The 121,896-nt window shown below is 35.3% G+C and overlaps 14 protein-coding genes and 1 long non-coding RNA gene across 26 annotated transcripts in view; 5 read left to right on the top strand and 10 right to left on the bottom strand.

Moving 5' to 3' along the window:
• Positions 1-7,607: 7,607 nt before the first annotated feature.
• LOC132161778 (calcium-binding protein CBP) lies at positions 7,608-12,304 on the top strand. The gene is made up of 5 exons (XM_059571961.2): positions 7,608-8,212; positions 10,743-10,789; positions 10,891-11,066; positions 11,210-11,228; positions 11,913-12,304. The coding sequence occupies exons 1-5, from the start codon at positions 7,693-7,695 to the stop codon at positions 12,015-12,017; spliced, it is 867 nt and encodes a 288-aa protein (XP_059427944.2). The 5' UTR covers positions 7,608-7,692; the 3' UTR covers positions 12,018-12,304.
• A 329-nt stretch (positions 12,305-12,633) lies between these two features.
• LOC132191753 (alpha carbonic anhydrase 4-like) lies at positions 12,634-16,299 on the bottom strand. The gene is made up of 7 exons (XM_059606843.2): positions 16,194-16,299; positions 14,773-14,990; positions 14,278-14,384; positions 14,006-14,108; positions 13,419-13,577; positions 12,868-12,921; positions 12,634-12,774 (listed from the first exon to the last, which is right to left on the bottom strand). Exons 1-7 carry the CDS (start codon positions 16,297-16,299, stop codon positions 12,685-12,687), a joined length of 837 nt encoding a protein of 278 aa, XP_059462826.1. The 3' UTR covers positions 12,634-12,684.
• A 2,094-nt stretch (positions 16,300-18,393) lies between these two features.
• Positions 18,394-20,280, bottom strand: LOC132191749 (alpha carbonic anhydrase 4-like). Its single transcript, XM_059606839.2, has 7 exons — positions 20,178-20,280; positions 19,820-20,034; positions 19,298-19,404; positions 19,022-19,124; positions 18,685-18,846; positions 18,548-18,601; positions 18,394-18,465 (listed from the first exon to the last, which is right to left on the bottom strand). The coding sequence occupies exons 1-7, from the start codon at positions 20,278-20,280 to the stop codon at positions 18,394-18,396; spliced, it is 816 nt and encodes a 271-aa protein (XP_059462822.2).
• Positions 20,281-22,743: 2,463 nt separating this feature from the next.
• LOC132161794 (alpha carbonic anhydrase 4-like) lies at positions 22,744-26,617 on the bottom strand. 4 transcript variants are annotated; one of them, XM_088510880.1, is made up of 7 exons: positions 26,430-26,617; positions 25,409-25,656; positions 24,685-24,791; positions 24,424-24,526; positions 23,832-23,993; positions 23,294-23,347; positions 22,744-22,848 (listed from the first exon to the last, which is right to left on the bottom strand). In XM_088510880.1, exons 1-7 carry the CDS (start codon positions 26,530-26,532, stop codon positions 22,759-22,761), a joined length of 867 nt encoding a protein of 288 aa, XP_088367006.1. In that variant the 5' UTR covers positions 26,533-26,617; the 3' UTR covers positions 22,744-22,758. The 4 variants fall into 4 exon arrangements, with proteins under 4 accessions (XP_088367006.1, XP_059427969.1, XP_088367007.1 ...); XM_059571986.2 differs by having other exon boundaries at positions 25,409-25,626; XM_088510881.1 differs by having other exon boundaries at positions 25,409-25,599.
• A 5,377-nt stretch (positions 26,618-31,994) lies between these two features.
• On the bottom strand, positions 31,995-33,495 carry LOC132191748 (alpha carbonic anhydrase 4-like). The gene is made up of 7 exons (XM_059606838.2): positions 33,393-33,495; positions 33,009-33,223; positions 32,793-32,899; positions 32,589-32,691; positions 32,294-32,455; positions 32,149-32,202; positions 31,995-32,066 (listed from the first exon to the last, which is right to left on the bottom strand). The coding sequence occupies exons 1-7, from the start codon at positions 33,493-33,495 to the stop codon at positions 31,995-31,997; spliced, it is 816 nt and encodes a 271-aa protein (XP_059462821.2).
• An 8,367-nt stretch (positions 33,496-41,862) lies between these two features.
• Positions 41,863-45,266, bottom strand: LOC132161627 (alpha carbonic anhydrase 4-like). 2 transcript variants are annotated; one of them, XM_059571786.2, is made up of 7 exons: positions 45,085-45,266; positions 44,080-44,297; positions 43,793-43,899; positions 43,585-43,687; positions 42,999-43,160; positions 42,445-42,498; positions 41,863-42,024 (listed from the first exon to the last, which is right to left on the bottom strand). In XM_059571786.2, exons 1-7 carry the CDS (start codon positions 45,185-45,187, stop codon positions 41,935-41,937), a joined length of 837 nt encoding a protein of 278 aa, XP_059427769.2. In that variant the 5' UTR covers positions 45,188-45,266; the 3' UTR covers positions 41,863-41,934. The 2 variants fall into 2 exon arrangements, with proteins under 2 accessions (XP_059427769.2, XP_059427770.1); XM_059571787.2 differs by lacking the exon at positions 42,999-43,160.
• A 2,238-nt stretch (positions 45,267-47,504) lies between these two features.
• Positions 47,505-51,003, bottom strand: LOC132192205 (alpha carbonic anhydrase 4). 4 transcript variants are annotated; one of them, XM_059607472.2, is made up of 8 exons: positions 50,853-51,003; positions 49,354-49,501; positions 48,982-49,205; positions 48,694-48,800; positions 48,469-48,571; positions 48,159-48,320; positions 48,014-48,067; positions 47,505-47,929 (listed from the first exon to the last, which is right to left on the bottom strand). In XM_059607472.2, exons 2-8 carry the CDS (start codon positions 49,454-49,456, stop codon positions 47,855-47,857), a joined length of 828 nt encoding a protein of 275 aa, XP_059463455.2. In that variant the 5' UTR covers positions 49,457-49,501; positions 50,853-51,003; the 3' UTR covers positions 47,505-47,854. The 4 variants fall into 4 exon arrangements, with proteins under 4 accessions (XP_059463455.2, XP_059463457.2, XP_059463456.2 ...); XM_059607474.2 differs by having other exon boundaries at positions 49,354-49,482; XM_059607473.2 differs by having other exon boundaries at positions 49,354-49,477.
• A 3,943-nt stretch (positions 51,004-54,946) lies between these two features.
• Positions 54,947-56,764, top strand: LOC132161907 (uncharacterized). Its single transcript, XR_009438183.2, has 2 exons — positions 54,947-55,097; positions 56,347-56,764. It is a non-coding gene; the product is annotated as an uncharacterized LOC132161907 (long non-coding RNA).
• Positions 56,765-58,965: 2,201 nt separating this feature from the next.
• Positions 58,966-59,619, top strand: LOC148583254 (uncharacterized). Its single transcript, XM_088511045.1, has one exon. It carries the CDS (start codon positions 58,966-58,968, stop codon positions 59,617-59,619), a length of 654 nt encoding a protein of 217 aa, XP_088367171.1.
• Positions 59,620-62,681: 3,062 nt separating this feature from the next.
• LOC132161793 (alpha carbonic anhydrase 4-like) lies at positions 62,682-64,382 on the bottom strand. The gene is made up of 7 exons (XM_059571985.2): positions 64,254-64,382; positions 63,869-64,080; positions 63,581-63,687; positions 63,356-63,458; positions 63,032-63,193; positions 62,887-62,940; positions 62,682-62,802 (listed from the first exon to the last, which is right to left on the bottom strand). Exons 1-7 carry the CDS (start codon positions 64,354-64,356, stop codon positions 62,713-62,715), a joined length of 831 nt encoding a protein of 276 aa, XP_059427968.2. The 5' UTR covers positions 64,357-64,382; the 3' UTR covers positions 62,682-62,712.
• Positions 64,383-69,509: 5,127 nt separating this feature from the next.
• Positions 69,510-75,253, top strand: EIF3E (eukaryotic translation initiation factor 3E). 2 transcript variants are annotated; one of them, XM_059607614.2, is made up of 9 exons: positions 69,510-69,670; positions 70,852-71,072; positions 71,182-71,336; positions 71,727-71,954; positions 72,062-72,183; positions 73,009-73,228; positions 73,731-73,873; positions 74,579-74,716; positions 74,848-75,253. In XM_059607614.2, the coding sequence occupies exons 2-9, from the start codon at positions 70,865-70,867 to the stop codon at positions 74,948-74,950; spliced, it is 1,317 nt and encodes a 438-aa protein (XP_059463597.1). In that variant the 5' UTR covers positions 69,510-69,670; positions 70,852-70,864; the 3' UTR covers positions 74,951-75,253. The 2 variants fall into 2 exon arrangements, with proteins under 2 accessions (XP_059463597.1, XP_059463596.1); XM_059607613.2 differs by having other exon boundaries at positions 70,848-71,072.
• A 1,645-nt stretch (positions 75,254-76,898) lies between these two features.
• On the bottom strand, positions 76,899-88,209 carry LOC132191470 (uncharacterized). Its single transcript, XM_059606496.2, has 12 exons — positions 85,017-88,209; positions 84,603-84,842; positions 84,052-84,181; positions 83,170-83,322; positions 82,771-83,003; positions 82,591-82,660; positions 79,910-80,116; positions 78,761-78,987; positions 78,561-78,639; positions 78,306-78,446; positions 77,292-77,574; positions 76,899-77,206 (listed from the first exon to the last, which is right to left on the bottom strand). The coding sequence occupies exons 1-11, from the start codon at positions 88,028-88,030 to the stop codon at positions 77,401-77,403; spliced, it is 4,668 nt and encodes a 1,555-aa protein (XP_059462479.2). The 5' UTR covers positions 88,031-88,209; the 3' UTR covers positions 76,899-77,206; positions 77,292-77,400.
• Positions 88,210-89,580: 1,371 nt separating this feature from the next.
• On the top strand, positions 89,581-96,487 carry LOC132161643 (uncharacterized). Of its 4 annotated transcripts, none has more exons than XM_059571804.2 (3): positions 89,581-89,676; positions 93,835-93,956; positions 95,802-96,487. In XM_059571804.2, the coding sequence occupies exons 2-3, from the start codon at positions 93,926-93,928 to the stop codon at positions 96,218-96,220; spliced, it is 450 nt and encodes a 149-aa protein (XP_059427787.1). In that variant the 5' UTR covers positions 89,581-89,676; positions 93,835-93,925; the 3' UTR covers positions 96,221-96,487. The 4 variants fall into 4 exon arrangements, with proteins under 4 accessions (XP_059427787.1, XP_059427788.1, XP_059427790.1 ...); XM_059571805.2 differs by having other exon boundaries at positions 95,755-96,487; XM_059571807.2 differs by having other exon boundaries at positions 89,582-89,676; positions 95,873-96,487.
• On the bottom strand, positions 96,389-98,904 carry LOC132161642 (cytokinin dehydrogenase 1-like). The gene is made up of 5 exons (XM_059571803.2): positions 98,240-98,904; positions 97,849-97,976; positions 97,511-97,771; positions 97,160-97,422; positions 96,389-97,066 (listed from the first exon to the last, which is right to left on the bottom strand). Exons 1-5 carry the CDS (start codon positions 98,901-98,903, stop codon positions 96,745-96,747), a joined length of 1,638 nt encoding a protein of 545 aa, XP_059427786.1. The 5' UTR covers position 98,904; the 3' UTR covers positions 96,389-96,744.
• Positions 98,905-117,859: 18,955 nt separating this feature from the next.
• Positions 117,860-121,896, bottom strand: part of LOC132192150 (Transmembrane proteins 14C) — a 5,115-nt gene continuing 1,078 nt past the window's right edge. Inside the window, exons 3-6 of the mRNA XM_059607397.2 lie at positions 118,654-118,821; positions 118,471-118,517; positions 118,346-118,386; positions 117,860-118,221 (exon numbers count right to left, since the gene is read on the bottom strand). Of these exons, the coding sequence (XP_059463380.1) occupies positions 118,125-118,221; positions 118,346-118,386; positions 118,471-118,517; positions 118,654-118,821 (353 nt within the window). The 3' untranslated portion in view covers positions 117,860-118,124. The remainder of the gene's footprint in view (positions 118,222-118,345; positions 118,387-118,470; positions 118,518-118,653; positions 118,822-121,896) is intronic.

The following is a 121,896-nucleotide window of genomic DNA, read 5'->3' as shown; positions in this document are numbered from 1 at the left end:
AGAAAGGAAAGTCACCTAGAGGTATCAAGTGTCACGAATGTGGAGGACATGGGCACATTCGTGTTGACTGTGCTAACTTGAGAAAGTCAAATGGCAAGGCATTTAATGTGACTCAAAGTGATGAGTCAGACAAGGACGATGCTGAACAAGGAGTTAATTACTTAGCATTTGGAGTTAGTTATGAGAGTGAGCATGAGAATAGTGAGTGTAATTCTCAAGACAAACAAGGTGTGTCCGATAATGATTCGGAAGAAGAAGATGATTTGCAAAATGCTTATAATAATCTCTTTGTGGAATACACTAAACTGAAAAAGTTGAATAAGCAGCAATTGAAGAAACTCAATGAGGTTAATCTTGAAAATGATCAACTTTCTGTCACCTTAACTGATTCTCTTGCTACTCATAATACTTTGATGTCTGAAAATCAAATGCTAATTGCCAAAGTGAAATCCTTAGAGAATGAACTGAATGAATCAAAGAATCATTTAACAAAATTCTCTAGTGAAAAGCTAAATCAAATGCTACATAATCAGAAACATTCGTTTGATAGAACTGGATTGGGTTTTGATAAATCTGCTATTTTATCTACTAATGTTGCTTCTTCTTCAAAGATGATTTTTGTGAAACCAGTGAACAAAGAAGATAGCTTGGCTGAAAAGAAGGTAATTTCTCCTCAAATTTCCAAAGGTGGAAAAGGTAAGGGAACTCTAACTGATTCCTATATGTCTAGTTCTAAGTCGAGAAGTATGCACATGTTAAGGAACCAACCTTCTCAAAGGTTTATTCCTACGTGTCATAACTGTGGTAAGTTTGGACATATTCGTCCTAAGTGTTTTCAGCTTAACAGTCATGGGCCTAAAAGAGAATATTTCCATTCTAGAAATAGTTATGAGAAATTATTCAACATGATGAGAGACGTAGTAACACGGTTAAATGTCTTGGATAAGAGTCACACAGTTGTCCCTGATGTGAAGAAAGTTTAGGTCAAGAAGATTAATACCATTCACCCATTGAGGGGGAGTGGTAATGGACTCACCTAGATTAGGTGGGCTGTAGCACCCCAGATTTTTAAAGTCTTATTTTAGAGATATTAAATTGATGCTATGATTATATTAATATTCATATTAGGTAATGGCATTTACTTTGAGGTTGAGATATTTATTGATGATATTAGGTAATAATATTTATTCTTGAGGAACTTATTAGATCTTATGAATATTGATTTGAGGTTATTATATCATGATGATGATTTTATATTGATTATTTTATTGGGAGATTTAAGAGATATGATAATTGATGATTGATTGGTATAATTTGGAGTATGATTGTAATAATTGGTGATATAATAGGATAGTAAATGGTAGGTATAAGGATGGTAGAATAAGAAGGTAAGTATAGGGTTGGTGAAATAGTATAGGGTTGGTAGAATAGTATAGGGTTGGTGGAATAGTATAGGGTTGGTGAAATAGTAAAATGAGGGTATAATTGTAAATTGACGGTAGAATAGTGTTTGATTTTCTCCTATAAATAGAGCTCTTCTCCTTCACAATTTTCACCACTCATCTCCTCTCCCATCTCTTGCATATATTCTTCCTTCTTCCGCTTTTTACTCGGTTTTTCTTCTTTCTAAGAGTGTTTACTCAGAACAGAGAGAGAAAGGGCGAGACCAAGCGCTACAAGAAAGAAAGAACACAAGAGAAACCGAGAGTGAGATGAGAAATTTAAGACAGAGAGCTGAAGAGGAAGAAAGAGAGTTTAGGCGAGAGAGAGAGAGAGAGAGAGAGAGAGAAAGTCAGTGAAGGGATTGTTATGGGTATGGACCAACTGCAGCAGAACGGGTTTCAAGTAATTACCTTTGATGATCCATTCATGTAATCCACTGTAAGTATTCTTACTTACTGAGTATGATATTGATATCCAATAATACGGATTTTTGTGGTTTTATAACTTGTCTAGCATTTTGCTATATATATGATTCAACAATGATTTATATTGTCGGAAATCAATTGACTCACTACTTCACAGTTTTTGTAGTGTTTGCAGGAATGGAAAATCAAGGTAATTATGCAGTTGTGATTAGAGATTCATATTGAGATGTACAGAGATTCCAAGTTGGTTAAGTTTGGTCTAGAGTTTAGACTGTCAGATAGATTTGTATAAATGCCTTGTACGACATAGCTTTGGGTATTTTTGTATAAAGAAAAGTATTTTAACAGTATTTTTTTTGTATTGATAATTACAGTTTTTCCGCTATATGAGATATGAGATCGTTACAAATAATGGTATCAGAGCCACCTAGTAACGCCAGGTCATGTGGTATTAAAGCACTGCATGATGAGAAGAAGCCCACATTGAGTGGGTAGTTTATAGAGATAGTCATGGGTGCTAAGTCCCACATTGCCTAGTTACTAGGTGAAACTGGGCTTTATAATGAATTCTAGGGAAGCTCCAAATTGACTAGTCCTTTTGGGGTAATAGCGCAGATGTGGCTAGCGCTTTTCCCTGAGCTGTTACAAAATTAGATTGTTACAAAAAATGGTATCAAAGCATTACCAGCCTGAGATGGTGGGAGTGTGCACAAGCCTATGAGGGTCGCTAGTGGACACACGTTGGTGATGCCAAAAGTGGGTTATATTATAATGGTGTCAGTTAAGACACAATGAAATGTATAAGGGCCAAAAGTTAAGGGCCGAGAATGAAGAAATTCCCTGAGGATTGCCAACGGTGACACTGGTGCCCAAGAAGAGTGCTTGTAGAATCTCACATCGCCTGGGTATGGAATATGTTATGATATTTATTTATGAACAGATTGAATTTAAAATTTTTATAGTAACTTGAGTAAGTTATGGTTCAAGTATGATTTGTTTTTAATTTGGGTTGCTCAATTTAAAGATAGGTGGTAATTTATGGGCTTTAATTTCGAGGACGAAATTCTAATAAGGATGGAAGATTGTAGCACCCCAGATTTTTAAAGTCTTATTTTAGAGATATTAAATTGATGCTATGATTATATTAATATTCATATTAGGTAATGGCATTTACTTTGAGGTTGAGATATTTATTGATGATATTAGGTAATAATATTTATTCTTGAGGAACTTATTAGATCTTATGAATATTAATGGAATGAATATTGATTTGAGGTTATTATATCATGATGATGATTTTATATTGATTATTTTATTGGGAGATTTAAGAGATATGATAATTGATGATTGATTGGTATAATTTGGAGTATGATTGTAATAATTGGTGATATAATAGGATAGTAAATGGTAGGTATAAGGATGGTAGAATAAGAAGGTAAGTATAGGGTTGGTGAAATAGTATAGGGTTGGTAGAATAGTATAGGGTTGGTGGAATAGTATAGGGTTGGTGAAATAGTAAAATGAGGGTATAATTGTAAATTGACGGTAGAATAGTGTTTGATTTTCTCCTATAAATAGAGCTCTTCTCCTTCACAATTTTCACCACTCATCTCCTCTCCCATCTCTTGCATATATTCTTCCTTCTTCCGCTTTTTACTCGGTCTTTCTTCTTTCTAAGAGTGTTTACTCAGAACAGAGAGAGAAAGGGCGAGACCAAGCGCTACAAGAAAGAAAGAACACAAGAGAAACCGAGAGTGAGATGAGAAATTTAAGACAGAGAGCTGAAGAGGAAGAAAGAGAGTTTAGGCGAGAGAGAGAGAGAGAGAGAGAGAGAGAGAAAGTCAGTGAAGGGATTGTTATGGGTATGGACCAACTGCAGCAGAACGGGTTTCAAGTAATTACCTTTGATGATCCATTCATGTAATCCACTGTAAGTATTCTTACTTACTGAGTATGATATTGATATCCAATAATACGGATTTTTGTGGTTTTATAACTTGTCTAGCATTTTGCTATATATATGATTCAACAATGATTTATATTGTCGGAAATCAATTGACTCACTACTTCACAGTTTTTGTAGTGTTTGCAGGAATGGAAAATCAAGGTAATTATGCAGTTGTGATTAGAGATTCATATTGAGATGTACAGAGATTCCAAGTTGGTTAAGTTTGGTCTAGAGTTTAGACTGTCAGATAGATTTGTATAAATGCCTTGTACGACATAGCTTTGGGTATTTTTGTATAAAGAAAAGTATTTTAACAGTATTTTTTTTGTATTGATAATTACAGTTTTTCCGCTATATATGAGATCAGATTGTTACATGGGCACATAGACCATGCCTAGAAATTGAGCATATTGATATTTGTCTATAGCTGTTCTAGGGCATTTTTGTTTCTTTTTGAATTTTTGTTTGCTTTGTTTTTATTTTCTTTGATTATTTTTTTATTCTTTTAGATTGTTTTAATTGTTGGATACTCAGTTTCTCATGTCTTGTGCTCAAATGAATATTTTACATATGAGTGGGGTCAATATTTCTGCAATTTACATCTATTGCTTCATATGTTTCTGATATACCTTGTTTTTCTGAAGACTGTTAAAGGAGTAAGAGTCAGTTTTTCTCATGTTCGAAATTGTGCACTTTTTGCCCCCATTAGGTTTAGATTTTTGTTATGTGTTTGGGAATTTGGAGCAAACATTTTGCTTGGAAGATAGGTAGTGTCAGTTCTATCCACTTGACCAACTCGTTAGTTGAACCTAGCTCCTAAAAATTTCAACATTTTCCAAAAAAAAAAAAAAAAAAAAAAGAAGCTCAAATGACTTAGTTTTGCTTCTGTCTGTCCCTAAAGAAAGAATCAGTGATCAAATCATTGCGGAAATAGATGATTACTAAAGGACATGGTAAAAGCGAATGATTAGTCTCAGGGGGAGTGTATCGGATGAGGGAATCTAGGTCCTAACATTATAAGGTTTTACTGTGGCTTGAATCAGACTGTTTGTCTTTCATTTACAAAATGTCTGCCTAGATTTCCTTTCCACTGATGCAATCTTATTTAATGGGAGTTTTCACACACTACACATTCACATGAGATTTCTGATTATTGCCTACTTGACTGCATTCACAGAACAAGGTTGTGTCATGCATATGGTACATTTAAGGTGTAAGTGTAGTTTGTTGATCATTCTGGATTGTTAAGATATTCATAAGGGCATGCATGATTTATTGGATATCTATACAAGTTGTATTTCCTTTAAAAAAAAAAAAAAAAAAAAAAAAAAAAAGGTTTATTGTTTATTTTGTTTTTATATTAAGGGGGAGGATCAATTTTTTTTGTGTGTTATTTTTTTTTCTTTTTCTTTCTCTGTGATTCCATCTTTTCAACTTAAAGGATCAAGACTCACTCACCCAAGGTATGTTTTCTTCCCTTCTTCGTTTCAGTTTTGGTTTCGAATCCAATTCTAGGATGTGAACGTTTTGGGTTTCAAAGTGCCATTTCAAATTGCTTGATTGCTTGATAATTTTTCTTCTATCACAGAAGTGTAGCACAATCCATACGACTTCGGAGAAAGATGTGAAGTATATCAAGGATAGTTGCTGGCAAGAATAATCTTTGTTTAAGTAAATAAGTAGAATTGTCTGGTTCTACTTATTTAAGATTTCATGGGTTGTTGGTTTGGTTGTTTAAAAATCTAGAATTTCATTTTTGTGTATTTCCTTTTGTCCTTCCGAGACAAAAAGGGGGAGTTGATTTGATGCGTCATTTTCATGTACAAATTAATTTTTGTCCCCGAATGGCCAAAAGGGGGAGTTTGTTGGGTTATGTTTTGGCTCATTCGGTTTGCGTGTAAAGTTGGTGAAAATGAAGCATCTTAACATGTCCAGAAAACAAATTCTAGAAGGCAGGTCCGGACCCTCAGAAGCCAGGTCCGGACCCAATTTTCAGAGAATATCTATTGAAGGGCATGTCCGGACCGCCAGAAGCCGGGTTCGGACCCAAAAACCAGCAAGTCTATTTTGAAGGGCAGGTCCGGACCGCCAGAAGCTAGGTCCGGACCTGATTTCCAGAAACTGCATTTTGATGAAGAGGTCCGGACCCTCAGAAGCCAGGTCCGGACCCAATTTCCAGAAAGCCTCGATCTTTATGAGATGTCCGGACACAAGTGTTGGAGGTCCGGACATCGCTAGGTTACGCATATGTAACCCTAGCCATGTCCGGACCCCAGATTAGCCCTGTCCGGACATGGCTGCTTTATTTTGTTTTATTTTCTATTTAAACACGATTTTGCTACATTTATAATTACGTATTTTGGAGAGCAAAATCAGAGAGCTTAGAGAGAGATATTGTTATAGCTTATTTGAGAAGGGATTAAATACGTGAAGCCAATCGGAGTTCCGGTGAAAGGAAATCGTATAGAAGAATTGTGCCAGATGTTCTGGAAAGGGCTACTGCGGTAGAAGTCAAGTGGGTCGCTTGTCGTGTACAAGGAAGAGTAAATTGCAAAGGTTTTGTAATTCTTCTTGTATTCCTTATTCTTCTTATAGTGGATTGATTTCCTGGGTTTGGCTGCCCCGGAGAGGTTTTACATTTAGAGAGTTCTCTAAATGGTTTCCTCTTCGTAACCAAATATCTGTGTTCTTGATTTTCATTACATATCTGTATTTGGTTGATTATTGATTGTTAGGTCAGATCTTATTCCGCTTAATATTTGTGAATCACCTAGACATTTGAATAGGTGTCGTTTGGAGTCGTTTTAGAATTTTCAGTTATGTCATTTAATATTTATTAAATACAACAAAATAATGTGCCAGAAACCATCCTATGTATTTATAAAGTTAATTAGGATGTAGCAATAGATAAAACTTGTGAATGTATTGGGATAGGTATTTTAGTACAGGATCATCTAAGAGTCATATTGACCGCATGTAGTACCACAAAGAGCTTCTTAGTTGATCTTGCGGATGTTGAGGCTTTGCAAGCCATATATGCAGTTGATCTATACAAAGAGATTGACTTTTTTGACATAATTTTGGAGGGATATGCTTTAGAGATTGTCAATGTGATCAAGCGGCGGGTAAAAATTGGTGCAAATTTGGTCATATAGTTGATGGAATAAAACATAAGTTGAGCCATATGCATTCATGGAGGATTGTTCATGTGAAGAGGGATGCAAACTCAGCCGCTCTGAATCTCGATAGTAAGGTTGCTGTAGGTTTCATAGATAGAGTTTGGGTTAAAAAAAATTTCAAGTTATATTTATGGTATTGTAAATAGGGAGTAGTTTATTCATATTAGATGAACGGTTGAGATTTATGAATTTAAAAATTTAAAAAAATTTAAAAGGATTTTAATCCTTTGCTTAATGAATTATTAATAAAAATTGAAATTTGTTAAAAATAAAAAATAAAAAAAATAGAAACATCAACTTCAAATTATAACCATAAAATGGAAGACAGATCATATTCCTAAATTAATGCCCATGCACGTTTCACAAGCACTTTCCAATTAAATTGCTCCGACAGCTTTCAAGAATCACCGAAGAAATACCAAGTCCATAGCATTAAAAAAATAAAAAGGCGAATCTGGTAAATCCCAAAATTTCAAGTTGAAGGGTAGCAGGAGCAAATTTCGATCAAAAAGGACAAGGGAAAAGAAGCCAAGAAAAGAAAAAATTGATGGCAGTTTGGTCATTCTACCCCGCTCTGAGCCCAAACTTATTAACTTGCAACCCCTAGTCTATTTTTTGTTTGTTTGTTTGTTTTGTAACATCTAGTCTCTAAAATCTGATCACAATTTGATTATCACCTCACTCTCTCTACGCAAAAATGTCAGGTTACCCACACCATCCTCCCGGCTACGGCTACGGCGCGCCTCCGCCGCCTTCGCAGCAGCATGGAAGCCAGCCGCCCTACGGCTCGGCCCCATACGGTGCACCTCCACAACAGGGCTACGCCACACCGTACGGCGCGCCACCGCCACCACAGCCTCACGGGCAGTCCCCCCCCTACGCCCCCACGGCCCAACCCTACGGCGCCGCGCCCTCCGCTCCGCCCTACGACTACAAGCCCCCCAAGGACCAGCACTCCTCCGCCTCCGCTCCAGCAACCGCCTACCCCCCATCGGCGCAGGGCTACTCCCCGTTCGCTTCGCTGGTGCCCTCGGCCTTCCCGCCCGGCACCGATCCCAACGTCGTTGCTTGCTTCCGGATGGCCGACCAGGACGGCAGTGGCCTCATCGACGATAAGGAGATGCAGAGGGCTCTCTCTTCTTACAATCAGAGCTTCAGCTTGAGGACCGTCCATCTTCTCATGTACCTCTTCACCAATTCCAACGTCAGGAAAATCGGTTAGATTCTCTCTCTCTCTCTCTCTCTCTCTCTCTCTAGATGGTTTTGTTTGCTTGGTGTTGTGTTGTGTTGTGAATTGTGATCTCAATTTCGCTTGGCCGAGCAAAATCCCGGCGTACCGTGCTAAATTGCGCCGGATTTGGAGGTTCTCCGATTGGGGAAGCGAGTCCGGCCAAGCTGGCAGATGAGCGTGCTCAGTGTTTGACTCGTGGCACGACCATAGGGATTCCTGATTAGCACGAAGAATGCGGTGAAATGTCCGCAATGCCCTCTCTTTTTTACCGATTTGACCTAAATACTAAATCGCCGCGTAAATTTGTTTAAATATCTATTTCCTCGTATGCGCGTGTGATGCGCGTTAACAACGTCCGGATCAAAGTCACGTGATTCCCACATGCCGCGTTCGGGTGGATGTAGTTCGTGGGCCCAATGGACGATTATGTGTTTTTTCTTCTTCTTATCATAAGAATGGACTATGGTGTTTTTTTGCCTACACTTTTACTTATAAAAAAAAAATGGACTATGGTGTTTTGGTCATCCACCCCTTTTACTACACTTGGTAGTTGGTAAACCTTACCGCGTCACTTTTATGTTTCAAGGAATGAGCTGCTTATTAATGTTCTTGACGGACGGAATTATGAATTTTTATGGACAGGGCAATGAGAGATATATTACAAGAGGGGGCCAAATAATGGATGAGAAATATATTAAAATTAAAAACGAAATCAACATATTAAATTGAAGATTAAATCAATATATAAATAATAAAATTAGTATGCATTCAATGTTAAGAAAATATAAGCAAAAAAAAAAAAAAAAAAAAAAAAACACAAAGTAATTGCTTCTTAAAATATTTCAAATTTCAACTCAATCACCTATTAAAACGGAACTCGATGTTCTCTTATATCGTGAAAATGATTGAATTTGTACTAAACTTTGCAGCAATTTCTCTTTTGTATAAACTCATCTTCAATTTTATTGTGAAGCCTAATTTTGATAATATTCATAACTGAAAAGTGTTCTCTATAACAAAAATTTAGCTTAAATAATAAAATTTTAAAGTACATTTTTTAAAAATTTATCAAAACCGGGGGTGGCCGTGGCCATGGCCTACCCCGGTCTGTGTTTGGGTCGGTCCTTGTTTCTTGATGTAGTTTTCAAGCCAGTTATTGTGAAAGTTTTAATGAAATTCGGTAGTGGGAAAAACGTTTCATTGTAATGTAATGGCCGGGTTATATTTGAGATTGGAAAATTTGGAATGGCGTGCAATAAGTAGTCATTTTACCATGTGCAAGCCACATGAATGGTTGTTGGATGGCGGAACCACCTCCTATCACTACATGAATGGTTCAGCTCAGGCTATTGGCTAATTGGTGGTTCGGCCACTGAATCATCTCCTCTGACTGCAGAGGTGGTTTGGCCACCACAATAACCACTCTAGTAGCTTGTGCAAGCCACCCCTTCCCTCTCGTCGTAATTTGAGGCTCATATTAGACCTATTCAACCCGTGCAATATCTGGGATATCCTTTTACATGACGTGTTCTTAGGCAGGGAAATACTAGGGTGACTTGGCTACTTACTGATGGGTAAGGACGATTTTGGATCTAGTTTTTGCTTTGCTTACTTATTTATGATGCCTTTTTTATTGACCAAGTTGTGGACCAAGTCACCTTAGAAGGACTCTCTTTGGGGCCATTTGGTCACTCTACTTGAGAAAAAAAAGAAAGAAGAAAAAGTGGCTTGACAAACGGAACATCAAAGATGTTATATGCCAAAGCCAAATTCATGAGTAATGCTAAATCAAAGATGTTAAATCTGCCTGCTTATTTATGAGTAATGCTATGCTTCACACCACAATCACATTATTCTGATGTGACATGGGTTGATTCAAGGACTACTAGTCCATGCCACGTTATCATAGTGTGCTTGTGGTGTAAAGAGTAGCATTTCTCTATATTTATTATCTATTAGTAGACTTGTGGGTATTTTTCTGTGCTGCTGTTGGTCTCAGTGGCACAGGGATGTCAAAAGCTTGTGTGTGGGTGTCGGTCTTGGTGGGGGCATTATTGGAGGTTGGAGTAGGTGGGTGTGGGGGTGGTGATGGTGTATCATTGGCGATGTATGGAGGCTTGGGTTTTGTGGGTGTGGGTGTATGGTTTGGTGGAGGAGGGAGTGAAGGAGAGAGGAAACATTTCATAAATGCTTTTTTGGAAGTCATGCAAGGAGGGAGGGAGGGAACATTTCATAAATTCTTTTTTGAAGTGATAAGCTAATAATGACATAAAAGTAGTGATTCCAAATGGGGTTAGGCATTCTTTGAGCCTGAGTCCATTTGATTCTCGCTTTCTCTACTAAACAAAAAAATGAAAGAAAACAAAAACAATTCATTGCTGGTATTTTATCATTTTGCTTTAGAATTGCCAAAGTATTCAAGTTTAGGGTTTGCTTCCTTTGAATCCAGTCATTTTCATCCTGCCAAGGTTTATTGATTTTTTTTTTTTAATTTTTTATTTGTAATTTTAATGCAGGACCTAAGGAATTCACTGCATTATTTTACAGTCTTCAGAGTTGGAGGGTGAGTATGAGTTTCAATTATCATTGACAAACAATACAATTCCTCTTTTTAAATCTAAGTATGTTTCCTAATTGTCTGCTGCTCTATTGCAATTGCTTCAGGACATTTTCGAGAGATTTGATAGGGACAGGAGTGGCAAAATTGATTCGTCTGAGTTGCGAGAGGCACTATTGAGTCTGGGATTTTCTGTCTCTCCGACAGTTTTGGATCTGCTTGTGTCTAAGTTTGATAAAACTGGAGGCAAAGGCCATGGCATTGAATATGATAATTTCATCGAGTATGTTCTATTTACTGTTTCACTTTTGGTCGGTTGTTTGGAAACTTTGGTGCTCTTTTATTGTATATAGTTGCAAATTGAAATTGAAATTTTTATGTTTTGGCTGACTTTTTTCTTTTTTCTTTTACCAATTTGTAATGCAGGTGCTGTCTCACGGTTAAGGTAATCTCCTTCCTTTTAATTTACATTATTGTCTCTACTCTGGCGTGCCTAATGCACTAATTAGGTTGGCTCTAGGAAGGCATTTTTGCTATTTCACTTGGTTATAGTTGAAGAGGGGATTTCTTCTCTTTTGACTTCTATTTAAGTTTCTATAATTGGTTTTTATCACTTAACATTATGTCAATTTTAGTAATTGAATGTATTCAACACCACTGATGGTTCTCTAAGTTATGCATGAATGTATAAAATATTCAGAACAACACCCAATTGCAGAGGAGAAATGCTACCCACACTCTCACTCCATGCTCTTCGATGTGACTTTTAAAATCACCAAATTCAATAGTGAATCATCGTAAATTCAATGGTGATTTTAAAAGCCATGCCAGGGAGTGTGTGTAGCATTACTTACTGCGGAATACAAGCAACTTTTCTTTCCAATACGATTTCACTACCACAAGAAGACAAGAATTTATTTTCCTTCTTTTGGTGTTGTTGCATAACTTTCATATGTGAATTATATATGTTTGTAATAAATCTCGAGAGTTTTTGAGTGCCTGAAGAAATTGAACTGTTCTCATAATTTTTCAAATGTGAAACTGCTGATGGTGGGTTGGGGCAGGTTGACCAAGAGATTTCACATATTCAATATTTGGTTTCTGAGGTTGTTAATTATTCCTCTTGCAGGGACTAACTGAGAAATTCAAGGAGAAGGATAAATCGTACTCTGGTTCAGCAACTTTCTCTTATGAGACCTTCATGCTCACTGTTCTGCCGTTCCTTGTTGCATAGGATGTTAATGCTCTTTGGATTCTGGTTTGGAGTTTGGCTTTTTGGTGTGTTTTTCCGCAACTGATATTGCACTTATATTCCTGCTTTAGTGAGAGTTCTGTATTTTCTTGTTCAATTGTAAAACTCTAGTATAAGTGTGTCTATGCTCTTATATTCCAGCTTTAGTGATAACTCTATATGTTCTTGTTCTTGTAAAACTCTTGTATAAGTATTTCTATGGCTATGTAATTTGCTGGCAACATTTGGATTAACCCTACTTAAAATCTACAAGTTGATTGTCATTGTCACATCAGCATGGTGCAGTGGGATAGTGAAGGGATAATCTAGCATTACTCATTTTCTTTTGTCATTTATAGTTTGGTTGGCATTTGCAGTCTTTTTTGTTTTTTACCTCCTCTTCGTGCTTTTATGTTGCAGGTTATTATTTGTGTGAGCATTTTTGGGCTAAAACATATAAATCCAATAGCTCAAGCCTCAAAGAAGTTTAAAACCAACTATAAATTATTGCTCGATGTCATACGTGGCATAGTACATGTATAAATTATTGCACCACATTGTATATATGTTACTAGTAATTACTCAGGCTCATGTGCTATAAGATGCATTATATATATAAAACAGGAGATAATGCATTTTTTTTTTTATGGTTCATAAATGTTAATTCTGCCTAAATAGAACGTCCATTCCGCCTTGGAGAATACAACTCAACTGCTATTCCATCTGATTGTTGAGTTGGCCTTGCATTTGCTTCAAATCCCTGCAAAAAGATCAAACTAGCAGTCAAGTTTCAACATCATGGAAGATTCATGACAACATATTTTGCTAGTTTTTGCTCAAAGTGAACACTTACATCATCAACGGCTTCCCTTAAGGCATGCACTTGCTCCCTTGAAACTGTTCTCACCTATAAAAGAGAAGTTCATGTCAATAGCAGTGCATCTATGGAGTAGAGTAAAGAGAAAAATACAAAATTAGTTCATGTGGTTTACCTAATTTACGATTAGTTTCTTATAGTATCAACATGAACTCAAAGGTTTTAGAGGTAAGCAAAAATAATAATAATAATAATAATAATAATAATTCTTACAGTGAAATTTCGCCCACTGACTTAACATATTTCATTAGTGTGATACGAACTTAAATAGGATATGTGTCAATAAATTATTTTCTTTGATGTTTTTCACTATCAAAATCTGTTAAGTCAGTGAACGAAATTTGACTGTAAGGACTAAATTGTTCTTTTGACATATCTTATAAATCTTTAAGTTCATTTTGATACCACATAAAGCTATTTGCAAATTAGGTAAACTATAAGGACTGATTTTGCATTTTTTCCTAAAAAAAAAAAAAAAAAAAAGAAGCTAAAAAACCAATATTAAAATTGTGCTTTTAGCAAAAGACCTTCTTGACTATTGTCCAAATGATGCCCTCCGTGCATGGAGGAATTGTAAGAGAACCAATGTATCTGTAATATTTTCTGCTGCCAAACTTAATATTTCCTGGGTTAACAATCCCCAATTCTCTCTCTTCTCTCCCAACTGATTTTATGTGGTGGAACAACTGGAGGGGGGAAGAGGAATAAAAAAAATCAATAAACAAGTAGACAAGCTGGGGGAATAAAGTTACAAGTTCTCAAACTAGTACTGCATATTACTCTTCTGATCTGATGCATAAATGTCAAAATTTGTATCATGCATGCACACACAAAAGTATGTGCATAGTTCTATACATCATACATGCATATAACATAGAAATGCATGCATATTTATGGATGTCCATAACCAAAACAAGAGAAAAATCATCTAAAGTACCCTTGGAAGGAAGGGACCGGGTTGGCTATACTTGGGAATAGCTTCAATAGCATTCATCTCTTAATTAACTACAGCTTAAATAAACCATGTGATGCATTTATGTCAATAGCAGGGAGATGCAGACACATCTATGGATGCATGGAAGCAAATTAAAGTGATCGAAAGCCATTTAGATACCTTGGAAAGGAAGGGATCAGGGTGACCATATTTGTAAACAATTCCAATAACAGCTATCTTTCCATTGGAGCTTTCATGAACTGCGTGAAGCTCCAAGTCATACCTGAAAACAGAATTTGCAGAAAATATATGTGAAAATCCATTAAGTCTTTATTTTTATTTTTATTCTTTTGGTACGGAAAGACAATGTGTTGAGTGGATGGGTGTATGCATATTAGTTAGCATGGAAGATGTTGTCAATGAAAACTGACAAGGCAAACAAATTAAAGGACCTTGATCCATTGAATGTGTGCTCAGAGGGTGAATGCCAATGACATTGCTGCAGCTTGTACTTGGTCCCATTTATGTTAATTTTCCCTGCATCCTGTTTCCACTTCACCTGGTGAAACATTCAATTTTAATTGTAAATTTGAATCAATATCAATTGACTGATGAAAGATCACATAATAGGATCTAGTGATGCACGTTTCTATAGCCTGATTTAGATTGATCATCAAATAATTGACTTGTTTTCACTAAATGATCAAGGTTAGTGGTAGGAGGGAGCGACTAATTGTGGCTACTTTATTTGGATGTTACCATGGTAGCACCTACTCATTGAGAATTGCTCAGAAGAGGCTTAGACAGGAAGAAACCGTAGACACTCTCTCAATATCAATTAACCTAACCCCACTAAGACATTAATACATTCATGGGATTGTCGACATATAAATAAAAATACGAGTACAAAAAAGGATAACAAAATATAAACTGAAGCAACAGCTTACTACAATATCATGTCCCCTGTTCATCAGTACAGCAGGAGCTGGTTTGTAACCCCTTTTTAATTTTCCTAGAGTCGGAAAAACCTGCACCCTTTTGTTCAAAAGATCAATAGGAGACTGCATTTTTCCATTACCACAAGCTTTCCAATGTGGATCGATTTGGCCCCATTTCCTTGGCCCTTTACCAGTTCCTTCGGTGTAAGTAAATGGAGTTTCATCATCTGTCGCCCCCAAGCAAAAAATAAAATAAAATAAAGGAAAAGAAGTTCAAATTATATACATGTTAAAAATGTAATGCAAGAGATAAAGTGATGGTGCTTTTGTATATGATGAACTTAAACCACTGCACTAGGGCTTGGACAGATTAGAAGTGTGTGTAGTTTTTCCATGGTTATGCATATGATTACTCTCCATATATCATTTAACTGTAGAATCCATGCCTTAGAAAGAATTCATCACAACAAATGAGAGACAAATGTGAAGCAATGTCATTTTTTTTTTTTCAAATCCTAAGCACAAGCAGCAAGTATAGTTAAGTCATTCAGTTTCTTTGCTGAAAGTTTCACATTGCCTGGATATGAAGGAGATTGGCCATTTATAAGGTGAAGGGAAACCTCAACTCATAAGTTAGCTTTTGAGTTGAGTTAGGTCTAAGACCAATTTCTATCAAAAGATAAGCATTATCAAGAAAAAGAAAATTCTTGCATAGAAAACGAAGTAAGAATTTTCAAAAAAAGAGAGAGAGAGAGAGCATCTCCTTTTTTCTCAAACATAAAGAAAAGATGACCTGGCAATCCTATGAAAGGACAAGTGAAAGAACATTGAAACAGATGAAAAGTTTGACTCTTTCCCAAAGTTAAGTGCTGAAATTAACCTACTAATAAATCTTCAAACTGAGATCTTAGCAGTACTGATTTAAATAAACACAAATAATTCATAAAGACAACGACTTTTTTACACTTTGTCTGGAAAACTGGACCTCAGCCAAGAATATTTTTGAATTAAAAGCAGAGAAAAAAAAAATCTAAATCACAGCGACATCAAAGAACAGAGAGGGAGAGAGAGAGTAATGTAATCTGGCATGCAATTGTTCTAATGTGTTTCTCATTGTCCCATCATTGTGTACAAAATAACATTTCTCCAAATGTGATCTGATCAAACAAATAACTTAAAAAAAAAAAAAAAAGTGGGTGTTTTTGTCTGTATTATATATATATATATATATATATATATATATATATATATATATTAAAGGAAACCATTCTTTCATTTCTCACAAAAAAACTAAGAAAACCCAACAAAGTCCTCTTTAGTGATCTTCAAGATAGACTATAACAACAATGGTGTGTTTCCAGTTTCCTCATCACCAAAGACAAAAACAAAACAGAACAAAAGGCAGCAAGAGAAAGAAAGAGAGAACACACCCACTTCAGAGTCGAGAGCCGTAGAGAAGTACTGGTGGGATGAGAGAATGAGAGAAGTGAGAAAGACGAAGATGGTGGTGGGATTGGTCTGGAAGAAGATCATCATGCTTCTTGCTGCTCTTTTGGTTGTCTTAAGGAGGTGGTGATGCTTGTGTTTGAAAAATTGCAATTGCCTATGTTTTCTTGTCTCTCCATATAGCTACGTACATGTGCTCAGGGCAATCAAAAAATAAATAGAAATGCTACAGAAAGGGCCTATGGATTAACCAAAAAATAAAAAATTAGCAGTGCAGAATTTTGGGATGTTCATTGATTAGAGAAGTGCTTCGACCAAATTTAGAGCAGTCACAACAACTTCCATTTAATTTTTTTCAAATTTAGAGTGTCACACTATTTTTTTGTTCCTTATTTAAATAAACTTTAGAATAACTTCTCTTATCTTTCTCTATTTTAAGAAAATCTTCAACAAGATGTAGTGTAAAACTCCTCCCTGCAATAGAAAATCGACATGTAGCTAGTAATACCAAATAAAGTAGATATGAAAACACTGAATCTTAAATATTATTTCTTTACAAAATATAAGCTTCTTACTTACCCTCACATTTTTTACAAAATTTCAACGCATTCCCTAATAAAAGGCAAAAGAGATGAGAATTAAGAGATGAGACAATAATTTGTATTAAAATAATTAATACGGAAGCTTTCTTATACATTGGGTATCACTCTAACTAAGAGCATCTTCAACACAATAGTCAAATCTTTCATAATAGTCAAATTTAACTATTATTAGCATTTTTTTCTATCTAGCAAAATAGGCAAATTACAGTCGTTCATACTAGAAGTAGGGCTGTTAGTTTTTGATACAACCCGTGAATCCGATTCAAACCCAATACGAAATTAAAGGTTTAGGGTTAAAGAGTTTACTCGTTTAATTAAATGAGTTGGGTTTGAGTTGACCTATATAGTCTTATATTTATGCTTTGACACGACCCAAACTCGACACGTGACATAATGACAGACAATTTTTGACATGACCCGCGAACCTGACACAAACCCAATACAAAATTAGAGGGTTAGGGTTGAGAGGTTTTACCCGTTTAATTAAATGGGTCAGGTTATGATTGACCAGTATAGTATCATACATATGCCTCGACATACGAACACGAATTATCACACGTAATTAGAAGCAATTGTTTATTCTTTTATCCATTTCACACTAAAGTGCTGATTAAATGATTAAATTTATCTTTTCTTATCAGCTTAAACTTTTGGGATAAGTGGTAATTTAACGTGGTATCAGAGCCTTTTGATGAGATTGAATCATCCTAAACTAAGGCATTTGATTAAGATTATATTTCACGTGTAAGCTTTATAAATAGAGCATTTTGTATTGTAAACTTATCAAGTGAATAAGAGCAATGTAGCCTTAGGGCTTTATCATGCATGTGGATGTAGGTTATTGAGCGAATCATGTAAAATCTCCTTTTTATTTTCTTTTATTCTGCTTTCATCATCAATTTTTGGCCCAATCTTATTTGGTCTATTGTTGGTCTCTTGTTGACTCAAACCGATTTTTGGCCTAATGTCTTCGGCCTTTGTGGCATTGTTTAAAATTCATGCCCATTTTAGTCCACAATTGGCTTTCATATTTGGACCATAGTTGGCCCATTTTTGTACAGCGTTTGTTGTATTGTTTAAAACTCAGGCCCATAAATGACCTCATTTTAGCCCTTTGTTGACTTTCTTCTTAGCCCATAGTTAACCTTGTCTTGTGAGAAGCATTTAGAGTAAGTTCCTCAACAATAAATAACACCTTTTAAGTTTAGAATATAATTTCACATGCCAAGTCCAAGAGATCAGATTGGCAAAGGTGTTATTTATCATTCCTCTCGATAGGCATGGAAAAGTTTGAACCATCAAAAGCATCGGAAGTACTAGGGAGCCAAATAAATGAACCAAGAAAATTTTTCAAACTGACTTAACTCAAATTAAGAAGTTTAAAACCAACTAGAAATTATTGCTTCATTTCATACATGGCATAGTACATGTATAAATTATTGCTCAATATCATACGTGGCATATATATTACATGTATAAATTATTGCGCCACCTTGATATGAGATTTGAGATTTATAAATATATATACAAAATAGGAAATAATGCATTTTATATGGTTCATATATAAATGCTAATTCCCTTTTCAAATAGGAGAATACAACTGATCTAGTCTTCCATTTGCTTGTTGAGTTGGCCTTGCATTTGATTGAAATCCCTGCAAAAAGAACAAACCAGCAGTCAAGTTTCAACATCAGACAACATATATATAATTAATTTATTCATAAGCACTTAATTACCTCGTCAACGACTGCCTTTAAGGCATCCACTTGCTCCTTTGAAGCCGTCTTCACCTATAAAACAAAGTCATGTGTCAATATATAGAAAGTAAAGAAGCAATAATATTAAAAATTGTGCTATAATTAGCAAAACACACCTCCTTGAATATTGTCCAAATGACGCCCTCAGTGCATGGAGGAGTTGTAAGAGAACCATCGTATCTGTAATACTCTTTGCTGTTAAAGTTAATATCTTCTGGGTTAATAGTCTCCAAATCTTTCTCTTCTCCTTTCCCAATTGATTTTACCTGGTCGTACAGCTGGAGTGGGGGAAGAGGAAGAAAGAAAATCAATAAACAAGTATATATAAGCTCTTGAGCATCTTTCCTTAGCAAGCTGGTTTTCAATTGTGAGTTCTACTCAAAATTTGTATCATGCATGTAAACACATTTATAGACGTGTGAAAGCAAATTAAAGAGAAAGCCATTTAAATACCTTCGCAAAGAAGGGATCAGGGGAGCCATATTTGTAAAGAATTCCAACAACAGCAAACTTTCCACTAGAGCTTTGATGAACTACGTGAATCTCCAAGTCATACCTGAAAACAGAATTTGCAGAAAATAGATGTGAAACTCCTTTAGTTTTAGTTTATTTATTTATTTTTTTATTTTTATTGTATGGAAAGACAATGGTGTTGAGTTGGGTGTAGTGTATATTAGTTAGCATGGAAGATGTTTCAATGAAAACTGAAAAGGCATGCAAACAAAGGACCTTGATCCATTGATTGTGTGCTCAGAGGGTGAATGCCAATGACATTGCTGCAGCTTGTAATCAGCCCCATTTATGATAATTTTTCCTACATCCTGTTTCCACTGCACCTGATGAAACATTCAATTTATTGTAAAATTGAATCAATATCAACTGATTAATCATAGCTTAATTAGAATTAAGGATCACATAATAGGATCCGGTTTCTTTAGCTTGGTTTGTTAAAGCAATATGATTAAGTGATTAAATTTACCTCTTCCTATAAGCTTAAGCTTTTGGGATAACCGGTAATTTAATATGGTATCAGAGCCAAAGGTCATATGATCGAACCTAGACTCCGTCAATTCTCACCCTCCATTTAAATTAAATATTCACGTGTTGGGCCTCATCTATTAAAAGGAAGTTTGAGCTCACACTTAAGGGGGAGTGTTAAAGTAATATGATTAAGTGATTAAATTTACCTCTGCCTATCACATTACGATTACAGAAAATTATAACAAAATATAGACTAAAGCAGCAGCTTACTGCAATGGCGTGTCCGCTGTTCACCAATACAGAAGGAGCTGGATTGTATTGCCTTTCTAATTCTCCTAGATTTGGAGAAACCTGCACCTGCTCAATATCAATAGGAGACTGCCTTGCTCCATTACCACAAGCTTTCCATTGTGGATCGAGTTGGCCCCATTCCTTTGGCCCTGTACCACTTCCTTCAATGTAACTAAATGGAGTTTCATGAGCATCTGTTCCCCCTCACCCACCACCAAAAAACCAAAGGAAAAGAAGTGAGACACAATGTGAAATTCCTTTTTTTTTTTTTTTTTATGTCAAAATTCATCAATTTTCTAAAAAGTCAAACAGAGAAAGAAAGAAAGAGAGAACATACCTGCTTCAGAGTTCAGAGCCGTAGAGAAGTGGTGGGATGAGAGGATGAGAGAAATGAGAAATACAAAGATGGTGGTGGGATTGGTTTGGAAGAAGATCATCATGGTGCTTTGCTTGCTGCTCCGTTTGCCTATTGTGTCTCAAGGATGTTGGAAATTTGCAATAGCCTATGTTTTCTTGTCTCTCCAATAACAAATGTGTCAGCTACATGTTCTCATGGCAATATATATACATATGTGTGTGTGTGTGTGTTTATGCAGAACATGCATTAAATGAAACCATTCTTTCATATCTCACAAAAAACTAAGAAAACCCAACAAAGTCCTCATTAGTGATTTTCAAGATAGACTATAACAACAATGGTGTGTTTCCAAAGACAAAAACAAAACAGAACAAAAGGCAGCAAGAGAAAGAAAGAGAGAGAACACACCCACTTCAGACTTCAGAGTCGAGAGCTGTAGAGAGAAGTACTACTGGCCGGTGGGATGAGAGAATGAGAGAAGTTAGAAAGAAGATCATGCTTCTTGCTGCTCTTTTGGCCTACTGTGTCTTAATAAGGAGGTGTTTGAAAAATTGTAATTTTAGTTTTCTTCCCTCGATATAGCTACGTACATGTGGAATATTCACTAAAAAAATTACAAATTAATCGTTATTACTATCTTTATTATGCAAAATTTTGGGGTGTTCATTGATTAGAGGGAGTGCTTCGACCAAACTTAGAGCATCAAACTATTTTTTGCTTTCCTATTTAAATACATTTTACAATAATTTCTCTAATCTTTCTCTATATATACTAAATAAATATTGAGAAAATCTTCAACAAGATGTAGTGCATGTAAAACTCCTCCCTGCAATAGAAAATCGACACTAGCTAATAACACTAAATAAAGTAGATAAAAAAAATACCGAATCTTAAATATTTTTTTTTTTACAAAATATAAGTTCTCTACTTACCCTCACATTTTTTACAAAATTTCAACATATTCCCATGAAAGGCAAAAGAGATGAGAAATAAGAGAGGAGATATAAATATTTTATATTAAAATAATAGATAGGGAAGCTTTCATATACATTGGGGAGCACTCTAAGAGCATCTTCAACATAATAATCAAATCACTCATAATGGTCAAATTTGACTATTATTAGTCTTTTTTCATATCTAGCAGAATAGGCAAAATACAGTTGTTCATATATACTAGAAGTTGGGCTATCAATTTTTGACTTGACCTGTGAACCTGACACAAATCCAATACGAAATTTAAGGGTTAGTGTTGAATAGTATGGCTCGTTTAATTAAATGAGTTGTGTTTGACTTGACCTATATAATTTTATATTCATAGATACGATCCAAACCCGACACAAGACATAATGGTATGCAATTTTTGACATAACCCGTAAACCCAACATGAACCCAATACAAAATTAGAGAGTTATGATTGATGAGTTTTACCGTTTAATTAAATGGGTCAAGTTAAGGTTGGCCTATATAGTCTTATACATAAGCCTCGAGACAACTTGAACCCGACATGCAAACACGAATTGTCACCCCTAACTAGAAGCAATTGTTTATTCTTTTATTCTCTCCTATTAAACTGTTGATTAACTGATTAAATTTATATTTTCCTATCAGCTTAAGTTTTTGGGATAAGTAATAATTTAACATGGTGTCAGGATTTTTTTATAAGATTGAATCACCCTAAATTAAATGATTTGATAAGATTATATTTCATGTGTAAGCTATATAAATAGAGCATTTTGTATTGTAAACTTATTTAGTTAATAGGAGCATAATATAGCCTTAAGGCTTTTTCTTGTGGATGTAGGTCGTAGATTGAATCATGAAAAATTTCGTCTTTATTTTCTTTTATTCCGCTTTCATATTCAATTTTTGGCTGTTTGTTGGCTCAATCATTATTTTGGTCTATTGTTGGTCCCTTATTGACCTAGACTGATTTTTGGCCCTTTGTTGGCCCAATGTCTTTAACCTTTGTGGTATTGTTTAAAACCCAAGCCCATTTTAATCCACAATTAGCTTTCATATTTTGATCATAATTGGCCCATTTTTGTATGGCCTTTGTTGTATTGTTTAAAACTCATGCCCATTTAAGACCCATAGTTGACCTTATTCAACCTTTTGTTGGCTTTCATCTTGGCCCATAATTAGCCTTGTATCGAAGAAGAAAACATGTCGGTGTGTGAAGCATTTAAAGGAAGTGCTTTTACAATAAATACCACCTTTAAGTTTAGTATATAATTTCACATGCCAAGTCCAAGAGATGAGATCGGCAAAGGTGTTATTTATCATTGCTCTCAATAGGCATGGAAACGTTTGAACCATCAAAAGCATTGCCAATTTTTTGTTTGCGTTAATAGAGGCTAAACCCATCCAAACAAAAAAAAGCATTGGTTATTTGTAAATTTTTTGTATCATGACATATAGCATAAATCTCCTTTCAGTGAAAATTCACAAATAACATATATATACTCAAGCTCATGTGATATGAGATGTATTAAATATATAATAGGAGATGATGCATTTATATGGTTCATAAATGTTAATTCCCTTTTCAAATTATGGAAGCCTAAGTAGAACCTCCATTCTCCCTTGGAGTATAAAACTCAACTCCTATTCCACCTGACTGTTGAGTTGGCCTTGCATTTTCTTCAAATCCCTGCAAAAGGAACAAACCAGCAGTCAAGTTTCAACATCAGGGAAGATGTATCATGGCGACATATTTCTACATGGAAATTAGCTTCAAATTCAATCCCTTGGTTATACAAAACAAACACAAGCAAGATAGTTTTTGCACCAGAGCCTACATCTTTTGCTAGTTTTTATCCACTTTATCCAGTGGCTTTTATACATCTATTATCATTATTATACATTCTAAAGTGACACAAACACTCACAGCATATATTGGCTTCCCATTTCTGTTTTAATTTTTAGCTTTAACCCAAATTAGTTATCAATTTTGAAAAAATTTATTACAACATCAGCAGTAAGGATTTTCAGTACACTCAGCCAAAAGTGAAAATATAATAATCTCACTCTTCCTTGAGTTTGTTTACTTCAGCACACCCTTGATTTGTTCAAAGTACTTATTCATAAACACTTACATCATGAACGGCTTCCCTTAAGGCATGCACTTGCTCCCTTGAAACCGTCCTCACCTATAAAAGAGAAGTTAGTGTCAATAGCAGTGCGTCTATGGAGTAGAGTAAAGAGAAAAATGCAAAATTAATCCTCGTGGTTTACCTATTTTACTATTAGTTTCCTATAGTATCAAAATGAACTCAAAGGTTTTTGAGATAAATAAAAAAAAAAAAAAAAAACAATTTATTGCTTATAATCGAATTTCATCCACTGGCTTAACAGATTTTATTAGTGTGACACTAAGCTTAAATAGGATACGTGTCATAATTTTATTGGTTTTGACGTTTTACACTATCAGAATTTATTAAGTTAGTGGACGAAATTTGACTGTAAGATGTAAATTGTTCTTTTGGCATACCTGAGAGACATTGGAATTCATTTTGATATCACATTGAGCTATTTGCAAATTAGGTAAAGTATAAGGACTGATTTTGCATTTTTTTCTTAATAAAAAAGGTAAAAGAACCAATATTAAAATTGTGCTTTAATTTAGCAAAAGACCTTCTTGACTATTGTCCAAATGACGCCCTCAGTGCATGGAGGAACTGTAAGAGAACCAATATATCTGTAATACTTTCTGCTACCGAACTTAATAACTCCTGGGTTAATAATCCCCAATTCTCTCTCTTCTTCTCTCCCAACTGATTTTATGTGGTGGAACAGCTGGAGGGGGGAAGAAGAATAAAAAAAATCAATAAACAAGTAGAGAAGCTGGGGGAACAAAATTACAAGTTCTCAAGCTAGACTTGATTCATTCATAGTGCATATTACTCTTCCGATGCATAAATGTCAAAATTTGTATCATGCATGATGCATGATGCATGCACACACAAAAGTATGTGCATACATAGTTCTATACATGCATATAACATAGAAATGCATGCATATTTATGAATGTCCATAACCAAAATAAGAGAAAATCATCTAAAGTACTTGTGAATAGCTTCAATAGCATTCATCTCTTAACTACAGCTTAAATAAACCTTGTGATGCTGTTACTACTGATGCATTCATGTCAATTGTCAATAGCACGTAGATGCAGACACATTTATGGATGTGTGGAAGCAAATTAAAGGGAAAACCATTTAAATACCTTGGAAAGGAAGGGATCAGGGTGACCATATTTGTAAACAATTCCAACAACAGCAAACTTTCCACTGGAGCTTTTATGAACTACGTGAAGCTCCAAGTCATACCTGTAAACAGAATTTGCAGAAAATAGATGTGAAAATCCATTAAGTTTTTTTTTTTTTTTTTTTTTTGGTATGGAAAGACAATGTGTTGAGTTGGGTGTAGTGTATATTAGTTAGCATGGAAGATGTTTCAATGAAAACTGAAAAGGCAAACAAAGAACCTTGATCCATTGAATGTGTGCTCAGAGGGTGAATGCCAATGACACTGCTGCAGCTTGTAATTAGTCCCATTTATGTTAATTTTTCCTGCATCTTGTTTCCATTTCACCTGGTGAAACGTTCAAATTAATTATAAAATTGAATCAATATCAACTGATTGATCATATCTTATAGTGACCATGCCATTCATGCATTCATGGGATTGAAGTTGCAAACATTAACTGAATTGACATAATAAAAGGGAAAAATTACAGTTTACCCCTCCAAAGTTGACAGCGTTTTTCAATTCGAACACCAAAGTTTTAATTTTTGCAATCCACCCCCCCAAAGTACCAAATTTTTGCAATTTGACCAATTATATCCAAAACTTTCCATATTGCCCATAATTTTTATTTTTTTATTTTTTATAAAAAATTTAAAAAATAAATTCAGGGTGGCCATAGCTACCCCTTTGCCCATCTGGCCATTTTTGCACGCTCAATTTTTTTTTTCATAAAAAAATAAAATAAAATAAAATAAAAAATCAGGGGCAATATGGGAATTTTGGGATAATATTGGTCGAATTGAAAAAAATTGAAACTTTGTGGGGGTGGATTACAAAAATTGAAACTTTGATATTCGAATTAAAAAACGCTATCAACTTTAGGAGGGTAAACTGTAATTTTCCCTAATAAAAATAGTACTACAGAAAATGATAACAAAATATAGACAGAAGCAGCAGCTTACTGCAATGTCGTGTCCCCTGTTCATCACTACAGCAGGAGCTGGTTTGTAATCCCTTTTTAATTTTCCTAGAGTCGGAAAAACCTGCACCCTTTTGTCCAAAATATCAATAGGAGACTGCATTTTTCCATTACCACAAACTTTCCAATGGGGGTCGATTTGGCCCCATTTCTTTGGCCCTTTACCACTTCCTTCTGTGTAAGTATATGGAATTTCATCATCTGTTTCCCCCCAAAAACAAAAAAATAATACTAAATAAAGGAAAAGAAATGAGACACAAAAAAATAATCGAGAAAAAGAAAATTCTTGCATTGAAAACGAAGTAAAAATTCACACGGAGAGATCTAGAGAGAGAGAGAATCTTCTTTTTTCTCAAACATAAAGAAAAGATGATCTGGCAATCCTGTAAAAGGACAAGTGAAAGAACAAAGAAACACATGAAAAGTTTGACTCTTTCCGAAAGTTAAGTGCTGAAAATTAACCTATCAAATCTTCAAACTGAGATCTTGGCACTTAATAAATAAACACAAACACAAATAATTCATAAAGAGAACGAATTTATTTGGTAACGTATATTGTTTATTACACTTTGTCTGGCAAATGGGAACTCAGCAAAGAATATTTTTGCATTGAAAGAGAAAATAAATCTAAATCACGGCGACATCAAAGAACTCACACACAGGGAAAGAAGGTGAGAGTATAATGCAATCTGGCATGCAATTGTTCCATCATTGTTAACAAAATAACATTTCTCCAAATGTGATCTGATCAAAGAAAGAACTTCAAACAAAAACAAAAAAGTGGGTGTTTTTGTCTGTACATGTATGTGTTTATGCAGAACATTAAAGAGAAGCATTATTTCATATCTCACAAAAACTAAGAAAACCCAACAAACCAAATCCTCATTAGTGATCTTGAAGATAGACTATAGCAACAATGGTGTGTTTCCTCATCACCAAAAAACCAAAAAACGACAGAAAAACAGAACAAAATGCACCAAGAGATAGAGAGAAAGAGAACATACCCACTTCAGACTCGAGAGCTGTAGAGAAGTGGTGGGATGAGAGGATGAGAGAAAGAAGAAGTACAAAGATGGTGGTGGGATTGGTCTGGAAGAAGATCATCATGGCAGCTTGCTGCTTGCTGCTCTTTTTGCCTGCTGTGTCTCAAGGATGTTGGTGACTTGGTGTTTGAAATTTGCAATAGCCTATGTTTTCCTGTCTCTCCAATGGATCCAATAACAAATGTGTCAGTTACATGTTCATGACCAAGATAAAATAAAATTAATGCTACATGGCTTTCCCCACGCGCTATACGGAGCGTGTTCACTCCCTTTTGTAGCCGTTACGGTCCAATTATAATGTTACATCAATGAAAATGATTCAATTTCTTTTATTTCCTCTAAAAAAATCGAGTTGTTTGTTTACTGGCGCTCTATTTCTTTCGACGTAAAATGATTTTTGTCAAAAAATATTTTCAGGAAAGTCATTTAATTTTCCCAAAAAATGTTTTCAACACCCAAAAAATGTTTTCTGTTGAAAACATTTTACGGCGTTTACTACGCGCACGGAAAATCAAATGTTTATATATATATATTAAATTCTAAATTACGAAAATGTCCCAACCAAGTCTTAGAGGTGTCCGAACCGAGTTCCGCAAGGACCCCACTGGGACTCACCTGAGACCCGCCCAGACCCTGCCTAGACCCTATCAGGACCTCGTCGAGATCAGCCCGAGACCTTGGCAGGACCTACCCAAGACTCGACAGGGAAATTTTTGTAATATAGTATTTAATATGATTTTGCGTACATACCAAATACCGAAATTTTTTTCTGTTGAAAACATTTTCCGATGTCAGGGACCCGCCTAATTTTCCGTACAAACCAAATACCGGAAAGTGTTTTATAAGAAATCACTTTCAAGGAAAATGTTTTCCGCCGAAAATATTTTTTTTGACGAAAATGTTTTCCAATGAGTCACGGTCGGGTCCTGGGCGAGTCCCGATCAAGTCCCGATCAAGTTCTGGTAGGTCCGGATGGGTCCCGGTCAAGTCCTTAGCGGGTCCCGGTTTAGTCTAGGGCGGGGTCTCGGTCAAGTCCTAATGGGGTCCAGAACAGGTTCGGTCGGGTCCTAGTCAGGTCCCAAGTGGGTCTGGTTGGGTCTCAGTCAAGTCTTGGGCGAGTCCCGGTCAATTCCTAGGTGGGTCTTAATCAAGTCTCGAGCAGGTCCAATCGAGTCCCGTTCACGTTTGGTTGGGTCCCGGGTAGGTCCTAGTGGGGTCCCGAGCGGGTCGTGGGCGAGTCTAGGTCAAGCCCTAGGCAAATCTCGATGGGGTCCCTAGCAGGTACTGGGCGGGTCCCGGTCAAGTCTCGACAGATCCGAGGCAGGCCCGAGCAGATCTCGTTCAGGTCCAGTCGGGTCCCGGCGGGGTCCTGGGCGAGTCCTTGTTAAGTCCTGGGCAGGTCTTGGCGGGCCGGCGGGGTTCCGAGCAGGTCTCGGTTAAGTCCTGGTGGGGTCCTTGGCGGGTCTTGGCAGGGTCTGTCAATTTGAGAATGAAATGTTCAAAGTCGAAAAATAGTTTACGGAAAACCGTAAACCATTTTCCGAAAATTAAAGAAGATTTTTCGGTCAAAAGGAAAATATTTTCCATTGACCACTATTTTACGTCGCAGTAAATACCGTAAAATACAGAAATCGTTTTCTGGAAACCATTTTACGTCGAAAGAAACGGAGCCTAGAATTCATTTAGTATAAATTCAAGGGGAAAATATATTTTACCCACTCTGAATTATCCACTCATTTGCACTTTGACCTCCAATGTTTAAAAAGTGACATTTGACCCCCCCCAAACTTCTAAATTATTGCAATTCGACCATTCTGAGGACTTCCCCTCCCCCCCCCCCCCCAAAATGCTCTCGTCCCAAGTTAAAAAAAGAAGGAAAAAATTACAGTTTACCCCCCCAAAGTTGACAACGTTTTTCAATTCGAACATCAAAGTTTCAATTTTTGCAATCCACCCCCACATAGTTTCAATTTTTTTCAATTCGACCAATATTATCCCAAAATTCCCATATTGCCCTTGATTTTTATTTATATTTATTTTTTTATGAAAAAAAATAAATTTTGAGTTGCAAAAAATGGCCAGATGGCCAAAGGGGTGGCTACGGTCACCCCAAATTTTATTTTTAATTTTTTTATAAAAAATAAAAAAATAAAAATTAGGGGCAATATGGGAAGTTTTGGATACAATTGGTCAAATTTCAAAAAATTGAAACTTTGTTTTGGGGGGGGGGGGGTGGATTGCAAAAATTGAAGCTTTGGTGTTCAAATTAAAAAACGCTATCAACTTTGGGGGGGTAAACTGTAATTTTTCCAAAAAAAAAAAAATAATTAAGTGGTGGCTGGCCACCCCAGTTGGGCCTAGAAGCCACCCCAGATCGGACACCCCTTAATTTATTTTTATTTTTTTATTTTTTATTTTTAACTTGGGATGGGGGCATTTTGGGAAAAAAAAAGTTATAATGGTCAAATTGCAACAATTTGGAAGTTTGGGAGGGTCAAGTATCACTTTTTAAACATTGGAGGTCAAAGTGCAAATGAGTGGATAGTTCAGGGGGGTAAAATGTATTTTTCCCTAAATTCAATTAGAGCTCAGTTCTTTTAATAAATAAGTCGAGCTTAAAAAATAATTTTGGCTCATATATTAAACTAGCCAAAGTGACATACTTTTTTTTTTTTTTTTTAATCAAATAAGGGAAAAAGGGTTACATGTGATCGAACAACAACAAAAGGGTGGGCACCCTAACAACAAAGCCCAAGCAGTTAAAGCAGCAGGGATACATGGAAAAGTCCAAAAGGACCAAATACAGGGAATGATCCGAAAGAATCAAACATTAGGCAATGGTTTCATCTATGACCTCAGAGAAACCATAAACAAGCCGGGCCTGTTCCTGGGCTGCACAAGGCGGTTCTAAAGTGCATAAAATCTCGGTGAAGAGACTTATGCGGTAAAGGCAACAATCACTGTGAAATGAAAGTTGCAGGGATGGCGCTGCATAAAACTGAAAAGGAGCCGCTGAAGGACAACCACCGGCATCAAAAAACTCCCTCACAAGGTCAAACCAGATCAGATCAGGAAGATAGTAACCCACAGAAAATAAGAAAAACAGCACAACCAAACAGAAAAAATACAGGGAAATAACAGCAAGATTACAACAAATAAACAAAAATATTACAACACAACAATAAAAACACAAATCAGCAGCACACAACACCAGCAGGGACAGAGGTAGGCGGGCGGAGGGTAGATCGGAGGAGCCACACGAGGAGGAGAAGATGGACGGATCTGTGGTGGAGATGGGACAACGATGGCGGATCTGTGGAAAGCTCGACCGATCTGTGGCGGAGGAGGGACGACGAAGGCAGATCAATAAAATGGGCCGGTGATGGCGGCGCTGAATGGAGAAGGCAGAGGAACAGTGGAAAAGAAAGAGAGAAAAGTAAAAAACAAGAGAAAACCAGGAGAAGAGGAAGGAGAAACAAGGAGGAAACGGAAAAAGGGAGGAGAGAAAGGAAAAGGCAAAACCTTTCCCTCCTCCCCGGAAAGACCGCACGAGGTGGCAGAAAAAACCCCACTAAGGAGGCGGCTGGGAAGAAAAAAACCTAGGGTTCTTTCAGAGCTTCTCTCTCTAAAACAAGAGAGAGAAAGTGACATACTTACTTTAGCCATTTTAGCCTTTTATGGGCTTATGTGTGTTTAGTCGGTTTGTTTTTAGTAAATTGGTACATTTTCAAGCAAAATAAGAGTAAAATAGTCTACCTTTGATTTGTGCAATTTCAAGGCAAATACAATTTGTCAAAAACATATTTTAATGTGACTAAAATATTACTTATAAAACACCATCATCATCGATCGTGATTCTTAACCAAGTTTAACTTTAATTCATACAGTGTAGGCATAGGTGAATAAGCAAAGTACTCAAATGTTTTAAGCATATTTTTAATATAATATTATAATGTGAGTAAGATAAAGTAATGCAATTATTATCTTTAAGAACCTTGATGTCCAAAATGACATTAGCTTCACCCATGTATTTCATATCAAAATTAGGAGTAATGATATAAGGAAGACTAAAGTTCTTCTAGAGTCATTACAAATATGATATAACATTTAAAATCACAAATAGATTAAAATTCAATAATAATCATCTCAAATTAAATGGTAATTTTAAATGCCACATCACATTTGGGATAACTATAAAAGGACTCTAATCCTCCTTATATCATTACTCCAAAATTAGTCAATGAAAAACGTTTCATTGCACCTTACGCTTGTAATGATATTTCGATTAATTATATAAAAAAATAATAATATTTGAAATACATGTAAGAATCACTTACGGTCATTCTTGATTGATTGTTCTTTAAGCATGTAAGAATCATTTATGGTCATTAATGATTGGTTGTTGATAAACAGTTATCTATGATGGATTCATATGTGTTTTCATATAAAATAAAGGGGTTAATTATTACATTTACCTCTCTAACTACCATCTTTTATGTAATGTATCATTTAATATTTTAATTTTTGCAATGTCCCCCAATGTAGTATTACGGTTACGGTGTCCCCATTCCGCAATTCAAAATGAAAAAAGAAAAAAAAAAATTATCTTATGTATGATACTTTTTGTCTTTTTTGGGTTCTGGAAATGGGGCATTGCAACTTCAATAATTTTTTTTTTTTTTTTTTGCGTTGGGGGAGTGAGAGGAAACATTGCAAAAATTAAAATATTTGGGGTGCATTGCAAAAAAGATGATAATTAGAGGGTGTAAATCTAGTTTTCTCCAAATAAAAAGTACATTTTTTTGCGCTTGGAGCTTTAAGAAAAAGTGAGTAGTTTTTTTTTGTTTTTTGTTCGGAAAAAGAACATGTTCTTGATCAGATATGCGTTGTTTTAAGATTAAGGAAAAATAAATAAATAAAAGAAACGTTTTTTTTTTATTTTTTTATTTTTTATTTATTTATTTTTTTTAATTTTTTTTTTATTGACCAAGTCACAATAGAAGGAGTACTCTCTTTGGCTTTGGTACAAGTATTAAAAAAAATGTTTTTCTTTACAAATTATTTTTTAATTTCTTAACTAATTGATGTAGCTGTTTAAATATACAATATTTTTACCAATCATAACTCGAGATATAGCCCCATGTAACACAAAATACCACTTTATTTCTAAGATGTAACTATTTTTTATTAGGGCAACCAATGTCCCATATTCAATTTGTGTGAGCATTTTTGGGCTAATTAAACATATAACACAATAGCTCAAAGAAGTTTAAAACCAACTAGAAATTATTGCTCCATTTCATACATGATACATGGCATAGTACATGTATAAATTATTGCTAGATATCATACGTGGCATATATATTACATGTTGTGCCACATTGTATCTTTAATATTACTAGTAATTACTCAAGCTCATGTGAGATGAGATTTATTTATATATATATATAATAGTAGATAATGCATTTATATGGTTCATATATAAATGCTAATTCCCTTTTCAAATAGGAGAATACAACGACTGATCTAGTCGTCCATATACTGATCTGGTACTCTTCCATTTGCTTGTTGAGTTGGCCTTGCATTTGATTGAAATCCCTGCAAAAAGAACAAACCAGCAGTCAAGTTTCAACATCAGACAACATATAATTAATTTATTCATGATTAAGCACTTAATTACCTTGTCAACGGCTGCCTTTAAGGCATCCACTTGCTCCTTTGAAACCGTCTTCACCTATAAAACACAAGAAGTCATGTGTCAATAGAAAGTAAAGAAGCAATAATATTAAAAATTGAACGTGCTATAATTAGCAAAACACATGCACCTCCTTGAATATTGTCCAAGTGACGCCCTCAGTGCATGGAGGAGTTGTAAGAGAACCTTCGTATCTGTAATACTCTTCGCTGTCAAAGTCAATATCTTCTGGGTCAATATTCCCCAGATCTATTATTTTTTGTTCCCCAATCAATTTTATCTGGTCGTGCAGCTGAAGTGGGGGAAGAGGAAGAAAGAAAATCAATAAACAAGTAGAGTCTTAGTCTTAGTCATGTATATATAATTAAGTTCGATCTTGAGCATCATCTTCCCTTAGCAAATTAAGGAGAAAGCCATTTAAAAACCTCTTCAAGGAAGGGATCAGAGGAGCCATTTTTGTAAAGAATTCCAACAACAGAATAATTTCCACTGGAGCTTTGATGAACTACATGAATCTCCAAGTCATACCTGAAAACAGAATTTGCAGAAAAATAGATGTGAAAGACAATGTTTTGAGTTGGGTGTTCAATGAAAACTGAAAAAGGCATGCATGCATGCAAACAAAGGACCTTGTTCCATTGAATGTGTGCTCAGAGGGTGAATGCCAATGCACCTTGAGCAGCTGGTAATCAGTCCCATTTATGGTAATTTTTCCTGCATCCTGTGTCCACTCCACCTGATGAAACATTCAATTTTAATTGTAAAGCCTGATTTGGATTGATCACCAAATAAAAATACGACTACAGAAAAAGGATAACAAAATATAGACTGAAGCAGCAGCTTACTGCAATGTCGTGTCCCTTGTTCACCAATTTAGCAGGAGCTGGTTTGTAGTCCGTTTCTAATTCTCCTAGAGCTGAACCCTGCACCTGCTGAATATCAATAGGAGACTGCATTGTTCCATTACCACAAGCTATCCAAAGTGGAATATTGAGTTGGCCCCAATCCTCTGGCCCTGTACCACTTCCTTCAATGTAACTAAATGGAGTGTCATGAGCATCTGTTCCCCCTCACCCACCACCAAAAATACAAAGGAAAAGAAGTGAGACACAATGTTATGTGACATTCCTTTTTTTTTTTTTTCTTTTTTTTTTCTTTTTTTTTTTAATTTCAAAATTCATCCATTTTCTAAAAAGTCACACAGAGAAAGAAAGAAAGAAAGAACATACCTGCTTCAGAGTCGCTAGCTGTAGAGAGGTGGTGGGATGAGAGGATGAGAGAAATGAGAAATACAAAGATGGCGGTGGGATTGGTCTGGAAGAAGATCATCATGGTGCTTTCTGCTTGCTGCTCTTTTTGCCTGCTGTGTCTCAAGGATGTTGGTGACTTGGTGTTTAAATAAAATAAAATTACATCAATGAAAATTATTCAATTTCGAATCGAGTTGTTTGTTTACTAAAATTCATCACTAATGCTTGGTTACATTGACCACTCATCACTAATGCTTGGTTACATTGACCACTCATCACTAATGCTTGGTTACATTGCCCACTCATCTCTAATGCTTGGTTACGGAAATGAAAGTTGATGGGATTGTCTTCATAATCTACTAAAGGATCTTGGTTGTAAACCATAAGGACGACAAAGGGGATAACGTAGACAGCCAAAGACTCTTAAGTTTCTTGTAATCTGGTTCACGGTTATAGAGCTTGAAGTAGGGAGATGTATTTTGCAGAACAGGAGTAGGTAGCCTATTAATGATATAAACTACAGTAAGAAAAGCATCCACCCAGTACCTATTTGAGAGATGTGAGTGAGCTAGAAGGGTGAAGCCTGTTTCAAGGATGTCTCTCAGTTTTCTTTCTACCAGTCCATTCTGTTGGGAAGCGTATGGGCAGGATTTCCTATAAACTATGCCATATTTAGTTAAAAAGGTCTGGAATTGAACAGATTTATATTCACCTCCTCCATCTGATTGGAGTTGTTTAATTTGGGAGGTGAATTGATTTTCCACTAAGAGTTTAAATTTCACAAAGTTTTCAAAAACTTCAGATTTGTGATGCATGGGATGTATCCAAGTGAACCTTGAGAAATCGTCAATAAATATGACATGATATTTGTAACCACTAATAGACTGAATAGGTGAAGTCCAAACATCCGAGTGTATTAGTTCTAAAGGTTGTTGAGATACACAATTTGAAGCATGAAAGGGTTGTTTTCTACCCTTGCCTAGTTGACAGGAAATACAACTGGGAGTTTTATTGAAATTGAAACTAGTAACAAAAAGAGAATTATCCTTAACAACATGACTAATAATTTCTAAGGCAGGATGCCCTAATCTAAAATGCCACATTAATGAAATGGTCCTTATTCCAATCAAAGCAGTAAAAGTCTTAGTCCCTTTGTGAGAGTTCCTTCCAAGCTGCAGTGGATACAAACCATTTTCACTCCTCCTCTCCAAGAGTGTTGCATGGTCAGAAGGTCCTTAATATAGTAATGAGATGATGTTAGAATGAAGTAGCATAAATTGTCAGTACAAAATTTGTGTATGGACAATGTAAAACATCTTTAAGTTGAAAGCAGAATAAGAGGAATGAAAGAGAGTTGAACCAGTGTTCACTATTGTAAGACTAGTGTCATTGCCCATAGCAACTTCTTCTGCTTGCTGAAAAGGCTGCTGAATCTGCAAGTTCTCCAGTTGGTTGGTAATATGAGCATTTGTTCCACTGTCGGCCAGCCACTGTTCCACTGTTGCTCTTCATAAGCATAATTTGTATGTGCTGTGTAGGAGGATTGCATCCCTGAAAAGCATAATTCATGTGATGATAATAATCAACATCCAACTGATTTGTTTGGGAAAAGTTGTATCTGGCATGGTGATCAAGTACCATGGGAAAAGTTGCTTCCCTAACTTGGTTGTAGAGAACTTTGGGTAAACTGTTTGTTTGGAAAATTGTTTCCCTGATTCTGTGAGGGAGGCCCTCAATGATATTGATGACTGGAAAAAGAAGAACTCCTTGAGAAGGACTTATGTTGTACTAAAGAGGGCCACTGTTGAATTGCTGGTAGTAAGGTCTAGGTACTGAAAAACCAAGTCCTTGTCTTGGTGAATAATGCCTTGGTGGAAACTTAGGCTCCGTTTGTTTCACCATAAAATGATTTACAGAAAAAGTTTTACGTATTTTCGAGTGTTTGGCGCGACATAAAATAATAGTCCAACAAAAAATATTTTTCCTTTGACCGAAAATTCTTCTTTAATTTTAGAAAAATGGTTTACGGATTTCAAAACCGTAAACCATTTTCTGACTTCGAACATCTCATTCTAAAATCGACGGACCATGCCAAGACCCACCAAGGACCCTACAGGGACTTGGCCGGAACTCGCTAGGGACTTGACTGAAAACCACCCGACACATTACCGGGAACAGCCCGAGACTCGCCCGAGACTTGACCGAGACTTGCCCAGGACCTGCTCAAGACCCTGTTGGAACGTGCCTGGGACCTGACCAAATGTGACCGAACGTGCCTGAAAACTCGCCGAGACTCGATCGGACCTGCCTGGGACTTGACGGGGATCTGACAGGACCCGCCTGAGACTTGACCGGGACCTGCCCGAGACCCCGTCAGGACCTGATCGGAACCAGCTCGGGACCCGCCTGGGACTTGACTGGGACCTGCCCGGGACCCACCCGTGACTTGACTGGGACCCGCTCAGGACCTGCACGGGACCAGACCGAACCTGCACTGGACCGCTGAGACCTGCCCTGGACCTGACCGGACGTGCCTAGAAACCCGCCAGGACTCGACCGGACTTGCACAAGACTCACTTGAGACCTGACCGGGACCTGCTATGGACCCTGCCTGGACCTGACCGGGATCCGCCCGAGACACAACCAGACCTGCCCGAGACCCGTCCAGGACTTGCCCTGGACCTGATAGGGACCTGCTCGAGACTTGCTCGGGACCCGCCTGGGGCCCGATTGGACCTGCCTGGGACCCGCTCGGGACTTGACTGGGACCTACCCGGTACCTAATTGGGACCCGCTGGGGACCTGCCCAGAACTTGACCAAAACCCGACTGAACTTGCACGGGACCTGCCCAAGGCCCAAACTGGACCTACATGGGACCTGCCCAAGGCCCCGCCGGAACTTGCCCGGGACATGCTCAGTCGGGTCCCCGTCAGGTCCCGATCATGTCTCGGTGGGGTCCCGGGCTGGTCCGGGCGGGTCTAGGGTGGGTCCCAGTCAAGTCCGGGGAGGTCTCGGCGAGGTCCCGGGTGAGTCCCAGTCAAGTCCTGGGCAGCTCCCGGCGAGGTCCCGAGCAGGTTTCGATCAAGTCCCCTGGTCAAGTCTCGAGCGGGTATTTTTATATATTTTTTTAAAAAAAATTATTATGTCTTAGTATTTTTATGTTGTGAATATAAAAAAATATTTGTGGTTTTCCGTGCGCGCGCCAAATGCCGAACAATGTTTTCATCGTAAAATATTTTCATGTAAAATGACTTCCCTGAAAATATTTTACGTCGAAACAAATAGATCCTTAAACTGCATGTGAGCTTTGCCTTTGGACAGTTGTGAATTGATAGGTCTGTGTGCAATTAATGCAAAGGTGGAATGATCTGTGTTCTGGAGGTGGTGCTGATTCAACAACATCTCATGGCTGAGAAGTTCATCTTGGAAATATTCAAAGTTGATTTCGTTTGCTCGAGTGTGGAAGGAGTAGGTTGTGATGAAATGAGTAAATGAGGAATTCAATCCATTAAGGGTAGAGGAGATTAATTTGTCATCTGTTATATATGGGGTTACCACAGCACCAAGTTGATCTACAAGGAGCTTGGCAGATTGCATATAGTCTGAGCAGGACCATCTCCCAAATTTCTGGCTCTTAAGTCCAAGTTGATGGTAGTTCCTCCCCATCAACTTGAGGGGTGTTAAAGTAACTCATCATGCTCCACTCGTCACTATTGCCCACTCATCACTAATGCTTGGTTATGGAAATGAAGTTTATGGGATTGTCTTCATATTTTTTTTTTTGATTGTCTTCATAATCTACTAAAGGATTTGCACTTCAAAAGATATGATGAGATTCTTTAGTATTATATTCAAGATAATGATGTATATTCTTTAGATTCAGTTAACTTTATATATATATATGGGTGCAAGCACCTCGTGTAACATTAAGCAATTTATCACATTTACATTTTCAATACAAAACTTTTTTCTTTTTTTTGAATAAATACAAGACTTTTTAGTATTTCACTTAGTAGTCTTGCGTAAAGTTTTTTTTTTTTTTTGGCATAACTTTTCATCCAAAATAATGGTTAAATTTGACAAAAATGAAAACTTAGAATATTTTGATAATTTAGGTCAGAGTTGTAGCGAGTCATAATTTGAAGGTGTCTTATGCAATTGGAATGATAGTTATAGAGGGTAAAATATAATTTATTCTTATTTCTAAGCTTAATGGTCTCTACCAATCTTTTCAATTGTTACTTCCCTCGACTACTTATATTATGAAAGAATTTTATAGTTTAATAATGCTTCTAATATTTATTATAAAAATAGAGTTATAAGGTTAAAAATATTTGTATGATATGATTTTGTGGGATTAAATGATCGATTATATATTTTAATCAGAAAAAAAATAATTAATTAGTTTTATAATTATCTTTTTGTAGTATTATAATTAATTAATTATCATTATTCTAAAATATTTTCTCTTGACGTGGCAAAAAAAAAAAAAAAAAAAAAACTAGGAAAAATTACACATACCCACTCAAACTTCCACAGTACCACTTCATTGTCAATTTTTCTTCCAAACTATCGATTGTGTTAAAACTTAAATGTTGTTTATTACCTCATATTCTATTTATCAATGTAACCCACCTGGTTAATCTCAGTCATCCAAGGATCCAGCAAAAAGCATCCTAGCCATTTATTCCAAACACATTTATATGCCTCAAAACTGATTATGTAGCTTATATATACCATGCCAATCGTGTTATTACACAAATCACACACAATAAACAAATTATCAATAAGATAAGTAAAATACAAGACATGAAAGTATAGTATAGAAATATCTTACAATACTATAGAATCGCACAAAGATTGATTCCTGCCTCCCAAAATATTTAACTCGGTACGATCGTATCTTTTGACAAGTAATCTCTTAGAATTAGCACTTCCAAGAACAATGACTAATAAAATAACTTGTATTTTTATTTTATTTTTTTATTATAGAATGCTAATCTCACATTTTAAAAAAAACAATAGAAATAACAAACAGTGTACATAAAGTAGTAAATTTCAAGTGCTCTCTAATGAGCTTTATATACATAAAGTGTGAGCTTACTTTGTAATTAAGCTAGGATTTAATAATAATAACAATAATATTTATACTTATAACATGATCATTAAATTACAATTTTTTTGAGATAATTAAATCACAATTTAAGTATTAATATATTATCACTATAATTTATATGATTATATCACATGATGAATTGATCATTAAATCATATGATTATATAATAACAAATAATACATATATAATATGACATAAGTCATAAGTTTACAAGTTAATCATATGATTCATATTATTCATGTACAATGATAATCACATTTCATATAATATCAAATTAATTATTAATTGGCATTGAATTAAACAATGTCTTACTTATAACCACAATTGAAGTATTGATGTATTATCATTATAATTTAAGGTTAAATACCTAATACCCCCCTAGGGTTTCACTTTTTTATTTTTTCCCCCTAGGGTTTGATTTTTATCACAGGAGGCTCTTGTGGTTTTGATAAATAACCAAATTAGTCTTTCCGTCAATTGACCGTTAGTTGACTTAACGGAAGTCCATGTGAACCAATTCAAAATTGACACTTGGCATAAGTGATCACGTCATCAGTGATGACTTGGCACCTAATTAATTTTTTTTTTTTTTAAAAAAAAATTAAAATTAAAAAATTAAAAAATATATACTTTTTTCAAAAAAAAAAAAAAATTGCTGGTGGCTTGTCTGGCCGGATGGGGGTGGCCAAAACCACCCCCAATGGTGGTTTGGCCACCCCCAGGGCCGAGCCACCGCCATCCGGCTAGATGGGGGTGGCCTAGCCACCCCCATGGCCAAAGGGGGTGGCTCGGCCACCCCAAATGGCCAAAGATTTTTTTTTTTTTGAAAAAATATATATTTTTTTAAAAATTAATTAGGTGGCCATGTCATCACTGATGATGTGGCCACTTATGCCAAATGTCAACTTTTAATTGGTCTACATTAAAGTCAACTAATGGTCAACGAACGGAATAACTAATTTGGTCATTTATCAAAACCATAGGGACCTCTTGTAATAAAAATCAAACCCTAGAGAGAAAAAAATAAAAAAAGTGAAACCCTAGGGGGGTATTAGGTATTTAACCCTATAATTTATTGACATAATCAACTAATGATTAAATCATATGATTATATAATAACAATATATATATATATATATATATATATATATATATATATATATAATGACATCATAAGTCATAAGCATACAAATTCATACTAATACAACAATTAAGTACCTAGAGATTTAGTTCCAATGTATGTTATAAAATATAAACTTATAATGTTTTCCCATATATAATGACATCATAAGTCATAAGCATACAAATTCATACTAATACAACAATTAAGTACCTAGAGATTTAGTTCCAATGTATGTTATAAAATATAAACTTATAATGTTTTCCCATTCCTGCACACTGGTGGGGACTAGCATGAATTTTCTTGGCTTGAATCCACTTAGAGTGGAAATGAGACAAAATGGTGATGGAAGTAAAAGTGAATATGTTTATGTTTGTGTTGGGTTTCTTTAGTTGATTGAATTTTTAATTATATCCTGAATGTGAGTTTATGGATTTATATATTGAATGTGTGCTTATGGATTATGGCTATTATCTTCGATTGTGAACTTTTTTATGTGCTTTATTTGAATGTTGTGTACAAGTGAAATGATGATTTACAAGAATTGTTGTAATTTTATTTGTATTATATGTTGTGTAGAAGGTGACCTACAAGGATTTTGGAAATTTGATTTGTATGTTGTGTTTAATTCCTTATTTAAAACATTGATAAATGTTGATTCTTAACAAGTTATGAAATGCATTTAAGGACTTTTTTTTAGTACAAGTAAATGTAAATTAATGTAAATTTGTGGTCAAATATTTTAGATTTTTCAATATGGGCTCCTTTTATACTAATTTGGCTCAAGTTGAGGTATATAGCAAATTTTGATGCTAAAACGGCCCTAAAAGGACAAAAAAAAGTGGAAAAAAAAAAACGATTAAAGTGAGCTCCAAAAAAAGCCAAACTCTCAAAATTGGGCCAAAAGGCCCAACTTGTAAAAAGCGGTTAACGGATGTGGTTGTTTATTTGATAACCACTAACTGGTGGTTAACTGCCTAGCGGATTGCGGTTTGTAAGTTTTACTAACCGTCTAAGCAGTTACGGTTATCAGTTTTAGCCACTTACCGCTAACCGTAACCACCTTTTCACCACTACCTATATAGTCTTGTATTCATATTTTAACACGACCCAAACCTGACATAAGACATAATGGTAGGCAATTTTTGACATAACCTGTGACCCCAACACGAACCCAATATAAAATTAGAAGGTTATGATTGATGGGTTTTACCATTTAATTAAATGGGTTGGGTTATGGTTGACCTATATAGTTTTATACACATGCACGACACAACTCAAACCTGACATGCAAACACGAAATGTCACCCATAACTAGAAGCAATTATTTATTCTGTTATTCTCTCATATTAAAATGTTGATTAAATTTATATTTTTCTATCAGCTTAAGCTTTTAGGATAAGTGGTAATTTAACATAGTACCAAAGCCTTTTGACAAGATTGAATCACCTTAAATTAAAGGATTTGATAAGATTATATTGAATGTATAAGCTCTATAAATAGAGCATTTTGTATTGTCTAGGCTGTCTAGCGAATAAGAGCATAATGTAGCTTTAAGGCTTTATTATGTGAATGTAGGTTATAGATTGAATCACGTAAAATCTCGTCTTTATTTTCTTTTATTCCGCTTTCATCATCAATTTTGGCCGTTTGATGGTCCAATCATTATTTGGTCTATTGTTGGTCCCTTATTGACCCAAACCCATTTTTGGTCCTTTGTTGGCCCAATGTCTTGGCCTTGTGGTATTATTTAAAACCCAAGCCAATTTTTGCCCACAATTGGTTTTAACATCTGGACCATAGTTAGCCAATTTTTGTATGACATTTGTTGTATTGTTTAAAATCCAAGCCCATAATTAGCCTAATTCAACCTCTTGTTGGCTTCTTGGCCCATAGTTAGCCTTGTTTTGAAGAAGAAAACATGTCTTTGTGTCTGAAGCATTTAAAGGAAGTGCCTGTACAATAAATTACACCTTTTAAGTTTAGTATATAATTTCACATGCCAAGTCCAAGAGGTCAGATCGTCATGCGTGTTATTTATCATTCATCTCAATAGGAATGGAAAGTTTGAACCATCAAAAGCATTGCCAATTTTTTGTTTGGGTTAATAGAGGCTAAACCCATCCAAAAAAAAGAAGAAGTATAAATCTCCTTTAATTTCATTGAAAATTAACGAATAACATATACTAAAGCTCATGTGATATGAGATGTATTAAATATATAATAGGAGATGATGCATTTATATGTTTCATAAATGTTAATTCCCTTTTCAAATTATGGAAGCCTAAGTAGAACCTCCATTCTCCCTTGGAGAATAAAACTCGACTGCCATTCCATCTGATTGTTGAGTTGGCCTTGCATTTGCTTCAAATCCCTGCAAAAAGAACAAACCAGCAGTGAAGTTTCAACATCAGGGAAGATGTATCATGACAACATATTTCTACATGGAATTTAGCTTAAAATTCAATCCCTTGGTTATACAAAACAAACACAAGATAGTTTTTGCATCAGAGCCTACATCTTTTGCTAGTTTTTATCCACTTATCCAGTGGCTTTTATACATTCTAAAGTGACACAAACACTCACAGCATAGATTGGCTTCCCATTTCTCTTTTAGTTTTTAGCTTTAACCCAAATTAGTTATCAATTTTGAAAAAAATTATTACAAAATCAGCAGTAAGGATTTTCAGTACACTGAGCCAAAAGTGAAAATATAATAATCTCACTCTTCCTTGAGTTTGTTTACTTCAGCACACCCTTGATTTGTTCAAAGTATTTATTCATAAACACTTACATCATGAACGGCTTCCCTTAAGGCATGCACTTGCTCCCTTGAAACCGTCCTCACCTATAAATTAAAGAGAAGTTAGTGTCGATAGCAACGCATCTATGGAGTAGAGTAAAGAGAAAAATACAAAATTAGTTCATATGGTTTACCTAATTTACAATCAGTTTCTTGTAGTATCAAAATGAACTCAATGGTTTCTGAGGTAAAAAAAAAAAAAAAAAAAAAAAAACAAACAAACAAACAATTTACTCCCTATAGTCAAATTTCATCCACTGGCTTAACAAATTTCATTAGTGTGACACTAACTTAAATAGGATACGTGTCACAATTTTATTGGGTTTGACGTTTTACACTATTAGAATCTGTTAAGTTTGTGGACGAAATTTGAGTGTGAGATGTAAATTGTTCTTTTGGCATACCTCATGGACATTTGAGTTCATTTTGATACTACATTGAGTTATTTGCAAATTAGGTAAACTATAAAGATTGATTTTGCATTTTTTTTCTTAATAAAAAAAGGTAAAAGAACCAATATTAAAATTGTGCTTTTAGCAAAAGACCTTCTTGACTATTGTCCAAATGACGCCCTCAGTGCATGGAGGAACCGTAAGAGAACCAATGTATCTATAATACTTTCTGCTACCAAACTTAATAACTCCTGGATTAATAATCCCCAATTCTCTCTTTTCTTCTCTCCCAACTGATTTTATGTGGTGGAACAACTGGAGGGGGGAAGAGGAATAAAAAAAATGAATAAACAAGTAGACAAGTTGGGAAAAATAATTACAAGTTCTCAAACTAGACTTGATTCATTCATACTGCATATTACTCTTCTGATCTGATGCATAAATGTCAAAATTTGTATCATGCATGGACACACGAAAGTATGTGCATAGTTCTATACATGCATATAACATAGAAATGCATGTATTTGTCCGAATATTACTGATGTGCATGCGTATATTTATGAATGTCCATAACCAAATTAAATAAGAGAAAATCATCTAAAGTACTTGTGATCAATAGCATTAATCTCTTTAACTACAGCTTAAATAAACCATGTGATGCATTTATGTCAATAGCATGGAGATGCAGACACAGCTATGGATGCATGGAAGCAAATTAAAGAGAAAACCATTTAAATACCTTGGAAAGAAAGGGATCAGGGTGACCATATTTGTAAACAATTCCAACAACAGCAAAATTTCCACTGGAGCTTTTATGAACTACGTGAAGCTCCAAGTCATACCTGAAAACAGAATTTGCGGAAAATAGATGTGGGTTTATATATACTAGTTACCATGGAAGATGTTTCAATCAAAATTGAAGGAAACAAAAAAAAAAAAGGAGTCACCTTGATCCATTGAATGTGTGCTCAGAGGGTGAATGCCAATGACACTGCTGCAGCTTATAATTAGTCCCACTTATGTTAATTTTTCCTGCATTCTGTTTCCATTTCACCTGGTGAAATGTTCAAATTAATTGTAAAATTGAATCAACATCAACTGACTGATCTATCTTATAGTGACCATGCCATTCATGCATTCATGGGATTGAAGTTGCAAACATTAACTGAATTGACATAATAAAAATATTACTACAGAAAATGATAACAAAATATAGAATTAAGCAGCAGCTTACTGCAATGTCGTGTCCCCTGTTCATCACTACAGCAGGAGCTGGTTTGTAATCCCTTTTTAATTTTCCTAGAGTCGGCAAAACCTGAACCCTTTTGTCCAAAATATCAATAGGAGACTGCATTTTTCCATTACCACAAACTTTCCAATGTGGATCGATTTGGCCCCATTCCTTTGGCCCTTTACCACTTCCTTCGGTGTAAGTATATGGAATTTCATCATCTGTTTCCCCCCACCCCCCCAAAAAAATAATAATAATACTAAATAAAGGAAAATAAATGAGACACAAAAAAATAATCAAGAAAAAGAAAATTCTTGCATTGAAAACGAAGTAAAAATTCACAGACGGAGAGAGAGAGAGAGCATCTTCTTTTTCCTCAAACATAAAGAAAAGATGACCTGGCAATCCTATGAAAGGACAAGTGAAAGAACATAGAAACACATGAAAAGTTTGACTCTTTCCGAAAGTTAAATGCTGAAAATTAACCTATCAAATCTTCAAACTGAGATCTTGGCACCTAATAAATAAACATAAATAATTCTTAAAGAGAACGAATTTATTTGGTAACGTATATTGTTTATTACACTTTGTCTGGCAAACGGGAGAACTGAAAGAGAAAATAAATCTAAATCACAGCGACATCAAAGAACACACACAGAGAAAGAGAGTGAGACTGTGAGAGTATAATGTAATCTGGCATGCAATTGTTCCATCATTGTTTACAAAATAACATTTCTCCAAATGTGATCTGATCAATGAAAGAACTTCAAACAAAAACAAAAAAGTGGGTGTTTTTGTCTGTATATATATGTGTTTATGTAGAACATTAAAGGAAACCATTCTTCATATCTCACAAAAACTAAGAAAACCCAACAAACAAAATCCTCATTAGTGATCTTGAAGATAGACTATAACAACAATGGTGTGTTTTATCATCACCCAAAAAAAAAAAAAACAACAAAAAAACAGAACAAAATGCACCAAGAGAAAGAAAGAGAGAGAACATACCCACTTCAGACTCGAGAGCTGTAGAGAAGTGGTGGGATGAGAGAATGAGAGAAATGAGAAAGACGAAGATGGCGGTGGGATTGGTCTGGAAGAAGTTCATCATGGTGCTTTGCTTGCTGCTCTTTTTGCCTGCTGTGTCTCTAATAAGGATGTTGGTGACTTGGTGTTTGAAATTTGCTATAGCCTATGTCTTCTTGTCTCTCCAATAACAAATGTGTCAGTTACATGTAAAAAAATAAAAAAATAATGTTACATGGCTTACCCCACGCGCTATATGGAGCGTGTTCACTCCCTTTTGTAGCCGTTATGGTCCAATTGTAACGTTACATCAATGAAAATGATTCAATTTCGTTTATTTCCACGTGGTAGGATTGTAAACAAATCGAGTTGTTTGTTTACTAAAATTCAATTTCTTTTATAAATTCAATTCGGTGTCGGTTCTTTTAATAAATAAGTTGAGTTTAAACAATAATTTTGACTCGCATATCAAATGAGTCAAACTCACATACTTACTTTAGCACATTTTAACATTTTTCTATCTTCTCTATATAATTCATTTCTCTTTTTTTCTAAATAACATCAAAAAGAATTTTAAAATGAAGGAAGACCTAGATCTTCCTTCCTCTCTTTTCACAGTAGCAGTATTCGGTGTCTTCCCAGTAGACTCCACCAGTCTCCGTTCTTGGCGGGTTGCTTTAGATCTAGTTTGTAGATCTAGATCTAGTCTCTTCCACCTTAGATCTTATCGTCTTCTTCGGCCAAGGTGTGTCTTCCGAAATGATGTTTACGATGTTGTGCTTCCTCTGTTGCTACTTGTGAGGTTTTTTTTTGTTTTTGTTTTTTATTTTGTTTGTCCTGGCCTTCGGGTTGAGGATGGAGTAGATCGGTGCAGGAGCTTAACTCTCACGGCCAGAATTTTAGTTTCTAATTGTTTTTTATTTTTATTTTGTATTTAGGCTACCCATGTCCTAAATCTAATATGCATAAAGCAGATCTTTTTCTTAAATGTAATTGTACATGGGTTCACGGAAGTTTGAAGTCATTTTTATAACTTTGTAACCTTTATAACTTTTGGCTATGATTCTTCAAAGTTGTATGCTCTATGATGTAAAAGCTTTATGCTCATAAAATTCACCAATGGAAGTTCCATATTTCTCAAAAAGAAGAAGAAGCACATTTTAACATTTTATGGGCTTATGTGTTTAGTCAATTTGTTTTTATTAAATTGGTACATTTTCAAGCAAAATAAGAGTAAAATAGTATACCTTTGATTTGTGCAATTTCAAGGCATGTACAATTTGTCAAAAACATGCAGGTAGCCATAACCAAGTGTAACTTCTTTTTTTTTTTTTTTTTTTTTTGAGTAACTTAACCAAGTGTAACTTTAATTCATACAGTGTAGGCATAGGTGAATAAGCAAAGTACTCAAATATTTTAAGCATATTTTCAATATAATATTATAATGTGAGTAAGATAAAGTAATGCAATTATTATCTTTAAAAACTTTAATGTCCAAAATGACATTAGCTTCACCTATGTATTTTTTTCATATCAAAATTAGTCGGTGGAAAAACTTTTCATTGCACCTTATGCTTGTAATAATATTTTGATTAATTATATAAAAAAATAATCATATTTGAAACACATGTAAGAATCACTTTTGGTTGTTCTTTAAGCAAGTAAGAATCATTTATGGTCACTCTTGATTGGTTGTTGATAAATAGTTATCTATGATTGATTCATATCTATTTTCATATAAAATAAAGGCGATAATTACATTTACCTCTCTACCTACTATCTTTTATGTAATGTGCCCTCTAATATTTTAATTTTTTCAATGTCCTACAATGTAGTATTATGGTTGCGGTGTCCACATTTCGCAACTCAAAATGACAAAAAAAAAAAAAAAATTATCTTACGGATGATATTTTTGTCATTTTGAGTTCTGGAAATGAGACATTGCAACTTCAATGGAGGGAGGTAAGACATTGCAAAAATTGAAACATTTCGGGTGAATTGCAAAAAAGATGATAGTTAAAGGCAGTAAATCTAGTTTTGCCAAAATAGAAGAAGTGAGTGAATATATATATATATGTGTGTGTGTGTGTGTGTGTGTGTTTTGGAAAAAGAATATGATTTAGCTGTTCTTTATCAGATATGCTTTGTTTTAAGATTAAGCAAAAATAAATAAATAAAAGAGACGCTTTTTTTTATTGACCAAGTCACGTTAGAAGGACTCTCTTTGGGCCATTTGGGAACTCTACTTGAAAGAAAGAAAAAATGGCTTGACAAACGGTTGAAGTTGGCTTTGGTATAAGTATTAAAAAAGTGTTTTTTCTTTTCAAATTATTTTTAATTTCTTAACAAATTGATGTGGCTGTTTAAATATACAATATTTTTACCAATCATAAGTCGAGATATAACACCAAATACCACTTTATTTCTAAGATTTAACTCTTTTTTATCACTTATTAGGGCAACAAATGTCCCATGCATACTCAATTTGTGTGAGCATTTTTGGGCTAAAATATGTAACACAATAGCTCAAATTAAGAAGTTTTAAACCAGCTATAAACTATTGCTCCATTTCATACATGGCATAGTACATGTATAAATTATTGCTCGATATCATAAGTGGCATATATATTACATGTATAACATAATATTGTATCTTTATTACTAGTAATTACTCAAGCTCATGTGCTATGAGATTTATTTTTATATATATAATAGTAGATAATGCATTTATATTGTTCATAAATGCTAATTCTTAGTTCCTTGGACAATACAACCGAACTGGTCTTCTATTTGATTGTTGAGTTGGCCTTGCATTTGATTCAAATCCCTGCAAAAAGAACAAACCAGCAGCCAAGTTTCAACATCAGGGAAGATGTATATCATGACAACATATTTTTTCATAAGCACTTACCTCGTCAACGGCTTCCCTTAAGGCATTCACTTGGATCCTTGAAACCGTCTTTACCTATAAAAGAGAAGTTTATGTGTCAATAGAAACTGCATCTATGGAGTAAAGAGCCAATAATACTAAAAATTGTGGTTTTAGCAAAAGACACCTTCTTGAATATTGTCCAAGTGACATTCTCAGTGCATGGAGGAGTTGTAAGAGAACCATTGTATCTGTAATACTCTTTGCTGTCAAAGATAATCTCTTCTGGGTCAACAATCCCCAGATTTCTCTTTTCTCCACTCCCAATTGATGTTATATTGGGGTACAGCTGGAGGGGGCAGAGAGGAAGAAAGAAATCAATATATAAGTTCTTGAGCATCTTCTTAGTAAGTCGGTTTTTAAGGATGAGTTCCATCCAGCAAACACATTTATGGATGCGTGGAAGCAAATAATTAAAGAGAAAGCCATTTAAATACCCTCTCAAGGAAGGGATCAGGGAGGCCATAGTTGTAAAGAATTCCAACAACAGCAATCTTTCCAGTGGAGCTATTATGAACTACATGAATCTCCAAGTCATACCTGAAAACAGAATTTGCAGAAAAATAGATGTGAAAGACAATGTGTTGAGTTGGGTGTAGTGTATATTAGTTAGCATGGAAGATTTTTCAATGAAAACTGAAGAAGGCATGCAAACAAATGACCTTGTTCCATTGAATGTGTGCTCAGAGGGTGAATGCCAATGACACCCCTTCAGCTTGTAATCAGTCCCATTTATGGTAATTTTTCCTGCATCCTGTGTCCACTCCACCTGATAAAACATTCAATGAATTGTAAAATTGAATCAATATCAACTGACTGATCATAGCTTAGAAAGATAACATAATAGGATCCAGTGAGGCAGGCTTCTATAGTCTGATATGGATTGATCATTAAATAAAAATACAACTACAGAAAAGGACAACAAAATATAGACAGAAGCAGCAGCTTACTGCAATGTCGTGTCCACTGTTCACCAATACAGCAGGAGCTGGTTTGTAATGCCTTTTTAATTCTCCTAGAGTTGGAGAAACCTGCACCTGCTGAATATCAATAGGAGACTGCATTGTTCCATTACCACAAGCTATCCAAAGTGGATTGAGTTGGCCCCAATTCTCTGGCCCTGTACGACTTCCTTCAATGTAACTAAATCGAGTTTCAGCATCTGTTCCCCCCCCTCCCCCCCACCAAAAAACCAAAGGAAAAGAAGTGAGACACAATGTGACATTCCTTTTTTTATTTATTTATTTTTTATTTATTTTTTTTTATGTCAAAATTCATCCATTTTCTAAAAACTCACCAAGAGAAAGAAAGAGAAAACATACCCACTTCAGAGTCGAGAGCTGTGGAGAAGTGGTGGGATGAGAGGATGAGAGAAATGAGAAATACAAAGATGGTGGTGGGATTGGTCTGGAAGAAGATCATCATGGTGCTTGCTGCTCTTTTTGCCTACTCTGTCACAAGGGATGGTGACTTGGTGTTTTTTTTAAAAAAAAACAAAAATTACATCAATGAAAATTATTCAATTTCTTTTATTTCCTAGTGCATAGGATTGTAAACGAATTGAGTTCTTTGTTTGTATAAGTTCAACTCGAGCTCGGTTCTTTTAATAAATAAGTCGAGCTTAAACAATAATTTTGACTCAAATATTAAATAAGCCAAACTCGCATTTTATCTCACTTCGACTCATTCTAGGCTTATGTGTTTAATTAGTCAATTTGTTTTTCTTAAATTGGTACATTTCCAAGCAAAATAAGAGTAAAATAGTCTTTCCAAAATATCTTATATGCACTTAGTAGTCTTGCGTAACGTTTTTCATCCAAAATAATAGTTAAATTTGATAAAAATGGAAACTTAAAATATTTTGATAATTTAAGTCGGAGTTGTAGCGAGTCATAATTTGAAGGTGTCTATGCAATTGGAATGATAGTAATAGATGGTAAAATATAATTTATTCTTATTTCTAAGCTTAATGTCTCTACCAATCTTTTCAATTAATGTTACTTCCTTCGACTGTTTTTATTATGAAAGAATTTTATAGTTTAATAATGCTTCTAATATTTATTATAAAAATAGAGGAATAAGGTTAAAAATATTTGTATGATATGATTTTATGGGATAAATGATTCTATATTTTAATTAGAAAAATAATGAATTAGTTTTATAATTATCTTTTCGTAGTATTATAATTATCATTATTCTAAAATATTTTTCTCTTGACATGGCAAAAAAAAAAAAAAAAGTACACATACCCTCCTAAAACTACCACAACACCACTTCATTATCAATTTCTCTCACAAACTATCAATTGTATTTAAAGATGTTATATATTACCTCATATTCTATTTATCAATATAATTCACCCGGTTAATCTCAGTCATCCAAGTATCCAACAAAAAGCATCCTGGCTAGCCATTTATTCCAAACACATTTATATGCCTAAAAATTGATTATGTAGCTTATATATACTATACCAATCATATTATTACACATATCACACACAATAAACAAATTTAATAATAAAAATAAAAAAAATAAAAAAAATAAAAACTTTAGGAGGTGGTCGAGCCACCTCCTTCAGCCAAATGGAAGGTGGGCGAATCACCCCTAAATGTCATGAGGTAGTTTCGGCCACACCCAAAATTACATCGGGGTAGTTTCAACTATTGAAAAATTATTTGGATGGTGCAAAAATTATTGTAAATAACAAATAATATTAATCCAAAAATTATCAATAAGATAAGTAAATTAAATACAAGACATGAAAAGTATAATATAGAAATATTTCACAGTGCTATAGAATCACACAAATGTTGATTCTTACCTCAACTCCCAGAGTATTTGACTTGGTACGATTGTATCTTTTAATACGCAATCTCGAAAGATTATATTATAATGTCTACCTTCGTTAAGAAAGCATTTCCAAGAACAAAGATTAATAGAATAACTTGTATTTTTTTTTTTTTTTAGAAAGATAATCTCACATTTTTTTTAAAACAATAGAAATAACAAAGAGTGTGCATAAAGTAGTGTATTTCAAGTGCTCTCTAATGAGCTTTTTATACAGAAAGTGTGAGCTTACTTTGTAAGGAAGCATTTAGGGGTCATAAAGGAGCCATGGACAAATAGTTATTTAGGTGTAGAAAAAAAAAGTGTAGAATTGAATAGTAATTAAAGACCAACGTTTATTTACGCCAACGACAAAGTCAATGGCTTCAAACAGACCCTTTATTAAGAAATTGAATGCTAGTGCCAGCAAGAAATTCATTAATGCAGTGGCTTGAAGTCAAGGAAGGAGAAAATAGCTCAAAATGAGATTAGATCCTCTCCCGGATAGAAGAATATCCAGCTAATGATCAAAATTCTTTTAAAGAAATTTCAACGCCATAAATAAGACATATATCTTATTAATAAAATATTATATATTTTTTCATAAATAGGACATATATCTCATTAATAAAAAAAAATTTAAAAATATTATATATTTTTTTAAAAAAAATTATAAAACAAATTTATTAAAAGTTATAAAAAATTAAGGGGTAGCCAGAAGCGGACCACCCCCAAGGGCCAAAAGATTTTTTTTTTTTTTTTAGTTTGGGTTTAGGGGGTGGTCTAACCACCCCAAATGGCCATGTGGTGGTTTGGCCACTCCTGGCCCAAGCCACTCCCATCTAAAATGGGGTGGTCCGGCCACCCCCTATGGCCAAGATGGGGTGGCCAGCCACCCCTTTTATTTTTATTATTAATTTATTTTTTATTTTTTTTAATATGAAATATTATTTTTATTATTATTTTTTTGTAGTGGGATAGGTGTCCTATTTGTGGCACTAGGATTTCTAAAAAGAAACCACAGTTATGAACTGAATATTCTCTAGTCCATTATAGATTGGAGAGGATCCTATTCCCTCAAAATGTGTTTGTAAAACAAGTAAACTACAACAATCTTCCCCATCTTATAAACATTGGAATAGAAGAAGATTCAAAGCATGCATTGACGTCGCACCCGAAGGTTTTAACCACACCTAAAATAAATAAGTGAGAACTTAATGAATCGTAGTAGAGTTAGGGGGTGGTCTGACCACCCCAAATGACCATGTGGTGGTCCGGCCACTCCTGGCCCAAGCCACTCCCATCTAAAATGGGGTGGGCCGGCCACCCCCTATGGCCAAGATGGGGTGGCCAGCCACCCCTTTTATTTTTATTATTAATTTATTTTTTATTTTTTTTAATATGAAATATTTTTTTTATTATTATTTTTTTGTAGTGTGATAGGTGTCATATTTGTGGCACTAGGATTTCTAAAAAGAAACCATAGTCATGAACTGGATATTCTCTAGTCCATTATAGATTGGAGAGGATCCTATTCCCTCAAAATGTGTTTGTAAAACAAGTAAACTACAACAATCTTCCCCATCTTATAAACATTGGAATAGAAGAAGATTCAAAGCATGCATTGACGTCGCACCCGAAGGTTTTAACCGCACCTAAAATAAATAAGTGAGAACTTAATGAATCGTAGTAGAGTTAAACTCTTTTAACCAAATTCACAAGTTGACCAAACTTATCACCCACATAACTTCATCCACGTTTGGGTTGTTCTATAGCGGGTTGGTGCCTTAAACAAGCTACGCGCCCCTGAGTTTTATAAGTGCACTAAAGACATTCCCTAGTCTCATAGGAGACAATACCAAATGTACACTTATATAGGTGGCATTTATCAGGAGTGTCTGCAGAGTACACTATATCACAACATGTAAGGACTATGGACCCATTAGAAATTTTAAACTCATCATTAATCATTATGCATCTTATACTGTCTTACACCATAGTAATAGACTCATCACTAATATTCTCATCAAGATAGTAAATAAACATAGAATGGCATCACCTTACCATGATCACTTACAATTTCATTTTCCATTAAACCTGGTTCATGGGATCTCCAATTATGGAAGTTGAGTATCCATCACAGATTCACAATGTCATTATTTGGGTATCACATCCCCCTCGATATTCACTCACCAGCCTTCTTGCCAATAGCTTGTCAAATGATCTACCAAGTTCCTTTCTTACCTCTCAGGAGGAAAAAAAAAAAAAAAAAAAAGTTCCTTTCTTTCCTTAGAAAGTTCATAGACATTATACCATTATCAATAAGTCGTCTCACAATATTATGCCTTAATTGAATATGTCGACTTTTCTCATTGTAGATCTTGCTCTTGGCTCAAGCTATGGCGGCCTAGCAATCATAATAAACACGCACAAGTAAAACTAGGTTAGCATATTAAAGGCAAATTAATCCGTAAGCTTCGTAGACACTCAACTCCAATTTCAACATTTTCCAATGCAAGTAGCTTAGCCTCGAGGCTAAGTTAGTAGCAAGATCGATCTTGCTATGCAAGTCTATTTTTAAGACTTTCAAGAGATAATCTCTCCAGTCAAAGTAAACGCATAGCCATTGGTAGGCTTTGACTCATCTAAATCATAAATCCAATTAACATCACAAGATCCTTCAAATATAGTATGAAAGCCACATTATGACAAACCACTAGAAGTCAGTCGGTAATCGGTCAAGGATTTTTATACTGAAGTCGGTTCGGTTCGGTTAATCGGTATAACTATTTTTTTTATCGGTTAAGTAATTAACCAATAAGAAATTTTTTTTTGGTAGAACTTATGTATGGTGGATTCTTATTGTGTTAATTAATGGGCCTTTTTTTTTTTTGGTTCAATAAGCCATTTTACCCCAAAAAAACAATTTGGGTCCCAAAACAATCAATTTTTAGCCCAATAAAAAAAAAAAAAAAAAAAAAAAAAAAAAAAAAAAACTCACGGTTAACCGATTAACCGAACCGTTATTAACTGTTTTAACCGAAATTTCGGAATGATTTCTTATCGAAAATAGGTTTATTGGTACCGTTATATCCAATACTCACCCCTCTCAGGGATCTAGAGATAGTATCCCAATGCACAATCCTAGGATTATGAGTATATATACCCAATCTGCCAACATCATATGCAATATCAAAACGTATGCATGTTGTCAAAAACATCAAGCTACTGGTGATTTGTGCATATTTTACTTGTGAAATACCATCACCGTGATTCTTAACTAAGTGTACCATTGAATTGTATGGTGTAGACATAGATAAATAATCAAAGTTAACTAATGTCATTTTTGTAGATATGCTTTTCGAATTTGATCTCTACAATATGATGGTAATCATAATTTTTACTTGCAAATTTGCTAAATCTAACTCGACATGAGCTTGTTCAGAACTTGATTGAAGTTCAATGAAATGATTGGTGTTCTCTATAATCTCAGGTAACTACAATTATATATTTTATGTAATTTAAATATATAAAAAAAAAAATGCTATTTAGTAGATTGAGATGATGTGCTGATAAAAATTAACTATTAAATTTTATTTTTACAAGCCATTGCTGATTCAGAGGCTAATTTTTGCTGCCAAATAATTCAAGTTGCATGACAATCATAAAACAATTTACTAAATAATATTAACTACTATATTCCTTAAAAATTAAGTTAAAAGAGCAATTTACATATAAAGGCTTAATCAATGTAAAATTTTGATTACATACCTAAAACTTTTTTGATAAATTTGGCTAGACCAAAAAATACACTAATCGTAAGTTGCACTAAGACAAGTTAGGCCTCGATTTTACTGTTTTGCTAAATCAAATTGCCCTAAAGTTTTGTATATGTGCTTAGCCCTAGGTAATTTAGGTTTAGAATTAAAAAAAAAAAAAAAAAAAAAAAAAAAAAAAAAAAAAAAACTTTATATTGGTCTCTCAAGAGTCAGCCAGACAAAACAAGTGTTTCTCAATCTCATTCAAACGGTGCGTTTTTCTTTAGCTAAACGTTGCGTTTTGCCAAAAAAAAAAGGCCGTCTTCCCATCTTCCTTCTTCAAGCTTCGTGACCTATCTAGTATCTCCTTACCCCAAACACCAACAGTTTCAGAAGAAGGAAAACGTTGGCGGCTGGGCGTAAATTCCTTGATGAACGTCTGAGGGTGGGCGACGAGGGCATCCAGAAAATTTATACAGCAGGTAAGTGGAATTTTTGGGAGGTGAGGGGGGCATTTGACCTCCCTCCGCCCCTGATTATCACATAAAATCAATGTGTATTAAATCTTGTAATTCGGTTTATCTTAATTAATTTATTTACATGGCTTCTTAGTGATTCTGGTCTCAACACATACTTCACATGGCTTATCCAGTGAATTAGTAATTTGGATTTCTTTCACTTTCTAAATGTAGCCAAGATTTGCATGTTCAAGTTGTATATAGTTAAGAAATCAAAAAGTATGATTTATAAAGAAAAAAATTCCAGTTTACATCTGAAAAAATACTAACAACAATGATCATATAAGCCCTAAACCGATTTATTTTAAACCTTCCAAGTTATAGAGAAAAGCTAATCATACCGCACTATGAACAATTCTAAGTCTAATGTATTGTCCATTTGGGGTAGCGAAATCACCCTCAAATATGCTCAGAGGGGGTGGTTTGGCCACCTCCCATTTGGATGGCTTGACTACTACTCTTTTTTAGTTTTAGTTTTTAGTTTTTTTTTTAAAAAAAAAAAAAAATTTAGTTGTTATATTCTATATTTTTTATTATGGGTGACATATGTAGTAATATGATTGATGCTGAAGTGGACATTTGACGGTTTCTATAAATTTTTTTTGACGGAAGTTAGATGTAAGGACCTTTTTGTTCTTTTAAATATGACATGGCTAATTACAAATTAGCACAACCACAAAGATTAATTTTACATTTGTCCCTTTTAGTTAAGCCAAGCTCGAACAACCATCTAAAGTGTTGCTCAATTCAACTCAATCCTATATGTATGTTTTCCTATAAATTGAAAAGTCTTCCAATTGTTTATTTTAAAATAATTGTTGGTATTACTAATATATGAAAGCCCAATAAAACACCCATAAAAAAACATTGGTATATATATAGCTAAATGTCATTCTCATGTTTTTTTTTTTTTTGTCCCGTAGCTTTTAAAATATCAAAATCTAATAGTAATTTATCACAAATCTAATGGTATTTTAAAAGGCACGTCAGTTTTGAAATAACACAAAAGGAACCTAAAAAGGACTTGTAGAATTACTCCATCGATATATATAAATATATACAAGTGTGAGAAGTTCATCTCGGAAATATTCATAGTTGTTTTCATTTGCTCGAGTGTGGAAGGAGTAGGTTGTGATGAAATGAGTAAATGAGGAATTCAATCCATTAAGGATAGAGGAGATTAATTCATCATCTGTTATGGGGTTACCTGCAGCACCAAGTTGATCTACAAGGAGCTTGGCAGATTGCATACAGTCTGAGCAGGACCATCTCCCAAATTTCTGGCTCTTAAGTCCACGTTGATGGTACTTCCTCCTCCATCAACTTGAGGGGAGTTAAAGTAACTCATCATGCTCCACTCATCACTATTGCCCACTCCACTAATGATATTGCCCACTCGTCACTAATGCTTGGTTACGGAAATGAAGTTTATGGGATTGTCTTCATAATCTACTAAAGGATCTTGGTTGCACTTCCAAAGAAATGAGGAGATTCTTTAGTATTATATTCAAGATAATGATGTATATTCTTTTGATTTAGTTTACTTTATATATATGGGTGCAAGCACCTAGCTCGTGTAACATTAAGCAATTTATCACATTTACATTTTCAATACAAGACTTTTTAGTATATGTACTTAGTAGTCTTGCGTAACATTTTTCATCCAAAATAATGGTTAAATTTGACAAAAATGAAAACTTAGAATATTTTGAAAATTTAGGTATGAGGTGTAGCGAGTCATAATTTGAAGGTGTCTTATGCAATTGGAATAATAGTTATAGAGGGTAAAATATAAATTATTCTTATTTCTAAGCTTAATGGTCTCTACCAATCTTTTCAATTGTTACTTCCTTCGACTACTTATATTATGAAAGAATTTTATAGTTTAATAATGCTTCTAATATTTATTATAAAAGTAGAGGAGTAAGGATAAAAATATTTGTATGATATGATTTTATTTGATTAAATGATCGATTCTATATTTTAATTAGAAAAATTAATTAATTAATTATTATTATTCTAAAATATTTTCTCTTGATGTGGCAAAAAAATAAAAAAATAAAAAAATAAAAACTAGGAAAAATTACACATACCCACTCAAACTTCGTCAGTACCACTTCATTGTCAATTTCTCTCCCAAACTATCGATTGTGTTAAAACTTAAAAGCTGTTGTATATTACCTCATATTCTATTTATCAGTGTAATCCACCTGGTTAATCTCAGTCATCCAAGGATCCAGCAAAAAGCATCCTAGCCATTTATTCCAAACACATTTATATGCCTCAAAATTGATTATGTAGTTTATATATATATATACCACACCAATCATATTATTACACATATCACACACAATAAACAAATTAAAAAGAAAAGAAAAGAAAAAAAAAAACACTACCTCGTTTAGCGAAATGTGGGGTGGTTGAACAACCCTTAAATGTCATGGGGTCGTTTCGGCCACACCCAAAATTACATCGAGGTAGTTTCAACTGTTGGAAAATTATTTGGATGGTGCGAATAATATTAATCCAAAAATTATCAATAAGATAAGTAAAATACGAGACATGAAAGTAGAGTATAGAAATATCTCACAATACTATAGAATTGCACAAAGGTTGATTACTGCCACCTAGAATATTTAACTCGGTACGATCGTATCTCTTGACAAGTAATCTCTTAGAATTAGCACTTCCTAGAACAATGATTAATAGAATAACTTGTATTTTTTTTTAATTTTTTTTTATTATAGAATGATAATCTCACATTTTTTTAAAACAATAGAAATAACAAAGAGTGTACATAAAGTAGTATATTTCAAGTGCTCTCTAATGAGCTTTTTATACATAAAGTGTGAGCTTACTTTGTAATTAAGTTAGCATTTGATTTTTGGTGGAGGCATAAGGAGAATGACAAAATAGTGGCTTGGATGAGTTGTGAAAACATGGGGAAAGCTAAGGTGGTAGGAGGTTTGGGCTTCCAGGACTTAGAATGCTATAATACAGCTTTGCTTGCAAAACAAGGGTGGCGTTTAATTCAAAATCCAGACTCACTTGTAGCAAAAATCTTAATAGAGAAATATCATCGGTACGTTCTTAGACTCTCCATTAAGCAAATGACCCTCGTATGTGTGGTGGAGTATTTGGAATGCAAAATTTTTGCTTAACAAAGGGTTGGTGTGGAAAGAGGGAAATGGGAGGAATATTCAAATTTGGGGCGATAAGTGGTTGCCATCTCAAACGACATATGTTGTTCAAACTTCGGTACATAGGTTGGACACTGAAGCTAAAGTGTGTGACTTAATTGATCAGGAGTTGCAATGGTGGAACATCCCTCTCATTCAGAAGATATTTTTGGAAGAAGAGGTTGAATTGATATGTAGTATGGCTATTTGTCCTCGTACGCAACAAGACTGAGTAGTGTGGGTGGGAAATAAGAATGGCATTTTCTCGGTGCGTACTGCATATCACTTGGCTAAGGAATTAAGTGATAGAGAAGCAAGCGGTTGCTCTATGGTTGATTGTTTGACACCTCTATGGAAGCAAATATGGCGGACTCATGGGCTGAGGGCGGTTAAACTGTTTTTGTGGCAAGCATATAATAATATTCTCCCCCACAAAGGAGAATATTTTCAAAAGGAAAATAACAAGTGATCCACTGTGCCCGGTGTGCCGATTGGATGTGGAGACGGTGGGTCATGCACTGTGGAGTTGTCCTATAGCACGAGATGTTTGGTGGGAGTGTAACGCACGTATTCAGAAAAGCTGTAGTGAAGAGGACGACTTTAGCAATATTTTGCTGAAGCTGTTCAATAGGTTGGAGGTGACAGATTTCGATATGGTAGCTTGCATAGCCCAGCAAATATGGTTAAGACGCTACAAAATGGTGTTTGAGGGAGAGTTTACTCATCCGAAGAAAGTATTCCAAATAGCTGGGGACCAATTGGAATTCCACCTACAAGTAATGCAAGGGGTAAAAGGCGAGACAACGAGCAGTAACCAAGTTGTGGAGAAGTGGAAACCACCGCCTAGGGGGATTATGAAACTCAACTGGGACTCGGCTATTGACAAACAAAAAAAGATGATGGGCGTTGGAGTTGTGGTTTGGGATTATACAAAAGGGGTAGTAGCCACACAATGCATGACGAGGCCTTACATCTGTGCCCCAATGGTTGCAGAAGCAATGGCAGTCTGGATGGCTGTGGCATTGATAGGACAATTGGGATTCACGGCTTCCATTCTTGAGGGGGATTCCCTTGAGGTGGTGCAAGCAATAAGGAGAGAAGAGAAAAGTGGGACCAGGTACGGACTTATTTTGGAAAAAACCAAGGAGCTGCTTCTTGGGTGTCATTCGTGGGAGATTCAACATGTTCGGCGAACTGCTAATGAGGCGGCTCATACGGTAGCAAAAATGGCGGTCTCTCTTAATGTAAGTCAACTTTGGTTAACAACGATTCCCCCTTGCATTAGGGATATTGTAGTAGCTGAATAAGCTTTTCTTGATTAATGAAATCATTCAGTTTTCCCTCAAAAAAGAAGAAGCTAGCATTTAACAATAATAATAATAATAATATTTATACTTATAACATGATCATTAAATTACAATTTTTTTGAGATAATTAAATTACAATTTAAGTATTAATATATTATCACTATAATTTATATGATTATATCATATGATGAATTGATCATTAAATCATATGATTATATAATAACAAATATATAATATATAATATGACATAAGTCATTAGTCATAAGTCTACAAGTTAATCATATTATTCATATTATTCATGTACAATGATAAGCACATTTCATATAATATCAAATTAATTATTAAGTGGCATTGAATTAAACAATGTCTTACTTATATCCGCAATTGAAGTATTGATGTATTATCATTATAATTTATTGACATAATCAACTAATGATTAAATCATATGATTATATAATAACAAATTTTATATATATATATGATGACATAAGTCATAAGTGTAACGTCCCACATCGCCTGGATATGGAGATGAGGATGTGCTTAAATGTATACTACACCCTTAATGACAACAACGCGTTTTAAAGCCGTTCTGGTTTGTGGGAGCCAAAAGCGGACAATATTGTGTGTCATTGGGGTGGGATGTTACATATAGAATCAGAGCCATTACCCAGCCTGAGATGGGGGGAGCGTGCACAAGCCCATAAAGGTCGCTAGCGGGCGCTCGCTGGGGCGGACGCCAAGAATGGGCAAATCCCATGAGGGTCGCCAGCGAGGACGCTGGGTCCTACATCACCTGGGTATGGAGATGATGATGTGCTTAAATGTATACTACACCCTTAATGACAACAACACGTTTTAAAGCCGTGATGATCATGATCCCATCAGAACTTCGCAGTTAAGCGTGCTTTTGCTGGAGTAGTACCAGGATGGGTGACCTCCTGGGAAGTCTGGTTTGGGGGAGCCAAAAGCGGACAATATTATGTTTCATTGGGGTGGGATGTTACAATAAGTATATAAATTCGTACTAATACAACAATTAAGTATCTAGAGATTTAGTTCTAATGTCTGTTATAATATAAATTTATAATGTTTTCCCATTTCTGCACACAGGTGGGACTAGCATGAATTTTCTTGGCTTGAATCCACTTAGAGTGTAAATGAGACAAAATGGTAATAGAAGTAGAAGTGAATATGATTATGTTTGCGTTGGGTTTCTTTGGTTGATTGAATTTTTATTTATATGCTGAATGCGAGTTTATGGATTTATATACTAAATGTGTGCTTATGGATTATGGCTATTATCTTTGATTGTGGATTTTTTATTGGCTTTATTTGAATGTTGTGTACAAGTGAAATGATGATTTACAATAATTGTTGTAATTTTATTTGTATTATATATTGTGTAGAAGGTGACCTACAAGGATTTTGGAAATTTGATTTATATGTTGTGTTTAATTCCTTATTTAAGACATTGATAAATGTTGATTCTTAACAAGTTATGAAATGCATTTAAGGACTTTTTTTTAGTACAAGTAAATGTAAATTTGTAGTCAAATATTTTAGATTTTTCAATATGGGCTCCTTTTATACTAATTTGGCCCAATTTGAGGTATATAGCAAATTTTGATGCTAAAACGATCCCAAAATGACAAAAAATAAAATAAAAAGAAGGGAAAAAAAACGATTAAAGTGAGCCCCAAAAAAATCCAAACTCTCACAATTGGCCAAAAAGGACCAACTTGTAAAAAGCGGTTAGCGGAGGCGGTTAACCACCTAGTGGTTTGCGGTTTGTAAATTTTTCTAACCATCTAGACAGTTACGGTTAGCGGTTTTAGCTACTAACCGCTAATCGTAACCACCCCTACCTATATAGTCTTGTATTCATATTTTAACACGACCTAAACCCGACATGAGACATAATGACAAGCAATTTTGGACAAAACCCGTGACCCTGACACGAACCCAATACAAAATTAGAGAGTTATGATTGATGGGTTTTACCATTTAATTAAATAAGTCGGGTTATGGTTAACCTATATAGTCTTATACACATGCTTCGACACAACTCGAACCCGACATGCAAATACGAATTGTCACCCATAACTAGAAGCAATTATTTATTCTGTTATTCTCTCCTATTAAAATGTTGATTAAATGATTAAATTTATCTTTTCCTATCAGTTTAAGCTTTTGGGATAAGTGATAATTTAAAATGGTATCAAAACCTTTTTGATCAGATTACATTTAATATATAAGTTCTATAAATAGAGCATTTTGTATTGTAAACTTATCTAGCGAATAAGAGCAAAATGTAGCTTTAAGGCTTTATCCTATGAATGTAGGTTATAGTTTGAATCACGTAAAATCTCGTCTTTATTTTCCTTTATTCCGCTTTCATCATCAATTTTTGGCCGTTTGTTGGTCCAATCATTATTTGGTCTATTGTTGGTCCCTTATTGATCCAAACCCATTTTTGGTCATTTGTTGGCCCAATGTCTTTTGCTTTTGTGGTATTATTTAAAACCCAAGCCCATTTTAGCCCACAATTGGCTTTCATATTTGGACCATAGTTAGCCAATTTTTGTTTGGCCTTTGTTGTATTGTTTAAAATTCAGGCCATAATTGGCCTAATTCAACCTTTTGTTGGCTTTCATCTTGGCCTATAGTTAGCCTTGTTTTGAAGAAGAAAACATGTCTTTGTGTGTGAAGCATTTAAAGGATGTGTCTCTACAATAAATAACACCTTTTAAGTTTAGTATATAATTTCACATGCCAAGTCCAAGAGATCAGATCGACAAAGGTGTTATTTATCATTCATCTGAATAGGAATGGAAAAGTTTGAACCATCAAAAGCATTGCCAATTTTTTGTTTGGGTTAATAGAGGCTAAACCCATCCAAAAAAAAAAAGCATTGGCGATTTGTTATTTTATTTGTATCAAGACATATAGCATAAATCTCCTTTCAATGAAAATTAACAAATAACATATATATACTCAAGCTCATGTGATATGAGATGTATTAAATATATATAATAGGAGATGATGCATTTATTATGTTCGTAAATGTTGATTCCCTTTTCAAGTTATGGAAGCCTAAGTAGAACCTCCATTCTCCCTTGGAGTATAAAACTCAACTGCTATTCCACCTGATTGTTGAGTTGGCCTTGCATTTTCTTCAAATCCCTGCAAAAAGAACAAACCAGCAGTGAAGTTTCAACATCAGGGAAGATGTATATCATGAAAACATATTTATTCATAAGCACTTACCTCGTCAACGGCTTCCCTTAAGGCATTCACTTGGATCTTTGAAACCATCTTCACCTATAAAAGAGAAGTTTATGTGTCAATAGAAACTGCATCTATGGAGTAAAGAGCCAATAATACTAAAAATTGTGGTTTTAGCAACAGGGACCTTCTTGAATATTGTCCAAGTGACATTCTCAGTGCATGGAGGAGTTGTAAGAGAACCATTGTATCTGTAATACTCTTTGCTGTCAAAGATAATCTCTTCTGGGTTAACCATCCCCAGATTTCTCTCTTCTCCACTCCCAATTGATGTTATCTTGGGGTACAGCTGGAGAGGGCGAAGAGGAAGAAAGAAATCAATATATAAGTTCTTTAGCATCTTCTTAGCAAGCCGGTTTTTAAAGATGAGTTCCATCCAAAATTTGTATCATGCATGCAAACACATTTATGGATGCGTGGAAGCAAATTAAAGAGAAAGCCATTTAAATACCCTCTCAAGGAAGGGATCAGGGAGGCCATAGTTGTAAAGAATTCCAACAACAGCAATCTTTCCAGTGGAGCTATTATGAACTACATGAATCTCCAAGTCATACCTGAAAACAGAATTTGCAGAAAAATAGATGTGAAAGATAATGTGTTGAGTTGGGTGTAGTGTATATTAGTTAGCATGGAAGATTTTTCAATGAAAACTGAAGAAGGCATGCAAACAAATGACCTTGTTCCATTGAATGTGTGCTCAGAGGGTGAATGCCAATGACACTCCTGCAGCTTGTAATCAGTCCCATTTATGGTAATTTTTCCTGCATCCTGTGTCCACTCCACCTGATAAAACATTCAATGAATTGTAAAATTGAATCAATATCAACTGACTGATCATAGCTTAGAAAGATAACATAATAGGATCCAGTGATGCAGGCTTCTATAGCCTGATTTGGATTGATCATCAAATAAAAATACAACTACAGAAAGGGACAACAAAATATAGACAGAAGCAGAAGCTTACTGCAATGTCGTATCCATTGTTCACCAATACAGCAGGAGCTGGTTTGTAGTGCCTTTTTAATTCTCCTAGAGTTGGAGAAACCTGCACCTGCTGAATATCAATAGGAGACTGCATTGTTCCATTACCACAAGCTATCCAAAGTGGATTGAGTTGGCCCCAATCCTCTGGCCCTGTACCACTTCCTTCAATGTAACTAAATGGAGTTTCAGCATCTGTTCTCCCACCCCCCCCACCCCCCCCCCCCCCCCCCCCCCCCCACCAAAAAACCAAAGGAAAAGAAGTGAGACACAATGTGACATTCCTTCCTTTTTTTTTTTTTTTTTTTATATGTCAAAATTCATCCATTTTCTAAAAACTCACCAAGAGAAAGAAAGAGAAAACATACCCACTTCAGAGTCGAGAGCTGTGGAGAAGTGGTGGGATGAGAGGATGAGAGAAATGAGAAATACAAAGATGGTGGTGGGATTGGTCTGGAAGAAGATCATCATGGTGCTTGCTGCTCTTTTTGCCTACTCTGTCACAAGGATGTTGGTGACTTGGTGTTTTAAAAAAAAAAACAAAAATTACATCAATGAAAATTATTCAATTTCTTTTATTTCCTAGTGCATTGGATTGTAAACGAATCGAGTTGTTTGTTTGTATAAGTTCAACTCGAGCTCGGTTCTTTTAATAAATAAGTCGAGCTTAAACAATAATTTTGACTCAAATATTAAACGAGCAAAACTCGCATTTTATCTCACTTCGACTCATTCTAGGCTTATGTGTTTAATTAGTCAATTTGTTTTTCTTAAATTGGTACATTTCCAAGCAAAATAAGAGTAAAATAGTCTTTCCAAAATATCTTTTATGCACTTAGTAGTCTTGCGTAACATTTTTCATCCAAAATAACAGTTAAATTTGATAAAAATGGAAACTTAAAATATTTTGATAATTTAGGCCGGAGTTGTTGCTAGTCATAATTTGAAGGTGTCTATGCAATTGGAATGATAGTAATAGAGGGTAAAATATAATTTATTCTTATTTCTAGGCTTAATGTCTCTACCAATCTTTTCAATTAATGTTACTTCCTTCGACTATTTTTATTATGAAAGAATTTTATAGTTTAATAATGCTTCTAATATTTATTATAAAAATAGAGGAATAAGGTTAAAAATATTTGTATGATATGATTTTATGGGATTAAATGATTCTATATTTTAATTAGAAAAATAATGAATTAGTTTTATAATTATCTTTTCGTAGTATTATAATTATCATTATTCTAAAATATTTTTCTCTTGACATGGCAAAAAAAAAAAAAAAAAAAAAAAAGAAGAGAGGAAAAAGTACACATACCCCCCTCAAACTACCACAACACCACTTCATTATCAATTTCTCTCCTAAACCATCAATTGTATTTAAAGATGTTATATATTACCTCATATTCTATTTATCAATATAATTCACCCGGTGAATCTCAATCATCCAAGTATCCAACAAAAAGCATCCTAGCCATTTATTTCAAACACATTTATATGCCTCAAAATTGATTATGTAGCTTATATATACTATACCAATCATATTATTACACATATCACACACAATAAACAAATTTTTTTTAAAAAAAAAACTTAAGGAGGTGGTCGAGCCACCTCCTTTAGCCAAATGGAAGGTGGGCGAATCACCCCTAAATGTCATGAGGTAGTTTCGGCCACACCCAAAATTACATCGGGGTAGTTTCAACCGTTGGAAAATTATTTGGATGGTGCAAAAATTATTGTAAATAACAAATAATATTAATCCAAAAATTATCAATAAGATAAGTAAAATACAAGACATGAAAGTAGAGTATAGAAATATCTTACAGTGCTATAGAATCACACAAATGTTGATTCCTACCTTCCAGAGTATTTGACTTGGTACGATCGTATCTTTTAACACGCAATCTCGAAAGATTAAACTATAACGTCTACCTTCGTTAAGAATGCATTTCTAAGAATAAAGATTAATAGAATAACTTGTATTTTTTTTTTTTTTCAAATGATAATCTCACTTTTTTTTAAAACAATAGAAATAACAAAGAGTTTACATAAAGTAGTATATTTCAAGTGCTCTCTAAAGAGCTTTTTATACAGAAAGTGTGAGCTTACTTTGTAAGGAAGCATTTAACTATTTAAGGGTCATAAAGGAGCCATGGACAAATAGTTATTTGGGTGTACAAAAAAAAAGTGTAGAATTGAATAGTAATTAAAGACCAACGTTTATTTACGCCAACGACAAAGTGAATGGCTTCAAAAAAAAAAAAAAACAGGAAAAAGGATTCTCTCCATTTCAAAATTCCTCCATTTCTTTCATTTAGTGTATTTTGAATGGTAGTGTTGTCCAAAAGTTTTAATGATGGTAGTGCAATAAATGCAATACCCTTCAAAATGCACTAAATAGAAGAAATTGAGGGATTTTAAAATGGAGAGGATCCTATTCCAACAAACAGACCCTTTAAGAAATTGAATGCTAGTGCCAGCAAGAAATTCATTAATGTAGTAGCTTGAAGTTTAAGGAAGGAGAAAATAGCTCAAAATGGGATCAGATCCTCTTCAATGGACCGAAAGCTAATGGTCCAATTTTTTTTTAAAGAAATTCTAAGACCATAAATAAGACATATATCTCATTAATAAAAAAATAAAAAAAATATTATATATTTTTTCATAAATAGGACATATATCCCATTAATAAAAAAATATATATATTATATATTTTTTTTAAAAAATTATAAAACAAATTTATAAAAAGTTATAAAAAATTAAGGGGTGGCCAGAAGCGGACCACCCCCAAGAGCCAAATGATTTTTTTTAGTTTGGGTTTATGGGGGTGGCCGGACCACCCCAAAGGGCTTTGGGGTGGTCCGGCCACCCCCTATGGCCAAGATGGGGTGGCTGGCCACCCCTTATTTTTTTATTAATTAATTTTTAATTTTTTTTTTTAATCTGAAATATTATTTTATTATTATTATTATTTTTTTGTAGTGGCGTAGATGTCTTATTTGTGGCTTTAAGATTTCTAAAAAGAAATTTCGGCCATGAACTAGATATTCTCTAGTCCATTATGGATTGGAAAGGATCCTATTCCCTCAAAATGTGTTTGTAAAACACGTAAACTACAACAATCTTCCGCATCTTATAAACATTGGAATAGAAGAAGATTCAAAGCATGCATTGATGTCGCACCCGAAGGTTTTAACAGCACATAAAATAAATAAGTAAGAACTTAATGAATCGTAGTAGAGTTAAACTTTTTTAACCAAATTCACAAGTTGACCAAACTTATCACCCACATAACTTCATCCACGTTTGGGTTGTTCTATAGCTAGTTGGTGCCTTATACAAGCAACGCGCCCCTGAGTTTTATAAGTGCACTAAAGACACTCCCTAGTCTCATAGGAGACAATACCACATGTACTCTTACATAGGTGACATTCATCAGGAGTGTCTGCAGAGTACACTATATCACAACATGTATAGACTATGGACCCATTACAAATTTTAAACTCATCATTAACCATTATGCATCTTATACTATCTTATACCATAGTGATAGACTCATCACTAATGTTCTCATCAAGATAGTAGATAAACATAGAATGACATCACCTTACCATGATCACTTGCCATTTCATTTTCCATTAAACCTGATTCATGGGATCTCCAATCATGGAAGTTAGGTATCCATCACAAATTCACAATGTCATTATTTGGGTATCACATCCCCCTCAATATTCACTCACCAGCCTTCTTGCCAATAGCTTGTCAAAGATTCACAATGTCATTATTTGGGCATCACATCCCCATCGATGTTCACTCACCAACCTTCTTACCAATAGCTTGTCAAAGATTCACAATGTCATTATTTGGGTATCACATCCCCTTCGATATTCACTCACTAGCCCTCTTGCCAATAGCTTGTCAAAGGATCTACCAAGTTCCTTTCTTACCTCTCAGGAAAAAAAAGAAAAAAGAAAAAAGAAAAAAAAAAGGTTCATTTCTTACCTTAGAAAGTTCATAGACATTATACCATTATCAATAAGCCGTCTCACAACATTGTGCCTTAATTGAATATGTCGACTTTTCTTATTATAGATCTTGCTCTTAGCTCAAGCTATGACGACCTAGCAATCATAATAAACACGCACAAGTAAAACTAGGTTAGCATTAGGGTTGGTAATTTTGACACGATCCGTGAACCCGACACGAAGTTAACAGGTATTGAGTTTGGGCTTATCAGGTTCGGGTCTTAATCGGGTCTACCCAATTAAGACATGATTAAATTCGTGTATGGCGGGTGGTCGACACGCCAGACACATTTAATAAATGGGTCTTGCAGGTCAGCCGAGTCTCGGGTGACCCGCCATACCCATTTAATTTTTTTTTTAAAAAAAACCTATGTCTAAGTTCTAACTAAGTTAACCCCAACACTTACTGAGTCACTCACAACTTCACTTCATTGGCCTATTCCTTGTTTTTCTGTTACTTTTTCTATGTGGGTCTATATATTAAAACATTCTCTTTTAAATCATTATTTATATATTAAAATATTCTTTTTTAAAACTTTTTATTCTTCTTGGACAGTTAGGATAAATTTGATTAGTCCTTTGGCCCAAGAGATCCCTTTATTAAATTATTTTTTTTTTCCAATTTTGATTAAGGTTTTTTTTTTTTTTTTTAAACGGATCGGGTCAGGTCGTGCTACTTGTTTAGCGCACTAGTCGGGTCGTGTCTACCTGATATGACCCAGTTATGCTAAACGCGTTAAGTGGGTCATGTCAGGTTACCCAGATATTTTTCGTGTTATAATCGTGTTAAACCCGCTAACCCGTTTAGCTAAACGGGTCGTGTTCGTGTCTCGGGTAATTGGGTCGCGGTTCTTAACGGGTCCTAATCGTGTCTACCCAGTTGCCTGTTTTGCCAGCCCTAGTTAGCATATTAAAGGCAAATTAATCCGTAAGCTTCTTAGACACTCAACTCCAATTTCAACATTTTCCAATGCAACTAGCTTAGCCTCGGGGCTAAGCTAGTAGCAAGATCGATCTTGCTACGCAGGTCTATTTTTTAGACTTTCAAGAGATAATCTCTCCAATCAAAGTAAACACATAGCCATTGGTAGGCTTTAACCCATCTAAATCATAAATCCAATTAACATCACAAGATCTTTCTAATATAGTATGAAAACCACATTATGACAAACCGATATCAATTGTGCCCTTTAAGTATCTCAGCTAGAGGTGGACAGATTAACCGTTTACCGCCTACCGACTGCGATTGAACCGACACAAACTGCCTACCACTAGAAGTCGGTCGGTAATCGGTCAAGGATTTTTATACTGAAGTCGGTTTGATTCGGTTAATCGATATAACTATTTTTTTTTTTATCGGTTAAGTAATTAACCGATAAGAATTTTTTTTTTGGTAGAACTTATGTATGGTGGATTCTTGTTGTGTTAATTGATTGGCCAATTTTTTTTTTTTTTTTTTGTTCAATAAGCTATTTTACCCCAAAAAAGTAATTTGGGCCCCAAACCAATCAATTTTTAGCCCAATTTTTACCCCAAACGGTGCGTTTTTCTTTACCTAAACGTTGCGTTTTCCAAAAAAAAGAAGGGAAAAGCCATCTTCCCATCTTCCTTCTTCAAGCTTGGTGACCTATCTAGTATCTTCTTACCACCAAACACCAACAGTTTCTGAAGAAGGAAAACGTTGGCGGCTGAGCGTAAATTCCTTGATGAACGTCTGAGGGTGGGCGACGAGGGCATCCAGAAAATTTATACAGCAGGTAAGCGGAATTTTTGGGAGGTGAGGGGGGCATTTGACCTCCCTCCGCCCCTGATTATCACATAAAATCAATGTGTATTAAATCTTGTAATTCGGTTTATCTTAATTTATTTATTTACATGGCTTCTTAGTGATTCTGGTCTCAACACATACTTCACATGGCTTATCCAGTGAATTAGTAATTTGGATTTCTTTCACTTTCTAAATGTAGCCAAGATTTGCATGTTCAAGTTGTATATAGTTAAGAAATCAGAAAGTATGATTTAGAAAGAAAAAAATTCCACTTTACATCTGAAAAAATACTAACAACAATGATCATATAAGCCCTAAACCGATTTATTTTAAAACTTCCAAGTTATAGAGAAAAGCTAATCAAACCGCACTGTGAACAATTCTAAGTCTAATGTATTGTCCATTTGGGGTAGCGAAATCACCCTCAAATATGCTCAGAGGGGGTGGTTTGGCCACCTCCCATTTGGATGGCTTGACTACTCTTTTTTAGTTTTAGTTTTTAGTTTTTAGTTTTTAGTTTTTTTAAATTTTAATTGTTATATTCTATATTTTTTATTATGGGTGACATATGTAGTAATATGATTGATGCTGAAGTGAGCATTTGACGGTTTATATAAATTTTTTTTGACGGAAGTTGAATGTAAGGACCTTTTTGTTCTTTTAAATATGACATGGCTAATTACAAATCAGCACAACCACAAAGATTAATCTTACATTTGTCCCTTTTAGTTAAGCTAAGCTCGAACAACCATCTAAAGTGTTGTTCAATTCAACTCAATCCTTATGTATGTTTTCCTATAATTTGAAAAGTCTTCCAATTGTTTATCTTTAAAATAACTGTTGGTATTACTAATATATGAAAGCCCAATAAAACACCCATAAAAAACATTGGTATATATATAGCTAAATGTCATTCTCATGTTTTAATTTTTTTGTTGGTCTTGTAGCTTTTAAAATATCAAAATCTAATAGTAATTTATCACAAATTTAATGATATTTTAAAAGACACATCAGTTTTGAAATAACACAAAAGGAACATAAAAAGGAACATAAAAAGGACTTGTAGAATTACTCCATATATAAATATATACACGTGTGTGTTTGCTCATGATAGATAACTAAAACTTGTAAAGTTAGAACTCACAATTCGGTTTGTAAAACCTTAGCAAGAGAGAGCAAAGGCATGGCGAGCTATGACCTCACTCCGCGGATTGCGCCGCACTTGGACCGGCACCTAGTGTTCCCGATATTAGAGTTTCTCCAGGAGCGCCGTCTTCACGAGGACGAGCAGATCCTCAAGTCGAAGATCGAGCTTCTCAACAAGACCAACATGGTCGACTACGCTATGGATATCCACAAGAGTCTCTATCATGCTGAAGAGGTCCCCCAAGGTCTCTTCCTGTTCTTCTCTATAGGAATTTTTGGTATCTATTTATATGAGTATATGGTCGTCTGGTTCTTAGAGGTTTGTGTTTGTGTGTGTGATTTCAATCTGCGTAGATATGGTGGACAGGAGGGCGGAGGTGGTGGGGAGGCTCAAGGCGCTTGAGGAGGCGGCTGCACCTCTTGTCACTTTTTTGCAGAACCCAAATGCAGTGCAGGAGCTAAGATCTGATAAGCAGTACAATCTCCAAATGCTCAGTGAACGATACCAGGTCTAATCTAATTGATTCGTTATTTATTTATTTTTAAGGAGGTTTTGGTTGTGGGTTTAACATTCTTATTAGTAGTATTGGATTCGATGGGATGTTTGGTTATATTTGTTTAGTATTTGGGTCTAATGGAAATATTTTATTTTGTGGGTAATTGAAGTGTGTTGACAAGTGGTGCATTGCGTATGTTGGAAAATTAGAAATTATGCGCAAAATGAAGGAGAGATATCGGTGAACTGTTGTGAAATTGGCCAAAGATATTTTAGATGCATTGTATTAGTTTGGCACCTAGAACATTGAACATTCCCCTCTTCTGCTTGAATTTTTTTTTTTTTTAATAGATCCCACTTCTGCTTGAATTTTAACCTATGGATGATGATTTTTTCTTACCAGATTGGAACAGAGCAGATAGAGGCTTTATATCAGTACGCCAAATTTCAGTTTGAATGTGGAAACTACTCTGGTGCTGCTGATTATCTGTATCAGTATAGGGCTTTATGCACAAATAGTGAGAGGAGTCTGAGTGCATTGTGGGGAAAGCTTGCAGCTGAGATTTTAATGCAAAATTGGGATATTGCTCTTGAAGAGCTTAATCGGTTGAAAGAGATAATTGACTCAAAGGTTTTTTTTTTTTTTTTTCATATTCCACTTCTTCATGGTATGCACTCAGTTTTTTTAATGTTTCAGTGAAGATATGTTTAGCAATGGTGATTTTTTTTTTCTTGCAGAATTTTGCATCACCAATGAATCAGGTGCAAAGTAGAATATGGTTAATGCACTGGGGTCTATTCATCTTTTTCAACCATGACAATGGAAGAACACAGATCATTGACCTGTTTAATCAGGATAAGTATGCCTTCTGGACTTGACAGTTTCTATTCTATTTAGCTGGTTTTGAAAAATTGCTTGCTTTATGGTACCCAACTCTAATTTTTGTTAAATACTCCCCCTGCTAGTCCCCCAAACTATGAACTTTGAAGATTGTCAATATCCCTATAATAATTCAATCATCGCTTTGGCTCTTTGTAAATTGTAATACCCTATTATTTTCTCAATCCTTATCATCGTCTGTATGTAATTCATAAAACAAGTCTGTGTTATTTTGTTCATTATCTTCTTACTTTTCTCTAGTCTTTCTTTTGGATTTGCTTGTTTTTTCCAGTTAGACAACTTGGGATCACAATTATGGAAAAAGAAAAAAACACAGTACTGGCTTTGCTATAGAATATGGTTATTTATTTTCTATCTTTTCTTCCATCTTATGATCAGTTATTTGACATTTGTACTTCCTGCTTAATACATGCCTAGTTTATAGTGGAATATCAACTTCTGAAAAATATGGAGTTTAAGCAGTTGGATCTCTATAAGTGCCTTGCTTTTTTTCTTTTGGTTCACATGGCTTGACAGTCATAAGTGGAGAACCAACAGATATGATTTCACCTAGGATGTTGCATGGTTGGTCAAGGATAATCTTTGGCATTAGTTTTATGCTTCCCAATTGAGAGCTTCTAACATGCACATTTTGCATCGGCTGATGCTTAAGAACTTATGCTTTTGGTTTGATTTTCAGTTTCTATTCCACCCTTTGCATATTTGTCGACTTTTGTTGTATATCTGCTAAATTCAGATTTTTTCATTAAGCCTAATCTAAGAATATGGGATGTTCTTATGTCAGGTATCTTAATGCCATTCAAACAAGTGCTCCCCATCTTTTACGCTACTTAGCCACTGCATTCATTGTCAACAAAAGGAGGAGACCTCAATTCAAAGAATTTATAAAGGTTATTCAGCAAGAGCAACACTCTTACAAAGATCCCATTACAGAATTTTTAGCATGCGTGTATGTCAATTATGACTTTGATGGGGCTCAAAAGAAGATGAAGGAGTGTGAAGAAGTAAGTTTCCCATACCTTAATTTTCAAGAAAAATAAAAATAAGGCATTTCCCATACCTTGAGTGGCTGGGTTTGCCCAATGAGAATGTAAGGATCAAATTTTTTATTTTTGGTGTTTATTTGGGACTTCCAGGCTATTTTTGGATATTTTTATTTTTCTGAAGTTGTCCCTTAGAAGTATGCAGGTCAAAATCTTCTTTTAAGTGTACCTGTATTGCTACTTGAAAGTAGTTAGTTGTAAGACTAATATCACTTTTGCAAACTCTCTAACATTTCTCAAAGTTGATCTCATTTATACTGTCAGATCACATTTTGACTTCTGAACTGACTTTTCATAATCAAAGGTGTACAATGTTTGTGAACAAAATTTTTGTAAGAGTAGCATTACTCTAGTAGTAATACCATGAATAGCATCTCGTATCCCTTCCCTTGAATAGCATTACTTGGTAATATTTTAGTTATAGCTTAGGTTTAAATTGTGCTAACCCATTATGACAATGTAGGTAATATTGAATGATCCGTTCCTTGGCAAACGAGTTGAAGAAGGAAACTTTTCTACTGTACCACTACGAGATGAGTTCCTTGAAAATGCACGCCTATTTATCTTTGAGACCTACTGCCGAATACATCAGCGAATTGACATGGCGTATGTACCTGCTCTTTGATATTGTATTCTGCAGTATCATATATGGAAATATAAACTTTTTTACATATTAAAAATATTTTAATTGTTTTTGGGGAAGGGGTTTGAAATATATCCCAGCAATCTTGCTTCTTCCTTTTTTGTTGATGTCTTATCTTTATCTTTTACACAATTGTTGACATCAGGTCATTCTTTACATGTCGAGTTTTCTGAAAAGGCTTCCAGCTTCTGATGGATTTTGCAGAGGAAATTCACTTCCAAATCAGATTTAGAGAAATGAAAATATAGAATATGAGTGATGAATCTATTAACTGAAACGCATTAATTCTATGTTAAAAAGTTAACTTCCAAACTAGATTTTGAGAAATGAGAATATATATAATCTGAGTAATGAGTTATTTAACTGAAACACATCAAATCTATGTTGAGCTCCTCTTTTGAGATGACTTTAAAATGAACTTTGACTGTAGAATTTGCTCGATGTGTATTTGTTTGGATCACATATTAGAATTGCAACATTAATGGCTTCTTACCACTGAAGCTCTGTTTGAGTTGTTAAAAGTATGTTTGATTAAGTTGTTTATGGTTGGCTTACTTTGCAAAGATGTCTGAAATTGTCACTTTTCTTTCATTTTGTGGCATTACTGAATCCATCATCAAGAGCATACCAATTGTGTTGAATTTGAATTGAGATTGCTTTTGTGGCAGAGTGCTTGCTGACAAATTGAATTTGAATTATGAGGAGGCTGAGAGATGGATTGTGAATCTGATCCGGGGCTCAAAGCTTGATGCCAAGATTGATTCACACTTGGGAACTGTCATTATGGAACCCAATCATCCCAACGTGTAAGTGCTAGATATTTAAAATTGATACATAATTATCCTTAATGTAGCGTTTTCTCAAGTTTTTTCTACTCAAATTTGTTCCCTCATCATTCTTTCTTGACCTGCCTGTTAAATTAATTTTCACATCTCAGGTATGAGCAGCTAATAGACCACACAAAGGCGCTTTCAGGACGCACTTACAAGTTAGTCAGTCAACTCCTGGAACATGCACAGGCAGCACAGCCTGCACGTTAAGTTTGGTAGTGAAGTTTCAAATAAGTTATTTCATCATTTCCCTAGTTATCCAGATTTCCTTTCCTTTGGGTTGAGTGAAAGATTCAAATTACTCCGCGTTAACGACTAGATTATCAATTCTGGCAAGATAATTATATGTTTTTGTTCCCAAGGCCTGCTGTTAACTTGTTCAGATTTGAAGAGATGTTGCTCTTTTTCTATACTTTCTTCAGTTATGACAATGGAAAACTGCTGGACCCAATTTTCTGCCTGCCTAGTTGTCCGACTATAATCCAAATGAAAGTATGTTCGGTATTATGTCAACTGGAATCTGTGATTAATTGGTTAATTCGCATTTTGTTCTTATGAATAGATAATAGAGAAAATTACATTGGATCTACGATGATGTTTCTCGAAATTATTTTTTTTGCTTGTTTTTGGAAAAGACACCCGTAGTGTTACGTACATCAGCTTCTCTTCTTCTGCTTATATAAATAAAACATATTATTTTGCTACAATGGTTGCCTACCTTTGGATAAGTACTGTAACAAAATGTTCTCTATTTTATTTTTTTCCCAATAACACGAGCCTTTATTTTATTGTTCTCCCTCTCTCCATCTTTTGCTTCCCTGTTCCGGACGTCCACAGAGAGAGGACGAAGAAATTCTGCTAAAGGTTGGATTCTTGAGATTTTTCGTGTTCTTGAGAAACCATTAATGTGAGAAACCTGGTAGACAAGTTTTTTTTCCAAGCTAGATTGGAGAAAATTCTTTCAATTCCTTATTTATTTATTTATTTTTGTTTGACATGTCCGCACAAGAGAGGGAGGAGGATTCGAACTAGCGATTTTTGCTTCATTAGGTGTGATCTCAGTCGATTGTGCTGATTCTTAGGGACCAATCCTTTTTTTATTAAACAATAGAAATGGACAATTTTCTTCAAAATTTCCTTCAAACCCATTAAATTGACATTTGTTTTTAAAATGCACGTGAGAATCACATGTTATAAAAATATATATTAGTTTAATAGAGCGTGTTGGAGAAATTTTCTCCAATCCAGTTTAGAGGAAAATTATGTCCGTAAGAAAAATCCATCTCATAATCTACATGATCTGCCACATAATTCCAATGCCATGGGAGCAATAGTGCTAAGGCCACCATAGCCACCGTTTTTTTTTTTTTTTTTTTTAAAGCAAATTGGGAAAAGGGCTACAAGGATCAAAATACCGAAAACAGAGTAAGCTCCTGAACAACAGGCTAAAAACAAAAATTACAGTGCAAATAATACAATACCTAGCCACCAGTTGCTAGACCACCAACGAGGCAACGATCCTCCCTCGCGTCAAAACTGTACTATTTATCACCAATGGCTTTCTTCTTACTCTAAAAAATTGTTTTTCGTCAATAGGTATATTAGAAACGCCCTTCACGCAATATATATATATATATATATATCAGATAGGTATGGCTGCTTCTCGGCAAAGAGGTTTTCAAGATCAAAATTCCTTTCAATTATTCGAACAACCTTACAAACAGTGAAATTGCAAAACCCACTTGTTTGAGATAAGTAAATCCTACAACCCCTCGCACAATTCAGATAGCCAAATTGCAAAGAATCTTTCTCCCAAAACTTGAACCTAATCAAAATTTACCAGCCAACTCAGATAATTCTTAGGTTCTTACTAGCAACATTTTATAAGATCATCTTTCAAAAAGCATCCCCAAATCTAAGGCAAAGGGTACATGAACAAGGAATTTGGATCGTATCCAGGTCAACTAAGGGATCCAATTAGTATTATTTTAAGGGTAAAATTGTTCAAGAAATTGAAAAGACAATTTTGCCCTTATAAATATAACCAACTGGATTCCCTCATCCTTGTCCCATGACAAGACGGCAAAAATAATCATAAAATTCGATATTCATCATTTTGTTTCTTATCATGCATTCCCAAAAGATGAAAGCTTTAAGGTTACAACAACTAAGCATGCATCTTCTTCTATAAATAAGCATCTGTAACATTTGTAAGTACGACACAAAAGATTACAATTTCATATGGACTCCTGTTTCTCTGTCAAAATTGATGAAATACCACATAGCTCCAACTTCCTCCATAATTAGCACTGGTTGAAGGGCATTGATGAAGTGTCAAGGCATTTTCCTTTTCAAAGTAGTAAATTACATGTATGAATGTCGCCAGCATATCGGGACCAAAACTCCCTGTGCTTTCTGATTATTCCTTGCGACTCTTTAGATTATATAGAATCCTAAAGTGCAAAACTGCAAAATGCACATAACACTTATCTCTCTTAGACCAATGGGCACAGTCACTTCTAACAAAGTGCATTATTCATCTGTTAAATACCTGACTAGATCAGTAGCCAGTCATTTCCATAGATCCTTTGTGTAACTTGGGCCAGCTGTAAGCTGCCATGACCCAGTCAGTTGAAAAATATGCCTCTTGCAGTTCATTCTCACCATCGAAAATTTGAATTTCCATATGTCTTCCAATTCTCCTGCCAGTTTCGTCTGTTGCTGCTTCTTTGAAATGGGGAGCTGTGAAAATCTGAAGTTCTTCTATAGTTGCTGCTTCTGTGGCTTTCCTTTGGGGCTTTCCTCATATCCTCTTCAAGATCATATTCTGAGCGCTGTTAACAGAAAGATTAAATTTATCAATATCCATCACCATAGATGTCCAAAAGAAGAGATTTTTGGTGTCATAATCACACTGATCAAATGATTTTGCCCTTCAGACTTGAAAGTTTTCCCAACCACTATTCGACAAAAAATTATTTCTGCTTTAGAAACACAGGATGGTACTAACTGTCCTGTTATTCAAGAGCTTCTACTTAGAAAGTATATAGATTACATGTCACAGGGAATAAATGGGTCTGCTTACGTGTGCCCACGGTAGATTTGAATTGAGGTTTAACTTTTAAGCGGTCATATTAATGTCTATCCTTAATTTTTTAATAGAAAATGAAAGAATACATAAATATACAAACAAACAAACGCACACACATGTCAAGCAAAACATGTAACAAGGATGGAATCGCTGTAGTCCTGAATAGAAATAATGCTGGAAATAATTTTTTTTGATAACGAGAAACCCCTCTAAGGCAGGACCACTTCGTGTACCCACCCCTGATAGGTAAGCCTCGGACCCATGTAAAGAGCCCCCTCCACACGGATTAGGTGGGGCCGGCCTCAAAGAATTGTTTGCACTCAAGGGGATTCAAACCTTAGACCTCATGGACTACCACAAAGACCAAGGCTCTTACCACTTGAGCCAACCCCTTGGGATTAATAATGCTGGAAATATATAGTGCAATAAAGCATAAAAACTTCTCAAGTTTTGATCATCATGTGGGTGGCAAACCTTAGTGGGGTCTGAAAGTACTGCATATGCCTCTCCAATCATTTTAAAAAGCCTATCAGCATCCTTGTTAACCTCCTGGGAGATTTCCTTCCAGAGTTGCCCCTCATCTCCACTTTCACTTCTTGCCAGGAACTGGCCAGCCTAAAACCCACCAAAAATATAATCCAAGATTATGAAAAACCTCCTAAGATGAGTAAAAAGTATGGAATTCAAATAATTATTAAACTATTATGAAGATCACAAAAAGCTTTAAACCTTGTCTGGATGATGTTTGAGAGCTGCCTTTCGGTATGCCTTCTTGATATCAGATGCTGAGTCAGACGGTTTAATTCCCCTGGCATTTGAGATTTTCAAGTAATAAATAACTTAGAAGCTTGAAACATGCAATTACTACACAGCAAAACGATTATTAAGCTCCTAAGTTCTGAAGGCTCCAAATGAAATGAAAAACTTACAAAATCAGATAGAAATCCAAGGGAATATCCTTTTTAGCTTCTTCTTCCATCAAAGGCAGACGCCGTTGAGCTTGCCTTAATTCTCTTATGCTGCTACCTGGTGTGCCAGACTGTTTGGCTTTCTCACTAGATTGATCTTGAAGAATGGATAGTAGTCGCTGGAGGTCACTAGCTGCTTGTCTGTAATCTCGGATCATCTCATGTAGGGTGGCTCTTCTAGAAACAGCCTGCATAATAGGAGGTGCTCAGGCACAAAAATAATGACAAAGAACTAACTAATGTGAAAAAAACTATTTGACAATACAGTTATAAACTAACTTTTACAAGAACAAGAAATCATAAATACGGCACAATCATTAAAATTAAGTAGGACAGTATGACCACTTAGAAAAGAATGTTACATGCTAGGATGGGTATGGGACATGACTTGCACATCAAATCTACAACTTGATGCTGAATTAAGATTGGGTGAAAACAAAAGTCAAGACACGAAACAAACAACTTCAAAATAATAACTTCATGTTTCATGTATTGCATTTTTTTTTTGTCTTCTAGTTAAGAAGATAAACTAATATTGCAATGGATGGAGGGTAAAATTTAACAGAGAAGTCAGAGTCTGTAGAAAATGTCACAATAAGATAAATACAAATGACATGGAAGCACTATGAAGGGAATGAATTTCCTTGAAATCAGTAGGCCTGAGGCCCTAAGCCTACTCTTTTAGCCGGACATTCCTTTCTCATATGGGAAATGTCTGAAGAGAGAAGTTATAGAACATCAACAATGAATGCTATACGAAACAAAAAGATTCAAATGTGGTTAATTGTGCAATCCTCTAAAAGTATGTTTGGGAGTTCATAAAGGAATGGAAGACTAAAATGAAGACGGGAAAGGAAAGGAACAGAAACGATTATTAAGCTCCTCTCAATTGTACAGGTGTCTGTAATGTACTAGGGCCTACAGCTTATTATTAATCAGTAGTCCAAAAAGACAAAAATAAATAAACAAAAAGGCCAACTAAATCAAAAAGATGCAGTCGAGAATTCTTTTCATTTCATTAAAGAAAGTAATCAAAACAAAAAGAAAAAAAAAAAAAAAAAAAATTATACATGTGCTAGCCTGCCACAGAATACGCATTCAAAGGCATACCTTAGCATAATTTCCATCAAGCGCTATGGCAAGACTGCAATCTGCAATAGCATCAGAAGTTTGGCCCAAAGCTTGGTGTGCTGCAGCACGATTGCAGAGACAGATTGCAGCAAAAGGACGTGATTCAACATTGCTAGATAAAGCAATGGTATAGTGCTCTACTGCCTCAGTATACTTCCTGGATCGAAATGCTTCATTCCCGGCATTCTGTTAGTTTCAACAATCATAAAATGAATGGATGTTAGTCTCAAGAATTCTCAAGCAAATGAATAAATGCAGCAGGAAGAATGCAAATTCATAAATAATTGATCCATGTGATACAAAATTCATTTACCAATAAAATGTCTGAGCAAATCAAGAGCCACGACACAAAAAGGAAGATAGTAATCCATTCAATCCTATACATACATTATATATACAAGCACGAACTCCTTAATGCGAAGATTGATTGACAAAAATACCCTAGATGATAGCGAAAGAGTCAATTCTTTAAATAGGAGATGTGTTTCCATATGGGTCTAAGATCAGGTTTTGGCAAGATGTTTGGTGAGGTGATCAGACCTTGAAGGCATCTTTCCCGGTGTTGTTTAATATAGCTCATTTTAAGGAGGCTTTGATGGCAAACCATATGTTTCTAATGAATATATCACTTTCATCAAACCAGTGCATGATTGATAGGTGGAGATGGTATTTTCCTTCTTTAATCTATTGTATTCATTCAGGATGAGTCCAGGTGGTGAGGATAGAATCTATTTGACCCCTTCCAAATGGTGATCATTCGAGGTTAGTTCTTTGTTATCTTGCGCTTAGCCCTCCTGCTGGCTCTCTTTTTCCTTGGAAGAGCATTCGGAGAAACAAGGCCCCTCCAAGAGTGGCTTTCTTTGTTTGGACAGCAACATTATGAGAGATTTTGACCCTGGATTAGCTGAGGAAGTTCTTGTTATCTTGCGCTTAGCCCTCCTGCGGGGCTCTCCTTTTCTTTAGAAGAGCATTTGGAGAAACAAGGCCCCTCCAAGAATGGCTCTCTTTGTTTGGACAACAACATTAGAAAAGATTTTGACCTTAGATAACTTGAGGAAGAGCCACGTCATTGTGATAGGCTGATGTTGCATGTGCAATAAGAGTGGGGAATCCATTGACCATCTTCTGCTTCACTGCAAGGTACCTAAAGGTTTGTGGGTATTATTAGTGTTCAATCTTTTTGGGGTAAAGTGGGACATGCCTCAATGGGTCGTGGGGTTGTTGGCTAGTTGGAGGGGCAATGTGGTAGCCACCGTTGCCTAGATGTTTGAAGGATGGTTCCTCTTTGGTTGACGTGGTGCATTTGGAGAGAACACAATGCCAAAAAATTTGAAAATTCTGAGAGAACAGTAGCAGAGTTAAAATCTTCGGTGTTCAAAACTCTTTATGCGTGAATGGTTGCTCTCAACAATTCTTGCTTCTCTACTTTTCTAGAATTTCTAGATTTGTGTCTCTTCTTCTCCCTAATTGGGTGTCCCTTTTATACTCTGTCTTCTTGAGTTGCACACCTTTGTACCTTATAATACAATTGAATTTACTTATATTAAAAATATCCATAGAATCACTTCCTCTGTTTTTCCTTCTCTCCTTATAAATATACTAGAGTAGCTGATTATTGACTCTTTGATCATAAAGAGCCTTCTGCAGTGTGAAGTGTATACTTTTCTTTTCTTTTGGGACAAGTCTTCAGCAGTCCCAAAGGGGGGGGGGGGGGGGGGGGGGGGGGTTCAAAAGGGCACATGGTTGGTTGTACTCTGCCTTGCTTAGTAGTCTATGGGAGACGGAACTGTTGATTCAACACAAATCACCAATAAAAAGGACTTGGGCGCTACATAAATCAGCAAAAGCATTACCGCTCACCAGACCACAACCCGCACTATAAGCTTCTGATTTAAAGAATTGCATCTCATTACACAGGCAACAAAAATGACTTCTCATTTGCTGTGAGATCCCGAATCCCTATCATTTATAACATCATTGAATAAACAGATAAAAATTCCTCCACGACTTAAGTCCCTGACCTCAAGAAAACAAAGGAATATATTAGAAGCAAGACCATCACCAACTAGAAAACTGTTGCTTGTATTTTGCTTGCTAACAACTGTTCTGCATCATAGTCACCACACACTAGGGGGAGAATATTCTGAATGTTCTTTTTTCTAATGCTTCATTTCTTCAAGGGCTAGGATCCTAAGATTTCTACTCTTCCATCTTCTGGAAAGTGATGAGCCAATCACAGAATAAGAACTAGTCAAAACACATTGTCGACCTTGTACTCTTGTCATTATCAATCACTATTAATAATGAAACAATTTATTTGATGGGGGATATACAAGCATGTACTCACCAGTCTCCTGTTTGTATGAGCTAATGAGCTAAAGCTAATTATTACTTTTACATGATATGGTTCTTGTGTTCCTCTGGAAAAAGAAAAAGAACAAAAGGAAAACCTAAAAAGAAAAGAAGAAAAAAAATAGTTCTAGTTAATACAGTTTCCTTCATCAGTTTCATTAAGCAGCAATTGTTTTGAATCGCATGCTTCATAATTTAAGTAGCAACAGTAATGAAACACACAATAATGAAGAAATAGTAAGTATGAAGTCAAATTAAAGGAATTCAGTATCTAAGTGAGAAAATGAACATATAGAGAGATGGAATACCTTGCAGAGTAAAAGTTCACGTATAGTGACAGCTAATGATATTGACGACTCCAAATTCTTAATTCCATACCTACATAGTTAAAATAAGTATCAGAAACCTCAAAGCTAGTAAAAGAAAGAAACGTACTGATTAAATTGGAAAGTGGAAAAATAAACTGCTTCATAAAGATTGTTCATTACTTGTCTTTAATAGATCCCACTTGTTCTAGCTTCTGAAGTAAATCAAGAGCGGCCTCAAGTCTTCCCAAGTGAAAGTAGCACTTGGATATCAGGTACCACCTCCACAGTCTAACCACAGAGTAACTCTCACACCCAGAACCATCCACATCTACAGTGCTCGGTGAAGCAAAATTCTTTTCAGCAAAAGGAAGACTCTGCTCACACAGCTGAATTGCCTCTTCATACTTCCGCAACTGCAAAATCCCACCAAATAACAGAGCCAATGCTTAGACCAGAACTTGAGGCTTATAAAAAATAAACACTTAAACAAACAGCAGTTATCAACTACTGTATAATCAAATGATTGAGTGACTTGATAACAATAATAGATGAGTGCAAAAGTAATTGAGCCATACAGACCATAAACAGAGCCTCCACTTTCATTTCAAGTAATTTTTCTGAGTATAAACTGATTGACAAGGCCTCAGCAATTATTTCTAAGGCACTAAGAGCAGCATCAGAAGTTCTCTGTTCCAAAAGTTTGGCAGAACGATTTGTATGCTCGGCCACTTTCTGCAGGTAACAAAACACACATCATTAGTCAGCGCACTATTCAACCAGTAGGCACAGAAATGCAGAAAAATTCCTTGCAGAAGAAAAACATAGCATATCTCTAACAAAATAAGATTACCAAAGGATTAATCATTTAAAAAAGGAAGTGTAATGCATAGTAACGTAATCCATAAAATACAAGGCAAGCATCCTTTAAAATCTACCACTGAGTACAGCATAAATCATGAATCCTTGAGAAACATATCATTCTCCTATGACTATTCTCAATGTAGAGAACAGTAGGCCACTGAACATTTTAAAGAGGCTATTGCTGTCTGTTTGACTCTTTTCTCAACCTTTCATCTGCAATTAAGGGTCTACCTTCTGCAATGATTTCAAGCTTTCAAATACCATCCACTAAATCCTTTTCCCACTTCCCAACATTGCTAAATATCTCTTCAATCCATTTTTTCAAACCCATTTTCAAAGCATTCAATTTGCGTGCCAACACAAAACTAGGGAAACCATGGAATTTTAAATCCATTATGAAGAAAATATTGCCAAACTTAAGTCAAAAGGCAAGACCACAATACATCTTATTAAAACATTGGTAAAGATTCATCTGCAAAAAATGTGGGTATAATTAATATCCACAAATGTGGGTATAATTAATATCCACGTTCTTTTTCAAATGAGGTATCGTAACCAACAATATTGTGTTACCAATATAGCAGGAAAGAAATGTGGTACCTGAGCCTTTTGAAGACCATCAGCAGCCTCTATTATGAATTTCCGATCCAAGCAAACACCAGGGCCTGATTCCAAGCACTTATTAAAACACTGTAGTGCATCTTCCACTTCTCCAAGCATAAGGTGACAACTATGGGAACAAAAAACACATATTGAGAGGATATATACAATGCCTTCTTAAAAAATGAAGAAAGCAGAAAGGGGTACAAAAATTCAGCCCTTACATCCATCCTTCTCGTACCAAATTCAATGTTCTTATGTATAGCTAGTTTCATCGATTGTTATTTCATATCTAATTTGTTTCTACATGGTTCAAACAAGATCCAAATGATTAATTCTAACCCAAACTTGTAAATAACAACCACTCCTAACATCTTAGTATTAAATAAAATAACTATGGCCTAAAATAACTTGTGGTACATTTTGCTATGGCATATTATTCAATTGAAAGTAAATCTTTTGCTCCTAAGAAATTAGTAAATATTGCTGCATGGATCCAGAGCTATTCAAGTTGTACTCACAATTTGAAATTACACAAATCAAAGTCTTACTTTGCAGCTCTCATTTGTACTTTGAGAAAGTTGGGATCTAGTGCGGTAGCCATCACACAGTCCCCTAAAGCTTCCCTTATTCTTTCAAGACGCATTCGTGTAGTTGCACGATTGCTATAGCAGAGCAAAAGTGGTTTAAGGCAGCATCCCAATCTTTCTCTAGATGGGACAGAAATTATTCCCTGTGTGTATAAATCCTCTGCTTTAGACAGCTCCCGATTTTTATAAGCCTGGTTTCCCCTGATGCAAATCAAATAGTTGCACACATAAATAAAAAATGAATATTTTTATAAGGCAAAAAAAAATATAGATCAAAGCAGCACAACCAATTCTCAATAAAATATGATCAGAAAAATATTCGAAGTGGTTTGATATAATGAAGCAAAAACTGGTTATTCATGATGCAAGCAGCACCTGAGTCGAAACTTCTCACAGATTTCTTGAATGGCATCAGAGAAAGTGACATGTCCTTGCTTGAACTGTTGATGTGCTTCAGATTTATCCACTGTATCAAACTGTGAAGAAGTGCTAGTCGTTGGTGACAATTGGACCGAAGATGCCTGAGTGTTAACATCTGTACTAGGAGTGATAACAGATGAGTGCCGGCCAACTTTACCCCTACTTTTCTTTCTATGTTGACGCTTGGTGGTTGCTGATAAACTACCTTGTGGAGAGGATGATGAAGAAAATGTAAATAATTTCTCCTTCATAGAAACAAAATGAAACTGTGTTCCACCATTATTTTCTTGTCTCTCCATGTTTGAAGTAAAATCACTTCTAACTTCTGTTGATGTAACACCAGCACCACCGCTGCAGCAGAATTTCTCAGTTTTAGAACTAGAGCAGGTTGTTTCAGCTCCAGAAAAAGACCTTCCATCGTGATAACAAAGGTTCTCCTCGTTCTGCTCCCTAGATTTGTGACCACTTCTATTGATATCTAATCCTTCTGCAGCAGCCAAATCTTCATCTTTGGCGTCATTTGGAACTGTTGAATGCAGGGCAGAAGGTGCAAAATCAGTATCTATGTAGGAGAACTCTTCTGGAGTCAAGGAAGCTTCCCTTGTATATGGATTAGTTGCACCAGTTTCCTGATATGGAGAAAAATCCATGGGTGAGTAGCATCCGGCTGAGTCAGGGTTTTCTTGGGAACTGGATTCCTTTAGCACATGATCTTGCCCCAGCTTTTGCTTACTTAAGGATGGTGGCTTTAATTTTCCCCTCATTTTCTTTGATCTTTTATCCTTGATAGACCGACCCTTCCCTACGAATTCCACTTTTTTGTTTACTTCAGGAAACAGATTTCCTTCAAAGCAAGAAGGATCCCATTTTGGTTGGCTGAAGGCTGTAAAGGACGCCCCTGATCCATCTGGAATGCTTGCAAAACAATTCCCATCCTTATTTTCAAGTCCACCTACGAAAGGTATTTCAGAAACACTACCATTTGGTTGGCAGTCAAGATCAATTGATGAAAATGAAGATGGTGCAGCAGATGCATTCCATTGTGTATCATCATTTATTTGACCTTGAGGAAATTGGCCCATATCAAAATCCTTAATGAGACCTGCCTGAAATGCAAACTCTTTGGAACTAGAAATTCCAATAGAAGCACCAGTTGCTGAACTTTTGTTAAATGAGCCAGAAGCCTTTTCCCTTCTTTCAAACATGGAAGCAGCCCCATGATTGGCACATGAGTTCTGACCTAAATTTTTAGTCTTGTGAGTACCATCAACATTCTCAGAATCATCAATTTTCATTTTCCTCATTTCATCTGGAAGTTCAAATAAGGGACTTGTGCTACAGAAGCGTGCCACGTTACTAGTACTTCCAAATACAGATTTTCCCTTGCCTTCAACATCAGAACCCAAATCACCGACCTGAGCTTCAATGTTTTTGCAATTTCCAAAAAATTTACCATTCAACTCGATTTCACTTGGGCACTTAGCTGCCATGCATTCATTGAAACTGGATTCTTTCTTACTGCCACTTCCAAATACAAAAACTTCCTTCTCACAATTATTATTCGAGCTCCTATCACCATCGCTATCGAAGTTAACAACAGTATCTTTCACTTTGCCGGACTCTGCTCCACTTTCCACTTTCACCTTAACCCCGTCCTCAGTACCCAATTTTCCCAAAATTTGAGCAGATTCCCTCTTTTCCAAGTTCTTTGACACGGAATTAAACCAACTACCGCCAAAAACAAAACCCATATCAACACGCTTCCCGAACTCAGCTTCATTTTCAGCTTTCAACATGCCACCATTTTCACTGTCCATTACACTCGCATTTCTACTACATTCTCTCTTTCCAGAGATTGAAGTCGACCCCAATTCACTCTGATCAGCACGTTTCACAGTCACTGTTTCAGTCTCCGTATTCATTTTATCCCCATCATAATCCGGCTTTTCCGAATTCCCACCAGAACCTCCCTTTCCCAAATTCAAATTTGATGGCAGATCACTCTGAGTAACACCAAACACATAACCAACATTATCATGCTTCCCAAACTCAGTTTCAGTCTCCAATTTCATTTTCCCAGCATCCTCAGAACCCAATTTATCTACCCGTTCACCATATTCTCTCTTTACTGTGTTCGAATTTGAAGCCATATTACTCTGACCAGCACCAAACATAAAACCAAGATCGTCAAACTTCCCATACTCTAATTCAGACTCTGCTTCCACATTCCCCTCATCACCAACCACCGATTTTCCCGCATTTTCACCGGAAAGTCTCTTTTCCTCAAACGAATTCGATGCAAAACTACTCTGCTTGGCATCAAACACAAAACCCAAATTCTCAATCTTCCCAGACTCTCTTCCACTCTCAACTTTCACCTTCCCCCCATCTCCACTACTCGAATTTACCGCACTTTCACCAGTCCCTCCCACCACAGACCCCAAATTTGCATCGAAAGCACTTCGATTAGCACCAAACACAAAACCCACGCTCTCAAATTTCACAGACTGAGCATCACCAATCGAAAAGCTAAAACCCTTACAAGCACTACTACCATTACTTACCCCATTGGAACTCTCCGAAACCCAATTTAACGTGCTAGCCCCATCGCCCACTCGAGCCGAATCCGACCCGAACGGATTGGAACCCGAAACGACCTCGTTCGCCGGCGACCTCGACCTCGCCCTCGCCTGCGGACTCCCCAGCTGCCTCCTCATCTTCACCAGCCTCGGCCGCGCCCTAGAGCCCGTCCGAGCCACATTTGCAGCAAAACCAGAACCGCGATCGCACTTTGTTGCGGCATCAAAGCTCGAAGAGTTGGAACTTCCCTGATCCTCCGCGTAATCGCTCGAAGGAATCGCACCGAAAGTGAACGGATAATTGGAACTCGGATTCTGGGAAGCCGAGGAGGAGGGTGTCGGCTGTGCGGAGGCGATTGGAGACCGCATTTCCACTGCCGCCGGCGCCATTCTCCGGCGACTATGGAAGCTGTGAATTAGGGTTTTTGGATATTGGGTACTTTCGCTTTCTATAAATATGAAATACTTTTTTAGGTTTTTGAATTATTGGGGGCTTACTTGGCTTGGAAGTAACATAGAGAAATAGCAAGTGAACGTTGGGGCTACCACTACCAGCTTCCAAGTTCCAAGCACAAGGGGGTTTAATTATATATATATATATATATAAAAGATATTCGCTCCTCGTTTAGCTCGTGGTGGGTTTTCACCGGTGAAAGAAAAAAACCATGGAATTTAAATTCCGTGACGTGGCGGATTTTAGAATATATTACCTTTTTTTTTTTTTTAATGCACAAGTCACGTTGGTATGTCCCTGCAGTTGGAAAACCTGCAATCTCCACGATATAAAAGGGTTGGCCCATTGCCATTGGTTAAACGTCACTTTATAGGAGTTTTATACTTTTAGATCGTCGGTGTTTATGATGCCACGGGCCCACAGGTACACGTGTTCAAAATTTACAACCGGACCAATTACCCGAGTAAAACCAAACTCAATTTATAAAAATAGTATGTCTCTTTTTTTAATTACACATGAAATGTACATAATTTTTAATAAAATTTATTTTAACTTTGTGAACGCTATTAGAGCAGCATATAATTTTCACGCATGCTCGATGTTCATGTATGATTTTTATAAACTGAGTCAGAGATAACGTAATTTGAAAAAAAACTCTGCCCAATTTTAAAGGCTCATTTGTTAATATTTTTATGTAGCTTTTTTCCCTTTTAACAAAATTGTAAAAGTATTAACAAATAATTCAAAACGCTAAAAACTACTTTCACCTTTATGTTACATTAAAAAAAAAAAAAAAAAAATTGAAAAGTTTTGTCAAACAAACCCTAATGTTCGATCCTAGAGTAGGGTAAAAAATTGGTTTTAAGGAGCTAAAATCCGTATCCCAACCCAACCTCCTCTTTATAAGAAGAGTAATACTATTATGCTATTTATCACCCCTTGCGCCTTGCGGTCTCAAAAGACTCAAAATCAAATGTCAAACTTCTAGCATTACTCATATATCACCCCTCTAACATTAGCAACACAACGGATTGAAATTCTCTATAGTCCAAAATAGTCAGCTAGAAGTGACTGGACTACCTTAATGGCTATATATATATATATATATATAATAATATTTGGAGGTTGTTGAACCATTTTCAAGGGCTATGAGGTGGTTTCGACCACCCCCAAATAATATTGCAAGATAAAAATATGATTTATAGCACATCTTTGAGAGTATTATATAAATCATATTTTTATTTTATAATGATTTAAGACCGAACCATCAATATTGTGGAATAGTTTGGATAAGAAAATTTCAAACTATTTTCTTATCCAATTTTCGAAAGTGTCGTTAAATCTGCCCACCAATGATCGCCCAACAGCGTTGCACAAACGCAAGTCACTTCCGACAACCTGGTTGAACAAGTGTCCCGCAAAGTCTCGGACACGTTGAACTCTGAATCCCACTCACGCATACATACAAACGGAGCCCGACAAACACACACAAGAAAAGAAGCCTTCAAAATAAATAACAAAGGTGGCAGAGAAGGATACAGGGCTGAAGCAATGAACGACAACTGCCCTTCTCTTCTCTAAGGTACGAACTCTACTATGATCTATCCCTCCATTAAGTTCCTAGCATATGTTTTGTTTCTAATCTCTGTTTGGTTCCGGAGAAGACGAGGGAAAATACAAGATAAGTAAATGAAAAAGAAAAGAAAGAAAAAAAAAAAAAAAAAAGAGAGAAGCTTTTTGAAGTTTTGATTCCTGTGGTTTTTGTTATTCCTTTAAGCTTTTTACTAATACTAGGCTCATTTGTAATGTTGTTATATATATGGGTTTCTTTTGCTTTTCCTATGGTTTATCAGCAACCAAATGGAGCTGGTAATATGCATTGCTTCGTTTGGATGACAGAGAGTTATATAGACGTGGTTTTATATCTTAATTTGTGATTTTTTTTTGGCTGACTCTACATGTTTGACGTTTGAGAATCTGGGTTTTCGAATTGACATTCTTTGGTGTTTTTGTTGTGTGTATGTGCGAGTGTTTCTGTCCTATATGTGTTGCAATTTTAAGTATTATTCATTTCAAAGAGATGGGTGTTAAATAACGTTAATGTCATAGCAATCCAACAGTGACTCTTTTTCCTGATGCCGTCTGATATTCTATAGTAACTACGCTAGAGTTGAGGATATAGAGGAAAGGGGGTCAGGATGAGCCTACTGGCCCATGAAAGGTAGGGAAAAAGACAAAAAGGATAAGCCCAGTGTTTCAAAATTTACTTTGTGTGAATGGCAGTTTGGGATGTAAGTCACTGGGGCAAAGCCAATCAATGAGTATGCGGTTGTTTCCCAATCTTTCTCGTCACCCTTGATATTTTTTCACTCCTGGTGTTATTTGTAGGGCCCTCATGGTTAATTGAGAAATTCATTTTGGCCATGTGAGCAATAATAGGTTCTCCGATTGAGAGCTCATTCTATGTTCATTTACCATTCGGCTCGTAGATGTGCTATATGTACTTCTGTGATTAATTAATGATTGCAGATAAAATATTTACTTTCTTTATACTTTTTGTGTATTTGGAGGCGCCTTACGCTTTTAATGAAATCTTATTACTTTTAAAATATATATATATATATATACTTAATTGGTCATAACATTTATCAAAATGTACTCACACAACATGCTCGTTTCTTTTGTCCAAATCTTCTTTCATTTCCTAAGTAGCATAGATAAACCAAAGTTGGATAAATTGAAATTATGGTGAACTGTTATTAAATTGTAGAAGTGGCATTCAAAAGAAGTGGGTTTGGGAGTTTCACAAAAATGTGTTTCGGCATTTGGAAAAATATCAATCATTTGAAGAGATTAAAGACTTTTCCCCTACTTCCTTGTGGCACTTAGTTCACAAGCATCTTCAAAACTTCCAACGCCTAACTCGAGAATTTTCAGTGGAGCATCATCTTTGCTCCATTAGTTCACAAGTCCTCATTTTTAATTGCAGCCCCTTCTTTCACGATCTCCCTCTTGCCGTTGACGGAGCTACTAATTCGTGTGCCCCGCATCTTTCTATTGACCTTGTAATCATTTCCATTATGTCCATCTTGGTCTTGCTTCTTCTTCCTTTTTTTTTTTTTTTTTTTTTTTAACATTTGATTTTTCCTGCCATCTCTCTTTCAAAATGTTAAAGTAGGCATCAGTTTCTGATGGTTGACATGAAGAGATGCCAGCCTTCTTTATAGATAATAACTATAATAAAATTCAGATAACAGTGACCTTATTTGCTCTAATAGCATAATTGAACCGCTGAATGGTTACCTTGTATCTCAGGACTGGCCTTTGAACATTTAGATATTATTATTTTAGAGCTTTTCCTCTGTGGTTCATCTAAACTCTATGTATTCTATCAGTTCTCAATCTAAAAGTTGGTTCAAATTCATTAAAAGCACAGACTGAAAATGACAAGTACATTTGTTAAGGGTTTAAGACTGAAAATGACCTCCTTCGATTATTATTTATTCGGGTATCTTTGATAAACCAGGGAGCGAACTTCGTGTTCATAGCAGAGGCTTGTTACTGATTAAATTGAAGAAAGTGATTTTTTGGGCCAGAGTATAGTCTAGGTCGTATGAATAAGCTCCAAGTTTGTAACTGGATAATGAACCCGTTTAATTTGAGGATCTCCTCAGTTCGTTATATATATAGACCTCTATACATATTAGTTAAACCAGTTTATTGTTTGGCTGATTTGTTGCAAACTGAGCATGGTGAACCATTTTTAGTTTTTGCAATTTGATACATCCAAGTATTAGCCATTGAAGATTACTGTTATGTTGGAGTTAGTCTACATAATCTTCTCACAAACTTCAATGCAAGTAATAATTTTATATCTCTACGACTCCTCTTGAAAAATATTTCATGCCTGGATGTGCATAAGAAGTTAGTGAATTTGTAATCCAATGGTGCCAGTTAATTGTTAGATTAAAGATTTATCTTGTGCTCTGGACTACTGACAAGCAATAATTTTATTGCTAATTCTTTCTCCAGGTCCAATATGGGGAGCTATCGCTCATAGTTATTGTGAAATAATTTGACATATCTCTTCTCATGTAATGGGAATTTGTATGTTTAGTGCCCTTGAAAAAAATGCACCTAAATCCACATAACTGCCTAACCTGCAAGTGTGTTTATTTATCAAAAACCCAACTGTGGGTTTGTAGTGCATAAGAAGATTATGACACTATATGCCAAGTTATATCAGAATGTAGTGATTGGAACTTTATGAAAAAATGCCCTTAAAAATTTGTATTTTTAATGCCCTTGAACAAAAAAGCCCCTAAATCCACAGAACTGCATAATATCAAAAACCAAACCCGTGGGTTGGTACTGCATGTTAGAAGGTCGTGATTCGAGTAATATGAAAAATTGGTCTTTTGAAACATGTAAGATATCAATGGTAGAAATATATATTTCTACTTCAGGCAAATTATTAATTTTAGCTTTCTAAAAATGAGTGGGGACCTCATCATCGCTGACCCAGCCACTGCCCGGCCCTAGGTCACAGCTGTCCTTCAACCGTTATTACCACCGTCCTCCGGCCACAGCCACCGGCATCTTCTTTGGCCATTATGCTAGCCCATTCTCTAGCCGCCTCTTCACGCCAACAGTTGTCACTCGGTTTTCTTTAGCTATTAAGTCAACTCGTCTGAGTCAGTCTGAGTGACCGCCAAATATAATCAAGTCAATAAAGCAAGTTGTAGCTCTACGGGGTACTTCCAAGTGGTGGACGTAAGCCTCTAATGCCAAACCTACCCAAAATTCTTGTGTTTCTTCCTCTCTCTTATTCTCTTACATTTTACATATTATTACAAAATTCTAAAATAAGAAAAGTTATGGATATTTGTAATTTTATCCTGAAAAATTATTGAGTTCCTTTCTTTCCAAATTCTATAGACAACTACAGTTACAAATCATGCTCAAAAGGGACTTCCTTTTGAAGCCTTGAACCATCCAGCAAATATTTTCCTCAGTTTCTATAGACCTACAGAAGAATACATTTATTACATAAGAAATGTTATATTCTCTTGCACTAAGGAGGGGAGAGGAAAATGTAGTTTAAATCTTCAATGTTGTGCCCACAAAAGCTGAAATTGCCATCCCAAGATGAGCGTTGGCAAGATGAAGCCATCCCAAGAGGAGGGGAGAGGAAAATGTAGTTGAAATCTTCAATCATTCCATACTCATAATACTCCTATAGTTTAAAGTTCCTCTAAAATTTCCATCCCTGGCTGTGGTTGCAAAAGCAAATGAGCCAAAGGTACCAAAGTTATGCTGGTTCTAACTTGCAGGAGGTGAAGTCAGCTAGAGTAATGTATCCGGAAACTTCTTGTTTGTTTCATTCAGGAAGGAATTGCATGCTTGAGCTCTCTGATTCCCCTCTTTGAATTAAAGCAAATAACCTTTCTGTATCTTGATAACCTTTCAATTTCCTCCAATTGACCAAATAAAACAATGAAGGAAAACACGATGCAACAAATGTTTTATGTTTAAATATAATTTTTAATATTTATCTAGCAATGCTTTCTTCTGGGCTTGTGCTTTTGAGTTGATGTGACAGCAATGTCTTGTTTTTGTAATCAATTTGATGACATTAAAAGTATGTGGAAATTTTGTATGTTTTTGCTTCTTTGAGGTTATACTCATATCTGGATAATTGTTTCATTTTACAATATCTTGTATCTCACTACCAATTCAGAAGGGTTTTGTGAACGATCATATTGCCAAGGAAAGCAAAGAATCTTACAGGAGCCAATCTTCTATTCTCTTTCTGCAAGTTTTGATCTTTCATGGAGTACAAATCAGATGAAACTTTGCATGGTAATAGCTTATATTTATTTATTTATTTATTGACTTAAAAGCTTTTGGCCATAATTGGAACTTGTTTCATTTTGTTTTCCGAATCTTTGAATCTGTTGCAGTATGTTGCATTTCGTTGAAGGATCTTTTAGAATTTAAATTGTAAATTGAGCAATCATGGATTCTTTTTAGATATCGATGAAGAACCTTGTATTGATTGAAATAATGGTTAGAGTTGGAAAAGAGGAGATTGAATCTGTTAAATATTTATGTTTGGACAATTTAGGGCATCAGTAAAAGATGGTATACTTAGCATGCCCATTGTTCTGTCTTTAAAGCATTTGATTATGTATGTCCTTCATGAGGCATGGTGTGCCTTAAATCTTGTGCTTGACTTTTACAGGCACTTGAGCTAAAAATGCTTTGCCCTTTTGAAGTCTAGATTTTAGTCATTCCTCTTCGTAATTGTCATTTTAGTCAGTCTAAACCCATAAGAGTTGAATGTATTTGAAAGAACAGTTTTCTATGTGGTGACTCATTCACCAACAGGATGCTTAATTGTCAATAAAAGAGAGACATTAACTCATTAAGGCGGTCTCAATGTTGTGAAGAAAGACAACCACATTGAATGATGAGTGAAGTGGATCTGTGTTTTATTTAATTTGAAAGATGGACCAAAAGTTGATAACCATTTAGTGATTATTGTTGAGATTGCTATGATAATTGAAGCCAACTCATTAATGACGGCTTCCATATACAGTGAGAAGGAAAAACGTGAAATCATAATGAAGTTGCTTTTATCTTTCTTTCCCCTTCTTTTTGGAAAACCTAAGTTGACTTTTTTTTGATAAGTAATAATCAAGTTTTATTAAAAGCGTAAGGCGTCTCTACATATACCGGAAGTATACAAGCGGAAACACCTAACTAGAAAAAGAAAAAGACCCACCCAAAATCCAACCTAAGTGGACTTCAAGAAAAGATTTTCTAATGTCTAACAAAAATTTGTGGTTAAACTTTTTTTGAAGGTAACTTTATGTTAAAGGAGCTTTTAAAATTTGAAGACAAGCTAGTAAGACCAACATATGGAAATTATGATGTCAAAAATATATATGCAACTCAAAACCCCTCTTGAGTCAGAAAATAGAACAGAAATAGACTTTTTAATTTTAACTAATATTGCCATAGTATGCATTGAAGAAATGTATGATAGAGAGTGCTTGATTTATAAGTTAAATATAAGAAATTATTGTGGTATGAATTCTAACAGAGTGAACATGAGAAACAATTGACTACAAGAAAGGTGAGATCACAAAATTTGGTTACAAAAGTAGAAGATATCTATTGAAAGGGAAAAGAGCCAAAACTTGGAATCCTAGGATTTCACTTGGAGTGTGCATGTAGCATTTTTGGCCCAATTCAGGTGTTATGTTATTTATTGTTTTCTTTCTTATCATAGTTGGACTAGTAAAACTAGGAACTGGTTTTACGCACAATTCAAAGTATTTAGATGAATATTAACATCTAATTTTACCAATCACTCCTTTGCCTGAAACTCTTTCTAATGAAAATGTTAAGTGCACAGTTTGTTTAGAGACCTAAACTGCTTTTAAATCAAATAAGCTACTATTACTTATGCTAGAATTGATGTCAAACCATGGCCCTATCAGATGTTTTGGTTTAATATGTTTATGGACTTATGACATTGTAATCCTACTTCCAGACACTGAAGTCTTCTGAATTTTAAACCTTATTTCTGACCATATGTGTTTAGTAGAATAAAGTATGTTTGGTGGTTCCCATTTCATTTCTTTGTGAATAGAATTACTTTCAAGCACATGCTGGTGTTTTGTTTTTGGCAAATTGAAGTCGTTCGTGCTTTGAATGCACCAAATGAGAATGAAAACATTCTGGGGACTGAAGTTTCTCAATCCAACCAGAGTGAGATGGATGGCAAAGACGTTCTAAATCCGGTTTTAAGCCCTCCAGTAAATCCTGCACAAGTTAACAGGGCTGAGTGGAAAGTTGGAGAACTTGTTCTGAGAGATGCACCTCCCGAAGAGATGGAGGCTTCTTGGGAAGTTAACATGGAGGCCTGCATTACAACTGATGATGTTATACGGGCTGGAGGCTTTGGAGCAAGGGATGATATAAGTAGCTTTCTTCCTGTCGCTAGTGATTCTACTGACTTTGAAGCTACTATCCGTGATGCCCGAGACTATGAAGAACCACAAGGGGATATATGCAGACCGGGTCTTGGCTGGACTGAAGCTACAGAAGCAAAATAGTTTTGTTGTCACCACCATGCTCAAGTTATTGCACTTGACTTTTCTCATAGTACCTACTTGCTTGTAAGATATTGAGGTATGTTAGCCACATGTTAGTGCATGATCTGAGTTTATTTTTAGGAGCCACTTTATCTTCCCTTTAGCACACACTGTTATTTTCGTGGAAGAGATGTCATCTGTATGTGGAACCAATATGACGTTACTATACATATCTCTCTGTTTAATATGCTTAAAGTCTTCCTCTGTGAGGCTGATGGCTTACATCTATTTCATAATGGTGCAATGTTCTCCTTGCATTTTTTAATTTCCTACCAGAGTTACATCTATTTCATAGTGCGATGTTCTCTTTACATTTTTAATTTCCTACAGAGTTCCCAACAAAGGTTTCAAATGGCCCACAGCCTTCTTGTTATGCTTACAATTGTTATTGAAAGCCAAAAACGTATATGATAACTTGACATATTTTACTATTTTGAGGCCCTTTCTGTACGATGTGGCTCATTTGTGAGGCCAGCGTCAATGCATCATGAGTTGCGTATTGCCTTTTGGAAGATCCTCTGTCCAGGAGCCAGAATTGCCAAAGGGTCATAGGCTGATTTCCTCTGTACAAATATTTCCCACTGAGAGCCAAAGTGAGCTCGCCACTCTTCTTGTTTATTGTATTGGGGCAGATATTGCTTCATTCCCAGTTGGGCTGTGGCACAGAAGTCTAGAATCCTTTTGTTTTGTGTTAAAATGTGTCCTAAGCCATCTCTTCCTGTGGAAGATGGCATTGCAGAGGATAAGAATGCCACTAGATAGAAAACATCTTCATCTGGGGTAACTAAAGATGTTCTATTGTTCCACCTACAACACATAAATAGTGGAAATTCAGGTTGAGATTATGAAATCTGAGTTTGCTAGAAATAATTGCAATAATTAGAGTTATTAAGTTAGTACTTGGATTGGTTGACTGGGTAGATGAGGATAGGACCGTTGCTTGTGTCTGCAAGAATGTTGCCAAAGACGACCTCAGCAAACTCAGAAATTCTGCTCTTGGGGATGAGAAGATTCAGCCATGGATGAGGAACTTCCCATAAACCTTTTGCTTGCAGTTTTTTCTCAGACACATGTACTCTATCCAGAAATTCCACATAGGAAACTTCTGACTGGAAGAGTGTGGATGGGATATAACTCAATTGAGACAATAAGTTCTCGATGCTCTGCATTTGAATACAGAGGTTAAAAGCAAATTTTGGTTAAGTACTGCACACTCTACATATTTACTAACATACAATTTCTTAGTCTCACCTGATTCATAGCTTTAGCCTCATCTGGGTTGAAGTATTTGACCATTTCAAGACAGTACAGAGTTCTTCCATCTGAATTGAATTGATTGGCTTGAAGTGGATCCTTAGGACTGAAAGAAGTTCTCCAGTTATTAAGAAGGCCAGTTCTATTTATTATTACGAACCCTTCGATGTAGTCAAATGAATTCTCAGATGAGATCAAGTTCTCTTGATCATGGGAAAATATGGAGAATTCCGAGTAGAGCACTCTAATCCATTTCGCCTGTCCAGAGTAGATGATTTTGTTATAAAAAAAGCTGCGTTTATAGAGTAGTTCACAGAAAATGGATGTATTCTTACCATCTTTGGTGCTGGTTCAAGAGAAATTCTAGCTTGGGTGATGATGCCAAATTGTCCAAGCCCACCAAGAACAGCATAGAAGAGATCAGCATTTTGCTTCGCCGAGCAGGTAACCACTTCTCCCTTTCCTGCAATCAAAATCTCTGTCTATATCAGTTGTGCCTTTCATGGTTATGATATTCAAACTTGCGGCAAGTTATGGTTGAGTATGGCATCTTCACTTAAGGTTGATGACTGAAAGCATCTCATTATTGTGTGTGGACAGTGGAGGGATATTATTGTCAATTTTCAACAAGAATCAAAATTCTGAACTTACTAGAGTACCCTTGACCTTTTAGTGAAATGCAGTCTCAGGTCCTTTAGTAGTGATCTGTGGTTTGAATGGACATACCTGTGACAATCTCCAGCTGGTAGACGTTGTTGATCTGGGGTCCATGGCGGAATGCCTGCCCGCTGATTCCAGCATTTGAAAGAGTTCCCCCAACAGTGAGATGAAGGTAATCTGTCCAAGATTTGGGTGCCAGCCCATGTTTAAGAGTCTCATGCAGAATATTTATCCACAGCTCACCACCTGAAACGTCCACATAAGGCATCTCCCCAGTGTGAACTTGCATTTCTAGTCCCTGAAGTGATTCCATGTTAATAACTATGCCCTGATGGGCTTGAGCTTGACCCTGGAGGGAGTGACCATGGCCTCTAGCAGCAACTGTTAGCTCTGAAGCAGAGCCCATGTCGAAAATATGCCTTATCGTGGTGGAAATATCGGGCACGGATTTTGGATATAGGACTGCTGATGGGAGGAAATGATATATGTTGCCAAAGTCCTTGGCTGCATGTTGATTGTTCTCAAAACTGAAGTACCCATCTAGGCCATCTGTTTCCAGTGATGACAAAGTATTGGTAGAGTTTAAGAGTTGTGGAGACGTTGGGTTGGCAAAAGAGTGGTTTGAACAAAGATTGATGATTCTATCAGGTGTACAGCTCAAGAATACAATCATAATAATCTTGAGGCATATATTGTTTTGCTTGAGGAAGCTCAAAGGTGGTAACTTCATATTTTTCTGAGGATATGTTTGGGGGGAGAGAGAGGGAGAGAGAGAGAGAGAGATTGCTCAGTGTGCTGAGGTAAAGCAAAAGGAGAGGTGAGGAAAAGGCTTAGGAAATGAAAGGCAGAGAAAAGAATTTAAAGAGGAGGTTTTTGGGCGGCATAGTCAAAACACACATTCAGTGATGAATCTGTATATAGACCGTCTTCCATGTTGTATTCTGTAAGTGTGTGTGGTTTTAGGATTTTATTTGTTTATTTGTTTATTTATTTATTTATTTTTGGGTTCGCTTTTTTTGTGTTCCAAAGTGGATGTTGTGATGAAAGTGAAGATTTCACGTCTTGAGGCCACTTTCTGCTCAGTTACGTTAGAACCACATTTTTCTACCTTTTTTCCTTACCATTTCTGGAGCATATGGCTTGCTATTTCAAGCAATGAATAGTACACAAAGATGCCCAAAGCCTTCATATATACGTTTTGTTGCAATGGGATTCAATTTTCTGATCGTGGAGTGATCGGCGGGCCGGCCCCTACTAAGTTGCATGCTGTTACAGCCAAGTGTGACAGATTATTGGGTCCCACTGCAGTGGGAGTTCTTGGGAAGTGTGTGGTTTGTGGTATAGGTTTCTCTCCTTGAGCAGCCTTCAATAATTTCAAGTACCACTCAAATGCCTGCCATCTTCCAGTATTAAGGAAATCCACTATTTGATTCATGGCTATCAACTCTGTTAAGAGCTCAAAATTTTGATCTATTTTGGTGTGTATCAGCCATGTACTTCAATATTATATTAAATTGAGGAGGAGAAAGCTCTTCTCAAAACTGGGTTTGAGAGAATTTTTCAATAAACACATTTATCCCTAGAATATGTAAAAATTTACGTGAGAATCGCATGCTCCAAGTCTCCAAGGACAAATGTAAGTTTAATAGAGAAACCAAAACGATGAGTCAGTAACTTTGATTGGAAGGGCACTGATGAAGTAAATCAATGACGATAAAATTCTTTGCCTGCTTAGATGTGATGTAAATTAAAGGTAAATCTTTGTGATGGAGTTGAGATTTTAACCTTTATAAACATGACTGATTTGTGTTCTCATGTTGACGTTCACATTATGATATTAGGTGTGGGTCCTGAAGCACGTGAACCCCATAAGGTTGGGGATGAGAGAAGTGGGGGGCTGCCGGGTGGAGGAGAGGGCTGTCATGACCTTGACTCCGAGGTACCAACCCTGTCATCTATGTTCCATTAAGTGAAAGGTAGGTCTGTGTACTTTCTTCAGAGGACCTTTATATAATCTTATGACTGTAGAAAAGTTCCTTTGAGATAACAACTTGCTTGGTTGGTGGCTTTTGACCTTAAAAAAGCCATGAAATCTCCATTCAATCTGCTTCTTTTTTCACCAAGTGAGAAAAAAGGTGACTTTTTTTTTTTTTTTTTTTTTTGGGGTTCCTCCTGTGCTTGCTGTTTTACCCAATAAATATCAAGCTTTGTGCATCCATGAGTCAAATAAGTGTCTCCACTTCGCAGTAGTATCCATTGCTTGTAATGGGAAAGTGGGGGTCCCTGGGGGGGGGGGGGGGTGGTTCTTGGATCTCTGTAGAGGGAGAATGGCAAAGGTAAAAGACAGTTTGAATGGTGGAAACACTAAAAAGGTCTTTTGGTGTTTAACCTAAGAGCTAGATTGGCTTTGAAGTCTTAGATCCCAGCAGTGGGGCAACCCTAAAATGATTCCCCTTTTGATACTTGTTCTTGCACTGCATTTTCCTGCCTAACAAACTACTATGCTGCGAATTATCACCACTTTTACTTTTCTAGTTGGGTGACCAGAAAACACCCATTTTCATTCTCCAGCTCTTTCTGTTTCTGCATTATTTATTTCGCATTTTATATATTATAATCCACAACAAATCCATCATATCAAAGCTATATGATATTGAAAAGCTTATTAGTGATGAAAACACACACATATATACATACATGTATTGTAATGTTTATGCCTTTGTAATATAATGTTTCATATATTAAATGTCTTGGTCGTCTCTTTCTGATATTTTCTTGTCTCTCTTAATCATGTGCATTGTGACATTGTTGCAATTATTGGGGCTTAGATACGCGTACTATTTGCTTTGGCAATGTTAGGCCATAAGAATACGCGTGTCCACATATAAGCTTTCGTATCACGCCTTATATATCTAGGACTAGGACTTATGATACCCATTCGCTTTCACGTGTCAACAAGTTGTAAAATAATTATACGTCTACTTTTTTTTTTTTAATAACTTTATAAATCATAGAAGGTCGTGAGAAAAAAAGAAAAAAAAACAAAAATTAAATCTTGATAGATTAGGGTTTCATTTATCAACCACTCTCAATAGTCAATTCTGATAGCTTACGTTTCCCCTCAGATTGCAAAGAGACAAACCTAATTTCATTTTGATCTTGGTCTAATATTAAGAGCAGGGTGGTTGCGGAGTACCCATCATACAAATTCTTGGTCTAATATCAAGACTTAAGAGTATGGTGTGATAATGAGAGAGATTTTTTTTTTTTTTCCTGTTTTATATTTTACAAAAAAGTATTTAAAATCTCATTTAGTTTTTATATTTATTTGTCATCCGGAGAGCGAAAGAGTCGATTCTCTTATGTTGAGTTGTTAAACGATGTTCGAATATCGATTAAATAACTAAATTCACAATTTCTTATACTTTTGGAAGACGAAGTTTCCTCTGACTTTGTAAGAATTTCATTAAAATTCTCATATCAAATCTCTTCTTTTATTTATTTATTTTTCTTCTTTTGTCAGGTACAAAGAGAAAACCTTTTTTCGACAAGAAAATATTGCTGTTCTTTTTTTTTTTTGAGAAATAATTTCCAGCTACTAGAAAATTAGATAAATTGACACCCTATAGAATATGAAATTCGGAAAATAATTTTGCAAAACTAAAGAAATTGAAAATGCAGTGAGCATGATGGGAGGTGAAAATGTCCAGTGACATCTGTGTCATTTTTCAACCCTAGAACTATGTGGTGTGTATTCATTGGCTCCGCTTGTTAAAGATTTTTAGAAGATTTTTAATTTTTTGTTTGATGAAGTGTTTAATCAAGTCGTGGTTTAAGTTGAGTGTTTTGCATCCTTTAATAGGACGCAAACACGTAAGCTTGAAACACCAAAAAATAAAATAGCATTCATACTAAATAATTTTTCTTCTCTTAACAAAATGTTTTATAGACAAAATACCCATTAACAAATTCATCGACAAAACCACCGAAGTCATCGTCTTGGTTGATTTTGAAAACTTTGATGTCAAGGGTTCGGAGGTGGGTGGGGGGTTTGGTGATGGGTGGTGGGGGGCATTAGAGAATTTTTTTTTTTTTTTTTTTCCAGATTATTTAAGCACCAAGAGGTATTTCATTTTCTTAGGGGGAGGTGATGACATGATATATAGCATTATTCCGTCAAGGAAGTCTTTTCTATATTTTAGGTAGGAGCAATAATTGGTAGATTTTTTTGGGGAGCCAAGAGGGGTTTTTTCTTTTAGATTTTTGGGAGAGCAAATGGCTCTTGCCTCTGCCTACTTAGAGAAAAGAAAAAAAAAAGAAAGAAAAAAAAAAGAAAAAGAAAATAATCAGGGGTATGCATGTGTGAAGACTTAACATTATAGTCTTTGCCATCGATCACTTAGCCAGATAACGTCAGCTTGAACTAAGAAAATACTTGGGGTATTATTACTTCTTTATAAAATTACATGTAAATCTACATGAGTCACGTAATGTTATATGGATTAAAAATTAAAGTAATAAAATTTGATCGATAAATTTAATTGTTTAGTCGTTGAAGTGATAAATGTTATATGAACTGTCACGTATTCAATTTGTTAGAACAGTCGACTGCGTGACGAGGTAATTATCGGAAGTGCTTGCAAGGAGAGAAGAAATTAGCAAAAGACTTTGCTGGTGTGGGCCAGTGGAGACAGCTCCGAAGCTTAAGTCAATATAAATCAAAGTGAATAATCGTATAGAAAGTAAGATAGGGATGGAAGGAAGGAGGCGAAAGTCCCCTTTTACCTTATATTTGCCGCACTTTATAACATATTTTGTCATAATTAACCGTCAACCACATATTATATTTTTATTAGAAATTTTCTACTACAAATATTCTTTATACCCCACGATCCCCATCATGCCTACTGCCTGATGCCGAGAATCTTAAAACCATTCTTAACGTGACTTAAGAAGGGATTCAATACGAAGCAGTTTAGAAGTTGTCGGGTTATACAATGGTTTTACGCCAACCCCATAGAATTTAGTGGCTAATATTATGGTATTCTTTTAATTTTTCTTAGGTTGTTTGGTTTTGATTGGCTATTTCATGGCTCCCTATTTGGATTACAGTCGGTGCACACATGGATTTCTCTTGCTAGTGCATAGGGTTACAAACCTTTCAAATATTCCTACTTTTTTCCGTACGGAGAAAAAGACAAAAATAAAAAATAGTGAAAATAAAAAAAAGAAGAGCACCTTCACGTAGACAATTTTTGCTTTCAATTTCGCAATCATGAATTATTTTATCCTGCTAACCAAAATCTAAACAAAGATTTAAAGCCAAAAGGCTAATCTTATTAAAACTAGAATGACCATGGGGTCCAAAATCCAAGCAAGGACTCGGCAAAATGATTCCTTTTTATATTTTAATATTACAAAGTCTTTTGAGAAAAAAACAATCTTTTGTTGAAAGTTATCATCGGTCTCCTTATCCGTGAATTTATTTATTTAATTAATATTTTATTATTTCATCTTACACGTAAGATAAACTATAGGTTTGCACTCATGATTTCATGCTCTGATACCGTGTTAAATAATTACTAGTTCCAAAAGTTCAAGTTCATAAATAAAAAATGAATTTAATTATTTAATTAATATTTTTAATACTTTTTTTTCTTCATAAAAGCCGTGAAAAAAGTTTATTCCACAAAAACGAAAAAAGAAAAAGGAAATCTTAGCTTTCTAAGATATCAAATAGTTCTCTCCAATATTGGGAAAATCCAAATGAGGGTGAGTTTGGATTGCATATATAGAGGAAACATTACTCATTTTTGATATGCACCACACATAATATACTCATTACAAATCCAAAATAAGTAACCATAGTGCATTAGATTCTATCCAACAAATAATGGCAAACCTATGTGCAGAATTGGTCACAAAAGTGTCATTACATCGTATAGAAGTAAAAGCAGTTTGGAGTGCTTTACGAATGTTTTGTAATTTTCTTTGGACGTTTGTTAATGTTTTTATTTTGAAAAAGAAAACAAAAAGGATAAATATAGAGCATTATGATCAAACAAAGCCTATGTGTATGGTGCTTCAACCATACATTGATCTTAAAGCGCAAATGCATCTAGACATTTGATGCCAAAAATTGTCTCTTAACTATTCTCACTTTTTGCATCTTCAATTTTTATGAAGTGTCGTTACAGTACTACAGTTTTAACTACAAATTCTTTACAAACTAATGTAATAGTTCACGTGACATTTACTACGTCAACCACTAATTTTTTTTATCTTATTTTATTTGATTGTGATCGACACAGTAAATATGAGTTTGTAAGTGATCGTAATAAAAGCCAAGCCATAACATTCTAAGCACTTTTCATTTTTATATTTCATATGGGTTATCATGGAGTCCCTATGGTCTCATAAAGGTGAACTTGATTATCATCAATTTAGTGGTCATAAGCAAACCTCTTTTCTTACCGTGGTGGTAAAATTTTCCAAAACTTATGATTTGGTCTTTAAATTCCACTCAAGAGTCTTAATCTAAGAATTAAATAAACTAATATGTGAAGCAAGAAATTAAGCTTTTAGATTATAAATTATTTACATGCTTCTCATGTGCTCTCTAGAAGGAGACCATTTTGTTGAAAAAAAGGATCGGACCAAGTTAAGTCAAGTATAGCTAGAAAATGCTGACTCTAACATTCATAGCCTTTTCCTTTTTCCTTTCCAGCACCCGACAGAATAATCTTTTATTCCTATAAGTCTTACACCTATATGTAATATTTTATGTAACCCTAAGCCTCATTCACTTGAAAGAAGACTATCACTAATAATAATTTATTTGTATTCTGACAAACATATTAGAGAAGATATATAGCGAAATGTTTTTTTATTAGTTATTAGTGTTGATGTAGGCATTAATTAAATGATCAAATTTTATTGGTTTAATTTTTTTTAGAATAATCGATGATGTAATATGGTATTATAACATAAGTTCTAAGTTCGAATTCTGACTCTTCAATTTACGATTCCCATTTTCAATTAAAATACTATATATAGCTTCCTTGTCGACAGAGACAAACCAAGGGAGAGGTTTCTAGGGTCCCCTTCCCCTTTTCTAAAAGATTCTAATATATCCCCTTCCCCTCTTCTAAAAGCTTATATATATATATATATTAAATTAATGCCAAGATATTATTAAGTTTGATTCATATGACCCTATTATAAGAAGTTAAAACCCATGCCAAAAGAAAAACTCAATCTTAGTCTCTTTACGTTTTTCTAACTTAACTAAGTTTTTGTGAAAATAAAATGGGGTTCTAAACTTTTAAAGCCAATTGATGATTTCACAACATTATCATATGTGTATCGGGGCATGTAAGTTAAGGCAAAACAACCAAAATAAAAGAAAACTTAAACCAAAACAATCAAAACGAGATCTAAGTCAATTGATTGCATGCATACTATACACTATTTTCTAGTTGTTATTCGATAACTATTATAATTTTTAATTACTTCCCAAGAAACAACGTAACCAGCAGAAATAAATTATAATAATAATAATAAAATCGATAAAAAATAGTACAAAAACAAAAAAGAAAAAGAGAAGCTTCAATACTACAACAAAACCCCATATCGTCTTCATGTTTTGACCCTAGCTCTCACTTGTTATTGACTTCATGTTTTTGGTAAACATCTTGGCTTTAGAGCACCTTGGCGTGCCAAACATATATATCATGTTGTAATCTTTTTACAAGATTATAATATATATGTATATAAATAAATGTTTGTTCAAAAAATAAAAATAAAAAATAAATAAAAAAATAAAAAAGAAAGAAAAGACTAGTAATATTAAAAGGGCAATGAATGATGAGCCACGTCATTTTGGTTGCATTCCTAGTCAACATCATGCTGCAAAATAAGGAGTAAAGACAGATGCCTAGGATAGAAAGGTGGTTAGGTGATGTACATACTACACTACATGTCCCAAGCCCTTTATAGATTAGAAATGAACCCCTATTGTGTTTCTTATCGTGTTCCCTCTTTCTTTTACATTCCATTCTTGTCTTGTCTTCTTGTCTCTTCTTTATTTTACCCTTCTTCTTCAACTCCAATTAACATGGCTTCCTTTTAATTAATTACTAAACAAAACTAATGAGCAACTTAATTATAATTAAGGAGTAATTAAGTATATGTATGTTACGTATATGATTCTTCCTGAGTACCCTTTAATTAATTAATGCTTGCTGTGTTAATTTGCAGAAGAAGCAGAAGGAGCTTCAATGGGCTTTTGAAAGACCTCTTTTATGCAGTTAATTAAATGCTTATATATAGGATTTAATTATTTTGTTAGAATATTAATTAAATAATTAAATTTATTGCTTAATCAAATCTCATTTTCAAAGATCCACGAGTAACACAACATTTAAATTATATGAGTAAAACTACTTTTTTATTTATTTATTAGAACTAGAATAAAATACTATGAATGATTATCAGTTTCTTGATAAAATAGAGTCTTAATTAAGGCTCAAACAGTAGTTCAAATATTGATGACAAATGAGAGAGAGAGAGAGAGAGAAAGATAGAAGATTTTTCCTCTGTAGTTGAGTGGTGTCGCTTATCTTTTCCTAATTTATTCATACTGTTTAGGCATTTTCACCATTTCGTATTGCTTGGATAAGTAACTATGAGCTTATATGTGTATCTCATTCCTTTTTTATAAGTTTTGCAACTACCATTACATTTTATTGCCTGCTCTTCTCTCAGCTTTATGTTGTGTCCCCATAAACTTCTTTGAACTTAAGAAGAATATGTATTTGACAGGAAATGAAGTTGAGTGCGAGCAACTTGTATGGGTCCCCAAAAGAGCTGGTCAGAGCTAGTGTTCCTTTTAATACATATGTTTGGCGACGTGGCACAATTCAAATTCATTTTTCCACCTTAACGGCCGAGGAAAGGATTTTGTATTGAGTCGTGATTCATGGTAATCATTTAATAAATAGTTAATACGGTTAAAATATAAATTAAATTATTAAATTTATTCATGCATTTCTATAAGCTTAAATTTTTGAAACAAGTGGTGCTTTAACAAACACATAATCAAAGAATCTGACTTCAGAACTTGGTACTTGTTTCTACTAGCAAGTAGAACTTTATATTCGATCTTTGTTATCAGGAACGGAGACAAAGTTTAGTTTGGGTAGGGGCCAAAGACCAATAAATTGTATTGATAGAGGCCAATATGCAAAAAAAAAAAAAAAATTACCTTATGAGTTGGGGGGTGGCCATGGCCTATATCGGCCACCCCTTTCCTTTGTCACTGTTTGTCATTATCGCATGCTTTTGCCCTACGAAATTACAGGATCACGCTCATGATCTTAATGTGATTTTTGTTTGGTAATTGTTTCCACTAGCTAACACAACTTCATATTCGTTCTTTGTTATGATCGCTCAGTACTTTTGACCTAAGAAATTACAGAATCATGCGCATGCACCTTAATGTCGTTATCGTGTTCAAAACAAACAAAATCATTGATCTAATATACCAAGCAAGTTTGGGATCGATATAGATGCATTGGACTTGGAAGAGACAGGACATCTCACAACCTTTCAGTAAAATACAAACGTACAATCAAAATGACTAGACAAGGGAATCATCATCGTATTAACATCATTTGCCTAATCAAAGATATGGTTTTCTATTGGCCTCTTAATGGAATTTGAGGCCAAGGTTGCTTTACAATTTCGATCATGGCACCCCGTCAGTCTCCTTTCAGTCGGCTACTTCTGTTGAGTTGTTTTTTCTTTTTTCTTTTTTTTTTTTTAATTCCATTCATGAAAATAATTAAATCCCATAAACATGCATGATTATGACTATTATAAAGAGTAATGCACTATAAATTTTAGCACCAAAAAAAAAAAAAAAAAGAGAGGAAAAATGCAAAGAAATTAACAAAAAAAGGACAGGCAATCTGATTTTCATCAAAGCCATTCTTTCTTTTAGAAATTATTTTGTACTTATTTTAGATTTCAAATTCCAAATTATAGACACTGCAAACGTAGGACAAAGGTTGTAAGCATGACATTTGATCATGCAAGAAAAAGAATTGTGCTATAGTGTAGTAAGTCAAAGAATAATAAGATAAACAAGACATAGGAGGAGCTAATGATATATGGGGTCCATACTGGAGACTTCAATAACATCGTTGGGATTATCATGCCAACAAAAAAGGAAAAGAAAATATGAGGCTCTAATTTTCGTATACAGGTCCCCTAGAATCTTCTGCCTAAAAAGGAGGGACAAGAAAAATTGTAAAGGAGTCGTGAGAGGAGAGCCGCCGTGTACGAGCAGGACGGCTTGATCCTCTCGTTCGGCAAAAGAGTCCCTCTTGTAGACAGACCCCTGTCCAAAGAAAAGGCATAAATAATAAGAGAAATCAATCGCTTATGTGTTGCAGTTTACAATCTGAATTGTTAGTGATCTAAACAGCTAATTGCTGAGAATCTGGATCCGTCGCAGCGAGCTGATCGAAGCATTGAAGGAGTCATGATGCTGTCTAAGTCACTTGACAAAATGGCCAACGGTTTCAAGAGACAGTTGATATATTCCATTATTTGGTCTTTGTTGAGTCATTTCAAAACAATAATTAAGTAATTGGCCTAGTATGCTGGACCAACTCACCAGAACCGTCAATATCATGAGTTAGTGGTTCATTGTATTGTATTTATATGTGCTATTCATCAACATTTGCTAAACCTTTTTTTTCCCACAAATGATGATTGTATATGTATATATCATCACTGCTGAAAAGAAAGCAAAACGCAGTATAATGCCATTGTCACTAATTAATCATAAGTTTTAGGACAAATCTTTATTAGGAGATCGAATTAATCATGGCCCATGGTATTCATGTGTATCAAAACTACTGTGGTTGAGATCCATTATCAATCTTAAAACTGCTTGTTCATTGGTAATCACAAACCTTTTGTAGATCTTCATGTATGCGATTATGTATTCTCTAGAAGTTATCGTTAATTTAAGTTTTGTGTTTTGAGTTCTTTGTTGATGTATTTACGTGTTTGCTAATTTTTTTTTTTTTTTTTAGAAAAAAAAAAAAAAAAAAAAGCATTGCCAAACAAACTAGATTCATCTTTAAGTTGGCTTTTACTTTCTTTTCTTTTTATTTTGGTGGGAATGGCCCAAATGGGGAAGGCAGGGAGGCAAAGGGAAATGCTAGGTGTTCTTATAGTCTTAGATGGATATTATTTTCTAAAAACCGGGTGAGATAAATAAGGGACTGATGGGGCCAGTTTCTTTTTTGCTTTTTTAGAAAATGAAAATGCTAGATATTCCCTTAGTGTTCTCCTGGCTAGTTCTAGGTGGATATTATTTTTTAAAAACTAAGTGAGAGAAATAAGGGACCGGTGGGGTTAGTTTCTTTTAGAAAATAATATCCACATAAAACTAGAAGAACACTAGGAAAACACTTAGCATTCTCCTTTAGAAAATAATATATATTTACTTAGGATCATAAGAACACTAAGAGAACATCATAAAAACATCTACCATTTTCCTAAATTAAACAATTAAATTCATTATTAATTTGGTATCAACTTACGTTTTTAGGTAAGTGTAATTTAACATAATATCAAAACAAAAGTCCTGAATTTTAACACCGAACCACTCCAAAATTCTCATATATTCCCTTCCACTTTTTTCTCATATTTTACGTTTCATCTCAAAACTTTACACCAAGTGTGAAGTGACTGACATTTACCCATGTGGCTTGCTACATCTCTTTTGTACTATAAATTGCTAGCAAGTCAAAAGGTGCTAGGATTATACCCTTAGATTTTCAGTACTCTTTAGCAAGTTCTATTGAATTCCAATAGGCAATAAGCAATTCAAACGGCAACCCTCCTGAGACAATGACACAGGATTCTGATCTCTAAGCGAATATTGTTAGTGCTAAGAGATCATTAGTGAAAATAGAAAAGAAACCAAGAAAAAGAAGGGAGGATATGCCTTATATCCATGCTAGCTATAGCTAGCTAGCTAGCTAGCCTAGTCTAGTGCCAAAAAGGAAATGCTACTCCTATCAATATCATTCCCTTGGCAACTTCAAAACAAAAAACAAGTAAATGCTGAAACCAACATACCTAGCTGATCCACCTACATCAACATGGACTTTCACATCAAGAGTTTTCTAGTGGAGGATCGATCGTTTTGGAGTGCGTGTGAGAGAGAGAGAGAGAGAGAGAGATGGCAAGATGTCATTATTAGAGAACTACTTCACATGGGAGTAGAATTTAGAAAGGATATTGCTGTTCACAAGTTTGAAGTACAAGCAGAAAGACTTTTGGAGAGCATGCTCGATCTATAAAAACTGCAGTCATCTTCACCAAAAGCTGTCTCTCTCTGACATGATTATATGTGTGTATATATATGTATATATATATGTATGTGTTTGGTATACATTGATTTGTCACTGTCTTGCCACATCAGTTGGCATTAGGAGATCCATGTGCTACCTAGAGATTAATTAGGTGTAGACCCAATGACCAACGTTGCTGTCAGCTTACGAAGGCTTGAAAATTTCCATTTCCTAGCAATCGTGGAGGACCCTCAGAAAAAAAAAAGAGGAAATTTCAAGTCTAGAAACTTTGAACACGAATGGGCCCTCAGATCGATGCATGCCAATTAATGCATATCCTATCCTGACTATGAAATAAAGGATGGTGTTAGTGTTATAGAACTGATAGAGCCTAGCATGCTTGACACATAAGAAGTAGTGATGCCTTTAGTGTTGTAAAACACAAGCACTAATACATATTCTTTTCTAGAGGCATATCTTAGCCATATCTCTTTTGGGTTCATCTTTCTCTAGGGACTCACATTTAGCACGAGATGTCGCTGATATGAACTTTCTTTGTCAATCAGTTTCATTGGACCCTTTATGATGGAAGCTGGAAGAAAGGGAAGGGAAAAGATGGAAAGAACAATTATTTATTTGTTCTGATCAGAAGAAAAAAGTTGAAAGTTTCCGTGAAGGGTGTTACGGAAGACAATCAACACCCAACATGGAAATTAATCAACCAAACAAAGGCAACTCAAAATTCACCAATCACCTATCGGCCGGCCAAACAAGGAAACCAAAGCGCGCATTCACAGCAACAATCAATCAAACATCTACCACGCGTGCTAACATATTCCATTTTAAGAGCAATCTTTTCATACCCAATTTCATTGTGTACAACAGTACAAATATATTGCATTGGGGAAAAATACATCTAACACTTTTAAGTGTATATATATATGCTTTTCCGATTTTGCCTCAAATGTTTAAAAGGTGATAATGGACCCTCATGAAGTTTTAGACTTTTAAAATGTTGCCTATATGTTAGCCATTTCTGTCTTCTTTGACGCAAAATGTCCCACGTGCGTAGCATGTAAGTTTTTAGTAGAAGAAAAGTCCAAAATGCCCCAATTTTCTTTTTAAAAAAATAATAAAAATAAAGAGAGAGAAACAAGAAAAAAAAAATATATAAGGCTCGGTCATAGCCACCTTATGAGTCATTTGGGGGTGATCAAGCCACTTTCTAACCTTTTGAAACTGATTCCAGCGAAACCCTTTAAGGGTAGTTTCGACCACCCCATTTGGCCAATTGGAGGTGGCTGAACCACTCCATGGGATATAGGAGTGGTTCGCCACCCCCAAATGCCCCATGTAGGTGGCCAAAGGGAAAACGGGGACATTTTTGCATCCACTAAAAACTCATATGTGTTTTCTTTCAAAGAATACGGAAATGGCTAATGAATGGGCAACATTGTAAAAGTCAAAAACTCTGTTGACAAAACAATCAATCTGGTGTTAAGGTGCTAAACGCCCCACTCGGCTCAAAACTCAAAAGCTTCTCAAACCGTACTTGATAGTCTCTCAGTGACCCCCACCTATTACAGTTTAGAAAAATTTCCAAAAAAATCCTCAAACAGAGTTAGACCATACTTGGCGTGGATGGCTTTTATCAAGACTTCCCATGTGACCTCCACTGTCTCTCCCTCCTGAAATAATTGGTACCATAATAACTATGCATCGCCTTCAAGGTGGTAGGCTGCTAAGGGTAGCCTCTCGTCCTCGTTAGTGCCATGGAATTCAAAAAATTGCTCGACGTGACATATCCAACTCTTCGAATCCTCATTATCACAATATTATGGAATGTCCAGTTTAGCCACGCACCTTAGGGGTCGTGGATCCACTGGTGCCTGAACTGATCTGAGTAATTTGTGGCCCTCCATTGTGATTATTAGACCTGCTTCGAGTGTTAGTTCGATGATTATCAATCAATTGATCAAACTTGGAATTCATGGTTACAAAAAGCTCCCGCATCTCTAGTGTTTTAGAATCAAGTTTAGTCTCCAATCGTTCCAACAGACCGTGTAACAAAATCTTGGACAGGAAAGTTGGCAGAATGAGTCGCCTGTGACTTCCCTACATAGAGGCCTTTAGAGGGACCTGATCAAAACACAAGTGTTGATTTTACTGAATAGTTCGCAACTTTTTTTTTATAACATAACAACCTTTAAATAGAGAAACTTTTATAGTATTGTATCAAAAGATTAGGGTTGAGTCATCAATCACACAAGATACTCTTATTGAAATATAAAACCTAATAGGACTAGGGCTCATGCCAACTTATTTTGGATGGAAACAAGACTCTTAAATGGAAATAACATAAAGAGAAAACCTAAATAAAGAGACCTGCGTGGCTACAACTCTTAAGATGGAAAGAGGTAATTATAACTCTTACAAATATTAAAAAGACTAACACTACTAACACTTATGCAGAGACTTTTTCCAAACTCCATAATCCCACCAAGTTTAACACTAAAGTTCTCAGTTTCACAACTCCATGTACTTATTTCATGATTAAAAAAAAAAAAATTGTACTTATTTCATGCCCTTTTTTCTTTTTTCTTTTTCCTATTGATCTTAACAAGGCATAAAGTTGCTCACAGACTTAGATACACAGTAGGTAAATAGGTCATCGATCCACATAAGTATATCTAGTTCAACTTCTATGCCCTTTTTCTTTTATCTTTTTCCTATTGATCTCAACAAGCCATAAAGTTGTTCACATATATAGATACACATAGGTAAATAGGTCATCACCATAAGTAGCCAGTTCAACACTCTCATCAGTGGAGAACTTTACAAGACTTCTCAAATGTAAGTAGAAAAATAAATAAATAAATAACCGATATTGTGTGGGAATCTGATAAGGTTCCAACCAAATTGCACTGAGAAGAAGAAACTGTACGTATTGATCATGGCTTATTGTCTTCAGAAGACATGAAGGGACTTCCTAAAGCTGATGAGAGATGACATGGAAATGAGGTAGAATTCAGTCGCTTCATAGCTAGCCTGCTAGCGCATGCAATAATATCAAAGGGTCGTTGTTGGTGATCACTAAAACAAAACCCTAGAGAAGCACATGTTTCTCAAACCGGTTATATGGGCAGACCCATCTCTGCATATTTGCCACGTACGTGAAAATGGTGGCTCTTACAATATATTCCACCCACATACATATAGTGGGGAATAACGTATAGGTTGGCTCTCCAACATTTCCTTTTTGAACAAAACGAAACCCTAAAAAAGTCTTCATTTTTCTTTTTCTTTTTTTCATTTTTTTTTTTCAAATAATACAGCACTGAGCACCAGTCAAATTTACAATTATACAAGGATTTTTATGACAGAAACATCAATATGTGGCTAATATATCCCATGTTGATGTCGGTCTCCACAAACAAGCTTCTTTGGAAGTAGACATGGGATATATATATAGACTATAGATATAGTTGAAAGATTTTCTACTGTAATGCTTTCTACAATCATATATAAGGATCTTATAAAATGATTACATTTCCATTATGCTGCTATCTTCAACTTTAAGTGTTTATAGTTGATAGTTATTTGTTAGTGTATCCAGGGATTACTCCAAGGAGGCTAAGGGAGGTGTGGGGGGGCCAAAATATTTCCCCTCGAGCCCCCATAGATTTTGAAAAAGAAAAAAATGGTGATGTAATATGTCAAAGTCTTTTGAAACTCTCTCTCCTCCCCCCCCCCAAAGGTGGTGTGATGGCGTCAGTCTGTTAAATTTGGTCATCCACTTGAGGGAGAGTGACTCACCTCCAATTCAAGCTCCTCTCCCATCATCTTCCATTTTTTAACTCAATGAAACCCATGTGTTAAAAGTGAATCCAACCCACCTCTCCTCTCTCTTTCTCTTGTGGCGGCCGCAATATTCCTCCTCCTCCTAAAGAGTGGTTTATAAGTTTTCTAAAACATAAAAAGAAATGTTACACAAACTCTTAACGTGACGTACAGTTGCAAAAAAAGAGTAAACAGATATGTATGATGCGATTACAAAAATTTATATATAATAAAATTAAAGTTGATATGGCAACTGTCACATTAGACAATAAGCATTTTAGAATATAAAAGAAGAATTCGTGATGGATTAGTATTAGATAATGGAATGTTTAGAAAGGGAAAGAAGCTGTTGCCCACAAGAAACAAAAAGTAAAGCTGAAAGCGCCTTCTAAGTACTCCCAACACTCGCACACAAATCTCATTACCATTTGTACAGTGAAACCCATGATAGCAAACTGGTGCGATATGAAAACAACATAAAAGGTTTCTTAATTGATTGAACTTTTTGTCAGTTTAGATCTTGTTGAAATTATTCTTTGTGTTTCTCTATTGCTTGTTCCTTGACTAGTTAATAGTATATTTATATACTATACGCTATATTATAATATTCTTAATTACATATTATATTAGACTTACTCCACATATAGTATACTACATATACTATAGTAGAGATTTAAGTTTTTCAAAAAATTTACTTGCTGTCTGATATATGTGGAGTAAAGCTGGAAAATCGAAGGTGTATTTTTTAAAAGTCATAAATTAGATAGAACATATGTCATAATTTTATTGGCTTTGATGTGGCACATTAACAAAATTTATTAAGTGGAATTTGACTGTAAAGAGATTTTTTTTTTTTTTTTTTTTTTTTTTAAATACCTTATAAACTTCTAAGTTCATTTTGATATCACATATAGCTAATTATAAATCAAGTAAATTACATAGGCTAATTTTACATTTTTTCTTAATTTTTAGACATGGCCGGGATATATAGTATTACATAAAGTGTATGTGTATATATATATATATATATAGTATTACATAAAGTGTATGTGTGTGTATATATATATATATATATATAAACTTGAAAAATTAGTCATAAATCAATTGTTAGAAGATAATTTTACATATTTTATTTCAGAATCATGTATGTTCCCTCTTAAATAAACTTAGAAGCATGTGAAAGGGAAATTTATGATAAGATAAACGTAGCCAAGGATTTATTATTTTTATTTTTTATTTACATGTCCACACAAGAGGGTGAGGGGGGGATTCGAAGTAGTGAACCCCGCTTTATTAGGGATGGTTTCCAGCCGATTGAGTTAACTCTTGAGGACAAGTGCCAAGGATATTAGTAAATGATTAAGTTTAAATCCTTCTCTTTGGAATGAGGATTAGATGTAAGATGTGGAGATGAAACTACGCACAGGAATCTGTAAGTTAAATTGTCATGGCACTCATGGAATAAGATCATCATCTCAATTTTAAGTAAAATAGAGATAATCCATTTGATTTTATTTTGCAGCATCTAACAGTATACATAGGCTAACGATATTCATGAATTTAAATGATGTGGCAACATATTCACCATGTAGCAATATATACATCATTAGATCTGTAATATCTAATCTAGACCATAAAATAGATTATCTCCATTTCACCTCATCTCCCAAACTTTGCCTTATATAAAAGGTAATTATGTATATAATGATCTGAATAACAGTTTTCACTGTTCCAGGAGTAAACCAACACTGAATAGTGAGTAGAGATATATGCACCAACTTGAGCCTATTTGCAAATGCAGTTTTAAGAAGAAAAAGAAAGGAAAGGGGGGAAAAAAAAAACTATACCATATTGTTTATCAAATAAATGCTGCCCAACTTTAGCATCTTTCCTATGATCCTGTTGCAGTAACAACCATAGATTAGAAAGTGTGGCTTTTCCTAAGTCTCACCAGGGAAACATCATCCTGGAAATAGGGGTAAGAAATAGGAATGAAAATCTCTTCTTATTGGATCTGGATCTCCTCCCATTACTAAAAAAATATGAGTTTCTCATATTTTTGATCCTAGCCGTCAATTTGCATCCAAGGGTCTAAGCTATGCCACATGTCCACTTGGATCAAAACCAAAAAAACAAACACTTAATTATATCAAATTTGAATTAAAAAATTAATTTTTTTTAAAAATAAAAAAAAAAAAAAAAAAACAACTTGGGTGGAGAAACCACCCAAGGGAGGTGGCTGGGGCGGCTACTCGGCCACCCCAGGGGTGGTTTGGGTGGCGCGCAGCCACCCCTTGGGTGGCTGGGGTGGCCGTGCCGCCACTCCCACAAGACCTAGGGGTGGCGCGCGGCCACCCCCAGATCTGATGGGAGTGGCCGCACGGTCACCCCATGGCCTAGGGGTGGCCGTGCCGCCACTCCCATAAGACCTGGGGGTGGCTGCCCATGGCGGAATCAAATATTCGTAAAGTCAAAATTTCAGATAAAGGTGATAAACACCTGGAACAGCAATCAACAAATCTGCATGATCGAGTTGGGAGGCCACACTGACCAACATCTTGAGAGAGAGAGAGAGAGAGAGAACCATTCAGTAGTTATTTTAACAATGACCAACATCATTTTGTTGTGAACCCACTATAATGAGCATCTTTCCGTACTGCAGAGCAGCCCATAGAAAAATGTAAAAAACAATTCTGCAAAGCTTCCCCATTTTTAAATACTAGCCATGCCCCTCCACCTCAATCCCCACCGTTCGATCCATTTACCCCTTGCCCCTTATGTCCTTATCATCCGTCGCTTTCATAGAGAAAGAACCATTCAGTAGCTGTTTTAACAATGACCAACATCATTTTGTTGTGAACCCACTATAATGAGTATTTCGTATTGTAGAGCAGTCCATAGAAAAATGTAAAAAACAATTATGCAAAGGTTACACCTTTGGATGCAACTAAGGGCTAGGATTTGAAATATGAGAAACTCATATTTTTGAGTAATGGGAGAGGATCCGAATCCCTTGTTATTAGATTGTTCGAGCAGCTTAGAAGAAGGGGATGAAGAAGGGGGATGCATGAGCCACCTACCCCTGAGAACCTAATGTTCGAGCAGCTTAGAAGAAGGGGATGAAGAAGGGGGATGCATGAGCCACCTACCCCTGAGAACCTAAGGTACGAGATCTACTAGAACTAAAACAAGTAGATCCTACAACCCTCTCTCTTAGGCTACCCCTTATAACAGAATCCTAATCTGAAGAAAAAATAGCCGCGTTAAAACTATTGAACTATTGCTTTAGTGTCTGCGATTCTCCCAAACATATAATTCGCACACACGCAAGCATTTTAAATTCCCAAATATTTTCCCACAAATGTCATAGAAAATCCATTCTTGTAAGTTGTTACAATTGAGGAACAGAGATCATACGTATAAATACAACTTTTTGCCAAGCGGATAAATCATGTGTTGAATGCAGCACATATTGACAGAATAATCAGCAATATTGCATAAATCCTGAGAAACATAATCTTGCCAGTCGTTTACATTAAGAAATAGTAATTGTCAATCGAGTATCTCATCGTACAAATGAGAAAATACACACTTGCTCAACTCATAGTTTACCTATTTTCTGCTTATTTAAGCAACTTGGGGCTTATTTACCTATAACCCTTGAAGTCACAATACAAAATCTGATCACAATATGCCCTAACCTTTAATATCTATTCACTTCAGACCCTTGGAGTTTTTCACCATGATGCAACACTTGGAGATGGCTTCAACTTCTTTGGTGGTGGGTTTCCTCCAGAAATCAGCACATATGAATAGAAGCAAAGCATTGCAGCACTTTGGAGGACCAAAAAACAGAATACAAAGGAGTCAAACCAGATTAAAGAAAGTAAACTCTCCTGTCAAGTAAATTAGAAGAAAATAAAGGAAAAAAAGCATTAGCAGTCAGATAAGGCAATACCTAATAACAGCGTAAAAACCTGTTGGAAATACTTTCTTTGTCTGCACCAACAGTACCGTCATAAAGTTAGAAAGATCAGATCAATGGGTCAATGAGTAAAAATAATTTTCTGCTTGATGTATTACCAATGAATAAGCCTGAAAGTTCTTCCAAAGAAGAAGAGCCGATAGTACTGCAAATTTTAGAAGTATACAAATAATTAGTATAGGATGATCTCCTAAAAAGAGAGGTAAATCTGTAACTTAAATCTAACACTAACAAAAGATATTGAAGGAATCAAAATGTCTCAAGTGAGATTAAATCAGAACCTGCTTGTCCTAGAATGAAAGGTAAACTGGATTTTCCTTGCCTCCAGATCTTTAAGCTAAAGATGCTGAGAGCTAGCAAAGCACCTCCGTAGAGCACACCAGTAGTCAGGGTTGCAGGATTTCTTGAGAAAACAAAACCAAGAAGTCCACCACTTAAAACAAGTCCACCTGTAACAAGTTATAAGTTAAAAGTTTGCACAAGTCAGTCTTCATTTAAGAAAAAAGCAACATTAATTTTCCTGAAGGGAAAAAAAAAAGGGCATGTACTTGTTCAGTTAGCATATATAGTTATCACTAGCAATTTGGACAGAAGTGCTGTGCAAACCAACTTGCATGAAGACATGTGGTCCAACAGATTTGACTGTAATAACAATCATAACAACTTCAATTATAGGACTACTTTGGCCAAGAGACCAACCTCGAACAGGTTGTGACCTAAAAATGCATTTCCCCTTGTTCATCCGATCATTGTCTTTCATGTATCAAAAATTGGTCATGGTCTACCATGGGGATCTTTTTTTCTTTTTGGTTGGGGGGAGGGTGGGGGGGGGGGGGGGGGGGGGGCACATTTAAAGTGGTGTAACAAAATTTAAACTTCCTCCTAACATCAAAGCATGACATTTTAAGCAAAATGCACGACTATTAACTTATTTGTAATTCTCAAACTTTGAGCACTTTAAAGTAATGTAATTCTAAGGGAAAAGTAGTACAAAATAATAATAATAATAATAATACAAATACTGTTTTGAAGACCAGTAAATTAAGAATCTTTCTTTCTTTCTCTGCACTCTCTCTCTCTCTCCTCTGGGGGGAAAATAATCAAAATGAGAGAATAACCTAGTTTGATCAATTGAAACTTGCTTCGATAGATTGAAAAATGCCATGCCCATTTAATGCATGTCATTTCTCACCTACTTGCATGCTGCTTTGCATTTCGATCTATCGAAATTCGCAAGATCTAATGACAGCCGTTTGATCTCGCCTACCAATTTCACATCATTCTAACAACTTTAATTCTGATTGATTGAAACCCTGCTTCGATCAATCGAAGTGCGTCATATGGGTCACTTCTCACCTACTCGCGTAGGTGATTCTACCACGTGTAGATTCCATTTCACTCGTTCAAAACCCTACTTCGATCAATCGAGGTAGACTACATCAAACTCACAAATTGCTCAATTACCACATCATTCTTTCTATGAGCGCCACAGGTATGATCAATCAAACTTCAACTTCAATCAATCGAAGTCTGCCTATCAAGTGATATTCAGTCAACCGTCCCATTTCCTTAACCCAAAATCGAACACCTATAATCCAACTCTTATTTCTAAATCATCTAGAACCCAAAACAACTCCCGGAAATGTTTCTTAGCACGCGACAAACCCTCCAACATCTTAAAGCCTTCTTGAAAATCTAAAGCCTAGAATAACATCCTTTATCGATTACCCCACTTATTTCCATGATTTGGCTAACATCCTCCATAATCAAAGTTAAATCCTATAAAACATATTTTACCTTGATAGTATATACCTCAATTACCTCAAGGTTCCTTTCCCTAACATTACAATCCCAACTTTAAAATTAACTCCTTATATTTCTCCAAAACTAATTATTTCACCCATAAAATATTACAAATCCGCCTCATTCTCAAATTAATACTTCCTTAATTCATGGAATAAAATTTGGGGTGTTACAATATCAGTCAAATTAAACATACAAAATGTTCTTAGGCATAGAACATTCAGCTTATGACTATAATTTTTTTTTTTTTTTTTTTTTTGATAAGTAGCTTATGACTAGTAATTACTCTACAAATAGATCTTGAAGCAAATGCCTAGTGGGTCAACCTCCTCCAATTCATGGTTCAAAAGATGAAGAACATAACTTGTACCTTGAGGGCTTGCATTTCAGTTTCCACACAAGTATATTCAGTCATTAAAATCCAATAGTGACATTCAGGACCACTTGATCAAGGGTGTGAGAACATTGACCAAGCATATTTTGCGAACCATTTCCGAAATAGAGTTGAAAATAACTTAAATTAAACAAGGACGTAATATTTCACAGCTGTTATATCACTCATGTCACACCCACAGGGCTACCTACAAAGAACAAGCACTTTTAGGCAATATTCTAATTGAAATCACTAAGCTATAACTTGAAAGGTTTTTACCCAAAGATCTCTGCTTTGTCTTCTGGTCCTTGCACTGGATTAAAGATGTTAAGCAGTTCACCACTTTCATTTTTTATTTTTTAATAAAAGGGAGGGGGGCAACACAAGGACTTCCCAAGTGGTCATCCAAGTTTTCTTGACAAGCAGTTCGCCATACCTCTCCAAGTTTCCATTTTAGTTGTAAATTTATAATACTCTCTTTTAATTGAAATAAGCAGCAATATCTGTTTCCCTTATGTTATAATTCAATCAAGTCCCTCAATATGCAAATCGGATTAAAATGGAAGATGGAAACAAATTATAAATCACAGCATAAGCACTTCTCCCTCCACTTGATCCTACAACTTAAATATGAAGTTTAATTCATCTTCTTTTTTCTTTTCATAACTAACAATATTCATTCAGTACAAAAAAAGGGTGTCGTGCTTAATAGATGGGAAGCATACAAAAGATACGCAAGAGAAAAATTAAACAAAAGAATATGCCTATGATCTAAAACAAAGATCCAAAACTCAAAGAAAGATACTTAAGCCAAACCCTCTATTTGCTTTGAATCTATGTCTCTCTTAACATGCTTTTGTGGACATCTCTACAACTTTACAAAGATGTAGTAGCTAAGGTCAATTCAAGTTTACGTGCTTAGCGTGTTTAAGTGCATGTTAAGGTCTTATATTAGACTGCATAAGAACTAAAATTTTGAAGCAACTTAACAAATCAAGTCAACAAAACACCGTAAATGAGAGAGAGAACTGAATGCCAATATTTAGAATGTTATTATTGACATACTTATCAAAAAGAATTTTATCATTGACATAAATACGTGTATTGAGTATGATTAACTAACTATGGGTGGATCTCATATAAATAACACATATTTTGTCTAAAGTATTGGAATAGAGGATCAAATTAATCCATCCATTCCTTTTATTTATTTATTTAATAAGTAGATCAACTTAACATGTCCAGCAAAATCATTGCCCAACAAACCCTTAAATAGATTTTGTGTTTTATTCATTAACTTGGAAATAGTTTGACACATCAAGTGGCAGATAAAAGTGAGGATTCTTGT

Source organism: Corylus avellana, chromosome 10, assembly GCF_965113065.1.
Source record: "Corylus avellana chromosome 10, dhCorAvel1.hap1.2, whole genome shotgun sequence".
In the NCBI taxonomy this organism is placed as follows: Eukaryota; Viridiplantae; Streptophyta; class Magnoliopsida; order Fagales; family Betulaceae; genus Corylus; species Corylus avellana.
Note: the sequence above shows the minus strand (reverse complement) of the source record. Positions and strands in the feature narration are given on the sequence as shown.

Bases quoted from the DNA above. Each gene is read 5' to 3' on its own strand.
- LOC132161627 (XM_059571786.2), bottom strand. From the start codon at position 45,187: ATGATGAACTTCTTCCAGACCAATCCCACCGCCATCTTCGTCTTTCTC. The intron at 42,499-42,998 runs GTCTTTTGCTAA...TTTAATTTATAG, and splicing joins TTTGGACAATAGTCAAGAAG to GTGAGGACGGTTTCAAGGGA. The intron at 42,025-42,444 runs GTAAGTGTTTAT...TTCTTTTTGCAG, and splicing joins TAAGGGAAGCCGTTCATGAT to GGATTTGAAGCAAATGCAAG.
- LOC132161778 (XM_059571961.2), top strand. From the start codon at position 7,693: ATGTCAGGTTACCCACACCATCCTCCCGGCTACGGCTACGGCGCGCCT. The intron at 8,213-10,742 runs GTTAGATTCTCT...ATTTTAATGCAG, and splicing joins TTCCAACGTCAGGAAAATCG to GACCTAAGGAATTCACTGCA. The intron at 10,790-10,890 runs GTGAGTATGAGT...CAATTGCTTCAG, and splicing joins ACAGTCTTCAGAGTTGGAGG to GACATTTTCGAGAGATTTGA.
- EIF3E (XM_059607614.2), top strand. From the start codon at position 70,865: ATGGCGAGCTATGACCTCACTCCGCGGATTGCGCCGCACTTGGACCGG. The intron at 71,337-71,726 runs GTCTAATCTAAT...TTTTCTTACCAG, and splicing joins TGCTCAGTGAACGATACCAG to ATTGGAACAGAGCAGATAGA. The intron at 71,955-72,061 runs GTTTTTTTTTTT...TTTTTCTTGCAG, and splicing joins AAGAGATAATTGACTCAAAG to AATTTTGCATCACCAATGAA.
- LOC132191470 (XM_059606496.2), bottom strand. From the start codon at position 88,030: ATGGCGCCGGCGGCAGTGGAAATGCGGTCTCCAATCGCCTCCGCACAG. The intron at 80,117-82,590 runs GTATTCCATCTC...TGAAACTAACAG, and splicing joins GTGAACTTTTACTCTGCAAG to AATGCCGGGAATGAAGCATT. The intron at 78,988-79,909 runs GTATGCCTTTGA...CCTATTATGCAG, and splicing joins TTGATGGAAATTATGCTAAG to GCTGTTTCTAGAAGAGCCAC.
- LOC132191749 (XM_059606839.2), bottom strand. From the start codon at position 20,280: ATGATGATCTTCTTCCAAACCAATCCCACCACCATCTTTGTATTTCTC. The intron at 20,035-20,177 runs GTATGTTCTCTC...GAGGGGGAACAG, and splicing joins GGCTCTGAACTCTGAAGCAG to ATGCTCATGAAACTCCATTT. The intron at 18,602-18,684 runs GTGTGTTTTGCT...TTTGTTTTATAG, and splicing joins TTTGGACAATATTCAAGGAG to GTGAAGACGGCTTCAAAGGA.
- LOC132161642 (XM_059571803.2), bottom strand. From the start codon at position 98,903: ATGAAGTTACCACCTTTGAGCTTCCTCAAGCAAAACAATATATGCCTC. The intron at 97,772-97,848 runs GTAAGAATACAT...TACTCTGGACAG, and splicing joins TTGAACCAGCACCAAAGATG to GCGAAATGGATTAGAGTGCT. The intron at 97,423-97,510 runs GTGAGACTAAGA...ATTCAAATGCAG, and splicing joins AGGCTAAAGCTATGAATCAG to AGCATCGAGAACTTATTGTC.
- LOC132161793 (XM_059571985.2), bottom strand. From the start codon at position 64,356: ATGATGATCTTCTTCCAGACCAATCCCACCACCATCTTTGTATTTCTC. The intron at 63,688-63,868 runs GTAAGCTTCTGC...ATGTTTTATCAG, and splicing joins ACAATGGATACGACATTGCA to GTGGAGTGGACACAGGATGC. The intron at 62,941-63,031 runs GTCCCTGTTGCT...TCTCTTTTATAG, and splicing joins CTTGGACAATATTCAAGAAG to GTGAAGATGGTTTCAAAGAT.
- LOC132192205 (XM_059607472.2), bottom strand. From the start codon at position 49,456: ATGATGATCTTCTTCCAGACCAATCCCACCACCATCTTTGTATTTCTC. The intron at 48,801-48,981 runs GTAAGCTGCTGC...ATGTTTTATCAG, and splicing joins ACAGTGGACACGACATTGCA to GTGGAGTGGACACAGGATGC. The intron at 48,572-48,693 runs GTCATTTGTTTG...TTCTGTTTTCAG, and splicing joins CACACATTCAATGGAACAAG to GTATGACTTGGAGATTCATG.
- LOC148583254 (XM_088511045.1), top strand. From the start codon at position 58,966: ATGGTAGCTTGCATAGCCCAGCAAATATGGTTAAGACGCTACAAAATG.
- LOC132161794 (XM_088510880.1), bottom strand. From the start codon at position 26,532: ATGATGATCTTCTTCCAGACCAATCCCACCACCATCTTTGTACTTCTT. The intron at 24,792-25,408 runs GTAAGCTGCTGC...ACGTTTCACCAG, and splicing joins ACAGGGGACACGACATTGCA to GTGAAATGGAAACAAGATGC. The intron at 24,527-24,684 runs GTTCTTTGTTTG...TTCTGTTTACAG, and splicing joins CACACATTCAATGGATCAAG to GTATGACTTGGAGCTTCACG.
- LOC132161643 (XM_059571804.2), top strand. From the start codon at position 93,926: ATGGAGTACAAATCAGATGAAACTTTGCATG. The intron at 93,957-95,801 runs GTAATAGCTTAT...GGCAAATTGAAG, and splicing joins ATCAGATGAAACTTTGCATG to TCGTTCGTGCTTTGAATGCA.
- LOC132191748 (XM_059606838.2), bottom strand. From the start codon at position 33,495: ATGATGATCTTCTTCCAGACCAATCCCACCGCCATCTTTGTATTTCTC. The intron at 32,900-33,008 runs GTAAGCTGCTGC...ATGTTTCATCAG, and splicing joins ACAAGGGACACGACATTGCA to GTGGAGTGGACACAGGATGC. The intron at 32,067-32,148 runs GTAATTAAGTGC...TTCTTTTTGCAG, and splicing joins TAAAGGCAGCCGTTGACAAG to GGATTTCAATCAAATGCAAG.
- LOC132191753 (XM_059606843.2), bottom strand. From the start codon at position 16,299: ATGATGATCTTCTTCCAGACCAATCCCACCACCATCTTCGTCTTTCTC. The intron at 14,991-16,193 runs GTGTGTTCTCTC...TGGGGGCGACAG, and splicing joins GGCTCTCGACTCTGAAGTGG to ATGATGAAACTCCATTTACT. The intron at 12,922-13,418 runs GTCTTTTGCTAA...TCTCTTTTATAG, and splicing joins TTTGGACAATAGTCAAGAAG to GTGAGAACAGTTTCAAGGGA.